Raw genomic sequence first — 144,179 nt, forward strand, 5'->3', positions numbered from 1 at the left:
CTCATGTTGATCAAGTTGAGGGTCCCATAGATTTACTTCTTGTCAATTTACATGATACAAACTGAAAATTGCATGTCAAGTTACAAAGGAACTTATGAGATTAAATGATATCTAAGTCAAATGTTGGGAAATAATGACTGAATTATGTATGAAAGCTTCTCATGTGAATCCTAATGAAGTTCTTAACATAAGAACTCTATGATTTATATCATGAACAAAAAACTCTTTGACAATGGAAATTGTGGCTTTAGTTCTCAAAGTTTAGCCTTCAACCTAATTTGTAAGGTTGTCACAAGCAAGAACAATGTACCTTCTGCTAAAGTCCCATAGGCATGGTCACCAGATCACCAACCCATTTATAATGCATTAAAAGAGGATTTGTAAGATGTAAACCATCTCTATGTCTCATTAAAGAATACACTTGACATGTGCTATAAGTTGCTACAAATTTTGAAAAATCTTCGTACATGTCTTTCCAAGAGCATCTCTCTTTGATCTTCTCAAAAGTTTCCCAAATACCCCCATGACCACCCTATAAGCTCTCATGAAAATCTTTCATAAGTTGCAATTGAGTCTCTTTGTCACACACAACTCACAATGGAGAAAATTTTTTGTTCTTTGAGTGTTTCAAAAGAAAAACATTCTTAAAAAAGTAACCATATGCTTTCCTCTTTATTCTCTTAAACTCATCACTAGTCCATTTAACCTTTCTAGATAAAGTACTCAAATACTATCCAAGTTGCAATCACTCTCCATCATAAAATTCCTCTATAAAAGTTTCCAATGAAGAAACATGATAATCATGAACAAGTGTAGTAGCAACAATTTTGGCCTCATCATCCTCAACCATCATATCCTCATCATCATCATATCTAGCTCTAGACAACATGAGTACCACTGGGTTATTTTTCCTTGCAATGTGCCTGAATTTAGGATTCATGGACTTTAAATATGCCCCAGGGAGTCCACCTTATCACAACATGTAAGATATAACGTGAATTCAAAAGAAAGGGCATTATATTTAGTAAAACTTATATGATTATATTTACAAAAGAGGTTTTTAAATTAAAATTTTAAAAAAATCGTAGCCTTGTACAACTTGCTAGGCAGCCTTTCAAAATTGAAACGGAAGGAGAAGGGATTGAAAGGTTGATTGAGAGTAGTAAACTTGGCTCATAAGAGAGTTAGTGCATTGAGGTGCATACAAAGAAGATATGAGACTAAGCTTGAAAATTGAAAGCACATTATTGTGTTGTTGATGAAGCTGTTTCTGAACAAGGACCTATCCTTGTTGATGAATATTTGAATCCTTTTGATAAAGCAATTTGCAACTCCTCCCATAGAAGTAGATGAACAATGGATGTTTGTGGTGAAGGTATATGGTGGATGAAGAAATTAGGATGTCAATATCAATGGCTCTTTAATATCTTTGTCTCACCTTATATAGGTGATTTCTTATAGGTGGACTCCCCAGGATACATGCAACATAGCAATATCTGGAGTAGAATACCTCGTAGCATGCCAAGGAAAGGCAAAAAATCAGCCTCACCAACCGTTGGAGCTCCAATAAAGTATTCATTATTTTTCAGAGTTGTAACAACTCCCCATAGCTTCCTCTTTATCTCTCCAGATATCCTCCATGCATCTCATTTAGCAACTTTGCTCCAAACTTGAGTGCATTCCTATTTCACTCATCATCATCTTGACCATTAGCCCAATTGATGTCAATTGAACTCGTATCTATAGTGATGAAAATGGGTATTCCATCTGTGTAATCTTTTTTTCTCAAAGTATGTGTAGTCTTTAGTAGTTCCGTTGGTTTTCTCATGGCCTTTGTGTGCATCTTATCCCATTGGGACTTCTATCCTTTCCTTAATAGATGATACAATGCATTTGCAATATAATACACAAGTTCCCAAAAACCTCATAACCTCAAACACTAAGAGCGTGCCTAATCCATCGTATCAATTGCATCCACTTTTGTTGGTGATGGCCTTCTATCATATGGTCCACACATATGTCCCAAAACCAATACTTCATTCACACCGAAGACTAACTCTTGACCTAAAAGAGTTAAATTCACCTCTTCCAGTCTAGCCATGATCCGCACACAATCAATGATATGATAAGCAATAAACCATCTACATCCCTATTCATTTGATTCCTTATTATTATCCTGATCTATGCATCCTTTTATTAGTATGCCATCCAAAAGATGCATAGTCACGTGAGGTATATAAGCCCATAATACCTTGTTCATAGCCTTCATCATGTGGGACATATAATTTGTTTGCCTTTGCACTAAAGTGCACATGCACACTAATACCAAATGGTGTTTTCATAGTGGTAATATATATGCTTTCAATTGCTAACTAAAATTATTAAGGGACAAAGCATAAGTCACCTAAGGAATATATTGCTCTTCCAGTAAAAGCTTCCACAAACTCATCAACCATAGGACTTGCTCCCACATTCTTGATAATCACCTTATTGACCAAATTTATATCCTATATAGACCTCAAAGCCCCATTTTTCTTAGGCACAATGAACCATCTATTCAAGTAAGAAGTTGAGGAAGGCTCAATGATTCCCATAGTTTTCTTTTCATTTAGAAGTTCAATCAACTTCTACAAATCAGCTTTCAGTAGTGGAATTGGCCTAAGTTGGATAATAGAGGAGCAATTGTTCTAAGATCTAAAAAGCCCATATCATGCAACTAAAATACAAACGACTTGTCATGCCCAGACAACATCTCCTCAAAGGATTGCTTCTCTAGAATCAAAACAAACTTACGACAGTAAAATGTTAGCTTTTTGAGAGATTTTGTTGCGAATCTGTGATGACCAATCCTTTTTTGATCCCTCAAATGGGCTACTGAGAATCCAACTTAATTGTCTCCTCATTGTCTAGAGGTAATGACATTGTAGCCAACCTTACTTTCTTATTTATTTCTCATCTATGTCTTATAATTTGTTTCCATTTTAGCTTAAGATCTATCATTTGAGCATAGACCCTCTTGCATAATAGAATTAGCAATCTCATAGTACATGTCCAATGAACACACCTATATCACAACATTTTTAGATTTTTTCTTAGATTTCAACATAGATGAAATTTTAGCCAATGTATCTACATATAAGGCAATCCATCATACATGCCATAAATGCATTCATTTGTAGTCAATAATCCATATGTTCTCATATATTTTTATATGTAAAACAACGATGTATAGCTATCCATGAATAATGGGATAAGAGAGGAGTCTTACATGAGAAAGTGCTACTCATCCAATATATTAACAATGGCAACCTTGAGAATAAAGCATGCTCCATATAAATCCCCTAGAGAATTATTGGATACCCTCATCCTTCATGTATGACCAATATCTACTAGCCATCTGTTGTTCTCATATAAGCTACAAAGCATAACATTAATTTTTGAACCATGATTAATGGGCACAATATAAGGAGTTTCAAGGTCCCAATGTTAACAATTATCTATGTAGTAACACGAGTCCAATGATTACACGTGTAATGGCTCCTAGATATGATATCTCAAGCCTACTTATCATTATAATACATCTATCTTAGACCCCTTTGAATATTATTGAAAACTACTACTTTTTCACATATAGAAAATGATTTTTCATAATAAAAAATGACATTTTCAAATTTAGCCAATTCAATTACAACACCTAAATGCACTATAAACCGATATCCTTGCATCATAGCATGTGTAGGGTCTTCAACAAACTGCCTCTTTCTCTTAATAATATCAATAATTTCTTTGTAAAATTGCCCCTTGACAATGCCAAGAATCTACCAAGGTGAATTCAACTCTGCTATTCAAGATACACTCTTCAAGTATCTTTTTTAAATTGTTGCACTTTCAATTTCTAATTGCAATTTGTATCCCAACTATTTTCCCTTAGGCTTTGTATTCTCTTGCTTTTTCTCTTTTCAAATTGCAACATTTACCATGATATGATTAGGGATAGGCCTCATAGGAGATGCAGGAGATGACATATCTAAATTGGCGACCTTTTTAGATGTACTAGGATTACCATAATCCCATTCTTCTCTTTTCCACAATCACATTAGTATTGTATGATCTGGCAAGATACACAGATAGAAAAAGAGTCTACTCATGCATCCCAACCTGTCATCTCATAGATGCTCTTTGTTGCATCATTTAATTTAGCCCTCAAGGGGGTCACTCATAAATATTCAAGCATATCATGTGGGTTCAAAAGAAAGGATTTTGAAAATACCATTGTCACACATATCTTACATATAAAGGGTTTATTTACAAATGGAATAGGAAAATATAATGTTTTGTTTTAATAAAATTCACAAAGAAGTGTATTTTTAAATAGGCATTGAAAGCATTAATATAGAGGGTTTATATAAAATGAACTCCCCAAGATTCATCCCTAGGGGTTTTTTCCTTTTTTGCTCTATACACTTGCATCAGTAATTTGGCCTTCTTACCACAAACTGTAACACAACCAATAGTTTTCTCACTTTGAAGTTTAAAAAGCAACAACTTCCACTACTGCATCCCTATGTAATTGGATCTTACTATCTTTAACTAAAATCAAGTGATTTTTTAGTGCATCCTTGTAGTTTTCAAAATAACACTATATTGCTTATCTCTTAAGTTGAAGCTATGATAGCTCTTTGTCACAAATTCCCCTACAATGAGGGATCACATTTATAAGATGAAGGAGATTCAAGACGAGCTTTCATTCCTTGGTATAAACATTTCTTTAAAGGACCTAGCTACAACACTTCTCTTAGATCTTCCGTCACCAACATATGATGTGTTCTACACCAATCTTCTCACTTCTCATAGTTGGGAGACTCTCACTTGGAAGGAGCTAGTCCCATTTTGGTGCTTCAGCAGGATGTGCATCAGAGTGATCGGGATCCTTACAGAGCCCATCCACATGGCTGTGCTTGTGCAACTTTATCTACAAGTATAGGACAAGCCAAGCAAAAGAAAGGGAAGAGGAAGAAGTTGGAGTCATCTTTTGACTCTGATAAAACTTTTATGGGGGAAAGCATAGAGGATATTGAAAAATATTTGACCATGTGGCTAAATCTAGATCCATATTTGAAGGTGGGATTTGGGAAGGTAGCTTATATAGTATTTAGGGTAGACTCAACCTTCTTTAAGTAAGACAACAAGATTTGACCATGTAGTCAAATAATAAAGATATTGGGGGTTCCCAAAGTACATGGAAATTCCAGTTGTTCCACTTTCTAGTCTATTTAGTTTAAAGTTTCACCCTTTATGCCCAAATTCATCATGAATGGTAGAATGGGAATGTTTGCCAACATTTCTAATGGCATCGCAAGGTGGCTACAATAGTGTTTCCTTAAAGCAAAAAAAAAATCGCTCTCCAAATATAAATTAGTTTTCACCTTAGCATTGATATCTCAAATTAAAAGGATGTTTCATAATGCTTTTAAGTGTTACAATGGTAGATTGTCAAAATTAAGTGCAATTGAGGATGTTCATAGTAATAGAAAGCTTCTAGCATCATCAACTTGCTATGTTGAGATGTACAATTTGAGGGGTTTGCTATGTAGAGAGGATGTAGATAGTGAGGGAAATATGCAAAGATGAGATATGGTGGCTATGAGGGAGGAAGATTCTAAGATCAACCTACAAATTTTTGGAGATATTAGGGTTTTTTAGAGTTAATATATAAAGTTATGACAAAATTGATTTACTACCATAAAAGTATTACATGCATTGTTATTGTACTTTAATGGGTAGTGGTGTATTTACAATCATGTTTTTTATTAAAGAGTATGGGATTAATATATTGTGTATTTAAAGCCTATTTGCATCCCACTCAAGTTTTTTTGCACCAAAGAAAGCCTAGACATGTTTGATAATGATCAAATTGTTAATGTGAATTTGCAACTGCAAACTAGGTTTTGATATTTAGAAGAGATACTAGAACAAGAGTGAAAAAAATGAGAAAGGGCCAAGTGGCTTTTTCTTAGAGGTATATGATTAGGATGCTGTAGCCTTTAGCTAGCCTTTTATTTATGTAAGGGCATCCCTCACTACCACATGTTCATATGGTAAAATCTTCAACGATGTCATCTTTAATACAACTAGTAAGTCATTGAAATGCAAGAATACATGAACCACATATACTGAGATATTAAGTATTTGAATGAGAATCATTTTTATTCCAATATTTTCATCTTGTCAAGGATCCAAAACACATGTCTCAAGCTAGGGTTATGGCTTCGAGCCCTAGATCTAAGGGGTCAAAATTGAGGTCCATAGTCATCATTGAGCCAATAGGTCCTTAGACTTTTGATGTGTTTAGGGGCTTTGGTCCTAGTGTGACCCACCCTCACCATCCATCATCAATCTTGTTAGTAGTTAGATTCTAGTAGAGAGAGAGAAGAGAGAGAGAGAGAGAGAGAGAGAGAGAGAGAGAGAGAGAGAGAGAGAGAGAGAGAGAGAGAGAGAGAGAGAGAGAGAGAGAGAGAGAGAGAGAGAGAGAGAGAGAGAGAGAGAGAGAGAGCGAGAGAGAGAGAGAGATGAAACTGATTTTAAATGTATAAGCTATTCTCCTACTAAGTAGTCACAACATCTGCTGAGCGAAGCTTGGAAGAAGTGTGTGTGACAACTATAGATTTGATGTGTGACATGGTTGTAAGAGAGGGATAGAATATAAAAAATGAAAGATCTATGTATAAGCTATTCTTCTACCAAGTAGTCACTAGCATTGATTGAGTTGACATTGGAAGAAGTGTGTGCAACAACTATAGATTTGATGTTTGACATGATTGTAAGAGGGATAAAATATGGAGATGCAAGATCTTGTATGAATTTGGAGCATAGAGGGAGGGATGCATTCAAATTCATTGAATTTCCATCATTGTGATGATTGGACAAATTACCTAATATAGTTGATATGGAAGAGCTTGTGCAAATGGAAAAATTAGAGGCCAATTCAAGAAGAGAAAGCAACCATTTTTTGGCAGAAATGGGGATCATTTAGAGAAATTCTAAATTTGCAATGCTACAATAAAATGATAAATTTGGGATGACAAAATTCCATGTTAAAATAACAAGCACCAACCATCATGCATACAGAGGTATCCATTTACATCCATATGGAGTCACTATTTACTTGTAATTGTAGTATGACCATATGGGATAGTATGCATATTGATCAAGGATAGAACTTCAATCTTTGATCTTGAGGGGAAATATTGGTAACAAATGTATGGATAGAGCACCATAAAGGCTAGACTATTATTGCCACATCCACAAGGTTGCATGTTTGAAGGGGAAAAAAGATATGTTCTTTAGTAGTATGTGGGTCTTTTGGTGGCTATCAAAGAGAGAAAAGGGAGTTCATCATAATCCTTTTTGCTATAAGGAGGTTTTATTTGGCATGAACGAATAAGGTGGCTATGATTTTACATACTATGAGTGGGAACCATGTTCCTACAAGTCAAAGGAGAGTGCCATCTTTGTTCTATAGATGAAAATGATGACACATGCCATAATTTAGCATGTCTACTTAGAGTTGAAGGTTCTATTAATATTAGAATTGACATGCAATTTCCAATGTGAAAACAAATAGGATTTATTTATTTCTTTTAAAATATGATTCACTTGATAAAATTTAGATGCTAATTAGTACATATACATCTACTAGTTAGCATATAGGAAACTACTAACTAGTAATCAAATAGTTGCTAGCTAGCACATGCAACTACCACTAACAAACAACTACTAATTAACATATAGATATTCATTAGCATACAATTACTAATTAGCATATAAGTTCGCACATAGAGAGCTATGCTAAGTAGGAACAACTGCTTATAAGCATACAATGTTTAGTAGCATGTAGGTTACTGTAAACAACACTGTCAACTCACATTGCTAACTAGCATACAAGAGACTGTTAACCAGCACACAATGGCTTCAAATGGGAGCATAATTGACATGAGATAATAATGACATGATAGTATATTTTACTTTAGATATCCTAGTTTACATGTGGATATGATTGGTCAAAAGTACTACTTTTTATCCCTCGTTATTTCTCAACTACTGAACTTCTTAGAATAGTGTATAGTTCCAAGGCATATTGATTTGTGTGGTCACAAACATGAGATTTTACTAGTTACTCTATTCATTACAAAGGGTATATGTTTTATGATCTTGATTCTAATAAGATTTTGTATCAAGAGATGTTTCATTTGATGAAGATGACATGTGATATTCAACCTCAATAACTTCATATCATAAAAATGAGTCATATTACTTGCATACTTCAAAAAATGTAGCCTCTATTTCAGCTCATACTAATACCAATGTGTTTTAAAAAGAAGAACCAGAGAATGCAATTGAAAATCTAGCACAACTAGCTCTTAAAAGGTCTACAAGAGTTCCTCATCCCTTCAAGGAAGTAACTATATGTATGTCCTCTATATCATGTGCATTCAAGACTTATTTATAAATATCCTTATTTGTGTTTTTTTCTTGAATTAAAAGAAACACTATTCTATTCAATCTGTAAATAACCCCTTTATATTACATCGTTTTGTATGTAAAAAATGTATAAAAATGGTGTTTTAAAAATACCTTAATTTGAATCCATAGGATGCACACATATTCATGAGTAACTTACCCGAGCTCATCCCTTAGAGTAGCTTACCTATAGTGTGAATCTTGCTACTACACATATAGCATTCATGTTAAAAGTTTCTTTCATCATTGAATCTCAGTCGTACAATGAAGCATGCATAAAGGAAGAATGGAATTCAAGCATGGATAAAGAAACAAAACTCTTATGGAAAACAACACATGGAAACTTGTTGACATGCTAGAGGGTAAGAAGGCCATTGGATGTAAGTGGGTGTACAGAGTCAAGCTCAATAGTGATGCTACAATCAATAGATACAAAGCAAAGGATTTTCTCGAATGTATGGAGAAGACTATGATGAAACATTTTCTCCAATTGCCAAAATGACAAAGTGTTTAGACTTATGATTGCTCTTACTACTCATTATGGATGGCCCATACACCAAATGGATGTAAAAAATATTTTTTTGGATTGAGACTTGCAAGAAGAAGCTTATATGAAATAACCACCATGGTATGTAGAAACCAACCATCCATACATGGTATGCAAATTAAGATACTCTCTATATGGGCTCAAGCAAGCCCCTAGATCTTGGTACACCTAGATAAACTCTTTCTTGCAATCACATGGATTTTGGAATAATGATGTTAATCCTAATCTCTACATAAAGAAGAAAGGTATGGATACTACATTGATCATTCTCTATGTTGATGATCTCATACTGACTAGTACTAGGCTTACAAGCGTGGATGCTATCAAACATTAGTTGGAAATGGAATATGATATGAAGGATCTTGAGGAGTTAAAATACTTTCTTGAGCTTGACATATTAAGGGATGCAAAATGGTTCTTCTTTGTCACTATAAGTATGCCAATGATATCTTAAAGAGATTTAACTGATGTAGTCATATAAACCAATCTCTACTCCAATGGAAGCGAATCACGAACTTATGAAAGGTGATGGATCCAAACCTGTTGATGCCAATCTATATTGGCAATTAGTTGTTTTCCTAATCTATCTAACCATAACAAGGCCTAATCTTTCTTTTATTGTAAGTGTTGTCAATTAGTTTATGCATGAACCGCAACAAATTCATTAGATTGTAGGCAAGAGAATTATTAAATACGTCAAAGGTACTTCACACTTTGGGTTACTTTATGAGTCTACTTCAATCTAGAAGTTATTTAAATACATAGATGTTGATTGGGTTGGGAATATTGAGGATAAAAGGTCTACTTCAAGATATTGTTTTTTTTCTCATTGGGCAGTGATATAAGCAGTTGGTTGGTCTAGTAAGAAGTAGCCCACAATTTCATCGTCATCTATTGAAGATGAAAAGGAGTAGCTTGAAGGACCAAGTGAAGTCTTTTGTGATAATATCTCAAGTATATACCTTACCACTTCACTTGATAGAAACTCAAACCAAATGTATTAGGATACATTACCACTTCACTTGATAGAAACTCTTGAATCAAGAGATTGATTCGATTCATTACTCCTCACATGATCAAGTTGTAGACATCTTCACAAAGTTGCTTGGACTAGATAAGTTCAACATTTTCAAGAACAAGCTTCGAGTATGCAAGAACACTTCTATACTCGAGAGGTGGTTATAAAACTTAGATGCCAATTAGCATAGTGACAATTGCTAAATTAGCAAATAGGAAACTGCTAACTAGCACATGCAACTACTAATAGATACCTATTAATTAGTATACATATGTTAATTATCATAAAGATACTAATTGGCATATAAGTTAGCATACAAAAAATATGATAACTAGCATACAACTACTTGTAAGTAGACATTGCTTATTGGTATACAGGTTACTTTAAGCAACACTATCAACTAGCACTGCTAACTAGCATATAGGAGACTGTTAACTAGCACACAATGGATTTAAATGGAAGCATAATTGACATGAGACAATAATGACATGATTGTTGGTATCTCAATAAAGATATTCCACTTTAGATATCCTACTTTACACATGGATATAATTGGTCAAAAGTACTCATAATTTTCAGTGCTTATGTTTTCTCAACTATTGTGAGCTTCGTAGAATAGTGCATACTTCCAATGCTAATAACTTTATATCCAATCATTAACTTTTGCGAACATAAGAAGAGAATGTTTCTAAGATCACTCTCCACACTCTCACCGTTGGGATTAAGACAATTCTCATTCTATGTTGAATTATAGGCACTCCAATCTTAGCTACCTACTTTCCCTTTATTTCAAGGACTACATGACATACCTAACTTGGAGGGTAGATCTAAAAAAATCAACCATTGGATTGAGTTGGTCTCTTCTAAAAAGCTATTTCTCTAATCATGATCTACATTTTGACAATTGGGATTCTTGAGATCTTACGTGAAAAGGAGTGACCACCTGCTAAGTTAGCCATTTTACCTCCATATATGTTAGAGTCTCTAGCCATAACTCTTGCTTGCTCCAAAAAGCTAAGACTAATTGTGGTCCTTCTTGCTATACTTGTATCTATAACTTGGATAACTAGGGTTTTGGGATTTGAAAAGGGAGAAAGAGGAAAGAAGAAAAGCACCAAAGCTTGATGCTTTGATATCACTTGTAATGAGTGAAGCTAAGAGGAGAGAGGAGAATGAACTGAGGAGAGAGAAAGAGAGAAAGAAGAAGAGGAAGAGAGACTAAAAGAGGAGAGAGAAAGATAGAAAAGAGGGAAGAAAGAAAGAGGAAGCCATGGAAGTTCAAGATGAAGGTGAAGAGTATGTTCTTGATGATAATTAGTTGGGGACTAGATTGGGACTCTTACACCTTATATAACATGGTCAATGTGATTGGGTGTCTAACCCCTAGTTCCTATGAATCTTGCTTGTTACAATCCATTCCCAACCTAAAGGTATTTGCCCTAAAAACAAATACAACTAGAGAAATTTGATAGATGGGCTTAAGGAGCGGGGTGTAGAATACTACGTTGAGACACATTACAATGAAAATGGATGGGTAAAGACTAGGGATAGAATGTTGTCCACGACAGGCCTACTGAGGTAAAATTGTTATAACTTTTGATAGGATTCTCCAAATTGGGTGTGATGCATGTCAAAATGGAGCTTATGACGTGTACTTTCAGCCCATGTAGGAGACACATTCTTGAGATTTGTGCAAGTATAATTTTTTTTCTAAAACAGTGTGCTGTTTACAGGCAGGGAGTACTCAAATGGGGGCATAACTAGCTAGTCTTCAGCTCGTTGGGCATCTTGGAGGTAAGGAAATTAATTGAAAATAGCGATTGTGCACCAAGAGGCTTCTTCTAGGGGTAGGCCTTGCGAATTGATGAGGTGCTCCTTCATGGATTGAGATCTTAAGTGCTTATCTCATTGCCTAATCATGGCTCAAGGATATAATGAATGATACCTTCTTCATCCATGGGGGGAATTTCTTCCACAGAGTCCATTGAGGTGCGAATGAAGGGCTCTAGCTAGCTAACATGAAACACATTATGAATCCTTGTTAATGCTACCCTCTTTGAGAGTGGAGTAATGGGACTCAGGCACTTTTAAGATTACCAGTTTCCCTTCCTAGAATTCCAAATGTCTTCTTTTCTCATTAGCATAGAGTTTCATGTGAGTTTATGCCTTTTGAGATTCATTTTGCATTGTTGCAGCAAGTGCTTCATGCAATCCAACTCGGCTTTGCTTTGAGGGTTAATATTCTAGTTGAATAAGACTATATAGAGGGGAACCTTATACCCATATAATGCCTCAAAAGGGTAAACCCCAATACTAGAGTGGGTGGAGTAATTATAGGCAAACTCAGCCAAGTGGAGCCACATATCCCAACTGTGTTGTACATCATGGAAAAAGTGCCGCAGGTATGTCTTAAGCCATTTATTTACTCTTTCAGTCTGACCATCTATCTAGGGGTGGAAAACTATTTGCCAAAATTTGCTCATAAACCTAGCATCTTGATCATGCACTATGACTTGTGGTAAGCCATGCAATTTGAAGACATATTCCATAACCTAAGTGGCTACCTAAGACACAATGTATTGTGTCTTAGTGGGGATAAAGTTGGCAGATTTGATGAGGCGATCAACTACTATGTATACATTGTTCCATCCTTTCTTGGTAATAGGGAGACCCATGATAAAGTCCATTGTGATACTAGTCCATTTTCCTTCAGGAATAGGAAGGGGCTACAAGAGGCTAGTGTGCCTAAGTGTGTTGTTCTTATTTTGTCGGCATGGAACATATGTGGTCACAAAATTCTTGACATTGCTCCAAAAGCCTTTTCAATGAAAGCTTTTGACAATCTTGTCATATGTTTTGAAAACACCCAAGTGACCAGTAGTGGGGCAAGAATGTATCTCTATGATCTTCTGTGTGAAACAAGAAGTGTGTGGGATGAAAATCTTGCCATGGGACCAAATAAGGCCATGCTAGATATGATATTGAGAGTTTTTAGCCATTACCCCATGCTATAAATTTTGGAAGATGTAGTTGAAGTCATCATCCAACAAATAATCTTCTTGAAGATCTTCAATCCAATCACTATGCAACTCTAAAATGGAGGATACTCTACATGCCTACATCCGAGAGAGTGAATCAACCACTATATTATATTTGCCCCAAGTGTGAGAAATGTCAAAATCATAGTTTTGCAATGTTGACACCTATCTCCTTTGCTTAGGAGTCAAAGTAGACTGAATCAGGAAGTATTGGAGGACTTGATGGTCACTTTTTACTGGAAAGCGGTTGCCATACAAATAATGGTGCAATTTCTTGATAGCATGGAGGATGGCCAACATCTCCTAGTCATACATGTTCATTTGCATCTCCTTGTCATCAAGCTTGCGGCTCTCAAGTGCAATCACAGAATGCTCTTGCAGCAATATCGCACCAATACCCATGCCATTGGCATCACAATGAATCTTAAACATCTTAGAGAAATCAAGGAAGACAAGGATGGGGGTAGAAGTAAGCATTTACTTCAACTATTTGAAGCTATGATCAGTAGTGGCATCCCAAAAGAATGATTCTATTTTTAACAAATCAATCAAAGGTGCTACAATGGTGGCATAATGCTTAATGAGGCATCTATAAAATGAAGAGAGACCAAGGAAACCACGTAATTAAGTAGTGGTGGATGTAGTGGGCCAGTCCTTAACACATTGCACTTTTTAGGTTCAGCTTGTATGCCATTTTTGCTAACAATGTGTCCCAAGTACTCCACAAATGTCTGCATGAGGATACATTTACTTTCCTCAGCAAAGAGTTGATGATTTCTCAAGATATCAAATACCCTTTCTGACATGTGCCAATTGCTCCTCTTGTAGGATTGTTGTAAATTGATATAGTGCCACCATGTGTGGGAAAATCCTTCCAAGTGGAGAGAGGCAAATATAATTTTTGATCATCAATGCAGGGGTAGATATTGAAGTAGGACTCTAACTTGGATGTCCATTCCTCGAAGCTGATGGTGAGGGAGATTGCCCATTGTACTTAGTGAGAATAATCTTGTCACATAGATCATGAGCGCCTTACTGCCCATGAAACCCTTGTTGTCCAGACATTCCATGATGTCCATACATACCTTGTTGCACATACATACCATGTTGTACATTTATTCCATGTTGCCCAACCATTAATTCCATGCTGCCCAACCATGATTCCCAAGCTAGCCATTAATACCATATTTTCCATGATGGGGTTGATTCATATAAGTTCCATTGGGGCTCTGAGGAAGAGTGGGGGAGTTTCTACCAACGGTGGGAGAGGGCCTCAATGGAGGGTTGGCTACATGGTTGATGGGCAAGTGCTCAATAGAGACTCGTCATGTGAGCATGAGAGGATTCACCAACCTCATAGGTAGAACGGAGAATACCCTTGGATCCAAGAATGTCCTATGGCCCATGTAGTGGCTCTAATGGTGGAGGGTGACAAGGTTCATGGTTGGATTTATTTGCATTCTCTTAGGATGAAGTTATAGCTAGCTAAGCTACAGGAGTGATAGGCTATTCCAAGGTTTGCTGAGTCCCAGAGTTTGAGAGATCCATTTGTTCAATTGCTTCATCAAACTTAGACATTATTTGGTGGTGACTGGTGACCATGTCATTGTGCCTCTCCATATGACAAAGCACATGCTGACATAAGGTGTGGTTGAGCAGGCTGTAGGGATCCATATTGGCCACTTCCTCATGCATATCACCATGGTAATATTGTGCCAAGCTAGGTTCATCATTCATGGAGGTCCTAGAGTCTCTAATATCCCTTTGGAGTTCTTCATGGGCCTTACTTTTGCCTTATTTGGATGCACTCCACAAGACCCACTATTAGTAAATGGGTTGTAACTTTCAGTGGGAAACTATGATTGGTGAGATTTTTGATTAAAATCGGAGGGGAGGAAACCCTCTTTGAGATGAGCTATTAAGATTTGTGATAGAAAATGATCAAAATTTTCAGCAATTGGATTTCTATGTCTATCCTAAAGTGGTTAGCACCCTGTCCACAGTGACCGCAGTGCACAAAAATGGCCATAACTTTCAGAGGGTAGCTTCGATTGGGGAGATTTTTTATTCAAATTGGGGGAACAAAGTTCTCTTCAAGATGAGATGTAGGATTTACTCCTAGGTGCAATATAGAATTTTTTGTAATTGAATCTTTATGACTGTCCTAATTGACTGTGACTAAAAACATTGTTTGTTCCTTAATGTAAAGGCACTACATGAATGACTCATAGATTGAGGGTATGGTATGCATACACTTCAAGTGTCATACATAGGTACCATAAGCATTGAAAGGGTGCCAAGGGGAATCATTTCATTGGGAGAGGTGGTGACTATATTAGGAGAGTACCTACACCTGCATACAAGTATTGTGCTCCGGATCATCGGGAGTTGGGCAAAGTTTCCCCCAGGCCAGGTTGTGCATCCCTTCATGGTCTTAAGTGGTAATGGAGGATCACCTCTCTTTTGGCTTACCACCTCGTTTGCCATCGGCCGTTTTCCTCAACCAGAGTATACATGGCAGACATTTTTATTAAGCAATTGGCATGAGATACATTGGGAAAAAAAACATTGGGTTGTTTCATGAGATGCAAGGATGAATAAGAGTTTGGATACGGATTACCTTTGTAGTTCAGTGACTCATTGGCTGATACTTACCCATTTACAAAGGCTTATTAATCACTTAGGATTTATCTAAGCACACAAGAGCAAGAAGGGATTAATGTTAGCAAATACAATTGGGCTAGGATTGATTTCAGTATGCACATGCATACAATGGAGGAGTGGACTAATAAAACCTTTGTAACCTTAATCTCTCCAACAAAAGGAATCAAGCTCAATAAGTGGATTAAGATGAGAGACTAAGATCAAATTAACATACCTCTTTAGTGTTAGGGAAAGATAGTTGGGGCATGATCCACCATGATGCCAATTGCTCCATCAAGCAAGCTTGGTTGATTGGAGCACTCCAATGGATGAAGACTACAAGCATCACTCAAATGCTTCCACTGAGAATGGGGTTCCCATGTTTTCTCCTGAGCTTGAATCTCAAGAATGGGGTTCCCAAAGGTGGGAGGGCTTGGCCTAAGCTTCATTAGCTGAGATAGCTTCAGGTAAATAATATATGGCTGCCCAAACTTTCCAGCTGTTATCCATCTTCCCAAGTTTTTCCCCCCAAGAGTACCAAAAGGGGAAAGGGGAGAGTGTTGAAGGAGTTCCCTAGGGTGGCCAAGAGTGCCGAAGAGTAGTAGGAGAGGAACAAGAGAGCTGGAGTAGGTAGGGGTCACCACTAGTGTAGGTGTCTATGTAAAGGTTGAATGAGATGATCCCTCAAGTTGCCAAGTATTGGGTATCTAGAATCCCTTGGACTTTTGACTTTCTAAAACTAATGGGGATATGGAATTACCTGAATCCTATGTATGTACGGATTCCCTTTCTTTTCCACTCCTTAAGAATGTTACACTACAACAAAAAGGCCTCATAGACGCACATTTAGATGCGATTTTTGAATATAGAGAAAAACTTATGGGCGCATCTATCCGCCCGTCTATTTGCGCGTCTATCATTTCGCGTCTATAATTGCATGTATCAACAAATTTACACGCACAAATAGACGCGCAATAGACACACATATACACGCGCATATAGACACACTGGTAGACGCGCTTTTACAAGCACTGATAGACGTGAACGGAAAACAAAAAATCTCTTTTTTTAAAAAAGATATATATTTTTTTAAAATTTGAATTATGAAGCGCGTGTGGTCTGCATTATAGACGCACGAATAAACACGAATTATCTGCAATTTAGACGCGCTGATAGACGCGCAAAACAGAACTAGAAAAAAAAAAACCAGGGAGCATGTGGTTGCAAAGCTCTCTGGTTATTTTTTTCCCCTTCCCATACATCAGATTGTGTATTTGGGAAAAATACAATCTATCTTACGGGCACGAGAATTGAAAATAAAAGTCTATGTATTCATTATATATCAAAGCATTTACAAGGGAAGTTTAAGTGCTTGCGACCTAAAGCGTGGCCGCAAGCAGTAGGCTCAAAGAGATATCATACATATACAAGAAAAGAAGGCCTCATGAGGAGGTATGGTGCTCCTCTACGAATCTAAAGAGGAAACATCCTCGCTAGTACCACTATGGCTACTAGCGTCGCTATCCCCCTCCTTGCTATGCTCCACATCTGGGTTCGCCTACACACACAAAAGATCAGGGTTGCTTACATAGACAAGGTGGAGAAAAAGTTATAATTAGTTATACTTTTAATAGAAAAGTAAGAAAAACATACCTCCTTTGGCTGTCGAATCCTCATGGCCCGGTTGTATTGGTCCTTAGTGATGAGACCCTCCTCATAAAAGTGAAGCCATGTCGCTGCGCAGTTATGCCCTCGATGGTAACCTACCTCTCTAGGGGTAGGTGTCCTACCAACGATGGTAGTCTGCAAAACATTTAGAGATATACAAACAATTAGACGTCACAATATATTACACTAAAATATATAAAGAATTGAAAGAAATATAAATTTAAAAAAACTAGAAATCAAAATATACTTACAAACTCTGCCTCCCACGACTCTCTGCCGCCCGATTCGTAATGTGACGATCCCATTGTTTCCATTTGGATCCGTCGCGCCTTTGCGTGCTGGTGACTCTTCACTTTCTTAGCTACTTTCTTCTTGGCTTTCTTCCACTCTACGCGGTGGCACATAGGTGGTTGGCTGTAGGCTCCACGCCCCTCCTCCAGCCTCCGTAGTGAGTCCCTGGCCCGTGTCATGAGGTGGGATCTTTTGTTGTGAAGCATATCCCTCACTTTTGTATGTCCCCAATCATCCGAGAATTGCTGACCCTCAGGATTTGGGTACCTCCTATGGACTGCCCTCAACACCTCCTGCCACAAGCCGCTTTTCTGATTTTTGAAGGCAAAGAAACAATCTTTATACGTCGCATGCACGACGCTCCTCATGTACGCCATTACATCCCTTCCCTCATCATCATGAAAGATGCCACCAGCATCTGTAACTCTATAGTACTGGCGTACAACCTCCTCTACATGATCTACTCGTGAGGGTGATCGCTCGCCACCTCCTAGGCAACCCCCACACAACCCTCGTCCTCCCCCTCGACTCTCCCTCCTCCCTCTCTGTCGAGTGCCCTCTGCCTCGCTGGACGTACGAGCTTCTGCAGATGCACGTGTTTCTGCAGATACTTGTGCTTCAGCCGATGCACGTGGAGCACGTGGAGTACCTGCATATGGAGTACCTGCATATGGAGTACTTGCATATGGAGTACCTGTATGTGGAGTACCTGCATGTGGAGTCTGGGAAGTAGTGCCAAGCAAAGACGCCAGAGGCGTCTCAGACATGACACTGAACACCTCGTCCACTGTGGGAGAGCGGCCAAGGTGCCTGGTCATCTCTCCCATGAAGTCTTCCCTACTAGGAAAACCTCCAAAAAATGCATTGATCCCCCTGCCAAAGGAGGCCAATGTATCATTCATGCGATCCACATCTGGGTCATTGCTAGATGAACCAGGATATGACATCTGCAAAAAAAACATAGGAAAAAAACAAATTTATTTGCATACAAAAAATCATATATTACCTACATTTTCGAAGAGCTTTCTTTAGACATTGAGCATAACACTTAAGTGCTAATGCTTCTCTTAAACAAGAAAATTGATAAACACAAACATGGGATTGGTCACATTCATCATTGCTAAAATATATTGTTTAATATTAGAACTGGGAGACCTGGCACGTGTATCCCCTCGTCTACATTGCAGGTTAGATGCGCTCTCAGACGCACTCCAGAGTGAACCTTCTGTCCATTGCGTCTATCTGCGCATCTAACATGCAGCATAGACGCGCTGCCAGACACGCGTCCCAGGTCAATGCGCATGTATAATCGTGTGTAGATTGCAGGTCAACCTTCTGTGCAGCGCGTGTATCATCGCGTGTACACTGCAGAGCACATGCGCCAGCACACGCGCTCTAAGACGCGCCCTCAGATGCTCTGAGAGAAAACATTTTTTCGCGTCTATGTCTGCGTCTACACTGAGATGTAGACGCGCTAGCAGACACGCTCGGTCGGCCGATTTTAGGCTGACGACCGCCATTGACGATTTACAAAATGCAATACATAATGGAATCACAAATCCTAAATACACAGATAGAGCAAAGAGAGGAAGAGAGAAACAAAGAGAGAGAGAGAGAGAGAGAGAGAGAGAGAGAGAGAGAGAGAGAGAGAGAGAGAGAGAGAGAGAGAGAGAGAGAGAGAGAGAGAGAGAGACTCACCTTGGGTGTTTGGTGTGGCGGGTGGTGGCGCTTCTCCTTCTCCTTCTTCCTCTCCTTGGTAAGTTATCCTCCCTTGATGCTTGTTTGCTTGCTTGCTGCTTCTTCTTATTCTCCTCTCTCTTGTTCTCTCTTTCTTCCTCTCCTTGGCTTTCCTTTTTCCCTTCTTGTATGTTTGAAATGAAAGAAGAGGTCAGTCATGAGGAGGTGAGGCATGAAGAGACTGCATGTCGGCTAAACTCAAGCTTCAGAACTGCAAAAAACGCAGGAAAGGAAAGGCGCAGTTTGAAAAGAAATGATTTAAGTATGGTTTGAATTTTGACGTGTGCGTCTATTTTCGCGTGTATATGTGCGTCTATTGTTCAGATAGACGTGAGTATAGACACGAATATAGACGCGTAGTTAAACGCGGATATAGACACCCATCTGGGATTTATCATAATTTTTTGTTTTTAAGATAAGTTTTGATAGTGAATTCTTATCATAAGTTTTAATGTATTTATGATAATTTTTGTGTATTTAAAATTAAGGTCTTATGTAAACATATGAATGACAAATATTTTGATGTTATCATGAATTAGGTTTAATCATGTCGACGTCGTCATCACCTAGTGCGGTGCAAGCTGGTAAGTCAATGAGCACATCCTCAAGTGAGGATGAAACATTGCGTCTTCATAATCGAGATACATGGCTACGACAAAAAATTAAATGCATGTGTGATCATTGTCGAGGGTATATTTTTCGAGCACATCGAATTGCAATGTCACACCTTAGCTTGTATGGAGAATGGGACCGAGAAAAATCACCGGTATAAATAGTTTTTTTTTACCACTAAGATTGCATGTCTATGTTATGGGAATTATATATCAACGTACATGAAACTCCCTTTTGTGGTTGAGCAGAATGTGGTGCCACATCCTCAGATGCTCCCTTCCGGGCATCGAGAGGCTGCAAAACGTCGATGCGAGGAGGCAGAGTTTTCAAGAAGAGTAGAGACTGAAGACCATGATAGTAGCCCTCATGAAATGCCCCATCAAGTCATAGAGGATGAGATTTTGGACAACATGGTACACCATCTATTTTCGCAACTGGTTCAAGGAGAAGGTCACTCTACGAAGCTAGATGATCCACTATATGTAGCATCATCTACTCCGTTGTATGAAGGTTGTACGCACTCCGTTCTTCGTGCATCCCTCGAGATACTTAACTTGCAAACAATTTATGGATGGAGTAATGTCAGTTTGGATGCATTATTGAAGTATGTATCAATTCAGTTTGGCTTATATATGAATCATAGTATTAATTGTTAATTCTATTTTGAAATTAGACAAAAATATATGTTGGTGGTTTTTTAACTCACTTTTAAAAATATATATAGGTTATTATCACAAATGCTTCCAAAAGGAAACAAATTGCCAACTAAGAGAGAGCAAGCAAGACATTACTTGACATCTCTGGGAGGCCTCAATTATGTCAAGATCCATGCATGTGTCAATGATTGTGTCTTATTTTGTGGGATTTATGAGTTCGCACGAGAGTGTCCTGTTTGTGGCGACTCAAGATACGAAGTGGAGATGAAGTCAATGGATGTGCCTCGTAAGGTTTTGCGACATTTTTCGATTGTTCCATGTATAAAACTTATGTTCAAGTGTAAGTCTATTGGAAAGCTCATGTCATGGCATGCTAGTCATCGTTCAAGTGATGGAAAATGGAGGATCCCTGCAGACACACCCGCATGGCAACATATAGATAACTTGTGGTCCGTTTTCAAAGAAGAGCCAAGATATTTGAGATTTGGTTTAGTTATGGATGGAATCAATCCATTTGGCATCAAAAGCACATCATACAGTGTATGGCCAATGGTATTGGTGAACTATAATGTTCCTCCATCCCTGGCAATTAAAAAGGGACATGTGATATTGTCTCTTCTGATTCCTGGAAAGCACAAGGTAAAAAACATGGACATTTACTTAGAGCCTTTGATTGAAGAGTTAGAAATGTTATGGGAAGGTATTGAGGTGCAAGATACAAGTGCATCTGCATCCTCTAGAGATTTAACATGGAAGGCCATGTTGTTGTGGACTATGCACGACTTTCCAGGATACGGAGAGTGTTCAGGTACATGTATATAACTCTATATTTGAAATTCAAGACTTGAATCAATTGCATTTTATTAATTCACTTGTTTTTTCAGGTTTAACCATGTCAGGATATCATGCATGTCCTATTTGCGGTTCCTCTCTAGTTTCCTCTAGGTCGGCACGTTTAAAGAAGGTTATCTATGACAATCATCATCGATTTCTTCCTATTGACCATCCCAAATATGTTTTTCCTACTAATGGAATGACTCCACAATCTCTAACCATTCGAGATTGGAAGGAGAGATGGATTAATGCCGACAGCCACCCTCCACTCGGCATGAGTCGGTAAGAAGTGCATTTCTCTCGATTGACTTTAAAGTATTTAGCATGATGAATTGTTTACATAATATATTGTTTGCTTGTTAGGTTCTCTATATTCTTTCGTCTTCCGTACTGGACTGAACTCAAGATCAATCACCTGTTGGACCCCATGCATATATTCAAAAATGTTGTATCTACATTATGGGATCACTTGATAGGGGCTCGTGATTCAGTTAATGTAAGGGAGGATTTACGTAACATTGGTCGCATGAGACGAGCCTGGCCACGCATTGGACCTAGAGGAAAGATTGAGCTACCCCATGCACCTTGGATGTTGTCAAAGAATGAGGAAAAAATAGTGAAGGAACAAATATATAGCTTTCGAACACCCACAAGATGTATGAGATGTCTCAAGGGAGCCTTCATAAAGAAAAATAAAAGAGGTGTGGAGCAACTATCTGGTTTGAAGTCCCACGATTGGCACAAAATGATTCAAGTAAGGGTATCTCTAACTATGAATATAGTAATTAGTGGAGTAACTATGTGTAAACTTTGGGGTATGATGACTTTTTCCTCAACTAATCGTTTGATCTATGAATATTGTTTACATTCAGTTCGTACTTCCTACTAGCATATCCCATTGTGCCTCCAAAGATGTATGTGATATCATTTACAAGATGGGAGAGCTTGTGAGGTGTGTATACATTGTATTTTTTCATTATATATCTTTGAATTTCTACACAAAAATAAACAATTCTCAAATATATCTTGACAGATACGTGAGCTCAAAGAAAATTGATCCAAACACATTGCAAGATGCTCGAGTATTATTTGTTGAGGTGGTTTGTTTGGTGGAGGAAATTTTTCCTTGATCCATTTTGACTACTCAATTACATTTACTCATACATTTGATTGATGAGATCGCACTTTGTGGGGCAGTTCATGTAAGGTGGATGTTTTTTCTTGAGGGCTTCATGAAAACCTTGAAAGATTTTGTGAGGCAAAAAGCACGGCCTGAGGGAAGCATGGCTGAGGGTTGGTTAGTGCAATCATCCCTTGTTTATATCTCTGAATATCTTGCTGAGTGGATCCCTCTCAACCACGACTATGGAAAGATGATGAAGACTTGAGCATGACCTCTATAGTACCTCAAGGAAAAGGAATGAGTAAAGTGCTAACAAAAGAAGAACTTCCTAAGTTAAATAGTTTTTGTGTGCTCAATAGTGATGTTATGAGCAAATGGGTGACATTATATAATGAAGCAAGGGCAAGAAGAAAAAGCGAAAGACAAGAATTTCGCACTAGATATGGACGTAATGTCTCATTTCCAAATCATCTAAATGCGCTCCCACGTCATATTGACATAGATTGGTTACATGAGGAAATGGAGAGAATGGAAAAAGAGGAGGAAATTAATATATCTCAAGAAGAGTGGGAATACGCACGAGGTTACTTATCAAAGGTGAGACATACTATCAATTAATTTGTTTCTATAAGTTTTATTTTATATAAATAATTGACATGTTTGATCTTTTATCTTTTATTACTAGTGTACATTATTCAATGCACTTTGGTGTGAGGGTAAACATCTTCGAACTCAACGTATAGATGAAAAGAGAAATACCCAAGATTGTGGTGTCCTTGCTCACTTCGAGGCTGCCAATGGTACCATGGAAGGTTATTGTGGCTTGATCCAAGATATTCTGAAGCTTGCATTTAGACGATTCTTTTTATATGTACTGGATGTGAAGTGGTTTAAAGAAGTGGTAACAAATGGTGGGCATTGCACAATCAGACATCATCCAAGTGGTTTTGTAATCATTGTCTCTACAAAATTTCACCAAAATAAGAATGACACATTAGTACTACCTCAACAATGTGAGTAGGTATATATGCAAAGGCTAATTTTTTTATATGTATACATGTGATACATATACATAATATAATAAGTACTTAAGTTTTTTGCTTTTGTTTTTCAAATACACGTCGTGTATCATCCAATGGTAAACAATAACCGATGGTGGTATGTCATCCCTATATCTAATCGTTCAAAATCAATATATGGTAATATTACCGACATGGAGATAGCAGATGACAATCAAACAATTAATGATGATGTGAATGATGACACCATAATAGATGATATGCGTGATATAGTACAAGATGAACCTCGTGAGGATGTTCACGGAAACGCAGAAGAAGACAATAATGTGATTGTCGATGATATTGATGAAGTTATTGAGCAATATAGCAACACATCTGATAGTGGGATAGACTTATTTGTTTCGTTACCTCTTGGTAACATAGACTTAGAAGTAGATAGTTTAGCAAGGGCTGATCTCATTGAAGATGAGATGGATCATTCACTGTAACATACTTAATTTGCTTATTGATTCAATGTGTATTCCTAATTCTATGCTTTTTATCATGCACACACGTGCATACTCAAGAATCAATAGTCAATTTTAAAGCAAGCATTGAATTTTCCATAATAAAAAGGAAGTATCTTTTATCATCTTCAAGTACATAGAGAAATTACGAGATACATATTGCAATGCTTGCTACTAATTGTAAGGTTTCTGTCACTTGCCGCTAATTACTTATATCAGGCTTGTCAACTGGAGGAACTGCCATTCATTAGAGAGCAATGAAAAAGTAATTATCAACTCTATTTTTTTAATTCAATGATTCAATGTGTATTCTTAATTCTATGGTTTTTATAATGCGCACATGTGCATGCTCAAGAATCAATTTCAGGTGGTTAAATAATTATTAACTTTGGTTTTTCAATTATGTGAATTGCTAATTTTAGGTGGTTAAATAATTGTGCATCTGCTGGCGCGTCTATATTAGCGTCTATTTGCGCGGATATATAGACGCAAAATTTGCATCTATTTACACGCATTTATAGACGCTCTAATAGACGCGCCCGACTTTGCGCGTCTAACGTGCGCGTCTATGCCTCATTTCTGTTGTAGTGTTAGAAAATTGTACATCTGTAGGCTAAAATAATAGAGAATCTTGATGCTATTGTCAACGTGCAATGTGAATTGGATCCCCGGGGGGTCCACCTATAAGAAATCATCTATGTAATGTGCATTCAAAGGATATTAAGAAATATCATTTTTTAACATGCTATAAGGCCTTAAAATGACCGTTTTTACTTTACTAAACTTATCGATTTTTTTTAAAATTGTAATTTGAAAACTCCTTTTGTAAATATAATCTTGTAAGTTTTACTAAATTAATACCCTTTCTTTTGAACTCACATGGTATCTTACATGTTATATAAGGTAGATTCTCTAAGATTGGACCCATCCAAATCTTGTTAATGGTCATTCCTTTTAAAAGAGAAAGGTGGAAATAAAAGGGCAATGTCCATTTACAAGATACGATCATTGCCCTTTTATTACACACCACGTTTCCTTCACATCACTTTGCTTTTGCCTTACATTCCTTCTACAAGATACGATCATACAAGTCATATCAATAAGGTTGCTATCCAACATTCTTGTAGATCGATTAGTTTGGATGAAAGCTCACCTTACGTAGGATCATGCTAGTAATAAGTAATAAGTAGACTATTTCAAAGTCTAGGAGGAAGAAGGGTCTAAAGAAGGTGCCACATGCAGTTTATTTGACTTGCCATACTTCGACAAAGCATACTACAGCAAGTCTGCATGTGCCATGGCTGTGCATTCGGGATTGACGTGTGGAATCGGGCGTGCGCGTACGATGCTAATACTAAGACCCGAAAGGTCCAAAGTCAAAGGAGGGGCAAGCACGTGTCCTAACGGCGATGACGGTGATTATCCCGTGTTGTGCAATGGGATGTGAAGGAAACGTGGTGTGTAAGCCAAGTAGAACTAGATTTAGGCGGTGAATCGGTGATCACGCTAACATTTGCCTGGCCAGATAACGTATATAACTGATACAGAGGACATGAATGAAGATCGCTCAGGAGTCAACACTTTGAGAGATTCCTGTAAGTCTAGTACCTAAGTACTGCTGTTGCTGATCGTCGTCATCGACTACGAACGGCGCAGTCTCTGTCGTATTGCCAGCAGCGAGTGTTCCATTAACGGCGCCTTCGATATCGTCGACCTCCTCTTCCAGCGCCTGATCTTCTAGGCCTGATTCCAGCTCTTTCTCCAACAATTTCTCCTCGTGATCCTCGGCTAACTCCAACTGCTCCAACTTTGTCCCAGAAATGCAGTCACAGTATCATAGCTTTCCTTCTCACGGCGCCCCGTTAATACTCATCCAGCCTCCTCATCAGCAGCAGATCAGTCTTCCTCCGATTCCTGATCATGATCGGCTCTCTGATTGGCCACTTGCGGATGACCTACACCATGTCGATCGCCCTGGTCTCAATATCTGCCATCATCATCGTAATCATCATCATCATCGGCGTATAAGTAGACGGTCGCCCAAACCGGGTAAAATAAACGGCTGCGTACGATTTGTGATGAAGAAGGAGAAGCTGCCAATGCACCACCACACTAGTATTAGTACTGTCCTTCCTCCTCCTCCCTCAGAGATGCTCGGTCGTGGTCGTCGTCCTCATCATCACGACCTTCCCCCTCATCATCATCATCATGCAGGTGAACACCTCATGAACATGCTCTGCACAAATATTCCTCCTGAGGTCGTCGGTGATCAGAGGAGCATGAAGAGCTACAAGAAGCTGCTTAAGGGCATGCGCAAGCTCCAGCACGGCAGCCACCGCCACCACCACCATCATCACCATAATGATGCGAAGCCGGATATGAGGAAGAAGAGATCAAGATCTCCTAATATGAGCCATCACCCTCCCCCTCCCCCTCCTCCATGGGCAGCAGCCGGCCCCAGCTAGCATCTCGTTAATGGAGCTTGCCTTACCAACACCGGCTCCTCCCCGACCATCACCACCACCACAGGCTCCTCCGCCGGCTGGTGCACTTGTTAGCAAGGCACTGTCGGTCCCTCTTCTTAACTCTACTGCAATCGTAGAACCCAGAATGTACCGATATTGATGCTTACGCTCCAGTGCTCGAACTGCTGACAATACATAATCGTCAACATTTTGGCGGAAGATTAGGCAATGTGTCCAAGTCTCTTCCACACATTCATGCTTCCATGTGCTCGCTTTGATATCCAGCATGTTGGTCAAACATCCTCGTGTATCAAATCAAAGCGGTATCCACTATTAAGTAGGAAAACCCTCTATCCTTCCTCCTCACTTTTACTTGTCCTATTCACAGGACCGCAAAAAGACCACAGACAAACCATGTATCACCATTTAAAAGTTGCAAGCTTTTTCTTCGATTCTCTGCGCACTTTCTTGAAATTGAGTTTTCACTCTTGAAATTGTATTTCGTGTGTTAAGAGTCCCAACATTGAATTCGTTGCATAACATTGTGGATCATACATCATCACGCATAAAGAGTCGTGTTAGTAGTTACACTAAGATTGCTTCTTTTGACAGCGCTAATGTTCTTAGGCACCGAAACTCATGTACACTACGCCACGCCTTGTGACTACCATCTTGATAACCGGCCAACTCTAGCTTTACTAAACTATCCCCCATTCTCATTCTCCATTGCAATAGACATACATGGCCTTTCCAGATTAGACCATTCAATGACGATTTTATGCTTTGTATTACTTGTATCCGACTTCATACCTTAGGTATCATATTGATATCCAAAAATCGTTTTAGTGTGCTTGTCACACTATACCAAAATCAAAGCATAGGTGCACATGCTAGAAGCATGTTTACGGGTAAATCTACAATGGCATTAAAATTTGAATGTACACACGGTTACAAATCAAACTATTTTTAACATGATTTTATATGCTTTTGTTAACAAGTGTTTAGATGTGATTGATTTGTTATAAAGAACACTGCTACTTATGCATCTTTAGATGTGTTGTTAAACACAAAATAGAGTTCTTTGACAACTCACCTTTAGAATCTTGGCTCGGTGTCCTACTCATCTCTCCTCTTCCATTGATTCGACTATGGAAAAACAACTTGTCAAGGAAAAGCCCAATCATTTTAAATCCATCAATACAAAATGTGTGCTATACTTACAAGTAGATTGATACATAATGTCGCAATAGATATCCTATTTATTACCTTTACACTTGTGTTATGGATCAAAGATATGTAAGTGTCATTGTATTATAGAAGAAGTACAATAATACAATGATGGTTAAGCAAGATCTTCAACCTCATCCTCAATGAGGCCAACCCAAATGCCAAATTATCACTGCAATGTTCATATCAATATCTAAACACACAAATAAATTTCTCCCACTGCTAGCATCATTGTTATACTCATCATGATCATTATCAATAATGGATGCACGATCATTCTCATATGTGATGGCATTATTATGATCTATGTCTCATCCACTATGAACATCCTCTAACTTTGTTGGTCCATGATTATCATCACATCCACTACTAGGATCATCATCCATATTGTCCATGACTTTAAATATTCATATATCCATCTAAAGCATCGGGAGATAGGGATCAGCAAGTGTCATCGTATATTATTGTTCATCATTGGTTGAAGGATATTCTATTGAACTTTAAATAATTCGATCAACATGTTAATTTAGGGCTGCTGTCTGCTCTATTGAATCTGGAGGCAATCTTTGGTGGAAATCTCTAGCTACCAACTTTATCTACTTTATGTAGTTAAAAGAAGCTCCTCATTGACTTGAACTGGCTTCTCATTGACCTTGGGAAATGGAAGCAATGTGTTTATAGCTTGCTACTGAAAGGCTGTGATGCCAGGAGGCATATTTCACAGTGGATTCCGTGCCACGATGGATTCCGTGAGGTTTTATGGTGGATTCCATAAACTTTGATGACCGGGGCTCATACACAAAGTGAATTCTTTGTGCGAGAAGTTGATGGGGACGCCTATCCTTTTCGGGTGTTTCATTAATTTAGTGTGTACATGGGTGATTCCATAGCGGGTGATTCTGCAAAATGCATATTAAATTAATAAACGTTTATGAGTTTAGAGTGTGCACTCGTAATAAATTAAGGTTAGGATTGATTTCTAACCAGTTGATTTATTTATGTAGCTGAAGACTGCTAGATATTTACTTTTGTAGGTTTAATTGTATTATTTTACTAACGATTGTGAATGCTTCAGTTGATGTGTAGAGATAGCAGCAGTGGCAGAGGAAAGCGTTGGAGGATAGCGAGTATTCGATTTATCACTTATATTTTGATGGGCGCATACCTTAGGCATGGCGCCTATATTTTGTCGCACCTATTTATTGAGGCGTTGGATATTTGTTTATTATTTTGTATGCGCATGGGCGCACGATTATGTTATTTGTACTTGGACATTGTATTGGGTACGCCTGACTCTTTGGGCACCGCCCATTAGCTTTATTTCTATTTTATGCTAAAGCAAACTCAAAAGCCAAAAGCTTGCTATTTTGTAATTTGGGCTATTATTTGAGCTTGAAGATGATTAATACATAAAATACATGCTTTGTGGAGCGCTCACACAAGGCATGGGGGGAGATTGTACCCAATTGGTCTCTTATTCATGTCGTGCATGCTTTTTACCTTGAGTTTTGTGCAAAAAGTAGAGTTCTTTTGTTCTTGGGGACCTTCCGGCATTCACTACGCGAGCGTACAGCATCCGATCTGTGCACCAGTGGTATCAAAGCGAAGCTGAGATCGAGAGCTTCCAATCGCTACCCATTTTGTGCGAAGGCGGAGCTCCTGGAACAATCGAGCTCTATGGTCAATCTCATCTCGAATGGTCGATACGGGTGGATTCCTGGCGATCAAGAACCTCTGTTTCCATCTTCAAATTGCGAAGGACTGGCCTGCAACTGCGGAGGACCACTTCTACATCCTCTCATACAAGTCGTGGAGTTACAGAGATAAGCCATATCTATTGCAAGCTTAAAAGCTTAAATCCTAAAGTTTAAAAGCTTAGTTTAATTAGAAGCTTTATCAAAGCTTCAAAATGTTGAATCACGGGGACGTTAGGACCTTCAGGGCGCCGAAATTTCCGTCGAGGACATATTCATGTCCTCAAAATCGTCGATTAATCAAAAAGCATAAAGCTTCTTAATCCTCTAAGTCATCCAAGGCTTTTCAACTATTCAAGTCTTCAAAGTCCTCTAAGTTTAAATTCTGTAAGTCTGCTAAGTCACTCAAGTTCTGAAGTTCTGGTACTCTGCAAGTCGTATAAGTCTGCAACTCTGCAAGTCAGACAAGTCACTTGAAGTCAAAACTGACTTCTGTTCAAAACTCATAGAAGGGCTGTTCCTGCACAGAAACTCCGAATTGCAAAGTTGTTCATTGGAAGGTACTGTTCGCATACGCAGGTTTGTTGAACCGTTTCAGCATGCGCAAAAGATCAAAATGCAGATTTTTCAAAGATTATAAATCCCGCAATAGCCAAAGACGAAGATTGTGAAAGCCACACACAAAAATATATAAGCCTTATACACCCGATCTTGAGCTACGCTCATCCCGCTAATTGGATTTTGAAAGTGTGAGGTTTTTTGAAGTTTTGCAGGATGACGGAATCACATATGGATGATTTAATGGCTGAAGGCGATCTTCCTGAACCTACGATGGAGCAAAAGCTGGACTTAATTATGATGCAGTTGGATAAAGAACGACGAGCTAGGCAAGCATTGCAAGTTCAATTGGCTAATTTACAAAGATCGGCTACCGACAAAGAGGAACCTCAATCTGAAGACCTTATCCGACGTACTATCGATGCGACTCTCGAAGCTCAATCCATCCACAAAGAAACAAAGATAAGTAAAAGAAATTTCAAATTCCGTACTTTCAATGGCACTCAAGATGGAAAAACCGTTCTTGCATTCATCAGTCAGTTTGATGATTACTTTCATGAGAAAACATATGCAGAAAAAAATAAAATCAAGTGTGTCACTAATCATTTAGTGGATAGAGCATCTCTTTGGTGGACCGTGGTTTGTAAGAGTATAGACTGTCCCACTACGTGGGAGAATTTCAAGAAGAAGTTTATGGAGAATTTCCTTCCTCCATAATTTCATGAAAAAGCCATAAAGCAATGGGACCTTCTTCAGCAACGAGATCGTGAGCCTATTCCTCAGTACACGGAATGCTTTTGGAATGCATTACTCTAGTTACGCATGCTTGAAGACGTACCTGAAGCGACTCACAAGCGCAAGTATATGTCTCGATTACTTGGGCATTACTATGCTGAAGTCAATATGTTCAAGCCTGCAACTCTTGAAGACGCAATTTCATTAGCTCATGACACTGAAGACAAGCTTCGAGGAAGAGACAAGCGTCCACAACAATTCCAAACCAATGGTAACTATGGATCTAAGCAATTCAACTCAAATTTTAGACGATTTAATCAAGGTCGTTTTCCTTCATCATCTTTCCGTAAAACTTGGGCAAAACCACCTGCTTATGATGCCAGGAGGCATATTTCACGGTGGATTCCATGAGGTTTTACGGTGGATTCCGTAAACTTTGATGACCGGGGCTCATACACAAAGTGGATTCTTTGTGCGAGAAGTTGATGGGGACGCCTGTCCTTTTCGGGCGTTTCATTAATTTAGTGTGTACATGGGTGATTCCGTAAAATGCATATTAAATTAATAAACGTCTATGAGTTTAGAGTGCGCACTCGTAATAAATTAAGGTTAGGATTTATTTCTATCCAGTTGATTTATTTATATAGCTGAAGACTGCTAGGTATTCACTTTTGTTGGTTTAATTATATTATTTTACTAACGATTGTGAATGCTTCAGTTGATCTGTAGAGATAGCAGCAATGGCGGAGGAAAGCATTGGAGTCTAGTGAGTATTCAACCTATGGATTATATTTTAATAGGCGCCACGCCTATATTTTATCATGTTTATTGAGGCATTGATTATTTATTATTATTTTGTATGCGCCTATGCGCACGGATATGTTATTTCTATTTGGACATTGTGTTGGGCGTGCCAGACTCTTTGGGCACCGTCCATTAGCTTTATTCCTATTTTTGTAAAAGCAAACTCAAAAGCTAAAAGCTTGTCATATTTTTGTAAATTGAGCTATTATTGAGCATGAAGATGGAAATATACATAAAATACATGCTTTGTGAAGTGCTCACACAAGGCATGGGGGGAGATTGAACCCAATTGGTCTCTTGCTCTTGTCGTTCATGCTTTTTACATTGTAATTTGTGCAAAAAGGTAAAGTTCATTGTTCTTGGGGACCTTTCGAGATTCACTACGTGAGCATACAACGACCGATCTGTGCACCAGTGGTATCAGAGCGGAGCTGAGATCAAGAGCTTCCAATCGCTACCCATCTCGTGCGAAGGCAGAGCTCCTGGAACGATCGGGCTCTACGATCAATCTCGTCATGAACCGTCGATACAGGCAGACTTCTCGCGATCAAGAACCCCTGTTTCTGTTATCAGATCGCGAAGGACCAGGCTGTACAGGCGGAGGACCACTCGCTCATCTCCATCAACAAGTCGTGGACATACAGTGAGAAACTCCATATCTTGTTTCTTCCAAAGTTGAATCTTCAAGTTTATAAGCTTTAAAAGAAGCTGAATAGCTTCAGCAAATCATCCGTGAGGTATCGAGGGAATCCCGATTTTTTCGCGTGGCAGAAAAAACGGCCCCCCCCATGACTGCATTGTTTTCATCAATTAAGCCCCCCCCACTAAGCTTAATTCATTAAGCTTACTTAAATCAAGTCAGACAAGCTATCTCCCAACTCTGCAAGTCAACAACTCCAGGTCCCGCACTTCAGAGATCAAGTTCTGCAAGTCATCTGTGATCAAGTTCTGCAAGTTCACTAAGTCGGCTAAGTTCTGTAAGTCTGCAACTCTGCAAGTCACATAAGTCTGCAACTTTGCAAATCAGACTAGTCAACAGGAGTTAGAACTGACTTGTGCTCAAAACTCCTAGAAGGGTTGTTCCTGTGCAGAAACTCCGAACTGCAAAGTTGTTCGTTGGACGGTATTCTATCCATACGCAGGTTCGCTGAAGCATTTTCAGCATACGAAGAAGGAAAAATTGCAGATTTTTTGAAGATTGAGAAAAAAATATCCAAAAACACATAAGCCTTGTAACCTCGAATTTGAGCTACGCTCATCCCGCTAACCTGATTTTGAGTGAGAAAGGTCTTTTGAGTTTTACAGGATGACAGAACCACATATGGATGATCTTATAGCTGAAGATGACCTACCTGAGCCTACGATGGAACAAAAGCTGGACTTAATCATGATGCAATTGGAAGAAGAACGAAGGGCTAGGCAAGTATTGCAAGTGCAATTTGCAAAATTACAAAGAGCGTCTACCGACAAAGAAGAACCTCAAGCTGAAGATTTGATTCGACGTACCATTGCCGCCACCCTTGAAGCTCAAACCATTCGCAATGAATCAAAGATAAGTAAACGAAGTTTCAAATTTCGTACTTTCAATGGCATACGAGAAGGAAAGACTGTTCTAGCATTCATTAGTCAGTTTGATGACTATTTCCATGAGGAAACTTATCCAGAAAAAGATAAAATCAAGTATGTTACTAATCATTTGGTAGACAGAGCATCACTTTGGTGAACTGTAGTACGCAAAAGCATAGAATGTCCTATTACTTGGGAAGATTTCAAGAAGAAGTTCATGCAGAATTTCCTTCCACCGCAATTTCATGAGAAGGCTATCAAGGAATGGGATCTACTCTAACAACGGGATCGTGAGCCTATACCTCAGTATACAGAGCGTTTTTGGAATGCACTCCTCCAGCTACGCATGCTTGAAGACGTACCAGAGACGACACATAAGCGGAAGTATATGTTTGGACTTCTTGGACATTACTACGCTGAAGTGAATATGTTCAAGCTTGCTACCCTTGAAGACGCCATTTCACTAGCTCACGACACTGAAGATAAGCTACGCGGTAGAGACAGACGACCATAGCAATTCCAAGTCAATGGTAATTATGGATCTAAACAATACAATTCCAATTTTAGAAGATTTAATCCAGGTCGTTTCTCTTCATCATCTTTCCGCAAGAATTGGGCTAAACCACCTGCATTACCATCCAATGTCAATCCAAATCCTAAGCCTATTTCACAAGCAAATCCAAATATACCTAGACTTCTCGCCATTGCAAATAATGTAATCGAAGCCGAGCCAATAGTATGCTATAAATGCCACCAGCCTGGACATCTCGCAGCAAATTGTCATTCAAAGAAGCCACCAGCTCATATCAGCTATCTTGGAGCCATGGACGAAGACGAACATGAAGATATGCCTGATTTCACTGAAGATGAGGACGACACCACTACTATTTCCGATACTTTACCAGGTATGCCTACTCCACATTCATTATTGACTATGAAATGTTTGGTGCATGGAAAGGAAAAGACTATTTTGCATGATGACGGTAGTACTCATGATTTTATTTCAGCAAAATTAGTAAAAGAATTGAAATTACAGACTGTACCTACACATTATCGCATAAAAGCTGCATTTTTAGGCACTAGGTATAATGGTACACAAGCAGTGCAAGACTTAGAGATTCAAATTGGTTCATACACTGAAAGAAGAAATTTCTTAGTTCTTCCATTACAGTCGAGTGACATTATTTTTGGTATGCCTTGGCGACACCAGCATAACCCAGATATAGATTATTCCACATACACAATGAATATTAATTTTCGAGGAAAATCTATTACATTATATGGTATGCATGCATCTAATGTTTTTCCACTGCTTTCGCATACTCAAGCTAAACGTGCATTACGCAAGAGTAGTAAATCATATCTCATTTGGGTGAATGAATTGCAAGTAAAGGAAAATCATATGCACCCCAGGCATAAGGAATTTCTTGCATATTTTAAGGATTGTTTTGCAGAAGACCTACCACTAGGTTTACCTCCTTCACGTCCAGAAGACCATAAGATAGATTTGATCCCTGGCACACAACCACCTTGCAAAGCACCATATAGGCACAACCAGATAGAGCAAAAAGAAATCCAGAGTCAAGTTGAGGAATTACTAAATAGAGGTTTGATTCGACCTAGCAGTTCTCCATTCGGTGCACCTGTATTGTTAGTCAAGAAAAAGAATAATACTTATCGTATGTGTATTGACTACCGAGCTTTAAATAAGATCACTGTAAAGAATAGGTATCCTATTCCTAGAGTTGATGACCTTATGGAAAAACTGCAAGGATCTTCTATATTTAGTAAAATTGACCTTAAGTCTGGTTATCATCAGGTGAGGCTAGATAAGTCTGACATATTCAAGACTGCATTCAGAACACAGTTTGGTCATTACGAATTTTTAGTCATGCCATTCAGGTTGACTAATGCACCTGCTACCTTTAGTAGAATGATGAACCGTATCTTTTTGAAATATCAGTATTGTGTAATTGTTTTCTTTGATGATATTTTGGTGTTTAGTCAAAATGAGAAAGAACATTATGAGCATTTGTCATTAGTTTTTCAGTTATTGATAGAAAATTAACTATATGCAAATCCTGAAAAGAGTGAATTCTTTAAGACGAAAATTGAGTATTTAGGTCATATTGTATCATCTGATGGAATTAAAGTTGATCCTAAGAAAATTGATGCAATATTGAATTGGCCTTTTCCTAAAAATGTGTATGAGTTACGTTCATTCCTTGGTCTTGCTAGTTTCTATAGGAAGTTTGTACGTAATTTTTCATTACTTGCTTTACCATTAACCAAACTTCTCAAGAAAGGAATTGTTTATCAATGGACTGAAAATCAACAGAAATCCTTTGACTTACTGAAACATGCATTAACCAATGCCCCTGTTTTACAGTTGCCTGACTTTAATAGACCATTCTTTCTAGTAGTGAGACCGATGCTAGCGGATCAGGAATAGGAGACGTACTTATGCAAGACAATCATCCTATAGCATATTCTAGTTGTAAGCTGAAACCCTCTGAGCTGAAATATTCCACATATGACAAAGAACTATTCGCAGTTGTACAAGCATTAAGACAGTGGAAACACTACTTAATGGGTTCAGAATTTATGATAAAGACCGATCAGCAAAGTATTAGACATTTACTTAGCCAACCCCAAATTTCTGACCGTCATATCAAATGGGCTTCCTTCATTCAAAGTTTTCATCCTATCATTCAATACCAACCTGGAAAAGAAAATGTAGTGGCTGATGCATTGAGTAGAAGACCTGCTATTTATAATATTTCTGTCATATCTTTTGATTCTTTGATTGCTATGAAAGATACATATCACCAGGATATTACTTTTCATTCTGATTGGAATAAATTAGTTCAAAATAATTTCATTTCTGTTGATTCATTGTCATATAATGATGGATTTATGTTTTATGAAAAGAGATTGTGTGTTACCATTCCATTCCGATCTTTTGTTTTGAATGAAATTCATTGTCCCCCATATCAAGGTCATAGAGGTATCATATCTACTTTACGTATGTTAACTGAAGATTTTTATTGGCCGCATATGGATGCAGATGTATCTAATTTTGTTTCTGAATGTTTGATTTGTCAAAGAGTTAAGAGACATCATGGTAAACAATATGGATTACTTATGCCTTTGTCTATTCCATCTAAACCTTGGGAACAAATTTCTATGGATTTCATTACTGGTTTACCAAATACTAAATCTAACCATGATATGATTTGGACAGTTGTAGATAGATTTAGTAAACAAGCATATTTCATTCCGTGTAAGAAAACTTTAACAGCATCACAAGCAGCACAATTATTTTTGAAAACTGTTTTTACTAACCATGGATTGCCAAAAGTTATCATTTCAGATCGTGATTCTAGATTTTGTAACAATTTTTGGATTACTCTGTTTGCTAATCTAGGCACAAAGATTGATTTCTCATCTGCATTTCATCCAGAAACTAATGGACAAACAGAAGCCACAAACAACACTATTCTAGATCTTTTACGTGCATATACTATCTCTAAACCTCAGACATGGGACACTCATTTGCATTTATTACAGTTTGCATATAACAATACACCGCACACATCTACAAAGAAAGCACCGTTTGAAGTCATTTATGGATATAGATTATCTACACCTGTTGCATCTTTGTCTAATAGAATTCAGAGTGCTGATGATATTGCTAGTATGCATAACAATATTTTTGATGAGGTTAAAGATATGATTGCTAAAGCCCAGCAATCATATACCAAACAAGCCAACATGAAAAGACAAGCCATGAATTTCAAAGTTGATGATTATGTTTGGCTGAGAATAGAAAAACGTAGATTGCAAAGTGTAGATAGACATCCAGTTGTCAAATTAGCTCCTAGATTTTATGGACCACTTAGAATCATTCATAAAATTAATGACAATGCATTCAAGTTAGAATTACCATCTCATTGGAAAATTCACAATACATTTCACATTAGTTTATTGAGACCATTTAGAGGCCAATTACCTGTCCACCCTATTTATGAAAACCCACCTTTATTAGAGGAAGAGACTGAAATACTTGAACCAGAAGCTATCATAGACACTGACTTTATGACCACTAGAACTGGCCGAAGGTATTCTAGATATCTAGTAAAATTTAAGAACCATCCTGTAGAGGAAGCACAATGGATGCACGCTAGAGACTTAAATGCTTTCCCCACTCTGTTAGCTCCACATTGAGCTAATAGCAATTGAGGTCAATTGCTATCCCACCCCGGGGGTATGATGCCAGGAGGCATATTTCACGGTGGATTCCGTGCCACGGTGGATTTCGTGAGGTTTTACGGTGGATTCCGTAAACTTTGATGACCAGGGCTCATACACAAAGTGGATTCTTTGTGCGAGAAGTTGATGGGGACGCCTGTCCTTTTCGGGCGTTTCATTAATTTAGTGTGTACATGGGTGATTCCATAGCGGGTGATTCCGTAAAATGCATATTAAATTAATAAACGTTTATGAGTTTAGAGTGCGCACTCGTAATAAATTAAGGTTAGGATTTATTTCTAACCAGTTGATTTATTTATGTAGCTGAAGACTGCTAGGTATTCACTTTTGTTGGTTTAATTGTATTATTTTACTAACGATTGTGAATGCTTCAATTGATGTGTAGAGATAGCAGCAGTGGCGGAGGAAAGCATTGGAGTCTAGCGAGTATTCGACCTATGGATTATATTTTGATAGGCGCCACACCTATATTTTGTCATGTTTATTGAGGCATCGATTATTTATTATTATTTTGTATGCGCCTATGCGCACGGATATGTTATTTCTATTTGGACATTGTGTTGGGCGTGCCAGACTCTTTGGGCACCCTCCATTAGCTTTATTCCTATTTTTGTAAAAGCAAACTCAAAAGCTAAAAGCTTGTCATATTTTTGTAAATTGGGCTATTATTGAGCATGAAGATGGAAATATACATAAAATACATGCTTTGTGAAGTGCTCACACAAGGCATGGGGGGAGATTGAACCCAATTGGTCTCTTGCTCTTGTTATTCATGCTTTTTACATTGTAATTTGTGCAAAAAGGTAGAGTTCATTGTTCTTGGGGACCTTCCGGGATTCACTACGTGAGCATATAGCGACTGATCTGTGCACTAGCTTTACCATCCAATACCAACCAAAACCCCAAACCCATTCCACAGCCAAATCCTAATATTCCTAGACTTCCTGCCAATGCAAACAATGTAACCAAAGCCAAACCTATAGTGTGTTATAAATGCCACCAACCTAGACATCTAGTAGCCAATTGCCATTCGAAGAAGCCATCTGTCCATATCAACTACCTTGGAGCAATGGAAGATGACGAACATGAAGAAATGCTTGATTTCACGGAAGATGAAGATGACATTACCACTCCTTCGGATACTTTACCAGGTATGCCAACTCCACATTCTTTATTGACAATGAAATATTTAGTGCATGGAAAAGAAAAGATTATTTTGCATGATGATGGTAGTACTCATGATTTTATTTCTGCAAAGCTAGTGAAAGAATTAAAATTACAAACTATTCCTACGCATTATCACATTAAAGCAACATTCTTAGGTACCAGGTATAATGGAACACAAGAAGTGCATGACTTAGAAATTCAAATTGGTGAATACACTGAAAGAATAAATTTTCTAGTTGTACCATTACAGTCCAATGATATTATTTTAGGTATGCCTTGGCGTCATCAGCACAACCCTAATATAGATTATTTCACACACTTAATTAATATTCAATTTCAAGGAAAACATATTACATTGTATGGTATGCATGCATCTAATGATTTTCCACTGCTTTCGCATACTCAAGCTAAACGTGCATTACGCAAAAGTAGCAAATCTTATCTCATTTGGGTGAATGAACTACAAGTTAAAGAAAATCATATGTACCCTAGGCATAAAGAATTTATTGCACACTTTAAAGACTGTTTTGCAGAAGATCTACCACCTAATTTACCTATTTCACGTCCAGAAGACCATAAAATAGATTTGATTCCTGGTACACAACCACCTTGTAAAGCACCATATAGACATAACCAGATAGATCAAAAAGAAATTCAAAATCAAGTTGAGGAATTACTAAATAGAGGATTGATTAGACCTAGTAGTTCTCCATTTGGTGCACCTGTTTTGTTAGTAAAGAAGAAAAATAATACCTATCGTATGTGCATTGACTATCGTGCTTTAAATAAGATTACTATAAAGAATAGGTATCCAATTCCTAGAGTCGATGACCTTATGGATAAACTGCAAGGTTCTGCCATATTTAGTAAAATAGACCTTAAATATGGTTATCATCAGGTAAGATTAGATAAGTCTGACATATTCAAGACTGCATTTAGAACACAATTTGGTCATTATGAATTTTTACTGATGCCTTTTGGATTGACTAATGCACCTGCTACATTTAGTAGAATGATGAATCGTATATTTTTGAAATATCAACATTGTGTTATTGTATTCTTTGATGATATTTTGGTGTTTAGTCAAAATGAGAAAGAACATTATGAACATTTGTCCTTGGTTTTCAAGTTATTAAAAGATAATCAACTGTATGCTAATCCGGAAAAGAGTAAGTTCTTTAAAACAGAAATTGAATATTTAGGTCATATTGTATTATCTGATGGTATTAAAGTTGACCCTAAGAAAATAGAAGCAATATTGAACTGGCCTATACCTAAAAATGTGCATGAGTTACGATCTTTCCTAGATCTTGCTAGTTTCTATAGGAAGTTTGTGCGTAATTTTTCATTACTTGCTTTGCCTTTGACTAAATTGTTAAAGAAATATATTGTTTATCATTGGTCTGATTTAATCAACAGAAATCCTTTGACTTATTGAAACATGCATTAACCCATGCTCTTGTATTACAACTGTCTGATTTTAATAGACCATTCTTTTTAGTAGTGACTGATGCTAGTGGATCTGGAATAGTGGTATGATGCCAGGAGGCATATTTCACGGTGGATTCCATGAGGTTTTACGGTGGATTCTGTAAACTTTGATGATCGGGGCTCATACACAAAGTGAATTCTTTGTGCGAGAAGTTGATGGGGACGCCTATCCTTTTCGGGCGTTTCATTAATTTAGTGTGTACATGGGTGATTCCATAGTGGGTGATTCCGCAAAATGCATATTAAATTAATAAATGTTTATGAGTTTAGAGTGCGCACTTGTAATAAATTAAGGTTAGGATTGATTTCTAACCAGTTGATTTATTTATGTAGTTGAAGACTGCTAGGTATTCACTTTTGTCGATTTAATTGTATTATTTTACTAACGATTGTGAATGCTTCAGTTGATGTGTAGAGATAGCAGTAGTGGTAGAGGAAAGCATTGGAGGATAGCGAGTATTCGATTTATCACTTATATTTTGATGGGCGCATACCTTAGGCATGGCGCCTATATTTTGTCGTGCCTATTTATTGAGGCGTTAATGGATATTTGTTTATTATTTTGTATGCGCATGGACGCACGATTATGTTATTTGTACTTGGACATTGTATTGGGTATGCCTGACTCTTTGGGCACCGCCCATTAGCTTTATTTCTATTTTATGCTAAAGCAAACTCAAAAGCCAAAAGCTTGTTATTTTGTAATTTGGGCTATTATTTGAGCTTGAAGATGATTAATACATAAAATACATGCTTTGTGGAGCGCTCACATAAGGCATGGGGGGAGATTGTACCTAATTGGCCTCTTGTTCATGTCGTGCATGCTTTTTACCTTGAGTTTTGTGCAAAAAGTAGACTAGTTCTTTTGTTCTTGGGGACCTTCCAGCATTCACTACACGAGCGTACAACATCCGATCTGCGTACCAGGCTGGGTTCACATAAGGCAACAAAAGAGAAAAGGGGAGGGGTATCATCCTATGTGTGTATTTTTTCCATTTGAAGAAAAAGGTGGTTTTCTTTTGGACCCACTAGAACTTCTACCAGCCTCAGTACACCCTCGAAAGAAAATTTTGGCTTGATGGAAGATGTTTCACTTTACATGTGGCAAAATTTGATTCAACAAAAGTTGCATGCATAAAATTTTGTGATTGGTAGCTTTTAAAAAAAAACATTTTTCCACATGCTTCTGCTGTCAATGTGAACACCCATGGTAGACCTCCTCTAAATTGCTAGAACTTCCAGCACCTTAGTGTGAACTCGCCCTATTGCTCAAGCCGTGCATTCGCAGTACCATTTGAGTTATGGAATACACATGCTTTTGACATCACTGTTTTGCAACCCCTCCTTCAATTGATACTAATGATGAAAGCCCTTCTATCATGCTTTTCTATTAGCTTGAGCACAACCCATCAACTAAATGTATGATCAAAGCCGCTTCAGATCTTGCTGGTTGATTTAGGCTCTTCTCTTCTCTTCCACTAAGGACTATAGAGCCATAGTAGCTACCCTTCTCTTCCTCCCCCTAGAAGCTTCCTTCTTTAGATCTTATCCACCTCCCTCACTTATTTTCTTTTCCATGTGTGTTGCTCTACATGATCTATTATATTTGGAACTCTTCCAAATGTTGCATTAGTCATTTTTTCATCTTCTTAAATTGCCACTAGCAACCTAGTTCTTGCACCTTAGGGTCTCAACCTACATAGTTTAAATATCATATTTTTATCCTCACACTCTCACCGTCCAAATCCTTAAATGCAAATGACTACCATTATATAGGACACCCAACTCTACACTTTGAAAAAAGAAAAAACCATAGTATTTCCTCAAGCTATGAGCCATATCTACTTTGATATTTCCAAAAAAAACATAAAAATTACATTCTTCTCAACCTCAAGTCTCTTGATGATGATTGAATCTACACTCCTTCCACCACTCACAAGGCTCATTGATGGAAATGAAAATAAAACCTTGATTCTTCCCTCTAGTCCCCAATGGATGCGGGCTCCTACATGATCCTTCGTGTTCCTATCTAGATATGATACCAATACCCTTGATATACCATGTTCTCATACACAAATGCTCTTGAGAAAACACATCTTGATGGAATATGTTGTGCACTTCAATCACTCAGTGCACACAGAAACAAGATGAATGTATGAAATAATATGGTGCCTAAGTTGATCTTGTGTTTATATTGTATGCATCAATGCATTCACAAAAGGCTGCTTGCTTTGGATTCATTCCTTCAATAAATGGAACTTCACCCTTCATTGATGAGAAGAATGCACTCTATCCCCCCACTCTTTCATCACTCATGATAATAGATTTCAATATATAAATCCCTCTTATAGCAGCTGAAGGAGACCTACATGACCCTCTAAACTCTTGCCTCATATAATGTTTATTATAGTATCCAGAGTAATGGGGACATTACATCCTTCCCCCTTAAAGAAATAAAGTTGTCTTCATCTCAAGAGAAACTAGGAGTGTTCTCTGATAAGGGTTGCCTCATTGATCCAAGCCGCATCCTCTTCAAGGAAATCTTTCCACTATACAAGGTATTTCCTTAGGATTTGACTCCTTAATAGTTTTTTCATTGTCTCTAGAATCTTCTCTAGTTGCACTTTCGGAATTCTTTGGGTAGTCATGACTATTTGTTTGTCACCAAGTACATGTTCAGGGTTTGGGACATAAGGCTTAAGCATGCTCAAGGTGGTGGTTTAGGCTTCTTTTTCTAGCACCTTGATCACCTTGAAAGATCTATAGTACCTTGCCCTAAGTTTTTTGTACTTTCCTAATTAGAGAGACACCAACAAGACTAATTGGGCAGCTACTATCTAATGTGGTAAAAAAGGTGAAGGTGATGGTATGCTAACTAGAAGAGGATGCAAGAGAAAAGTGAGGAGAAGAGCCAAAGAAAGTAAGTGGGACTGTTTGGAACAAGGAAAAACAAGGGAAGACAAGGTAGTAAGTTTTCCTTGAAGCTCTTAATCTCTTCCAAGGTCTTTGAGACAATCTCTCACTTGATTTTTAGTCCCAAATATCAGGGGAGCCTTTCTCAATATTTTTAAAAGAGGAGTTTTGATGGGTTTGTGCTCTTCATGTGGATTGTTTTAGGCTATTAAAAAAATAAAAAATAGGGTAATAAGTTGGAAATGGAGATGCTCAAACAGGGCTTCTCTTGAGTTTTGCTACTTGATTCTTCATCTCTACCTTTGGTAGACATAATTTAGACAATAAATATAGATTTTTTCTTGGATTTGGGATAGCATCTATACAATTTTTTGTTGTTATGATAAAGTTGTAATGATAGGGCTAAAGTGCATCTGAAGGTGCGTAGAGGGTATTATCAATTGCCTCAATTTCTCTTTGAGCTTGATGGCCTCAAGAGGCAATTGGGTCAGTCACTTTGAAAATAAATCTTCAAAATAATCCAACTAAGAAGGCAGAGTGCTTTCTTTAGTCTTCTCAACCTTATTTAACCAAATCATGTAAACTAGCTAACCCTTCCTTAACCCTTTTCTAGTATATCTTTCCTCTCTTCAAAATTTTTAACCACGATGACCATCTTTATTAAACCAAAATAAAGGAAAACAATAGATTTTCAATCGTGGATTTTGTGCAATGGTACGTTTACAAAATAATGACAAAATAATGATATCTAGGGCTTTGTAAAATGAAGGTAATTGAGGGTATCCTTTGACAATGTAACCATTTTTGGCATGTCTCCCATTAACTAATATATGGCCAGGTATACTCAAGAGGCATAACTTGGATGAATTATTCATACACCCAATGATATAAGGTTATCATCTCACCATTGACTTACGTTTGAGTAGAGAAGATGCGTATCAGCCATAAAACTCTAGTATAATTAAATATTCCCTCATTACCTTTATATATTTCTTGAGAGCCAAATCTAGGACCTTGCAGTGGTGGTTAATTTCTACGAATAGCCATTGGCTTCGCAAAAGAGTTTGTGCATATACAATAATTGCCTATAGAATTCCATATTACATGAGAGGCACATTGATGTCTATGAAGAAGACATCCAATGCAAAAGATTTATCTGCATATATTATAATATACATAGGGGGAAGCACCTCCATGAAATTTTGTAAGTCAGTGGAAGGATTACTCCACGAGAGGGAAGTCTTATATAGACATGAAGCAATAAGGTTTTTCACATATAAGAAGTCCCAGGAGAACACATCGTGCAAGAATATCTCCAAGGTCTATAATAACTTCAAGAAAAAACAAGATGTCTACTACTAGTATGGATATCCATCCACTATTTATTTAGTATCCCTCCATAGCTAAAACACAACTCCAATCAAATGCAAAATGGATTTGAGAAAAGACGAGAAGTTGAGTCCATGATTACTAGTGGTCCTCTTTTGGTAGCTTACCATATGTCCTGAACAAATCTTATTCCTTCAAGAGATAGATGATCTGTATGTATGCTCTATTATATCTTTGATGTGCTGGAAGTCCATGTTCAAGTGCCTATGCATTGCTCAGAAGGTTAATGTTGGACAGGCACATAATAATTTTCAATAGGCAACAATAATCATGTTGTAGCCCTAAAATCTAGTAGTTATTGTATTAGGTAATTGATACAATGAAATAGATATCAAGGTCTACCATAACTTTAAGAAGAACAAAGAAGCCCTTAGCTAAGTAGGTACCCATTCACTATCTATTTAACATCCCTCCATAACTAATACTTGACAGCAATCAAATGCAAAATCCATCCAACAAAGAAGATAAGTTGAATCCATGCTTAGAGGTGGTGATCTTTTGGCAGCTTTCCATATGTCTTGCACAAAACTTATTCCATTTGCTAGTAGTAGTGAGCAGGAGATGGATGATATTATGTATGAATTCTCTATTGTAGCCATGACACAATTTGGGAGTCCACATACAAGTGGCTGTGCATTTCTTGGGAGGTTAATGTTGGAGAGGCTCATAATAGTTATTGTGGCCATGCACAAGGAACATGTAGTAGCATTGAGATCCTATGACTATTGTACCAAGTACTTGACCCACAATGAAAGAGTCATAGGAAAACATTAATGCAACATAAACCAAAAGTACCATTTTTTCATAGGCATAAGCTAAATGCTTTCAAGGAGACCTTAAATAAGGGCTATATAAGGACCATCATTTTGATATTGTATTATAACAATATATATCTAGCATGCCAACATCTCCAAATTTTAGTAAGGTATGGACAATTTCTCACCCCTTCAAGGTCAGCGCCATATGGAGATGGTTTTAGAGGCAATTTTGCACCAAATAACAACCCCAAAATGCCTACTTATCCCCCTTCCATGCTGGAAGAAAATGTGGCACTTTTGGGACATCATTTGGCTCTAATGATGAGAGTAATTATGCTAAAAATAAATAGTCCACTGCATCACCCTCCAATGGCTCTAGTGGCCAACAACTCATTTCATCGAATGTTATGAAGGAACGGAAGGAAAAAGGCCTATGCTTTGAATATGGGGATAAGTACAGTGCCAACCATGCCTCCAAGTAATCTTACAAGACAGCCAAGGTCAAGGTTCATAGCATGTATGTCATGGAAGATTGGCACAATGATGAGGATGACTTACCTATTGACCATGTTGAGCATGTTGAGGATGTGGATTAGGAGTAGTTCAATGACAAAGAGGATGGGTTCCCTTTGACATGATTGGTTGTGTTATAGAATCCAAGATACACGCTCGACTTTCTTATATACATAAAATATATATGGCCAATATTATGTTGGCATAGAGGGAGAAAAGATGAGAGAAAAGAAAGATGTAGAGAAATTGGCAACACATTAGGGACTGGAAGATGGGCCAGTCCCCCCCCCCCCCTCCCGCCCCCCTTGTGGAGTTATATTATTGACAAGGAGCAAGCTCCTCCGTTACATATAAGCCAGTTTTTACTTGTAGATCTTGGAAACAAGATCATAGTTCCTTGCACGGTATACAACTGGCTAACAGTTGCACAACTTGGAAGTTGGCACCTTTTGATCCTTCTTGAGTTTCCTTTTCTCCTACACAATATGTGTAGGGCTCTCCTCTTGGCGCTTGATTTCAGCACAGCTTCCATAGCACTTGCACATTCTCTTCTCCTCTTGGAACCTAATTTTGGCAGAGCTTCCGCAACACTTGATTTCAGTAGGGCTTCCGTAGCACTGGCGCCTTCTCTTCTCCTCTTGGATACATGCAAAGTGATGCTTCCTTCACCTCTCCCTTACACCCAAGGAGAGCCTTCTCTTTTATAGGCTTTCAAAAGCTTCTCTTCTTGGAGAGAGAGTTGAGTTTATCTTCATGCAAGATGTGGTTGTTCCAATATGCAACAGTAATTTCGAGATATCTCTTTGTGCGTTGTTTGGATGAGAAAACATCCAACACAAAAGTTGTAGATCTCACTGTTTCCAATAACTCTTGTGGCCCTTTTTTAGAGATTGTTTTTCTATTGCGAGATATTTTAAAAATGGAATTTACCAAAAATAGCTTTTTAAATTGTACTCTTAACTTGTGGTCCATGCAACCACCTTGAGTCATAGATAAGGAGAGTTCATTAGATTGCCTTAGTCCTCAATCTTAAGGTTGAATTCCACACAAAAGCTTGTGTCATTTTGGACCTTAGAAAGAGAAAATCACTTCTCTCCTCACTTCCAGAGGATCACATCTCTTGTCTTTCTTAGTGAAAGAATTCCCTCTCTCATCTTTCTTAATGAAAGAAAATACCTTAAACCTTGACTTGTAGGTGAGAGGATAACCCAAAATGAATGCAATGCTCATAATTACACACAAGTAAACATTCCCAGGCATCCCTGGATGCACACATAAATACATATACACAATGCTAATGCACTTCCTCTTCTTAGAACTCAATCCATTTTCATTTATGTGTAACTCCTTGGTTCTTGTGTATACTTTTACACTTGGCAGACACTTATTTCTCCCTTCATAACTTGTATTGCCTGTACCAGATATCCCTGTCACAGTGCTCTGATCACCCCATTAAGTGATGCACTAGGAATATTGGTGTCTAAACGGTCTCATGGCCATACTAGATCATTATCAACACTTAAAGAAAAGTGAGTCATTAATTTATTGGCATGACTTTATTAAATAGAGAATGCGTAATAAGCAATCAATTTAGTGACATCACTTTGGCTTCTAAACAGTTGACCTCAACTATAGAGGGGATACATAGTCCTTAAGGAGATCTGGAAAGTCTTATAGTTCTCTCTCAGTCTCACAAATTGAGCGTCCAATGGGGAATAATTCTTAAACTTAACTATATACTTCAGTAATACCTTACCTAACCTTAGAGTATTGTCCTGATGGTGTAAAATTCTTTCAAACACTAGAAACTCTTCTGTTTCTTCTATGTTAGGTAAATCTTTATTGATTGGTTCCATTGAAGGTTCTCCAATATAGGGACGTAGCAAACTTATATGGAAAGCATTATGAATGTTCCAATGACTTTGTAGATCTAAATAAAAAGTCACATCGTTTATCTTATCTGTGATCTTGAAAGGGCCATAATAGCGATTAGAAAGCTTAAAATACAATATTAGTGAGTTTGGAAATCTCCCAATTCCCATTTTTTGAATACTTAAAAGGTGCCACATGGATAACATGACCTGTCATTGAAAAGCACTTGAAAAATGGAATCTATTGAGCTATAGAGCACTTGATTTGGAATTATAGTGTTCATGTTATGACAAATCCAAAGATTTGACCACGTGTCCCAAACTTATGGGAAATTCCCATATTCCCCATTATGGTATTTTAACCACTTTACCCTTTTGACCTTTCTGCTTCTTCAAGAGAGCCTTCTCAAACTTAAGAAGAACATACTATCCCAACTTGAGATCTAACTGACGACGATGCTTATCTGCTTCACATTTATGCTTCTCTTGTGTCCTTTGGATAATAGCTTTTACTTGAGGAAAGTTGTATCAATGTCTCTAACAAACTCATCTGCTGCAAAGATCTTATCCTTCGTAAGAAGAATGGGTGGTAAATGAGGCTTACCATAGATGATCTCAAAGGGTGCCTTACCAGTACTAGAGTGCACCGTATTATTGTATGCAAACTCTACTAAAGAAAAATACTTTTCCCATTCTCTTTGATTATTAGAGAAATAGGATTTCAAAAGGTCCAAAACTGTAGACTTAGCACTTTCACTCTGGCCATCCGTTTGAGGATGATAAGAGGATGAAAACTTTAACTTTGTTCCAAGGTTCTAGAAGAGATCTTGCCAAAAGAGGCTGGTCATGCGGGGATCTCGATCACTTATAATGGACTTAGGCATGCCATGATGCTTGAAAATATGAGCAATGAATAGCTTAGCCACATGATCGTCTTTGATTGTCTTTCGCACAGGTATAAAGTGAGCTTGCTTGTTGAATCTATCAATGATAGTCTAGATTGCATCATTGCCTGCTTGTGTGCGAGGAAGCTCCATGATAAAGTTCATGGCTATACTTTCCCAAGGCTCATTGGGAATAGGTAATGGCTTCAATAGACCACGTGGTTTATGCATGTCATACTTTACTTTTTGGCATATCTTGCACTCACGGACATATCTTTCAATGTCAGCTCTAAGAGTGGGCCCAAAGAAATATCTTTCCAATGCTTGAGTAGTGGGTAGAATACCCCTATGTCTAGCGTATGGAGATGCATGTGCTTCATCCATTACCTTGTGTCGCAATGGTAATGCTACACAAATTGCTTGATGATGATACAACTAACCATCTTGAATTGAGTAAGGTGTAATCGACTAACCTAAGTTAATTAAGCCGATCCCATATGGTTGAGAAATCGGAATCAGTTGCATACATTTTGGGTAAATCCATGAACTTGTTATGGTAAACAGTTGTGATTGCATTTACTCGACGTTGCCATGATAGAGCATCTGCCACCACATTCTTAGCTCCAGATGTGTGAAGGATTTGAAAATGAAACATTGATAAGAAATTTTCCCAATGCATCTATTTCTTTGAGAGCTTCTTTTGGGTGAGGAAGTATCTTAGACTTTGGTGATCTATTTTAATAACAAAATCTGCACCAAGTAAATAGTGTTTCTATACTTGAAGAGCATGTACCACCGCCATAAGATATTTCTCATATATTGGAGCATGTAGCTCATGGTCCTTGAGGCGTCGGCTCTCAAATGCTACTACATGATGCTCTTGGTTAAGCACAGCTCCAATCCAATCCCCATAAGCATTGCAGTGAACTTCAAAAGGTTTTTGAAGATCCGGAACTATGAGAACTTGTTCTTGAGTCACAAGAAACTTAATTCTTTCAAAGGCTTGTAGTTGCCTTGATCCCTAGCAAAAAGGCATTCGCTTCTTAGTAAGGTCATGTAGAGGAGATGCAACATATGCAAAACCTCATATGAGCCTCCTATAATATGAACATAGGCCCAAGAAACTTCTACCTTCATGTATAGAAGTAGGTGTAGGCCATTCAACAATGGCTCGAATCTTCTCAGGATCCATTCTCACCAAATCTCACCAAATTGTGAGAAACAATATGGCCTAAGTAATGAATTTTTGAAAGGAAAAATTCACTCTTCTTAGCATTGACCTGTAGTCTATGCTTGCGAAGCTCTTGAAAAAAAAATAGATATATGTTTTCTATGCTCTTCTTTAGACCGCGAAAATATTAGAATGTTATCAAAGAAGACACATGTGAACTTTAAGTGAAGTTTGAAAATTCACTCCATCATTCGATTGAATGTGGCGGGTGCATTAGTCAAACCAAATGACATGACTAAGAACTTGTATAGTCCAAATGTTATATGAAAAGCTGTCTTATGAACATCTTTAGATGCTATATGTATCTGGTGATAGCCACTCTTGAGATCAATGTGACTAAAGATACTATCCCCTTGCAACTTATCCAAGATATCATCTATCCTAGGGATAGGAAAATGATTCTTGATTGTGATATTGTTCAAAGATCTGTAGTCTATGCACATAGGGAAAGAACCGTCTTTCTTTTGAACAAGTAAGATTGGAGAGTAGTATGGAGAAGAGCTAGGTTGAACTAATCCTTTTTCCAACAATTCGTTTACTTGTGTTAGGATCTCCTCTTGCTAACTTGCACTTACTTGGTAAGGCGGTTGGTTAGGTGGTGAACTGTCTGGGATAATATCAATTGTGTGATCTTCCGGGCACTTAGGAGGTAACTCTCTTAGGAGTGAATCACTAAAATAATCTTCATATTGTTTAACAAAATCATGTCTAGCTTGATCAATTAAAGAGAGGGATTCTTTTAAAGTTTGAGACTTAGAAACATTAGTTGGTATTGTGTGTTCATTAGAGGCACCAAGGGCCCTTGAATCATTAGTTTCTTTTGAATCTCTCACAAAAATCATGTACGCAAAAATAGTTTTCTTCATTTCTTTAGAAATGCTAACATAACTAACCATTGGCACATGCCAATCTCTAGCATCAACAATGCATACTATGTTCTGACCCTTGAATTGAAATGCAAGGGTCTTCTTAACAAAATCAAGAAGAGGTCTAATCTTGTAATGCCAACGCATGCCTAAGATAACATCATAGCTACTTATGGGTGCAAGTAGAAAATATTCTTGGTCATAGTAATCCCCAATTCTAAGATTCAACTTTCCTTGAATAGGAGTAGAATTGCTTGTAAGTCCTTCAAATGCCGAACCTGATCCAATTGGTGTTCCCAATCGATTCGATGGAATTTGTAGCCTTTCAACAGTATTTGTTGACACAAAATTATATGTGGACCTTGGATCAAAGAGTATCAAAACTCGTTGATTGTTGAGTGTCCCCCAACCCTTTAAGAGTTGTCTTTTCTTCTCATTTGAATGAGTGTTAGCTTGCACATCTGGAAAATAATTTGAGGATGGCAGAGGAGGATCTTTAACCACATTTTTTTCCTTCCTTTTGTGAGGAAAATTAGGATTTATATGCTCTAACTCACCACAAAAAAAGCACCTTCCTTCCTCTTTGTACTTTTGTATCTTAGAGGGTGAGAGATACTTGCGCTTCTTCTTGTTACCCTCTGGCTTTGAATATTGGTCATAGGTAAAGATAGGTCTTCTTCAATTAGTTCTTTCTCTTGGTTGATCATAGAGTTGTTCTTGTCTAGCTCTATAAGAACTCATCTCCAACTTTCGAGATGTACCAGGTGTATGCAAATTTTCAGCTATGATGGCAGACTCCATCATGCGAGATAAGGTTTCATGTGGATACACCTTCATGGTTTTGTGTAAATGAGGAGTAGGCTAGCTTCAAACTTCCTTTTTTTCTCTTCATTGCTAATCTCCATGAAAGGAGTAACCTTGAGAAGAGTAGACCAAAACTTATCCACATAACTAGTGACCTTTCCATGCTCTTTCTAGCCTAGCCAATCCCACTCCTTCTTGACATCATTCTCAAAATTAGGGGGCAAGAACTGAGCATAAAAATTATTGTTGAACTTTTTCCAAGTCGTAGGTTTTCTTCCCTCCAAAATGAGAGTCAACCACCAATTGCTAGCGGTGTCTTTCAAGTGCATGCCTACATGCCTTAGCTTGGACTTTTCTGAGAAATTACCATTAAAAAAAGCAACTTAAAATTTCCTAAAAAAGGCTAATGCCTTAGCAGGATCTCTCTTACTAGAGTAAGAGTCAAAATTTATGTCCTTATCCCCAGACTTGAAAGTCTTAGTATTCTTAAGCTTGCTCCTCTTATGGCCCCTCTTTGTCTATTTGCGGGGGATTGCACGAGACTTAGAACCAAGAGAGTAGAAACTAGAAGATGATGAGGAGAAGGAGGAACTTGAGTAATCAGGGGAGTAGCTGGTTGCTGGAGGGAGATGACTCCCTCCTTATCCGCCTCACTCGAGGTGAGGTCTTTTTACTCTTCTTGACCCGAGAATCCTTCTTTCTTCTAGGAAGCTTCTCAGTAATTGGATGCTTTGCATCTTCACCATCAATTGGTGCAATGGTGTTTCCTCCAATATCACCATCTTTTGGAGGATTTGGTCCTTCGTAAGTAGCTTCTTCCCTTGCCCTTAAGTTGTCAATCAATTGATGTCCTTCAGAAATCTCCAACAAGCTACGATACTTTGTCAATTGAGCCTGTAATCGCTCACTTGTAGGTACTTCATCAGTTTCCATCTTTACATTCTTCTTGCAAGGATAACTAATCGGTTAAAAAGGGAATCATTTTTTTGGGATGTCAATGCTGATCATAGCTTCAAATAGTTGAAGGAAATGCTTACTTACGCCCCTATCCTCATCTACTATTATTTCTCCAAGATGTTTACCATTTAGTGTGTTGCCAATGTGGCAAGGGTATTGGTGCGGTATTGTTGCAAGAGCATGGTGTGATTGCATTTGAGTGCCGCAAGCTTTATGATAAGGAGATGCAAATGAATGTGTAGGACTAGGAGATGTTGGCCATCTGCCATGCTATAAAGAAATGGCACCACTATTTGTATGGCAGCCGCTTTCAAGTAAAAAGTGAATAGCAAGTCCTCTAGTACTTCTTGACTTGGTCTACTTTGACTCCTAAGCAAAGGAGATTGGTGGCGACATTGCAAAACTATGATTTTGATATTTCTCACACTCGGGGTAAAGATAATATAGTGAATGATTCACTCTCTCGGATGTGGACATGTAGAGTATCATTCATTTTAGAGTTGCATAGTGATTGGATTGAAGATATTCAAGAAGCTTATTTGTTGGATGATGATGCTAGGAGGCATATTCCATGGTGGATTCTGTGATTTTATTTATTTGCAGGGGCTCGTTACATAAGGTGGATTTCTTGTGCGTAAAGTTGACAGGGACGCGTGTCCTTTTCAAGCGTCAGATTAATTTAATGTGCATGTGGGTGATTCCACAACGGGTGATTCCGTATAATACATATTAAATTAATGGATGTTTACGAGTTTAGAGTGCGCATTCGAATTAAATTAAGGTTAGGACATAGTTCCAACCTATTTAATTATTTTTAAACTAAATACTGGTAGCTATTCACTTTTGTTGAGTTTTATTTGATTATTTCTAAGAATTATGAATGTTTCAATTGATATGTAGAGCAGGCGATGATGGCATTGGTAGGTGAATTGGGTAGTCGGCCTCTAACAACCCCCAAGACAACACCACAAGGATAAAGACAGAGGATCTCACCTCAAAAAAACCCACGAGATGACACCACTGAACACATGATAAAAATTTCTTGATCACTCACTCCTCATTGGGACTTCAACTCAACATCTTGAGCAATTTAAAACTTCAAGCTTAGAATTACCATTTTTAGAGAGAATCTGATGCTTAAACAACCATGGTAGAGACTCTAACAACACGAGCTTTCAGATTCATACAACTCCTATTTTTAGGGATGGCAACCCCATGCAACAAACTGCCCCATAAAGCGTGATTGCTTCAAGTAGTAAAAAATCAGTTGTAGACCCTCTCTATTCTGCTTTCCTCACAGCACACATAAATACAAACCAACTACATAGGTACTCAAAGCTTTATACGACCAAATTTCATGTCAAATCAGCTCTACTATAAGCATTTCATTGTTGTGGACATTCCATTACTACATCCAAACAGAGTTTATACTAATATAGAAATGGATAATCATGGTGATTTTCATGAGAACCAAGTTGGTGACATATGCCATAACTTTCTAACCAGACCTTAGATCTCCAAGCTTCAAAAGGGAAATTTGTAGCTCTCTTTCCAATATATAATTCTTCAGAACAACTCAAAGTCAAATTTCTTGAGCTGCTGCCCTCAAATAGCTATGCAAAGTCTACAGTCATAAATTTGTGCATGCTCTATATAGCAAACACAACTACTCTGTTCCAAAAGTACAATCTTGCATTGATGAAGAGTCCCGGTAGCTTCAAACTTTACAAACTCTAATATATTATTTTATTGGTTGAAAATCCTTTCAGATTTTCACTAACTCAAATTCGTGCATTCAACTCTTGCTCATAATACATATTCCGTGCCTCATACCTAGTTTCAAAGGTAGAGACCCTTCACTTGTATTCTTCTCTACTGACGGGAAACCTCACTCAAAAACTAACATGCATCACTCTCAATAGGATGAAGAACAATCCTCCGCTAACTTTCAATCATATCCATACATCAAAACTGATCTGGAAACTCTCTGCCGCCCCACATACCACTAGAAGAAAACAAGACAAAATGAAGACTCTTACTACCATCATTTGAAAAGTGAGAAATCGCATCATCCCATTGACTTCAGCAGCCCTGCCATCCTACTCCTCAGCTCCAATAACTTCAGCTTCATAGTCTCTTTCTTTTGACAATTTGTTGTTCTTCTGAGCTTTAGATTTCTCCCTTCTTCAGCCTACAAGATTCTTCTTCTCCCCCCCCCCTCTCTCTCTCTCTCTCTCTCTCTCTCTCTCTCTCTCTCTCTCTCTCTCTCTCTCTCTCTCTCTCTCTCTCTCTCTCTCTCTCTCTCTCTCACGCTCACGCTAATTGACTTGTGTTGAACACTTCTCTTCTCTTTTTTTCCTTTTTTAAAAACTCCTCATGTTTTTGCTTTCCCCCTATTTTTCCAAGTTTCCCCATTACTTCTCCTTAGTTGTTAGATGGCAAACATGCCCCTTACCATATAAAATTCCACTCGGGGACTCAAAATTGGAAGCAAGAATACATTTTCTTCTCTTCCTGTGTGATACACATGTCTCAAAACTGAAATATCACAACTAGGAGTCGAACATGCATGGTAGCACTTGGGGTTTCCATCTATAAACCCGACTCCCGCTACAAGTAAGTGTTAGGGAAAGACAAAAAAATGATATTTGCATGTGTTACCCCACTTGACTTCACACAGCATCATGGCCCCAGTTGCTCATTTTCACTCACCATGATTAGCCACCGCTTGGTTTTTGAAACACAAAGTGTGAACAAACCTTTATTAAAAGCTTCAAAAACATCTAACAAAGATAAACACCTTTTTCTGAAAATGTGCTTCATAGAGCACAACTGAGAATAGCTCATAACTTTCTAAGAAGATCCCGAATTGCTAAGATATAAAAAGGAAAGTTGTAGCTCGCTTTTCAATCTATAATTCTCCAGAACAACTCAGAGTCAAACTCCTTGATCTACTGCCCTGAAACAATTATGCACAATGTGTAGTCCTAAATTACTGCATGCAGTCCACTTCTGATATCAACTTTCTAGAGACCATAACTTTTGCATTCTTGCTCAGATCAACACCAAACTTGTTAGAGACCTTTAGTAAGTGTCAAAGCACACTTTGAATATACTATCCATCATTTACAACCATATGATCAACATCAGATTTCAGAAAACTGAATCTGCCCCAAATAGTAAATTGGAAGTAACCTACTTTATGTATAGTATGTACATTACTTACATCCCTTGAGTTATAGGATTCTGCATATATATTTCTTAAGACGAAACCCATTGATTATACTATTGTGAATAGTCCCATCTAAATCTTGTAGCAAGTAAGTGCAATTTTCAAAGTTTTTCTTAATGAGGAAAGGTCATTCCCATCTAACTCGAAACTTGGTTTGAAAAGTGGAGTCCAAGCTACTGTCATATCTCATAACTAGCATTCCCTCTACAAGATTCTTCTTCCTCAGTTGTGTATTAAACCATTCCTTTCTCTTCACAATCTATTTTTCATAACAATTCATTGCTTGTTGCCTATCCAACTGTAGGGTATGCAAGTTCAGTCCTATGCCAAGTTGATCTAACTGATGCTTTCTTACAAACTCCATTGTAGGGAACATGACATTCATAGGTAATAATGCATCTTGAGCATATACTAACTGAAATGGAGTGAATCTTGTACTTGTCTTCTGCATTGTTCTACAAGCCCACAAAGCTTGATGTAGATAATGTTGGGGTAAAGGCGCCTCCGCCGTTCCGCCCCGTGTATTACTACACTGACAGTACTCGCCAATGCACACTGCAGGTGGCGGGCGCCCGTCACGTCACTTTATTCTTTACATTCATTTTAGTGACTAGTAAATAAAGGAAGGCCCGGTCACACATTGTGACTGTTGGAGTTCCCATTTCTTGTCTCTCTCTTTCTTACTCTTGCTCTCCCGCCATAGCTCACGTGCAAGCTTCAATCCTTCTCACCTTTCAATTGGTATCAGAGCTTGGCTTCCTCTTGCTCGAGCTCGACTCGGTGCTTCTCTACCTTCGCATCGACTCCCTTCACGCATTGGATCTCCATCCCGGCATCCATATCCGATCTCCTCGAGCTCCCGTCACTCCCCGGCTTCCCGAGCACCTTCCCGGCCTATTGAGGCACCTTCAAGGCATTGGTACTGAGGTATTTGATCATTCTTTCAGGGTTTTATTTTAGTCTATACGTTGCAAACATCAAGGGTAGCCGTGGCTTCAAACCCTTGAAGCTTATTCCCCTCATATTGTGCCTTACACTTATCAAGGCTCAAAGAGGCTTGTCATAGGCCTTTGATAGGCCCTTCTTGAGCCCCCCATTACCCCCTTTCAGCCCATGTGGAGCAGCAGCAAGTTCAGCACCAACATGGCAGATTGTGCCATTTTTTCCAGGTTGTTAGCACTCATCTACTTCAGCTCCACACTTGGCCATTGCTTCTTGCTCTCTACCTTGATCAAGAGGGCTATTAGACTTCATGTTTGATGTCATTCAAGCTTTGGGCATTGGTCTTGATCATTTGGGGCTGATTTCTTCAGATTTGGGACTATCACAAACTGTCATAACAGGCTGAAAACAGGGCAGCACCATTGGCATTAGCATTTGTTGCTTACACTCCATTCCGGTTGTGCTATTTGATGCCCGTATGTGGTCTACTTGATGCCTGAATGCCTTGGGAATGTATGTGTCAAGATTGTGGGAGAGAAGGAAGGAGTCTCACTTGTAGCTTTCTTGCTTGCACAATGGGGGAATACACACACATGTGGAGGCTGAAAACAGTTTTCCTCTTCTTAGTTGTGTAAGCCAAAAGAACTCTCGTACAAGGAAATAGAAGAACCCTATATATGGGTCTCAAACCAAACTCAACTAACTAAGGTGGCATACTAACTAAGCCACGAACTAGAGTAGATAAGGATAGCTATCATGTAGCTATTATTCATGGGCAGTGTACCAACCGCATCTGCAACTGACAAGTCGGTGACATAAATGTACAACGATCACCCTGGCATATCATGAGTGGAGGTCGATATCTCAACACTCCCCCTCGAGCTCAATCCCAATTCCTGCACACCAAGCAGGTCTCTGAACTTGCGCAGCTTCTCTGCGCCCAATGCCTTCGTAAATATGTCAGCTACCTGATCCTTTGTGCTGACATAAACTAGATCAATAAGACCTAGTAAAACCCTCTCCCGCACATAGTGATAATGCACCTCAATGTGCTTTATTCTAGCATGATAGACTGGGTTATTTGCCAAGTGTATAATACTCATGTTGTCACAATAAATTACAACTGGTCCATCTGTAGGCTAATGCATATCATAAAGTAGCTTATGCAACCAAGCTAACTCACATGCAGCCATTGCTGCACCCCTGTACTCAGCCTCTGTGCTGGACAAGGCAACTGTAGGTTGTTTCTTGCTGCTCCAAGTGACTACAACATTCCCAAAAGAGAATGTCAAGATTGTGGGAGAGAAGGAAGGAGTCTCGCTTGAAGCTTTCTTGCTTGCACAATGGGGGAAGACACACAAGGGTGGAGGCTGAAAACAGTTTTCCTCTTCTTAGTTGTGTAAGCCAAAAGAACTCAAGTACAAAGAAATAGAAGAACCCTCTATATGGGTCTCAAACCAAACTCAACTAACTAAGGTGGCATACTAACTGAGCCATGAACTAGAGTAGATAAGGATAGCTATCATGTAGCTATTATTCATGAGCGGTGTACCAACCGCGTCTGCAATTGACAAGTCGGTGACATAAATACACAACGGTCACCCTGGCGTATCACGAGTGGAGCTCGATATCTCAACACTCCCCCTCGAGCTCAATCCCAATTCCTGCACACCAAGCAGGTCTCTGAACTTGCGCAGGTTCTCTGTGCCCAATGCCTTCGTGAATATGTCAGCTACCCGATCCTCTGTGCTGACATAAACTAGATCAATAAGACCTAGTAAAACCCTCTCTCGCACATAGTGATAATGCACCTCAATGTGCTTTGTTCTAGCATGATAGACTGGGTTATTTGCCAAGTGTATACTACTCATGTTGTCACAATAAATGACAACTGGTCCATCTGTAGACTGATGCATATCATAAAGTAGCTTATGCAACCAAGCTACCTCACATGCAGCCATTGCTGCACCCCTGTACTCAGCCTCTGTGCTCGACAAGGCAACTGTAGGCTATTTCTTGCTGCTCCAAGTGACTGCAGCACTCCCAAAAGAGAACACATATCCACTGGTAGATCGTCTATCAGAAATGCTACCAGCCCAATCAGCATCAGTGTATCCATGCAACTGTATCTGAACCCCAGTCTTATAAAATAGTCCATACTGCAATGTGGACTTCACATACCTGAGTATGCGTCTAGCCGCATCCAAATGTGGTTTCCTTGGAGCCTGCATAAACTGACTTACCAATCCAACAGCATAGCTCAAATCTGGCCTGGTAATAGTCATATAAATCAAACTTCCTACTATGCGTATGTACATAGTAGGGTCTTCTAGAAGCTCACCTGCATCTGTGCTCAGCTTCACATTCTGCTCCAAAGGAACTAAAATAGGCTTACAGCCTGTCATCCCATATTTGGACAGCATGTCCAATCCATACTGCCTCTGCAAGAGCTGTATCCCACTTGGTGATCTAATCACCTCAATGCCCAAGAAATAACGCAGCTCTCCCAAATCCTTCATCTCAAACTTCTGCTTCAATAGCATTTTCACATGAAGGATATCTTCATCATTATCACTTGTCATAATCAAATCATCAACATAAATGACAAGTAGCATAATACATTTCTATGTTTTTCTCACATAAAGTGAGAAATCTGCCTTGGAAATGTGAAAGCCAATAGTGACAAGATACTGTCCTATCTTGTCAGACCATGCTCTAGGTACTTGCTTCAAGCCATACAAGGCTTTCTTCAACCTGCAAACAAACTCATGATGAACAGCATGCACATAACCTGGTGGCTGCTCCATATAGACCTCTTCTTGCAAATCACCATGCAAGAAGGCATTCTTTACATCCATCTGATGTAAAGACCATCCCTTTGATGCAGCCATAGCAATGACCGCTCTTACGGTTGCCATCCTTGCAACCGGACTGAATGTTTCTTCATAGTCAATACCATATGTTTGTGCATACCCCTTGACTACTAATCTTGCCTTGTATCTGTTCACAGAACCATCTGCATTGTGCTTCACCTCATAAACCCACTTACAGCCAATTACATTTTTACCTTTAGGCAAAGGTACCAATTCCCATGTAGCATTTGCTTCCAAGGCATCCATTTCTTCATCCATGGCTTTCTCCCATTTTTCTTTTCCCATGGCTTCCTCAAAAGAAGTGGGTTCTGGTTCCTGTATCACTTTGACCATATATGCATAGTGAATGGCTGTAAATCCATCATATTTCAGCCTATCCACAAGATACCTAGCTCTCGTAGACCTGCACAAAATAGGTTTACTCCCAGGTGCTCTCAAAACATCCATGGTCTTCCTTACTCCAGGTGTAACAATAGAAGGAATACCCAACTCATCATCAATGCTCTATTCTGAGCCACTGGATTCACCATCCACATAAAAGTGACCTGCATTCACATCAAAGATGGGCTGATCTACCTTCTCTTTTCCTTTTTGTGATACCTGCATACCACTATGTACATTGCTTTGAGAAGATTCTCCTGATCTCAATCTGCCAGTCCATGGCGAAGAATGTGAACCACTGCTAGAGGACGCTCCAGGTCCACTAATATTTTGTGACTGCTGCTGTGAATTCTGTGCAGCATTACCATTTTGTGCATCTACATCATCAATCACATTTACTGGTTTATACCAGCTACTCATCTCATCAAAAACAACATCTCTCCTCACTGTAAACTTACGAGTAGAAGGGTTATAGCATCTATACCCTTTTTGCTGCAGAGAGTAACCAATAAAGATGCACTTCTCAGCTTTTGGATCCAACTTGGATCTCAACTCATCTGGCACATGTACATAGGCAATGCAACCAAAAATTTTCAAATGAGAAATATCTGGTTTCCTACCAGTATACCTCTCCTCTGGAGTCATTCCATGTATTGCTGGAGTGGGAGTCCTGTTCATTATGTAGACTACTGTAGCAACTGCTTCAGCGCAATAAAAATCTGGCAAGTCTTTTTCATTGAGCATGGCACGAGATACCTCTCCAATATGCCTGTTTTTCCTTTCTGCAATTCCATTTTGTTGTGGGGTATGACTGCATGAATATTGCTGCTTTATGGCATGCTCCTGCAGGAACCTTGCAAACTCATTTGAGAGGTACTCTCCCCCTCCATCTGACCTTAGGTATTTTATCTGCAGGCATGTTTCTTTTTCAACCATCGCTTTAAGAGTTTTGAAATGCCCAAAAACTTCACTTTTCTTTTTCATAAAATACACCCAAACTTTTCTGCTATAGTCATCAATAAAACTGACAAAATAATGACAGCCTCCAAGAGATGCAGCTTTAGTTGTCCACACATCAGAGTGGATTAATTCCAATGGCTTCTTACTCTCTTGAACATGTCTAGGAAATGGTTTCCTTGCCTGTTTTCCAAATTGACAGGCTTCACATACCTTATGCATTTCTGCAACCTTGAATTTCGGCAAACCTGCAACAATATTTTGGGCCTGCATTGATTTAAGTCGCTGTACATTAACATGACCAATGCGTTTATGCCAGATATCAATATCTGCAACTACACCGGTCCCATGTGCAAACATTGCTGCACTCAATTCAGACATGTCTGCATCCAATGTAAACATTCTGCCCTTCTTCTTTCCTTTTGCTATCAAGCGACCTTTATTTTTCATATCCTCAACAAAGCATCCATGAGGATTAAATCTGACCTGCAAGCCCTGTTCAACCATTTGACCAACAGAAACCAGATTCTTGGTGATATTCGGGACGTGAAATACATCGGACCGGTATTTCTTTTTTCCATCTGCATAGACAAGGGAATTTTTCCAATCTGCACAATAGGATGTGCAGTATCATCACCAGTCTCCACAAATCCTGGTTTTTCCATTTTCCTTGCATCCTCCATCCATTCTGCATGACTTGTCATGTGGTTTGATGCACCTGAGTCAACATACCATACATCATTGCTTTCTTCTACATTTGTCACAGAATTGTTCATGTGCTGCACCATAAACAGATGCTCATTTCTGTCATCACCCTGTCTACTAGAGGATGCATAATTTCCTTGTTGCAGTTTTCCATTCATGATGTCATTCTGCTTTTTATAGCAGTCTTTAGCCATATGACCCATTTTACCACAATAGTAGCATTCAACATTACTGTTTGCATTTTGGCCTCTTTGCCATCCACCACGACCTCTTTGGCTCCCCCTGCGTCTAGAGTTACAACGTCCTCCTCCATAGGACTGGTTTTCTTGAGTTTGCTGCATATTCTGATTTCTACCACGGCCTCCATATCGGCCTCCTCTACCTCTGCCTCTACCTCTTCCAGCATTTGAGTAGAAGACAGCTTCTTTTGAAGTTCCTCCTGAAGAAGATGCACCACCATTTCTTTGCTCCTCAGAAATTAGAAGAGCAATCAGCTCCTCAAAATCAAGAAATCTTTCACGAACTGAAATGGATGTCCGAAACTGTGCATAATCCTTTCCTAGACCATTCAAGGTCACAGAAACTAAATCATCATCTTCCACTGGTGACCCAATGGAAGCAAGTGCATCTGCAATCTTCTTCACCTTCATGTGGTAGTCGTTGATGCTCATATTTTCTCTTTGCACATTGTGCAACTCTTGCTTGAGCTGCATTTTCCTGGCTTGCGTATTTGTGCTATACATTTTTGACAAAGTATCCCATGCCTCCTTTGGCGTACTTGCATCCTGAATATGCACAATCATAGAGTCTGAAATGCTGATAGACAGCCAATACATAACTTTCCTGGCTCTTTCATGCCATGATTTAAATGCCTGCATTTGCTGTTGATTGGGAACATCAGGAAGAACTGGTTCTTCTTCATTTCCTGCAACAAATTCCCAATATCCTTTTCCCATAAGGAAATTCGTCATTCTAAACTTCCATGCTTGGAAGTTGTTCTTGTCAAGCTTTTCAGTGACAATCTGTGAAAGAGAATCAGATGCCATTACAGAAGACTGCAAAAAATTCTGTCACTACAAAAACCACAGCTTCACCCTCACAAGGGAAAATCTGCAAAACTGGCGAAAGCGGTATTTGACCACACAGTCACTTCCTAGAGACGATTTTGCATCAACAGGCAACAGGGATGATTCTGTAACTCCCAATGTCTCTGCGCACAAGCATACAATGCAATTTTTACAGTAACTATTCACCGACCTGTAGAACAGTGGCTGCACAGTATAAAACTGAGCCTTTTCCTGAGTGCATGCAGAAAACTTCCGCCTCCAAAATAGGCCCCGAAATGGCCTCTTGCTTCACCGCGAAGGGCGTCTCAACCTGAGACAATGCACTCCTACACTTTCCGGCTGTGCTACCTACAGAGATCTGCTCCCAAAATAGAAAATGAAAGCAACACTACTCCTCTTACCAGAACACTGCGAGCTTGGCTTGCTTTCTTGAGCTCCTTACCACGAACAAGGCTCTGATACCATGTCAAGATTGTGGGAGAGAAGGAAGGAGTCTCGCTTGAAGCTTTCTTGCTTGCATAATGGGGGAAGACACACAAGGGTGGAGGCTGAAAACAATTTTCCTCTTCTTAGTTGTGTAAGCCAAAAGAACTCAAGTACAAAGAAATAGAAGAACCCTCTATATGGGTCTCAAACCAAACTCAACTAACTAAGGTGGCATACTAACTGAGCCACGAACTAGAGTAGATAAGGATAGCTATCATGTAGCTATTATTCATGGGCGGTGTACCAACCGCGTCTGCAACTGACAAGTCAGTGACATAAATACACAATGGTCACCCTGGCGTATCACGAGTGGAGCTCGATATCTCAACAGAGAACACATATCCACTGGTAGATCGTCTATCAGAAATGCTACCAGCCCAATCAGCATCAGTGTATCCATGCAACTGTATCTGAACCCCAGTCTCATAAAATAGTCCATACTGCAATGTGGACTTCACATACCTGAGTATGCATCTAGCCGCATCCAAATGTGGTTTCCTTGGAGCCTGCATAAACTGACTTACCAATCCAACAGCATAGCTCAAATCTGGCCTGGTAATAGTCATATAAATCAAGCTTCCTACTATGCGTCTGTACATAGTAGGGTCTTCCAGAAGCTCACCTGCATCTGTGCTCAGCTTCACATTCTGCTCCAAAGGAACTGAAATAGGCTTACAGCCTGTCATCCCATATTTGGACAGCATGTCCAATCCATACTGCCTCTGCAAGAGCTGTATCCCACTTGGTGATCTAATCACCTCAATGCCCAAGAAATAACGCAGCTCTCCCAAATCCTTCATCTCAAACTTCTCCTTCAATAGCATTTTCACATGAAGGATATCTTCATCATTGTCACCTGTCATAATCAAATCATCAACATAAATGACAAGTAGCATAATACCTTTCTCTGTTTTTCTCACATAAAGTGAGAAATTTGCCTTGGAAATCTGAAAGCCAATAGTGCCAAGATAGTGTCCTATCTTGTCAGACCATGCTCTAGATGCTTGCTTCAAGCCATACAAGGCTTTCTTCAACCTGCAAACAAACTCAGGATGAACAGCATGCACATAACCTGGTGGCTGCTCCATATAGACCTCTTCTTGCAAATCACCATGCAAGAAGGCATTCTTTACATCCATCTGATGTAAAGACCATCCCTTTGATGCAGCCATAGTAATGACTGCTCTTACGGTTGCCATCCTTGCAACCGGACTAAATGTTTCTTCATAGTCAATGCCATATATTTGTGCATACCCCTTGACTACTAATCTTGCCTTGTATCTGTTCACAAAACCATCTGCATTGTGCTTCACCTTATAAACCCAGTTACAGCCAATTGCATTCTTACCTTTAGGCAAAGGTACCAATTTCCATGTAGCATTTGCCTCCAAGGCATCCATTTCTTCATCCATGGCTTTCTCCCATTTTTCTTTTCCCATGGCTTGCTCAAAAGAAGTGGGTTCTAGTTCCTGTATCACTTTGACCATATATGCATAGTGAATGGATGTAAATCCATCATATTTCAGCCTATCCACAGGATACCTAGCTCTCGTAGACCTGCGCAAAATAGGTTTACTCCCAGGTGCTCTCAAAACATCCCTGGTCTTCCTTACTCCAAGTGTAACAATAGAAGGAATACCCAACTCATCATCAATGCTCTGTTCTGAGCCACTGGATTCACCATCCACATAAAAGTGACCTGCATTCACATCAAAGATGGGCTGATCTACCTTCTCTTTTCCTTTTTGTGATACCTGAATACCACTATCTGCATTGCTTTGAGAAGATTCTCCTGATCTCAATCTGCCTGTCCATGGCGAAGAATGTGAACCACTGCTAGAAGACGTTCCAGTTCCACTAATATTTTGTGATTCCTGCTGTGAATTCTGTGCAGCATTACCATTTTGTGCACCTATATCATCAATCACATTTACTGGTTTATACCAGCTACTCATCTCATCAAAAACAACATCTCTGCTCACTGTAAACTTACGAGTAGAAGGGTTATAGCATCTATACCCTTTTTGCTGCAGAGAGTAACCAATAAAGATGCACTTCTTAGCTTTTGGATCTAACTTGGATCTCAACTCATCTGGCAGATGTACATAGGCAATGCAACCTAAAATTTTCAAATGAGAAATATCTGGTTTCCTACTAGTATACCTCTCCTCTGGAGTCATCCCATGTATTGCTTCAGTGGGTGTCCTGTTCATTATATAGACTGCTGTAACAACTGCTTTAGCCCAGTAAAAATCTGGCAAGTCTTTTTCGTTGAGCATGGCACGAGATACCTCTCCAATATGCCTGTTTTTCCTTTCTGCAATTCCATTTTGTTGTGGGGTATGACTGCATGAACATTGCTGCTTTATGCCATGCTCTTGCAGGAACCTTGCAAACTCATTTGAGAGGTACTCTCCTCCTCCATCTGACTTTAGGCATTTTATTTGCAGGCCTGTTTCTTTTTCAACCATAGCTTTAAGAGTTTTGAAATGCCCAAAAACTTCACTTTTCTTTTTCATAAAATACACCCAAACTTTTCTGCTATAGTTATCAATAAAAGTGACAAAATAATGACAGCCTCCAAGAGATGCAGCTTTAGTAGTCCACACATCAGAGTGGATTAATTCCAATGGCTTCTCACTCTCTTGAACATGTCTAGGAAATGGTTTTCTTGCCTGTTTTCCAAATTGACAGGCTTCACATACCTTATGTATTTCTGCAACCTTGAATTTAGGCAATCCTGCAATAATATTTTGGGCCTGCATTGATTTAAGTCGCTATACATTAACATGACCAATGCGTTTATGCTAGATATCAATATCTGCAACTACACCGGTCCCATGTGTAAACATTGCTACACTCAATTCAGGCATGTCTGCATCCAATGTAAACATTCTGTCCTTCTTATTTCCTTTTGCTATCAAGCGACCTTTATTTTTCATATCCTCAACAAAGCATCCATGAGGATTAAATCTGACCTGCAAGCCCTGCTCAACCATTTGACTAACAGAAACCAGTTTCTTGGTGATATTGGGGACATGAAATACATCGGACATGCATTTCTTTTTCCCATCCTGCATAGACAAAGGAATTTTTCCAATCTGCACAATAGGATGTGCAGTATCATCACCAGTCTCTACAAATCCTGGTTTTTCCATTTTCCTTGCATCCTCCATCCATTCTGCATGACCTGTTATGTGGTTTGATGCACCTGAGTCAACATACCATACATCGTTGCTTTCTTCTGCACTTGTCACAGAATTTTTCATATGCTGTACCATAAACAAATGCTCATTTCTGTCATCACCATGTCTACTAGAAGATGCATAATTCCCTTGTTGCAATTTTCCATTCATGATGTGATTCTGCTTTTTATAGCAGTCTTTAGCCATATGACCCATTTTACCACAGTATTAGCATTCAAAATTACTGTTTGCATTTTGGCCTCTTTGCCATCCACCACGACCTCTTTGGCTCCCCCTGCCTCTAGAGTTACCACGTCCTCCTCCATAGGACTGGTTTTCTTGAGTCTGCTGCATATTCTGATTTCTACCACGGCCTCCAAATCGGCCTCCTCTACCTCTGCCTCTACCTCTTCTAGCATTTGAGTAGAAGACAACTTCTTTTGAAGTTCCTCCTGAAGAAGATGCACCACCATTTCTCTGTTTCTCAGAAATTAGAAGAGCAATCAACTCCTCAAAATTAGGAAATCTTTCACGAATTGAAATGGATATCCGAAACTGTGCATAATCCTTTCCTAGACCATTCAAGGTCACAGAAACTAAATTATCATCTTCTATTGGCGACCCAATGGAAGCAAGTGCATCTGCAATCTTCTTCACCTTCATGTGGTAGTCATTGATGCTTATACTTTCTCTTTGCACATTATGCAACTCTTGCTTGAGCTGCATTTTCCTGGCTTGCGTATTTATGCTATACATTTTTGACAAAGTATCCCATGCCTCCTTTGGCGTACTTGCATCCTGAATATGCACAATCATAGAGTCTAAAATACTGATAGACAGCCAGTACATAACTTTCCTGGCTCTCTCATGCCATGCTTTGAATGCCTGCATTTGCTGTTGATTGGGAACATCAGGAAGAACTGGTTCTTCTTCATTTCCTGCAACAAATTCTCAATATCCTTTTCCCATAAGGAAATTCATCATTCTAAACTTCCATGCTTGGAAGTTGTTCTTGTCAAGATTTTCAGTTACAATCTGTGAAAGAGAATCAGACGCCATTACAGAATACTGCAAAAAATTTTGTCACTGCAAAAAACACAGCTTCACCCTCACAAGGGCAAATCTGCAAAACTGGCAAAAGTAGTATTTGACCACACAGTCACTTCCTAGTGACGATTTTGCATAAACAGGAACCAAGGATAATTCTGTAACTCCCAATGTCTCTGCACACAAGCATACGATGCAATTTCTGTGGTAACTTTTCACCGACCTGTAGAACAGTGGTCGCACAGCATAAAACAGGGCCTTTTTCTGAGTGCGTGCAAAAAACTTCTGCCTCCAAAACAGGCCCCGATACGGCCTCAAATAAAAAAAAAAGGGTCGCCCTCGCCCGCAGCATATACTGCCCTCTTGCTTCACCGCGAAGGGTGTCTCAACCTGAGACAATGCACTCTTGCAATTTCCGACTGTGCTACCTGCAGAGATCTGCTCCCAAAACAGAAAATGAAAGCAACACTGCTCCTCTTACCAGAACACCGCGAGCTTGGCTTGCTTTCTTGAGCTCCTTACCACGAACAAGGCTCTGATACCATGTCAAGATTGTGGGAGAGAAGGAAGGAGTCTCACTTGTAGCTTTCTTGCTTGCACAATGGGGGAATACACACACAGGTGGAGGCTGAAAACAGTTTTCCTCTTCTTAGTTGTGTAAGCCAAAAGAACTCTCGTACAAGGAAATAGAAGAACCCTATATATGGGTCTCAAACCAAACTCAACTAACTAAGGTGGCATACTAACTGAGCCACGAACTAGAGTAGATAAGGATAGTTATCATGTAGCTATTATTCATGGGCGGTGTACCAACCGCATCTGCAACTGACAAGTCGGTGACATAAATGCACAACGGTCACCCTGGCATATCACGAGTGGAGCTCGATATCTCAACAGTATGCACATGATTATTCCATGATTTTGGCCTGAAATATTGGCTGATTTGGGACTATCATTTACTGTTATACAATGCTGGAAACAGGGCAGCCACACTTGGCATTGGCATTTGATGCTTATACTCTACTCCGATTACCTTGTTTGATGTATGTATGCGGCCTTCATGATGCCTAGTGCCTTGGGAATGTATGTACATGATTATGCCATGATTTTGGCCTGAAATATTGACTGAAATTTCTCAGTTTTGACAGTCAAACTTGGCTGTAATAATAGTGGACTGAAGGTACTTTGGATGCTTTGTCACTTATCTATTGGTACCGGATGTATGCTTTGGGATTTGCCATCATGTATCTGACATTTGGGGACGACTTTGAGCTCATGTTTGAATCTATGGAATATATTTGAGCTATGCATAAGCTCCGTCTTGGTTGGTAATCACTGGCATTTGGACCGACTTGGCATGCTCTTGGACCGCTTATGCCTCATGTCTATGCTTGACAATTAAGCTTCATACATTACATGCTTTGGTTTGTGATATATGCCGCTTGGTTTGTCTATGCTTTACCGACATTGGGAGCTTTTCCTTGGATGTATTTGAGCATTTCCGACTCAGTTTGATCATTTACTTGGTTGCTTCCATCAGTTGCTTCATGTATGTCATGCTCTTGGGATGCATATGACGCATTGACTTGGTCACTTGTCACTGGTATTTTGTCTTGGGTTGCTTGAGCCCTTGAGCTCGTTTGTATGCCTTTTGTGCTAGTGGGAGCATCTTGCATGCTCACTTGACGTTGAGCAGGGATTACATGCTATTGGAGCAGTTACATATATTGGAGCAGTCTATGTCATTGAGCAGTTACAGATGTATTGAGACTTTGGGATTATACTCCGACAATTGGATGTTGCATTGAGTATATGTCTTGGTTCACAAGATGCTTATGAGCTGAGTCTCAGTTTTGGATCCGCTTTCCTTTGAGCAGACACCTATTTGTATCAGGTTTTGGTAGTTGCAAGTACATTTTGCCTGGATTGTTTGGGGGTGTGTCTCTTACTGGCAGATGCTATTTGACATCTCTCGGTGTTATGCTAATGTATTTTCACTGTCATTTGGCTTTTCTTTGTCCTCTTTATGCTGGCTTTGGACCTAGCATTGTTTAGTTGACATTAGATCCAGTTTTGGGACAGTTTGCTCTCATTATTGCAATTTTGAAATTTATTACAGCAAGCATTTATTGGTGGACTGAGCAATATTTTTAATGCTAAAATATCCTGATTTGGTATACCGCACCTAGTACTAAGTGGGCAGCATCTTTTGGCACACTTTTCTCGCCATTTGGAGCTCATTTCAGTGGATTTTGAGCATTTTCTGCAGTAAAACAGCTAGCAGTTTTACATTGTCTGTGCATTTCCAGCCTGCATTATGGCATCCTCTTCGACTGATAATGCCATATTTAACATCAGAAAGTTGGATGGTACCAACTACTCTTATTGGAAGAGTCAAATTTGACAGGTCTTAGTGCAGAAATCTCAGATTAAGACACTTTGGTTGAGCGGGGAGCAGCCTGAAACTATGGACAATGACGACTGGCTTGAACTTGATGAGCTATGCAAGTCCACGATTATATTGTCTCTCACTGAATAGGTACATTATAATGTATTTGAGGAAGCACAGAGTGCATGGGATCTATGGAATAAGATCAAGAATCTTTATGATAAGAAAAGTCCGGCGAGTCAGATGTACTAGTTGAAGCAGCTTATGGATCTACGCATGAAGGATAATGCGACTATGTTTGCTCACTTGAGCTAGTTCCATGCTATACTGAAGAACCTGACTTCACAGGATATCACCTTTGGAGAGAAAGTAACTCCTGTTTTCTTGCTTGGGACTCTGAATGAGTCATGGGATGTATTCCGCACTGCCCTATGTGCCTCTAGTGCTACTCTGAAATTGAATGATGTTGAGAGTGCTCTTCTGCAAGAAGAGGTTAATCGCAAAAACTTGGATGCCTCTCATGTTTCACATGCTTTGACAGTTAGAGGCAGGAATGACAGGAATGAACATGGGAATGGCCATGGCCGTGACTCTTAGAAGGGTCGGTCTAAATCTCGTGGAAAGTCGCATAGTAAGTCACGTGGGCACAACGCTAATGTCACTTGTCATCATTGTGGGAAAAAGGGCCATATCAGACCACAATGTCATGAGTTGCACAATGAGAAGCGCAAGGATAAGGGGAAAGAGAAAGTGTAGGAGAAGTCCTCTGATCGCAGCATAGTACCTGCGAAGTCCAGCATCAAGATTGAAGAAATTAATGTCACGCAAACCGAGGATTCCAATGGTAGTGATGAGTTCATACTTGCAGCTAGTTCTTCTCATGCCTCACACTTGACTGAGACACCTAGTATATATACACAATGCTGGTTATTGGATTCAAGTGCGTCCTTCCATGTGACGCCTTACCGTGAGTGGTTTCACTCTTACCGTACTGTATCTGGATCAGTCAGACTTGGAGATGACAGGTCTCTTGATATTGTTGGCTGTGGAGATATTCAGTTGCAGTTTTCCACTGGCAATTCCTTTTTGCTCAGGGATGTATGTCATGTACCTGCACTTACACGCAGTCTTATGTCTGCAGGACAGTTGGATGATGGAGGGTTTCATATCTGTTTTGGGGATTCTGCCTGAAAGATTACCAGAGGCAGACTTGTGCTTGCTAGAGGCGCCAAGGCTGGCAGCCTCTATCCTCTTGTTGTATCTGGGTCTTCTGTAGACCATGTTTTGGCAGTGGGCTCTATCCCACATGTATTACTTTGGCATGCCCATTCAGGGCATATGTCTTTGAAGGGAATGAAAATGTTATCTGGTTTGCAGTATCTTCCGCCTTTGGACTATGCACGTTTTGACTCGTGTGATCATTGCCTTTATGGTAAGCAGAATAGGTCTACGCATAAGAAATCGGGTAGGCCATGCATGAGTGAGCCCTTGGATTTGGTGCATTTAGATGTTTGTGGGCCCATGCCGTGTATGTCTATGGGTGGTGCGAAGTACTTTGTTACCTTCATTCATGAGTTTTCTAGGAAAGTGTGGGCTTATCCCATAAAGCAAAAGTCTGATGTCTTGGCAGTCTTTTAGCATTGGCTTGCTCTTGTTGAGAACTAGACTGGGTATAGGCTGAAATGCCTTAGGACTGACAATGGGGGAGAATATGTCTCACGTGCTTTTGAGTAGTTTTGTGATGACAGGGGTATTAAGCGCCGTTGACCGCCCCTTACACCCCCACCCAGAATGGTTTGGCTGAGCGCATGAATAGGACTATTCAGGAGCATGTCCGCTCTATGCTTAGCCATGTAGGACTACCACAGAGCTTTTGGGCTGAGGTAGTTAGTATGGCAGTGCATGTCATAAACCGATCGCCTTCTAGTGGATTGGATTTCCAGGTTGCAGAGGAAGTTTGGGTTGGTAAGCCACCCTCTTATGCGCATCTCCGTGTCTTTGGATGTGAGGCATTCTGCCATGTGCCCAAGGACAAGAGGAGTAAGTTGGATCCAAAGAGCATTAAATGCATCTTTCTTGGTTATGATGATTCAGGAGAGATGGGCTATCGCCTACGGGATCCGCAGGCGCGAAAAATAGTACGCAGCCATGATGTAGTCTTCCATGAAGACAAGATGCATAGGCAGCCTGAGAAGGTGGTTGAGATCCACAGAGTGATCTTTCAGGAGGAGCCTAGAGCTCCTGCACAGCCAGTTGGACAGCCTACAGCTGCAGCGCAGATGCTCATGGTCAGAGTGTTGGACAGGCAGCAGAGCCTGCAGTGAGACGGTCTGCTAGAGACAGACGTCCACCTGATAGATTTCAGCCCTCTATGCATTATGTTTTGGTTACAGATGCAAGAGAGCCTTTCACTTATGACGAGGCTATGCACAGGGGTGACAGTCACTCCTGGGAGAGGGCTATGCAGTTTGAGATTGACTCCTTACATAAAAATGAGACTTGGGATTTGGTTGCGTTGCCTAAGGGCAAGAAGGCTTTGCCATGCAAGTGGGCGTACAAGCTGAAAAGTACCCCTGGACACCCCAAGCCGGCATACAAGGCTAGATTGGTAGCAAAGGGTTTTAAGCAGGAGCATGGTGTAGACTTTGATGAGGTCTTTTCTCTTGTGGTTAAGATGACCATCCTGTGCTTGGTCTTGGCTTTGGTTGCTCAGCTTGACTTAGATCTATATCAGATGGATGTCAAGACAGCTTTCTTACATGGGGACTTGCATGATGAGATCTATATGGAGCAGCCTAAGGGCTTTCCAGAACTTAGCAAGGAGCACCTAGTGTGCAAGTTGAAGAAAAGTCTTTATGCTTGAAGCAGACACCTAGGGAATGGTATCATAAGTTTGATGCCTTTATGCAGTCACAGGGCTACAGCAAGAGTGCTATGGATTTGTGTCTTTACACAAAGAAAGCCCGTGATGGTTCATTGATTATTTTGGTACTCTATGTGGATGATATGCTGATAGCAAGGAAAGCTCATGATGAGCTAGATGCTCTTAAATCATAGCTGAAGAGGAGCTTTGAGATGAAGGATTTGGGACAGGCCTCTCACATACTTGATATGCGCATTAGACGCGACAGGCATCAGGGACTCCTCTACTTGTCATAGAGGGAGTATATTCATAAAGTCCTTGAGCGCTTCCGCATGCAGGACGTAAAGCCTATTGGCTATCCATTGCCTTCTTATGTGAAGGTATCACAGGCCGATTGTTCGCAGACAGATGAGCAGAGGGCCGAGATGGCCCAGATCCCTTATGCTTCAGCCATGGGCAGTTTGATGTATGCCATGATAGCCACTCGTCCAGATATTGCCTTTGCAATTGGTGTTGTGGCACGCTATATGGCTACACCTGGCAGGAAACATTGGGATGCCGTGAAGGGTATCATGAGGTACCTGAAGGGCACAACAGATATGTGTATTTGCTATGGCAGCCAGGATACAGGGGTCATGGGGTACACTGACTCTGATTATACAGGACATGCAGATAGTAGGAAGTCCACTTCTGGCTATGTATTCACCTATGCTGGAGGTGCTGTCTCTTGGATGTCCAGGGTTCAAAAGTGTACGGCTTTGTCTGCCCCACTGAGGCTTGCAACGAGGCCATATGGCTAGGCCGTCTAGTTGCTGACCTTGGGATTGATGCTATACCTACACTGCATTCTGATTCTATGAGTGCCATTAAGTTGGCTAAGAATCCGGTCTTCCATGTGAAGACGAAACACAGAGGTGAGGTATCACTTAATACATGGTGTTGTGGAGGACAAGTCTGTTGACCTTGTCAAGATCTCCACTGACGAGAATCCTGCAGATCTGCTCACGAAAAGCCTCACTACTGAGCGCTTTGCCTTCCTTAGGAGATTGATGGGCGTTGGATGAGATGTTGCCTTTCCTCATCCCTTGTACCTATGTATAGTTGTACTATCTTTTCTTTTCTTTTCTCTCTCACTGGGGAAGATTCGCCTTTAAGTGGGAGGTTGTTGGGGTAAAGGCGCCTCCTCCATGCCGCCTCGTGTATTACTACACTGACAGTACCCGCCACTGCACACTGCAGGTGGCGGGCGCCCGTCACACCACTTTATTCTTTACATTCATTTTAGTGACTAGTAAATAAAGGAAGGCCTGGTCACACATTGTGACTGTTGGAGTTCCCATTTCTTGTCTCTCTCTTTCTTGCTCTTGCTCTCCCACCATAGCTCGCGTGCAAGCTTCAATCCTTCTCACCTTTCAGATAATTGTCCCAATCTTTAGGATGATCTTTCACCATCTTAAAGAGGATCTTTTGTAACGTTCCATTGAAGGCTTCCACCAATCCATTGTATTGAGAGTAATAAGAAGTAGCAAATCTGTGTTTCAAATCTAGTTCGCTATTAATTCTCTCAATAGCTTATTTTTGAAGCTAGGACCTTGGTCTGTCACTATTTCTAGTGGTATTCCCAATTTGCAACATATGTCCTCCATGAGAAACTAAGTTACATCCTCTTTCTTGCAATTCCTTGTAGCCTTAGCTTCATGCCATTTGGTCATATAATCAACTGCAGTAATGATGTAAGACATTCCGATTTTTGTACCAGGCAAAGTTCCAATAAAATCCAAACCCCACTTCTCAAACGGTCCATAGGCAACAATGGATTTAGTAGGTTCTAGAATTAGTATCCTTTTTACATATGACTGGCAAGCATGACAACCTTTACTCCAATAAGAAACATCATCACTTAGACTAGGCCAAGTAAGTCTTGCTAACATGATTTTCCTTTTGGTAAGCTCAAAACCAAAATGACCACCACATGCTTCCTCATGACACGAAGATAAACAAGCAAGAATCTCAAAGAACTATCGAGCACCCTTCTTAGTACATTATCAATCCCCTTCATATACAACTAATCATTTATGAGCACATATGCCCTGGCCTTTTTGATAATGGCATACCTTTTGTATTTATCAGCCAATGACTTTAGCTCCCCAGTTTTTAGAAACTCTTCAATCAGGTGAAGGCTCTCCCTGCCCTCATATGTAGGATTATCCACCCTCATTGCTATAACATATTGGGAAAGAGCATTTTCAACCAATTCATGAGCTCTACGATTGTTCTCCCTACCAATAAGAAAAATTTCAAAGTTTTCCAGCTACCTCATGAGGCCTTTTATCTTAAACAACCAGTCCTTCAAAATATCTTTATTGGATTTCCAGACATTTTGAACCTGTCTGACCACCAACATAGCATCTCCTTTTGCAACTATCTTCCTATATCCCAACTGAATACACTATTTTAGGCCAATATGTAAACTCCCATATTCATCTTCATTGTTACTTTGTATCTCTTTACTCTCTTGACTTCCAAAAAAGACTTCTCGATTTTCAGCATCCATAATGACAAAACCTAGTCCTCCCTTTTTCAGCACTCTTTTGTAACTACCATAAAAAAACAAGGTAGCCTCTTTATCCTTCATCTCCTCATGAATTTGTGGATCCAAAATCAATTTCCATCTTATAATGACTACACTTTCAACAGGTTCTTTATAAGTCAAGATATCAACCAAGCTAGCTCTTATAGTATCCTCCTTTAAACATGTAAATTCAAATTCTTGCAAAGCCAACATCCACTTAGTAACTCTTGGAGCATTTTCAAAAAATTGCAAAACCTGTGGAAGCAATTGGGAACCACTAAGTACTACAAATGGTTTTTGAATCAAGTATGATTTCCATCTTTTAACTGCATATACCAGCCCCTATACCAACAATTCTCCTTCCATCCAAGCTTTTTCATTTTCTCCAATGGATGTGCTTATATAAAACACCAGCCTCATATAAGACATCCCTTTTTCCCTTTTGCATTAAAATGGCTCCCACTATATTTTTCCTAACACTGATACTAATGAAGAAAGGTTCATCCCAGTTTGGAGACATAAGAATTGGCAAAGTGCTTAACTTTTCTTTAATTTGCAAGAATGCATCCTCTTCAACTTGCATCCAAACTAAAGGATCCCTTTGAGTTGCTTTCTATAAAGGATATACATATTCAGTCAGCATATGGAATGACCTTAATAGATACCTCAACTTTTGAACAAAGCTCATAAGTTCTTTTACAATTTTTGGAGAATCCATAAGAAGTAAAGCCTCCACTTTACTAAGCTCAGGTGAAATACCATTAGCAGACACTTCACGATCCAAGAGTATCACTTTAATTCTTGCTATTTTACATTTATCGGGGTTCAACTGACCGCCATCCTCATCAAGTCTGCAAAAAACTTCATCAAGTTTTTGAGAGTTTAATACCCTTGAGCTGTACACACAAAAGTCATCCATAAACACCCGTAAAGATTTCCCAATGAAAGGGGCAAATACCCAACTAACCCATCTTGAAAAGCTCGCATATGCATTCATCAGACCAAAAGGCATCACTCTATAATAGAAAATCCCCATGGGGTAATGAACCTTGTTTTCTTCTAATCTTCTAGCCCATGTTCCCACCTACAACCTGGCTAAACGGATTTACAGCAAGTAGGCTGTCACATGTAGTCTATGCGGAAGACTATTTTTCTTGGAAGAAGACAGCTTTCAATTGCCATACCCGAGAAAAGAAAGCCTTGTAAACCAAAATTTGAGTTATGCTCATCCTTCTAACGAGATTTTGAGTGTGTGAAGTTGTTTGAGATTTTTGCAGGATGTCGGATCATAATATGGATGATTTTATGGGCAAAGGCAATTTTCCAGAGCCGATTATGGAACATAAATTGGATCTAATCATGATGCATCTTTAAGAAGAGCGAAGGGCACATCAAAACTTACAAGCACAATTGGCTACACTTCAACAATCTACTATTGAGATCAAGACAGAGTGCAACCTAAAGATGTCATTCGACGTAATATTGATGTGACACTCGATGCACATGCTCTTAGAAAAGAGGCCAAGATAAGTAAAAGAAATTTTAAATTCCATACTTTTAATGGACAATGTGATGGCAAAATTGTTCTTGCTTTCATTAGTCAGTTTGACGACTATTTTCATGAAGAGCCCTTCCTACTAGTAAAGAAGAAAAATAATACCTATAGGATGTGCATTGATTATCGTGCCCTAAAAAAATCACTATTAAGAATAGATATCCGATCCCTAGGATAGATAACCTCATGGATAAACTACAAGAGGCCAATGTTTTTAGCAAGATAGATCTCAAATATAGATATCATCAAGTATGCTTGGATACACCTGACATTTTTAAGACTGAATTTAGAACTCAGTTTGGTCATTATAAATTTTTTTGTTATGCCTTTCGATTTGACCAATGCACCACCTACATTTAGTCGTATGATAAATCATATATTTTTGAAGTATTAGAATTGTGTGATTGTTTTCTTTGATGATATATTGGTTTTCAGTAAGGATGAGAATGAGCATTGTGAACATCTATCTTTAGTTTTCAAATTGTTGAAAGAGAATAAATTATATGCAAACCCTGGCAAGAGTGAATTTTTCCAAACCTAGATTGAATACTTAGGTCACAATGTTTTTTCTGATGGTATTCGCATTGATCCTAAAAAGATAGAGGCAATTTTGAATTGGCCAATCCCTAAAAATGTGCATGAGTTACGTTCTTTCTTAGGCCTTGCCAGTTTTTATAGAAAATTTGTGAGAAAATTTTCATTACTTACATTGTCTTTGACGAAATTGTTAAAGGAAGGTGTTATGCATCAATGGTCTGACAACCAGCAAAAGTCTTTTGATTTGTTGAAACATGCTTTAACACATGCACATGTCTTGCAATTACCTGATTTTAATCGACCATTCTTCCTAGTAGTCACTGATGCTAGCGGATCAGGAATAGAAGCTGTTCTCATGCAAGTTTCACATCCCATAGCCTATTCTAGTTGCAAACTTAAACATTCTTAGTTGAAGTATCCCACCTATGATAAATAATTATTAGCTGTAGTTCAAGCCTTATGTTAATGGAAATACTATCTTATGGGATCCAAATTTATGATTAAAGCTGGCCAGCAAAGTATCAAGCATCTCCTTAGTCAGCCACAAATTTCTAGCCGTCATATTAAATGGGCGGCTTTCATTCAAAGTTTTCATCCACTTATCCATTATCAGACATGAAGATAAAATGTTGTTGCCGATGCATTGAGTTGAAGACCAAGTATCTATAATATTTTTGTTCTATCTTTTGAGTCCCTTACTCTTATGAAGGATACCTATGACCATGACCCCAATTTTCAAGCTAATTGGAACAAATTAGTTGCTAATAACTGGATTTCAATTGATTCTTTCTCTTATTTTGATGGATTTATATTTTATGAGAAAATATTGTGTGTCACTGTTCAATTTAGATCATTTGTATTGCACGAAATTCATAATACTCTATATCAAGATCATAGGGGTATTATTTCCACTTTAAGAACATTGGTCGAATATTTTTATTGGCCACAAATGGAATTTGATGTTTTTAAATTTTTTTCTAAGTGTTTAATTTGCCAAAGAGTGCGACACCATGGTAAGCAATATGGTTTGTTAATGCCTTTATCAATTCCTGACCGTCCATGGGAACCTATTTCAATGGATTGTATAACTAGTTTGCCTTATACACAAGCTAATCATCATATGATTTGGACTATAGTAGATCGATTTAGCAAGCAAGTATATTTTCTACCATGCAAGAAAACATTAACTACATCTCAAGCCACACAATTGTTCTTGAAGACTATTTTCACTAATTATGGTTGTAACGTGTCCCATAGTATTATCCAGGACACGTCTTAGCAGTCCATCGGAAAGGATGTCTAGAAAGCTCCACCGGCACTCCCATGTCCTAAAAAATCCCAATTCATTATCATGGCTTTGTATGGTATCCCGTAAGGAAGAAATAGCCGTGAGATAAAAGATAGGGAGGGAAGTAGAGTGAGTGAAGGAGGAAGAGTGGGAAAAAGGTAAAAGATAAGGAAGGAGAAGATGGTGGAATTCCAAGAAGAAAAGGGAAAAGGCTATTGAGAGCGGAATTTAGGTGACGGGAAGTGCTTAAAAATAGCTAAAAATTATGAATATCAAGGGAAAAATATTCATTGTCAAAGGCGGCGGCTCGATCTAGGACGATTTTAAGCGCCAAAGTGCTTTAAAGGCGCCCGAGCGACACTTGTTGATTTTTCATAATTTTTCAGACAGTCGTGCGGGTTGACACAAGCTACTGGCCAATGCGGGATGCTAAGCCGGACGCCCAGGATTTTTCAGAGCTTGATTCCGAGTCCGGACGGGGAAATGGCCAAGAAACCGGTCAAGATGCGAAGAGGTTGACAAAATTTGGCCAAAATGGGCAAGTGACCCTTGGGAGCCCAACATTTAAATGAAGCATGACATTTCACATGAAATGTGAATGAAGGAATCGTGGAGAAGAGCACGCAGACAGGCGCCGTTTTTTTCGCTCCATGGATGGAGATGCATCATCCAGCCTGCAAACAACCCCCCCCAATCATCATTGCCCTTCATTCCCCTCTGTATCCTGGCTCTATCGCCGCCCTTCGCTCGCGCAATGATGCCCTCTTTGGAGAATTCTGATTTCAGTCTTTCTCTCTCCTCCCTCTCTCTCTTCTAAGAGGCAGTTCATGTGTGGGAAGGAGCAATGAAGAAAGAATGATGGAGACTTTTCCGGCATGGATTGGATTGCTACACGGGCTGAGAATGGTGATTTGTGATGTTGCTGGACATGAAGTGTTGCTGTTTTCCAGATTTGCAGCATGGAAAAAAAAACCCCGAAACACGCGTTTAAGCGGTAAACTAAAAAATTACAAAGAAAATTTAGTGTTTTATGCTTTTGATTGATGGAATGCCGTTCATATGGACTAAGATTTGATTATGCTGCTGATTCTTCTGAGTTCTTACTGCTTATAACCAGAAATTATGAAAAACATGCATTTCATGGCTCGAAATAATGTCAAGAAACCCGAAAACGTATGAAAAATGGGGAAAAACAAGGGTTTTGGGCATATAAATGGGGAAAACCGTCGATACACATCAACTAATCTTTCAATTTTGTTGCAAATGAACTAAGGGCCACAGCCCACAAACTGGTTTTCATTTTCAGCAATTTAAAAAAAAATCAAGAAAATGAAGAAAATGGCGGGAAAATGATAAAAAAACCATGAAAAATAGGGAAAAAATACATTTGGGGCTACGAAAAATATAGGAAAATAGGATTTATGTTTGTTGATGTATAGCAAGGCTGGGGCATGAAGTTATGCTTCAGTTCAGCCTTGTTTATATGTTTTAGTGCGTGTTTCCTTTCTTTGTCTACATAAAATGACAAGGAAACCCTGAAAGAAATGAATGTAATGATGCCCTATAAACGGGGAAGGGTAGAGTTGTGGAAAAAATGGTTAAATGCCGCTGAGCATGAGGAATAATTTGCTGATTTTTTATGTATCGCATCTAGGACGGAATAATAATGATAAAAATTAAAACCTAGTAGCACGAAGATCACTTCGGTGCTAGGTGTTGCAGCGAAGCATAAAGCGGTTAGAAAGAAAAGCATGAAGGAGATGTTTTGCACTTGCACGCTGCTGGTTTTTAAAATGTTTGAGCACTAGGCATCCACCTCTTTGCATGATCATTTAGAGGAAATTAAAAGTATCAGAGTTAGCTCCTGGATATGCATAGCAATTGTTTTCAGTAGGCCTGTGACCCACCGTTGAGAGCGTGAGGTTCCTATGTTGTAGGCTAGTCGTGGGATCATAAAGGGGAAGTCAAGTAAGGACAATGGTACATTCCTGGATACGTTTATTTGGTACCTTGAGTGACGTTTGTGCGAAATGTCTAAATGTTGAGTGGTGCATCGAGGGGCCAATCCCCAAGGTGTAGGAGAGTCGCAGAGGGTTGACGGCATTCAGCCGTAGGAGGAACCCCATGTGTATGTGATTCGAGCCTTTTGGCTATGTGAAAGGGACTCCCTCTGAGGAGCAATATTGGGTTAGGATCAGTTGGACTACAACGTATTACAAACGCAATGTTTAGGAAGGCAGAGATTTTGATAGACGCTCCTGGCCGCGAGGCCGAGGGGTTGTCTTGTGCATAGTGACGAGGTCCGGCTAGTGCATGAGCCAGTGCCGGCCCGTTTTTAGGTCCATCAGTGGTGCGTCTGCCGAGAGCTGCTTAAAAGTGGCGGTTCTCGAATCCTGGTTGTTTAAGGACCAACTAGCAGTTTATGCCAGAGGATACTGAGCTTGACCCGTTATTTATTGATAAGCATCGTCTAGTAGAAATCCAAAAGCAGGAAAGAGACGAAAGAGCTAGGCGACGTGCTGAAATTTTTAGGAGATATTCCCCTAAGCGTAGTAGTGCTGAACCCTTACGAGGGAGTGGATCTAGTGGTCTTAGGACCACAAGCAGTAAGTTAGGAGAAGGTGGAAGCTCTAGTGCTCCCCTTCCTTCCATAAGCCAGTCCACGTCAATTGCGGGAGGTGTAACCCCACCGTTCCCTATTCCTAGTGCAAATCCAATCCTCGTCATGGCGCAGCCTATTGCAATTCCAGCAGGAACGATGGATTTGCCGGCTCTAGGTTACCCGCTACCCATTTTTAATGGGCTAGTTGAGGAAGATGCGGAACTCCACATTAGGGAGTTTCAAAAGCTGATGTTTAACTGCCGCATTCAAGAAGAAGGGCATTTAATGATGTTCTTCAACATGACTCTCAAAGGAAGAGCTGCTATATGGTATCATGGTTTAGAAGCCGAAACCATATTGAACATTGATGCATTTTATGGAGCTTTTCGAAGGGAGTTTGCCCCTGAAAGGGGTGGGCAGTATTGGTTGCGTGTACTCAATGTGACCCGCCAAGATCCACATGAGGATATTCGTGCTTATGCGAAGAAGATAAAAGAGGTCTTCCGTAAGTTGGACATCTCTATTCCTATCCCCGCAGCTGCCCAATTGCAATATTTCCTACATGGGTTGGACTTCAATATCCAATTGCAGTTGAGTAGTGTCCCCTTGGGGGATATAGATACTGCCATTACACGAGCACAAGAGGTGGAATCCCGACTACAAGCAGCCTATGCTTCTAGAGGCAATTCGAACATGGGTTTAGTATTGGGAAACAATATGGCAATAGCCAATGGCAGTAGTGGCCAAGGGATAGCGATGGCTAACCCTAATGGGAGAGGGAACATGATGCAGAATGTCCCTTTACTACCAGCTCCCCCTAGCATGTCGATGCCTACGGGCAGTCAAATGGCTCCAAGTAGTGGAGGCCAGGCGGTCAATTCTAACACCATGCCTGCAGCTCAACAGCCTGTGCCTAATCAAATTGTTAGGCCGATTGAACGACATGGTAATGACCAAGGCTATGAGTCGAGTTCTTCCAATGTTCTTGGCGAGGTTAAGGACATGATGAAGCATTATACTGATATGATCACGGAGCAGTATCGACAAATAGCCGTTGATGTCAACTTCCTTAAAAAACAACAAAATTTGATAGGAAGTAGATACCCAGAGGAGGGTGCACCGTCGAGGTTTAGTTGCAAATGGTGTGGCGGGCAGCACTATCCAAGAAATTGCCCAAATGTTAAGTGCGACATTTGTGGAAAATCTGGCCATTTAGCAGCTACTTGCTGGAGTAAGATCAGTTCTCTCCAGCGTGGTAGTCGGCAACCAGGACCTGTTAATCATCGTGCCCAAGGAAATGATTTCCAGCCAGAAAACGGGCCTAAACAAATACTTCAACGACCAAAGACTACAGTGGGGGAGCTACCAAGTGGTAGTGGGGTTAGTTTGATTGAGGCTGTACGCGTTAATGATGCTGAAACCTCTAATCTACGAGCTGTTCTTACAAGAGGTAAAAAGGGTAGAGAAGCCGACATGGATAAGCCTGTCGACGGAAACCCTAAACAAGGCGACAAAGGAACGCAAGTTTTGGATCCTGCCCTAGAAGGGGGACCTTTGAAGCCCGTAGAGAGTAAAGCCGATAAGGAAGCACCAAAGAAGAAGGTGAAAGTTAAGAAAGAGGCAATAAAGCCAGTTTAGCGACCTAAAGAGCGGATGATTTGGCGTGAAAAGCGAGCTCTATCGAACTATCATGAATTCGATTTGGCGGGCTCTCTTTGCGAAGTCAAACCGGATGTGAACCTTTTGCAGCTTATTAAGCTTTCCCCAGGAGTACGCAAGGAATTTAGAAAGATCCTACGTACCGGGTATATCGTAGAACCTTTGGGTATTGCGCGAGTTGGTGATGACTGGTTCGAGCATGCTGAGAAGCATTGCCCAAGGGTTGCAGCCTATGTCGATGGGATATTAGTAGATTATGCTATTGTCGACACGGGATCATCTGTTAACATTATGAGTTCTGAACTGATGGAAAGGTTGGGTCTTGCGATTCAGAAAGATACTTCCACAATTCTCAGAATGGCAGATGACAGTTTGAGACAGCCGGAAGGCTGCATTACTAAGGTCCATGTCACTGTTGCAAATGTCGAATGCCTGTTGGACTTTAGGGTGATTCGTTTTGCAGGGCGGCCAAGTTATCAAGTATTACTTGGACGACCTTGGATCTTGCAAGCGGATTGCCAAGTGGATATACCTGCCGGTCGATTAATATTCGGCAGAGGTGCCCAGCGTGTGGTGGTTGATGCTTACCCTGAGTCCCCGCAGAGTGAGAGAGCTCCTCTATCTTCTACAAAATTGGAGACATTAGAAGATTTATCTGCTAGTGAGACATCATCGAGTGATGAGTCCAAAGAGGGATCCACCACGGAGGACATCTATCAGATCACTTTGAACGAGCCGATAGAGGGCCAAGAGCGTATAAGAGATGCAGATGTTATCGAGCTAGACCTTGGTACGCTTGGTGATTCGCGGCCAATCAAATTAGGCTCTATGCTCATCACAGCAGAAAGGGAGGACTATGTGGCCTTGATCCAGGAATTCCGTGATATTTTTGCCTGGAGTTATGATGAGTTGAGAGGCATTCCTCCTAGTCTTGCTGTTCATACAATTCCGTTGAAAGAGGGCAGTCGTCCTGTACGGCAGAAAGTATGGCGTATGCCTTTCGAATTGAGGGACGGGCTGTTTGAAGAGTTACAGAAGCTTCGAAAAGCGGGTTTGATTTTTCCTGTGCAACACACGGAATGGTGTTCGCCAGTTGTGATTAGAAAGAAGAAGAATAATCAGATCCGTTTATGTGTAGACTTTAGGGAGCTGAATAAGCAGACAGTTAAGGACTACTACCCATTGCCATTTATTGACCAGATTTTGGATCAATTAGCGGGTAGGGAGATATATTCGTTTATGGATTGCTTTGCAGGATACAATCAAATGGCAATTGCGGAAGAGGACAAGTTGAAAACAACTTTTATCACTGTATTTTGTACTTTTGCGTACCACGTGATGGCTTTTGGTTTATGCAATGCGCCTGGTTCGTGGCAACGAACAGCCGATAAGACATTCGGTGACATATCCCCTGAAGAGTTGAGGGTGTTTATTGATGACTTAGGGGCCGCCACCGTGAGAGAAAGGCAGTTGATCATTTTGAGAAAATGCTTTGAGCGCTGTAGGCAATTTTGCATCACCCTAAACCCACGGAAGTGTGCTTTTGGAGTACCTTATGGGCTATTGCTGGGCCATGTGGTCAGTTCGGTAGGAATTGCGACAGACCCCGAGAAGGTCAAAGTTATAGTTGCCATGGGTCCACCACGCACTCCGAAAGAAGTTCATAGCTTTCTGTCTTCGGTTGGTTACTACCGTAGATTCATTAACGCCTTAGCAGAAAGAACGTTGCCACTTACAAATTTATTGTCCTTTAGCTGTTGGTTTGTGTGGGGTGACCCTTGTAAGGTAGCATTCGAGGATGTGAAACAAGAGCTAGCAAGAGCGCCCGTTTTAAAAGCACCTAAAAGAGGTGAGGTGTTCTATATATTTTCAGCAGCCACCATGTATAGTATCAGCTGCTGTTTAGCCCAATTTTGGGAAGAGAAGTGGTACCACCCGATTGCTTTTGCTAGTTGGAAGCTGGGGGTATCCGAAATCAATTACACCTACATGGAGAAGCTGTGTCTAGCGATGGTCTTTGGGACCAAGAAGTTCAGGCATTACATTCTCTATGAGAAAGTCGTGCTTTACACGAAGGCGGAGGGACTTCGACTGTTGATGAATAAGTTACAGCCGCCTGATCGTTTAGCGAAGTGGTTGATCACTTTGTAGGAATTTGATTATGAAATCAAGAGTAAGCCACCAAGGTTGCAAGGCATCGTGGAATGTCTAGTGGACTTTGGGGAGCCGAAAGAATCTGTGGTTGAAGGTAGTGACATGGAGATGATATTTAAAATAGATACGGCATCTATTCCCTCCTGGTATGCTGCAATAACGCATTATTTATCAACGGGAGAGGCGGGATCCGAACTATCTAAGGCTGAGAAAAGGAAAATTAAGCAGCAAGCGTTAAAGTTTGCCTTGATCGCAGGTACATTATATCGGCAAGGGGTTGATGATATCTATCGCCGATGTGTGATGCCTGACGAGGTGCCATTCATTTTGGAAGAGTGCCATGATTCTGCTTGCGGTGGCCATTTTGCTGGACGGCTTACAGCACAAAAGGCTTTAAGAGCAGGTTATTGGTGGCCTGCCATCTTCCAGGATGCGTTTGCGTATGTTAAGAGATGCGATATTTGCCAACGGCATGATAGTCGAGAGAATAGGAAACGACCACTCACCCCTATTATGGCGATACTTCCATTTGAGAAGTGGGGAATCGACTTTGTGGGTCCTATTACTCCGTCATCGACTACGCAAAAGCGGTACATCATTGTAGCAACTGACTACTTCACAAAGTGGTCAGAAGCACGTGCAATAAGGAAAGATGATGCTAAAGAAACTGCTAGTTTCCTTTTAGAGCAGATAATATGCCGGTTTGGTCCACCGAAAGAATTAGTGTCGGACCGCGGAACTCATTTCCTGAATAAGGTGATCAAAGGTTTGACAGAGTTGTGGAACATCAAGCATAACAAGACAACCCCATATAATCCGCAAGCCAATGGGCAAGTCGAAAGTACCAACAAGCAGCTTGTGGGCATCCTGTCCAAAACTGTGTCGGAAAAGAAACGGGATTGGGATAAAAAGTTATACGTGGCAGTGTGGGCCTATAATACGACTTTCAAACGAGCCACTGGCCATACCCCGTTTAAGTTAGTATATGGGGAGGAGTGTGTCTTGCCTTTAGAAATTGAGCTACCCACCATTCGGTTTGCCATCAATCATTCTTTGAGCGATGAAGACGCTCTTTTTGAGCGCTTGACGACACTGGCACATTTAGATGAGCTTAAGTTACAGAGCTTATTGCACCAAGAAGTGGCGAAGCGCCGAATGAAGAAGCTACACGACCTCAAAGCCAAGAAATACACCTTCAAGAAAGGACAGCTTGTTCTGTATTATGACGCACGACGTGAATTATTCCCAGGCAAGTTAGAACCCAAATGGGATGGGCCCTATAAGATCGTTAGAATAGGAAAGAATAAATCTACAGTGTTGTTAGCTGACCTTGAGGGGATAGAATTTAAAAATAAGGTTAATCTTAATAAGATTAAACCTTATTACTTCTGATTTTTCTAATGCTATGACTGCCTTGCAGGTCTAGGCAAGATTGATCAAACATCTGCAAGGAGATCGTGATAGAGGTTGATGGGTCGTCTGATCCCTTATTTAGAACACCCATATTTGGAACAGAGATATCATCAGGGAAAGCTCATTTGGTGGAGCAAAGGATACGAGGTGATTGAGCAAGAAGGCGGGACATTTATTTGGGAAATCAAGGTCTTCTGCCATCACTGCCTACAAATTTTGACGGGCATCCCTGTCGAATTCAATGATGATGGAGGGATGGAGCCTACAGTCTACCCATTGAATATGCTGAATTTCGATTACCATAATTACGAGTAGAGTTCAGGATGGCAGGATATGTAAACCCTTTATGGACGTACACCTTGTACTTTGATGGGGCGTCCAGGGGTCCATGCAAAAAAGGAAGTGTAGGAGTTGTCATCCGCGATCCCCGACGACGCATTGTCATGAAGTTAGCTGCTTATCTCGGGGCGAATTTTACTAATAATATGGCCGAATACAAAGCCCTGATTATGGGTTTGAATATTGCAAAGAAGGGTGGTATCCGCCGGTTGTTGATAAAAGGGGACTCTCAGTTGGTTTTAAATCAACTCAATGGGACGTACATGGTGCGGAACCTGATCCTTTGTATGTACCATCACACTGCCATAGCCCTGCTAGACGAATTCGACAGAGTATCTTTTCAGCTGATTCCACGGAATTGGAATCAGTTTGCCGATTCATTGGCTAATCTTGCGTATGAAGAGGACCTCTTCTTTAATTGTGGCCCTTGTCCCGATATATATATTGATGGTGAGACAGGACCTGGTCGTTTGTGGGGTATGCTTTCTGAACACGCCCTCTTTGGCAGACGATGGTTGATTTGGGTGATGCAGAGGGTAAGCGAGACTCATCTACCTTTATTATCTCGGACCCATAGACTGATTCGACGACATGTGATGCGAACACCTCTTGCGATATACGCAGGAGGGATAGGTCATAATTTAATGCACCTAGTTTAGGGCTATGCGCCTTTGTTCCCCTGGGAATAGTGTGCTTTGATGTCTATCATGGTTGTTTCCAGGAGGATGTTATGCATAGTATTTTTTGATTTCATTAGGCCAAGAGGGCCGATTCAGTTTTGTAGCAAAGTCATGTCTGAATTCATTAGGCCAAGAGGGCCATTTCCCTGTCTAGTGCGGGTGCGTTTAATTGGGTTTTTGTTTAGTGTGGTGCTGGACAGGTTTCGCGGGTTGTGGAATTTTGTGGAGCCTGGAGGAGCCTTTGCTGCGATGGAAGCTTCTTGTGGCCACTCCAGGTGATATTTCTCCTTTACGAGTACCTTTCTTTCCTGTTATATGTGTATTTGTACTTGTTGAGGGGATACTTTTTGTTGGGGACCGGCGACCAAGGCATGAAGTCCCAGGTTTAGGCTACGTATGTTTGAGGGAGGTCAGAGTAGTCATTGCCTCCTGTAAAGACATTGTTAGACATTGAAAGACCTGTTTTAGAAGGAAGTCCTAGTGGCCCTGTCCTGCTAACCTGCTAGGCAGCCGTTCTAGGAGTTCCTGTTAGTAGTGAGGCAGTTAGAGAAGCCTGCTAGAAGATAATAATAATGATGTCAAGAAATCCTGAATATCCTAAAAGATGAATATAAATGCGAAGGTGTGTAAAAAGGGGTTCTAACCCCTATCAAAGAAAAGAAAAGAAATGAAAATATATAAGCAGTTGATCATTGCCTTGCGAAGGCCTGGTAGGTTCCTGGGGACGAGTCAGACCCAGGGCCGATACCTTGTCTTCCTAGGGGTGGCTTCTTGCTGGAAAAATAATATCACAACCAGGAAGGTTGGAGCGAAAATAAAAGTGAGCGTTAGAAAAGGATTAAGTGTCGCCTTGCGAGGGCTTGGTAGGTTCTTGGGTGCCGAGACAGGTCCTGAGACCGATGCCCTGTTCTCCTTGGGTCACTACGCTCAGCTCCCTCCTTTTTACATGCCCAAGTATGTTCATCCAATAAAAACCCTAAAAGAAGATATGTACTGAAAGAAACTACTCTTTGATCAGGCTATAGGAGTCCTCGCCTTGGAGGAGTTCCTAGTGGTGTTGTCTTTAGTTGGTAAGTAGTTCAGACTACCACTTAGGGCAACCTCTTTGGCAGTTCTTTTTCGTTTGGCTGTGTTGGAGCAGCTGGTTAGTGACTCGCTTCGGATCTTCTATTAGATGATGCTCGGCCTATTCCTTGTGGATATCATGCTTTGGTTCTGTCCAGGGGTAGGGGGAGCATTGTGCTGAGTTTTATTATATAATTGTTTTGTATCAGTTTGATGCTTCTTTGGTTGTTTAGGTGCAGATATGTTCGTGGATTCGACGGGCTGAGTCGCCCTATCCCGTGGTCGCCAATGAGAGCGGAATTTAGGTGACGGGAAGTGCTTAAAAATAGCTAAAAATTATGAATATCAAGGGAAAAATATTCACTGTCAAAGGCGGCGGCTCGATCTAGGACGATTTTAAGCGCCAAAGTGCTTTAAAGGCGCCCGAGCGACACTTGTTGATTTTTCATAATTTTTCAGACAGTCGTGCGGGTTGACACAAGCTACTGGCCAATGCGGGATGCTAAGCCGGACGCCCAGGATTTTTCAGAGCTCGATTCCGAGTCCGGACGGGGAAATGGCCAAGAAACCGGTCAAGATGCGAAGAGGTGGACAAAATTTGGCCAAAATGGGCAAGTGACCCTTGGGAGCCCAACATTTAAATGAAGCATGACATTTCACATGAAATGTGAATGAAGGAATCGTGGAGAAGAGCACGCAGACAGGCGCCGTTTTTTTCGCTCCATGGATGGAGATGCATCATCCAGCCTGCAAACAACCCCCCCCAATCATCATTGCCCTTCATTCCCCTCTGTATCCTGACTCTATCGCCGCCCTTCGCTCGCGCAATGATGCCCTCTTTGGAGAATTCTGATTTCAGTCTTTCTCTCTCCTCCCTCTCTCTCTTCTAAGAGGCAGTTCATGTGTGGGAAGGAGCAATGAAGAAAGAATGATGGAGACTTGTCCGGCATGGATCGGATTGCTACACAGGCTGAGAATGGTGATTTGTGATGTTGCTGGACATGAAGTGTTGCTGTTTTCCAGATTTGCAGCATGGAAAAAAAAACCCCGAAACACGCGTTTAAGCGGTAAACTAAAAAATTACAAAGAAAATTTAGTGTTTTATGCTTTTGATTGATGGAATGCCGTTCATATGGACTAAGATTTGATTATGCTGCTGATTCTTCTGAGTTCTTATTGCTTATAACCAGAAATTATGAAAAACATGCATTTCATGGCTCGAAATAATGTCAAGAAACCCGAAAACGTATGAAAAATGGGGAAAAACAAGGGTTTTGGGCATATAAATGGGGAAAACCGTCGATACACATCAACTAATCTTTCAATTTTGTTGCAAATGAACTAAGGGCCACAGCCCACAAACTGGTTTTCATTTTCAGCAATTAAAAAAAAAATACAAGAAAATGAAGAAAATGGCGGGAAAATGATAAAAAAACCATGAAAAATAGGGGAAAAATACATTTGGGGCTACGAAAAATATAGGAAAATAGGATTTATGTTTGTTGATGTATAGCAAGGCTGGGGCATGAAGTTATGCTTCAGTTCAGCCTTGTTTATATGTTTTAGTGCGTGTTTCCTTCCTTTGTCTACATAAAATGACAAGGAAATCCTGAAAGAAATGAATGTAATGATGCCCTATAAACGGGGAAGGGTAGAGTTGTGGAAAAAATGGTTAAATGCCGCTGAGCATGAGGAATAATTTGCTGATTTTTTATGTATCGCATCTAGGACGGAATAATAATGATAAAAATTAAAACCTAGTAGCACGAAGATCACTTCGGTGCTAGGTGTTGCAGCGAAGCATAAAGCGGTTAGAAAGAAAAGCATGAAGGAGATGTTTTGCACTTGCACGCTGCTGGTTTTTAAAATGTTTGAGCACTAGGCATCCACCTCTTTGCATGATCATTTAGAGGAAATTAAAAGTATCAGAGTTAGCTCCTGGATATGCATAGCAATTGTTTTCAGTAGGCCTGTGACCCACCGTTGAGAGCGTGAGGTTCCTATGTTGTAGGCTAGTCGTGGGATCATAAAGGGGAAGTCAAGTAAGGACAATGGTACATTCCTGGATACGTTTATTTGGTACCTTGAGTGACGTTTGTGCGAAATGTCTAAATGTTGAGCGGCGCATCGAGGGGCCAATCCCCAAGGTGTAGGAGAGTCGCAGAGGGTTGACGGCATTTAGCCGTAGGAGGAACCCCATGTGTATGTGATTCGAGCCTTTTGGCTATGTGAAAGGGACTCCCTCTGAGGAGCAATATTGGGTTAGGATCAGTTGGACTACAACGTATTACAAACGCAATGTTTAGGAAGGCAGAGATTTTGATAGACGCTCCTGGCCGCGAGGCCGAGGGGTTGTCTTGTGCATAGTGACGAGGTCCGGCTAGTGCATGAGCCACTGCCGGCCCGTTTTTAGGTCCATCAGTGGTGCGTCTGCCGAGAGCTGCTTAAAAGTGGCGGTTCTCGAATCCTGGTTGTTTAAGGACCAACTAGCAGTTTATGCCAGAGGATACTGAGCTTGACCCGTTATTTATTGATAAGCATCGTCTAGTAGAAATCCAAAAGCAGGAAAGAGACGAAAGAGCTAGGCGACGTGCTGAAATTTTTAGGAGATATTCCCCTAAGCGTAGTAGTGCTGAACCCTTACGAGGGAGTGGATCTAGTGGTCTTAGGACCACAAGCAGTAAGTTAGGAGAAGGTGGAAGCTCTAGTGCTCCCCTTCCTTCCATAAGCCAGTCCACGTCAATTGTAGGAGGTGTAACCCCACCATTCCCTATTCCTAGTGCAAATCCAATCCTCGTCATGGCGCAGCCTATTGCAATTCCAGCAGGAACGACGGATTTGCCGGCTCTAGGTTACCCGCTACCCATTTTTAATGGGCTAGTTGAGGAAGATGCGGAACTCCACATTAGGGAGTTTCAAAAGCTGATGTTTAACTGTCGCATTCAAGAAGAAGGGCATTTAATGATGTTCTTCAACATGACTCTCAAAGGAAGAGCTGCTATATGGTATCATGGTTTAGAAGCCGGAACCATATTGAACATTGATGCATTTTATGGAGCTTTTCGAAGGGAGTTTGCCCCTGAAAGGGGTGGGAAGTATTGGTTGCGTGAACTCAATGTGACCCGCCAAGATCCACACGAGGATATTCGTGCTTATGCGAAGAAGATAAAAGAGGTCTTCCGTAAGTTGGACACCTCTATTCCTATCCCCACAGCTGCCCAATTGCAATATTTCCTACATGGGTTGGACTTCAATATCCAATTGCAGTTGAGTAGTGTCCCCTTGGGGGATATAGATACTGCCATTACACGAGCACAAGAGGTGGAATCCCGACTACAAGCAGCCTATGCTTCTAGAGGCAATTCGAACATGGGTTTAGTATTGGGAAACAATATGGCAATAGCCAATGGCAGTAGTGGCCAAGGGATAGCGATGGCTAACCCTAATGGGAGAGGGAACATGATGCAGAATGTCCCTTTACTACCAGCTCCCCCTAGCATGTCGATGCCTACGGGCAGTCAAATGGCTCCAAGTAGTGGAGGCCAGGCGGTCAATTCTAACACCATGCCTGCAGCTCAACAGCCTGTGCCTAATCGAATTGTTAGGCCGATTGAACGACATGGTAATGACCAAGGCTATGAGTCGAGTTCTTCCAATGTTCTTGGCGAGGTTAAGGACATGATGAAGCATTATACTGATATGATCACGGAGCAGTATCGACAAATAGCCGTTGATGTCAACTTCCTTAAAAAACAACAAAATTTGATAGGAAGTAGATACCCAGAGGAGGGTGCACCGTCGAGGTTTAGTTGCAAATGGTGTGGCGGCAGCACTATCCAAGAAATTGCCCAAATGTTAAGTGCAACATTTGTGGAAAATCTGGCCATTTAGCAGCTACTTGCTGGAGTAAGATCAGTTCTCTCCAGCGTGGTAGTCGGCAACCAGGGCCTGTTAATCATCGTGCCCAAGGAAATGATTCCCAGCCAGAAAACGGGCCTAAACAAATACTTCAACGACCAAAGACTACAGTGGGGGAGCTACCAAGTGGTATTGGGTTAGTTTGATTGAGGCTGTACGCGTTAATGATGCTGAAACCTCTAATCTACGAGCTGTTCTTACAAGAGGTGAAAAGGGTAGAGAAGCCGACATGGATAAGCCTGTCGACGGAAACCCTAAACAAGGCGACAAAGGAACGCAAGTTTTGGATCCTGCCCTAGAAGGGGGACCTTTGAAGCCCGTAGAGAGTAAAGCCGATAAGGAAGCACCAAAGAAGAAGGTGAAAGTTAAGAAAGAGGCAATAAAGCCAGTTTAGCGACCTAAAGAGCGGATGATTTGGCGTGAAAAGCGAGCTCTATCAAACTATCATGAATTCGATTTGGCGGGCTCTCTTTGCGAAGTCAAACCGGATGTGAACCTTTTGCAGCTTATTAAGCTTTCCCCAGGAGTACGCAAGGAATTTAGAAAGATCCTACGTACCGGGTATATCGTAGAACCTTTGGGTATTGCGCGAGTTGGTGATGACTGGTTCGAGCATGCTGAGAAGCATTGCCCAAGGGTTGCAGCCTATGTCGATGGGATATTAGTAGATTATGCTATTGTCGACACGGGATCATCTGTTAACATTATGAGTTCTGAACTGATGGAAAGGTTGGGTCTTGCGATTCAGAAAGATACTTCCACAATTCTCAGAATGGCAGATGACAGTTTGAGACAGCCGGAAGGCTGCATTACTAAGGTCCATGTCACTGTTGCAAATGTCGAATGCCTGTTGGACTTTAGGGTGATTCGTTTTGCAGGGCGGCCAAGTTATCAAGTATTACTTGGACGACCTTGGATCTTGCAAGCGGATTGCCAAGTGGATATACCTGCCGGTCGATTAATATTCGGCAGAGGTGCCCAGCGTGTGGTGGTTGATGCTTACCCTGAGTCCCCGCAGAGTGAGAGAGCTCCTCTATCTTCTACAGAATTGGAGACATTAGAAGATTTATCTGCTAGTGAGACATCATCGAGTGATGAGTCCAAAGAGGGATCCACCACGGAGGACATCTATCAGATCACTTTGAACGAGCTGATGGAGGGCCAAGAGCATATAAGAGATGCAGATGTTATCGAGCTAGACCTTGGTACGCTTGGTGATTCGCGGCCAATCAAATTAGGCTCTATGCTCAGCACAGTAGAAAGGGAGGACTATGTGGCCTTGATCCAGGAATTCCGTGATATTTTTGCCTGGAGTTATGATGAGTTGAGAGGCATTCCTCCTAGTCTTGCTGTTCATACAATTCCGTTGAAAGAGGGCAGTCGTCCTGTACGGCAGAAAGTAAGGCGTATGCCTTTCGAATTGAGGGACGGGCTGTTTGAAGAGTTACAGAAGCTTCAAAAAGCGGGTTTGATTTTTCCTGTGCAACACACGGAATGGTGTTCGCCAGTTGTGATTAGAAAGAAGAAGAATAATCAGATCCGTTTATGTGTAGACTTTAGGGAGCTGAATAAGCAGACAGTTAAGGACTACTACCCATTGCCATTTATTGACCAGATTTTGGATCAATTAGCGGGTAGGGAGATATATTCGTTTATGGATTGCTTTGCAGGATACAACCAAATGGCAATTGCAGAAGAGGACAAGTTGAAAACAACTTTTATCACTGTATTTGGTACTTTTGCGTACCACGTGATGGCTTTTGGTTTATGCAATGCGCCTGGTTCGTGGCAACGAACAGCCGATAAGACATTCGGTGACATATCCCCTGAAGAGTTGAGGGTGTTTATTGATGACTTAGGGGCCGCCACCGTGAGAGAAAGGCAGTTGATCATTTTGAGAAAATGCTTTGAGCGCTGTAGGCAATTTTGCATCGCCCTAAACCCACAGAAGTGTGCTTTTGGAGTACCTTATGGGCTATTGCTGGGCCATGTGGTCAGTTTGGTAGGAATTGCGACAGACCCCGAGAAGGTCAAAGTTATAGTTGCCATGGGTCCACCACGCACTCCGAAAGAAGTTCATAGCTTTCTGTCTTCGGTTGGTTACTACCGTAGATTCATTAACGCCTTAGCAGAAAGAACGTTGCCACTTACAAATTTATTGTCCTTTAGCTGTTCGTTTGTGTGGGGTGACCCTTGTAAGGTAGCATTCGAGGATGTGAAACAAGAGCTAGCAAGAGCGCCCGTTTTAAAAGCACCTAAAAGAGGTGAGGTGTTCTATATATTTTCAGCAGCCACCATGTATAGTATCAGCTGCTGTTTAGCCCAATTTTGGGAAGAGAAGTGGTACCACCCGATTGCTTTTGCTAGTCGGAAGCTGGGGGTATTCGAAATCAATTACACCTACATGGAGAAGCTGTGTCTAGCGATGGTCTTTGGGACCAAGAAGTTCAGGCATTACATTCTCTATGAGAAAGTCGTGCTTTACACGAAGGCGGAGGGACTTCGACTGTTGATGAATAAGTTACAGCCGCCTGATCGTTTAGCGAAGTGGTTGATCACTTTGCAGGAATTTGATTATGAAATCAAGAGTAAGCCACCAAGGTTGCAAGGCATCGTGGAATGTCTAGTGGACTTTGGGGAGCCGAAAGAATCTGTGGTTGAAGGTAGTGACATGGAGATGATATTTAAAATAGATACGGCATCTATTCCCTCTTGGTATGCTGCAATAACGCATTATTTATCAACGGGAGAGGCGGGATCCGAACTATCTAAGGCTGAGAAAAGGAAAATTAAGCAGCAAGCGTTAAAGTTTTCCTTGATCGCAGGTACATTATATCGGCAAGGGGTTGATGATATCTATCGCCGATGTGTGATGCCTGACGAGGTGCCATTCATTTTGGAAGAGTGCCATGATTCTGCTTGCGGTGGCCATTTTGCTGGACGGCTTACAGCACAAAAGGCTTTAAGAGCAGGTTATTGGTGGCCTGCCATCTTCCAGGATGCGTTTGCGTATGTTAAGAGATGCGATATTTGCCAACGGCATGATAGTCGAGAGAATAGGAAACGACCACTCACCCCTATTATGGCGATACTTCCATTTGAGAAGTGGGGAATCGACTTTGTGGGTCCTATTACTCCGTCATCGACTACGCAAAAGCGGTACATCATTGTAGCAACTGACTACTTCACAAAGTGGTCAGAAGCATGTGCAACAAGGAAAGATGATGCTAAAGAAACTGCTAGTTTCCTTTTAGAGCAGATAATATGCCGGTTTGGTCCACCGAAAGAATTAGTATCGGACCGCGGAACTCATTTCCTGAATAAGGTGATCAAAGGTTTGACAGAGTTGTGGAACATCAAGCATAACAAGACAACCCCATATAATCCGCAAGCCAATGGGCAAGTCGAAAGTACCAACAAGCAGCTTGTGGGCATCCTGTCCAAAACTGTGTTGGAAAAGAAACGGGATTGGGATAAAAAGTTATACGTGGCAGTGTGGGCCTATAATACGACTTTCAAACGAGCCACTGGCCATACCCCGTTCAAGTTAGTATATGGGGAGGAGTGTGTCTTGCCTTTAGAAATTGAGCTACCGACCATTCGGTTTGCCATCAATCATTCTTTGAGCGATGAAGACGCTCTTTTTGAGCGCTTGACGACACTGGCACATTTAGATGAGCTTAAGTTACAGAGCTTATTGCACCAAGAAGTGGCGAAGCGCCGAATGAAGAAGCTACACGACCTCAAAGCCAAGAAATACACCTTCAAGAAAGGACAGCTTGTTCTGTATTATGACGCACGACGTGAATTATTCCCAGGCAAGTTAGAACCCAAATGGGATGGGCCCTATAAGATCGTTAGAATAGGAAAGAATAAATCTACAGTGTTGTTAGCTGACCTTGAGGGGATAGAATTTAAAAATAAGGTTAATCTTAATAAGTTTAAACCTTATTACTTCTGATTTTTCTAATGCTATGACTGCCTTGCAGGTCTAGGCAAGATTGATCAAACATCTGCAAGGAGATCGTGATAGAGGTTGATGGGTCGTCTGATCCCTTATTTAGAACACCCATATTTGGAACAGAGATATCATCAGGGAAAGCTCATTTGGTGGAGCAAAGGATACGAGGTGATTGAGCAAGAAGGCGGGACATTTATTTGGGAAATCAAGGTCTTCTGCCATCACTGCCTACAAATTTTGACGAGCATCCCTGTCGAATTCAATGATGATGGAGGGATGGAGCCTACAGTCCACCCGTTGAATATGCTGAATTTCGATTACCATAATTACGAGTAGAGTTCAGGATGGCAGGATATGTAAACCCTTTATGGACGTACACCTTGTACTTTGATGGGGCGTCCAGGGGTCCATGCAAAAAAGGAAGTGTAGGAGTTGTCATCCGCGATCCCCGACGACGCATTGTCATGAAGTTAGCTGCTTATCTCGGGGCGAATTTTACTAATAATATGGCCGAATACAAAGCCCTGATTATGGGTTTGAATATTGCAAAGAAGGGTGGTATCCGCCGGTTGTTGATAAAAGGGGACTCTCAGTTGGTTTTAAATCAACTCAATGGGACGTACATGGTGCGGAACCCGATCCTTTGTATGTACCATCACACTGCCATAGCCCTGCTAGACGAATTCGATAGAGTATCTTTTCAGCTGATTCCACGGAATTGGAATCAGTTTGCCGATTCATTGGCTAATCTTGCGTATGAAGAGGACCTCTTCTTTAATTGTGGCCCTTGTCCCGATATATATATTGATGGTGAGACAGGACCTGGTCGTTTGTGGGGTATGCTTTCTGAACACGCCCTCTTTGGCAGACGATGGTTGATTTGGGTGATGCAGAGGGTAAGCGAGACTCATCTACCTTTATTATCTCGGACCCATAGACTGATTCGACGACATGTGATGCGAACACCTCTTGCGATATACGCAGGAGGGATAGGTCATAATTTAATGCACCTAGTTTAGGGCTATGCGCCTTTGTTCCCCTGGGAATAGTGTGCTTTGATGTCTATCATGGTTGTTTCCAGGAGGATGTTATGCATAGTATTGTTTGATTTCATTAGGCCAAGAGGGCCGATTCAGTTTTGTAGCAAAGTCATGTCTGAATTCATTAGGCCAAGAGGGCCATTTCCCTGTCTAGTGCGGGTGCGTTTAATTGGGTTTTTGTTTAGTGTGGTGCTGGACAGGTTTCGCGGGTTGTGGAATTTTGTGGAGCCTGGAGGAGCCTTTGCTGCGATGGAAGCTTCTTGTGGCCACTCCAGGTGATATTTCTCCTTTACGAGTACCTTTCTTTCCTGTTATATGTGTATTTGTACTTGTTGAGGGGATACTTTTTGTTGGGGACCGGCGACCAAGGCATGAAGTCCCAGGTTTAGGCTACGTATGTTTGAGGGAGGTCAGAGTAGTCATTGCCTCCTGTAAAGACATTGTTAGACATTGAAAGACCTGTTTTAGAAGGAAGTCCTAGTGGCCCTGTCCTGCTAACCTGCTAGGCAGCCGTTCTAGGAGTTCCTGTTAGTAGTGAGGCAGTTAGAGAAGCCTGCTAGAAGATAATAATAATGATGTCAAGAAATCCTGAATATCCTAAAAGATGAATATAAATGCGAAGGTGTGTAAAAAGGGGTTCTAACCCCTATCAAAGAAAAGAAAAGAAATGAAAATATATAAGCAGTTGATCATTGCCTTGCGAAGGCCTGGTAGGTTCCTGGGGACGAGTCAGACCCAGGGCCGATACCTTGTCTTCCTAGGGGTGGCTTCTTGCTGGAAAAATAATATCACAACCAGGAAGGTTGGAGCGAAAATAAAAGTGAGCGTTAGAAAAGGATTAAGTGTCGCCTTGCGAGGGCTTGGTAGGTTCTTGGGTGCCGAGACAGGTCCTGAGACCGATGCCCTGTTCTCCTTGGGTCACTACGCTCAGCTCCCTCCTTTTTACATGCCCAAGTATGTTCATCCAATAAAAACCCTAAAAGAAGATATGTACTGAAAGAAACTACTCTTTGATCAGGCTATAGGAGTCCTCGCCTTGGAGGAGTTCCTAGTGGTGTTGTCTTTAGTTGGTAAGTAGTTCAGACTACCACTTAGGGCAACCTCTTTGGCAGTTCTTTTTCGTTTGGCTGTGTTGGAGCAGCTGGTTAGTGACTCGCTTCGGATCTTCTATTAGATGATGCTCGGCCTATTCCTTGTGGATATCATGCTTTGGTTCTGTCCAGGGGTAGGGGGAGCATTGTGCTGAGTTTTATTATATAATTGTTTTGTATCAGTTTGATGCTTCTTTGGTTGTTTAGGTGCAGATATGTTCGTGGATTCGACGGGCTGAGTCGCCCTATCCCGTGGTCGCCAATGAGAGCGGAATTTAGGTGACGGGAAGTGCTTAAAAATAGCTAAAAATTATGAATATCAAGGGAAAAATATTCACTGTCAAAGGCGGCGGCTCGATCTAGGACGATTTTAAGCGCCAAAGTGCTTTAAAGGCGCCCGAGCGACACTTGTTGATTTTTCATAATTTTTCAGACAGTCGTGCGGGTTGACACAAGCTACTGGCCAATGCGGGATGCTAAGCCGGACGCCCAGGATTTTTCAGAGCTCGATTCCGAGTCCGGACGGGGAAATGGCCAAGAAACCGGTCAAGATGCGAAGAGGTGGACAAAATTTGGCCAAAATGGGCAAGTGACCCTTGGGAGCCCAACATTTAAATGAAGCATGACATTTCACATGAAATGTGAATGAAGGAATCGTGGAGAAGAGCACGCAGACAGGCGCCGTTTTTTTCGCTCCATGGATGGAGATGCATCATCCAGCCTGCAAACAACCCCCCCCAATCATCATTGCCCTTCATTCCCCTCTGTATCCTGACTCTATCGCCGCCCTTCGCTCGCGCAATGATGCCCTCTTTGGAGAATTCTGATTTCAGTCTTTCTCTCTCCTCCCTCTCTCTCTCTTCTAAGAGGCAGTTCATGTGTGGGAAGGAGCAATGAAGAAAGAATGATAGAGACTTGTCCGGCATGGATCGGATTGCTACACGGGCTGAGAATGGTGATTTGTGATGTTGCTGGACATGAAGTGTTGCTGTTTTCCAGATTTGCAGCATGGAAAAAAAAACCCCGAAACACGCGTTTAAGCGGTAAACTAAAAAATTACAAAGAAAATTTAGTGTTTTATGCTTTTGATTGATGGAATGCCGTTCATATGGACTAAGATTTGATTATGCTGCTGATTCTTCTGAGTTCTTACTGCTTATAACCAGAAATTATGAAAAACATGCATTTCATGGCTCGAAATAATGTCAAGAAACCCGAAAACGTATGAAAAATGGGGAAAAACAAGGGTTTTGGGCATATAAATGGGGAAAACCGTCGATACACATCAACTAATCTTTCAATTTTGTTGCAAATGAACTAAGGGCCACAGCCCACAAACTGGTTTTCATTTTCAGCAATTAAAAAAAAAATACAAGAAAATGAAGAAAATGGCGGGAAAATGATAAAAAAACCATGAAAAATAGGGGAAAAATACATTTGGGGCTACGAAAAATATAGGAAAATAGGATTTATGTTTGTTGATGTATAGCAAGGCTGGGGCATGAAGTTATGCTTCAGTTCAGCCTTGTTTATATGTTTTAGTGCGTGTTTCCTTCCTTTGTCTACATAAAATGACAAGGAAACCCTGAAAGAAATGAATGTAATGATGCCCTATAAACGGGGAAGGGTAGAGTTGTGGAAAAAATGGTTAAATGCCGCTAAGCATGAGGAATAATTTGCTGATTTTTTATGTATCGCATCTAGGACGGAATAATAATGATAAAAATTAAAACCTAGTAGCACGAAGATCACTTCGGTGCTAGGTGTTGCAGCGAAGCATAAAGCGGTTAGAAAGAAAAGCATGAAGGAGATGTTTTGCACTTGCACGCTGCTGGTTTTTAAAATGTTTGAGCACTAGGCATCCACCTCTTTGCATGATCATTTAGAGGAAATTAAAAGTATCAGAGTTAGCTCCTGGATATGCATAGCAATTGTTTTCAGTAGGCCTGTGACCCACCGTTGAGAGCGTGAGGTTCCTATGTTGTAGGCTAGTCGTGGGATCATAAAGGGGAAGTCAAGTAAGGACAATGGTACATTCCTGGATACGTTTATTTGGTACCTTGAGTGACGTTTGTGCGAAATGTCTAAATGTTGAGCGGCGCATCGAGGGGCCAATCCCCAAGGTGTAGGAGAGTCGCAGAGGGTTGACGGCATTCAGCCGTAGGAGGAACCCCATGTGTATGTGATTCGAGCCTTTTGGCTATGTGAAAGGGACTCCCTCTGAGGAGCAATATTGGGTTAGGATCAGTTGGACTACAACGTATTACAAACGCAATGTTTAGGAAGGCAGAGATTTTGATAGACGCTCCTGGCCGCGAGGCCGAGGGGTTGTCTTGTGCATAGTGACGAGGTCCGGCTAGTGCATGAGCCACTGCCGGCCCGTTTTTAGGTCCATCAGCTATCTCGCATTCGAACTACGATTCCGCCAAAGAAAATCCAAGGTGTAGCTGCGTGAGGGTCATCTCCCGGTATCCATGTGGATATCTCACCTCAAAGCCAGGTTTTTCTTCTTGATGTTAATTCGGTTTTAAGACAATCATGCAAAGGAAAATTGTTAAGAAAAGATATATTTGTTCGAGTTATTTTTAATGAAGGATTTAGCTCATGAATGACAATGTATACAAATTAGCTTTCTTCAAATTGCATCAAGCATTATAAAATTATAGGCAAGATTAACCATTTACTATAGTAATATATTCCTAAAGTGTAGAAATTATATCTTGCACCATTAGTCTTATTCCTTTCGTAACGAATCATGGTAAAATGGCTAAATTCATGGAAGGTTTCTTCAATGCTCAAATTACTAGGGAGTTATCTTTGCTAGTTGCACATCTTAGCAAGGCAACTGTTGTTATTTGGCATAAGTTCATCTTTAGAGAAAACGGACAAGGTGATACAAAGAGTGACAATTTCTCCTTTGGACAAAAAGGCCTAGCTGTGAAATTGGTGTATACACACTTTATTAGTTCCAAGTCCTCTAATAGTAGGGGAAAAGTGTTAATAGAGTGTCATCTAGCAATTCCCCATTACATTTTCTTTCCAAATGGGTTTGTACATCTAATTTTTATACTTGTTAATTCCTAACATTTAACTTCCATTTTCTTTAAAGATGAACTTATGCCAAATAACAATAGTTGCCTTGCTAAGATGTGCAACTAGCAAAGATAACTCCCTAGTAATTTGAGCATCGAAGAAACCTTCCATGAATTTAGCCATTTTACCATGATTCCTTACGAAAGGAATAAGACTAATGGTGCAAGATATAATTTCTACACTTTAGGAATATATTACTATAGTAAATGGTTAATCTTGCCTATAATTTTATGATGCTTGATGCAATTTGAAGAAAGCTAATTTGTATACATTGTCATTCATGAGCTAAATCCTTTGTTAAAAATAACTCGAACAAATATATCTTTTCTTAACAATTTTCCTTTGCATGATTGTCTTAAAACCGAATTAACATCAAGAAGAAAAACCTGGCTTTGAGGTGAGATATCCACATGGATACCAGGAGATGACCCTCTCGCAGCTACACCTTGGATTTTCTTTGGTGGCATCGTAGTTCGAATGCGAGATAGCCTTTTCCCTTTTCTTCTTGGAATTCCACCGTCTTCTCCTTCCTTATCTTTTACCTTTTTCCCACTCTTCCTCCTTCACTCCCTCTTTTCACTCCCTCTACTTCCCTCCCTATCTTTTATCTCATGGCTATTTCTTCCTTACGGGATACCATACGAAGCCATGATGATGAATTGGATTTTTTTAGGACATGGGAGTGTGTGGATATCGTCTTGTTTGATAAGATTAAGAACACAAAGCTCAACTACGAGAGCACTTGAACAAAAAGGTTTGAAAGTGAGTGAAGGGATTAACATAAGAGAATGGAAGTTTGCAAGGTAGCCTAAGGACAAAGTAGGCCTGTGGATGTGACCTGAAAAATCTAAAGTGCTATGAGGAGGGGAAAAAAAAAGCAAGGGGGGAAATTAAAACCCAGGGGGAGTAATAAGGGCTTTGGAGGGATTAAAATTCGGAGGGAAAAACAAGGCTTAGGGGGGGGGATTATACCGGGAGGAGGGGAGGAAAACAAGGCCTTACGGGGGTTTAAAAACCCGGGGGGGTAGTCTTAAGGCCACAGGAGGGTGCCTTTTATGGCAAAAAAAGACTTTGAATAGGCCCACATGAAGGGGGGCTTATCAAGGTCTTTGGAAGCTTCCCCAAGAAGCTTCCAAGGCTTCTGGGGATTCTTCTAGAGCCACGTGGAGGGAGTGGCTCCCCTTGTGTAGCGTGCCGATGGCAAGGGCCCTTGGCGGCGTGCAACGGACGAAGATGGGCTGACGCGGCGCTCAGGACTCCTTCAGCAGTGGCACAGGGCGACGACTAGACTCCTCCTTCACGACGGCATATGTCTTCAGGCGGTGGCGCAGCTGCTTCACGGCAACACCAGCGACGGTGACTTGAGTCTCTCTCTTCCTCACGATGCCCACACAGAGCCTCACTCTCACCCTCTTATGATAGGCTCCCCTTTCACGGCCCCCAGCCTCCCATCGTTGAAATAGTGGAGGGAGGGGGATCTTTGCTTCTTGCGTGTCGACACGCATGTCCCTTCCTCCCTCCAAGGCTCCACCAAGGAGCTTAGTAGCTCCTTCTATTCCCTCCCTCTCCAGCTCGTCAGTTGGCTGGAGGGATAAGGGGGGGGGGAATAAAAAAATTTCAAAAGTCCAATTTATTATGCAACTGTAACGTGTCCCATAGTATTATCCAGGACACCTCTTAGCAGTCCATCGGAAAGGATGTCTAGAAAGCTCTGCCCGGCACTCCCATGGAATGTTACGGGTTTTGTGATCTAGTTCTTCCCGCGTCTGCCACATAGCGGAAGTATCCTGGCCGTTCCCACTTAGGATTGACCCGAATTAGGGTTTTCCTAATGGGTCATTAGCTAACAGCAACTAGCGTCAGACCCAAGCGAACTACTTTACGCAGAAACGCCAGGTCCGAAGCGGATTCACGCTGCACTTGGTTCAAGGACTTAGGGGGGAAATTAAAACCCGGGGGGAGTAATAAGGGCTTTGGAGGGATTAAAATCCGGAGGGAAAAACAAGGCTTAGGGGGGGGATTATACCGAGAGGAGGGGAGGAAAACAAGGCCTTACGGGGGTTTAAAAACTCGGGGGGGTAGTCTTAAGGCCACAGGAGGGTGTCTTTTATGGCAAAAAAAGACTTTGAATAGGCCCACATGAAGGGGGGCTTATCAAGGTCTTTGGAAGCTTCCCCAAGAAGCTTCCAAGGCTTCTGGGGATTCTTCTGGAGCCACGTGGAGGGAGTGGCTCCCCTTATGTAGCGTGCCGACGGCGAGGGCCCTTGGCGGCATGCAACAGACAAAGATGGACTGACGCGGCGCTCAGGACTCCTTCTTCAGCAGTGGCACAGGGCGGCGACTAGACTCCTCCTTCACGATGGCATATGTCTTCAGGCGGTGGCGCAACTGCTTCACGGCAACACCAGCGATGATGACTTGAGTCTCTCTCTTCCTCACGATGCCCACACAGAGCCTCACTCTCACCCTCTTATGATAGGCTCCGCTTTCACGGCCCCCAGCCTCCCATCGTTGAAATAGTGGAGGGAGGGGGATCTTTGCTTCTTGCGTGTCGACACGCATGTCCCTTCCTCCCTTCAAGGCTCCACCAAGGAGCTTAGTAGCTCCTTCTATTCCCCTCCCTCTCCAGCGCGTCAGTCGGCTGGAGGGATAAGGGGGGGGAATAAAAAAATTTCAAAAGTCCAATTTATTTTTTTCCCATGTGGAATTTTACATTCTCTCCCCCTTGGAGGAATCGAGATGTCCTCATCTCAAGATAAACTGAGGATATTGATGGTTGAGAGTGCCTTCATCTACCCAAGTGGCATCCTCTTCGGAATAATCTTTCCACTGGACAAGGCATTCTTTCAAGGTTCTAGATCTTAATTGTTTTTCCCTAACATCTAAGATCCTTTCTGGCCTTAGTTCAAGGACTCCTTGACTAGGCATTACAATTTATTGGTCATTAAGTACATGATTAGGATTGGGTACATATTTTTTTAATAGGCTGATATGGAATACATTGTGAACCTTTAGGTTCTCAGGGAGTTGCAATCTATAAGCATTGGGTCCTAGGCATTTGAGGATTTTATACGGCCCACAATACCTTGGACTTAGCTTCTTGCATTCTCCTAGGGATAGAGAACTCTTTTTAGGGCGTACTCGAATGAAGACCATGTCTCCTTCTTTGAAGACTCTTTCTTGACGTTTCAAATCTGCATATGCCTTTTGTCTATCCTTGGCTGCTTGTATGTCTTGTCTTATTGACCTTATTTGATCATCCATGTCCTCCAACATTTGTCTTGAAGCTTCAACTCTTAGGGTTGGATCAGAAAAGTTTAGGGGACTTCGACAATCATGACCATACAATGCCTGGAAAGGGGTCATTTGAATGCTCTGCTGGTAGGAAGCATTGTAGGCAAATTCAACTAATGGCAAGTATTGAATCCACCTCTTCGGCTCTCGACAGCAGTATGCCCTAAGCATATCCTCAATGATTTGATTCACTCGCTCTATTTGTCCATCTGTTTGGGGATGGTAGGCGGTGCTATAACAGAGTTGAGTTCCAATAGCTTCAAAGATAGCCCTCCAGAAGTGTGATGTGAAGAGAGAATCTCGATCACTAATGATTCTTTTAGGTAACCCATGTAGCTTGAATATCTCCTTGATAAACAATCTTGCAATGTCGGAGGCTTTATAGTTTGTCTTTACTGGAATCAGGTGTGCAACCTTGGTAAGCATGTCAACCACAACCATAATGGAATTGTATCCTCCTTGGACTTGGGGTAAGCCCACAACAAAATCCATACTGATGAATTCCCATTTCATTTGGGGAATGTCAAGCGGTTGCAGTTTCCCTGGCATCATGACATGTTCGGCCCTGATACGTTGGCAAGACAAACATTCAGTGACATACTTGAGAACGTCACCTTTAAGCCTCTCCCAATGGTAGCTCTTCCTAACTGCATTAAGAGTTTTTGCATAGCCAAGATGTCCTGCGAAAGGAGAATCATGAGCTTCCCATAATATCTTCTGCTTAAGTGACTGGCTTGTTGGTATACGCAGCCTTGTTCTGTAGTAGACAAGCCCATTATCAATGGAAAATTCCTGATACTTAGCTTGCAACTTCTGATTCTGCTCCTTGGTAGATATTTCCCTTATCATTGTTTGGTAGGCCAAATCATGGCATGCTTCCTCTCCAACTAGTTCAAGTATAGGGTTGTTTGGCATAGATACCTTTGTAGCCAGGGATCTGGCCCCGTTGATGGATTCTGCAAGATTAGGGAATTTAGGAATGCTTTGCGACTGAGTGCATCGGCAACTACATTCTCTTTCCCTGGTCGGTACTTGATTTCAAAATCATATTCCTCCAATACTTCGATCCACCGACGTTGCCTCATGTTGAGCTCGTTCTGGGTAAAAATCCATTTGAGACTCTTATGATCGGTTACTAGAGTAAACTTGTTACCCAATAGATAGTGTCTCCAAAGCTTTAGAGCATGGATGACAGCTAATAATTCCAGATCATGCGTGGCATAATTCTTTTCATGACTCTTCAATTTCCTTGAAGAGTATGCTACTGGATGACCTTCATGCATAAGTACACACCCCAAGGCAAGAATGCTGGCATCAGTTACTACCTCAAACTCTTTATTGAGGTCAGGAAGTTTTAGAATAGGTGCTGATACCAAACTTTGCTTCAATTTGTCGAAGCTATTTTTTTCAGGAGTTGACCATGTAATAGAAGTCTGCTTCTTTAGTAAGTCTATAAGAGGTGCTGCAATCAAAGCATAGTTTTTGATAAAGACCCTATACCATCCTGTCAAGCCAAGAAAGCTACGCATTTCTTTGACGGATACTGGTATTGGCCATTCAAGCACATCCCTGACTTTGGCTGGGTCTACTGATATTCCCTCTAATGATACTATGAATCCCAGATATTCAATCTGACGCTTGAAGAATGTACACTTCTTCATTTTTGCATACAGCTTATGAGACCTCATTGTCTCAAGGACAATCTGTAGTTGAGGTTCATGATCTTCTTCCTGTTTAGAATAGACTAAAGTGTCATCGAAGAAGACAAGCATGAAATCATCAAGATATGGTCTAAAAATATCCTACATTAATCTATTGAAGGTGGCAGGTGCATTTGTAAGCCCGAATGACATAACCAAGAACTCAAAGTGCCCATATCTTGTATTGAAGGCCATTTTTGGAATATCTTCTTCCTTGATCCTTATTTGATAGTAACCTGACCTGAGATCAATCTTGGAGAAGATCTTGGCACCTTGAAGACGATCAAGAAGCTCATCTATTCTAGGAATAGGATACTTGTTCTTGACTGTTGATTGATTCAACCCTCGATAATCAATACATAGTCAAAGTGTCCCATCTTTCTTTTTCTGGAATAGTACTGGAGCTCCCCACGATGAGTTGCTAGGTTGGATGTAACCCTGATCCAACAATTGCTTGAGCTATTCCTTCAACTCAATAGCTTCCGGTATGGACATTCTATAAGGTCTCTTTGCAATAGGTGCAGCTCCAGGCACTAGCCTAATTTCATGATCAACTTCTCTTGGAGGTGGAAGTTCAATTAATTCCTCAGGGAATACGTCAGCATATTCCTTTAGCCAAGAAGGTCCTTCATGAGACTCTTGCTTTTGATCTAACTTGTTGAGTTTGATCAGGTAAACGGGTAATCCTTTTCTGACTCCTTTTATGATCCGCGATACTTTGGCTAATTGGATTCTTGGCACTCCTGCCTCACCTTGAGTTGTGACAAACTCCCTTTCAGGGTTTCGAAAGGAAACTTGACCCTTTCCACAGTGGATGTGGGCGTCATTAGGCTTAAGCCAATCCATCCCGAGTAGACACTCATGGATACCTAAATTCATGACTCTGAATTTGACTGAGGTTTTCTTTCCTCCTAGAAAGAATTCTTCCTTAGCAGTTTGCCTGGTACAAGTTACCTCACGACCGTTTGCCAATTCCACAAGCAGGGTAGGTGCTTCTACTGTGGCTATTCCTAATCTTTTTGCACATGCTGGTGAGATAAAGGAATGTGTACTGCCACAATCAATCAAGGTTTTGAAACCTTTACCTTGATAGCCCGACGATGTTTGAATCACCGAGAACTGGTGATTTGGCCCTTTCTTGTGTAAAGCGGCATGGACTGTTGCTCTTTCGAATTCTGCTTCCATAGTCGGATCTTCCTCTTCTTCTGCTTCGCATCTTTGCTTATTGGTAATGCAGGCAGTTCTTCCTCTTCCACGGGTGGCGGCTCCTTGACCGCGGCCTGCACCTTGGAAAGGCGTTTGACGATGTCTCCCGCTGAGCTTGGGACATTGCCTCTTGAAGTGACCGGGTTCGTTGCAGTGGAAACATCGGAGGTTTCGGCCATTACTTTGAGTAGGAACAAAGTTGTTGACGTTATTTGTCCTTGCTTTCTTCCTTTGTCCCTGATTGTGACCTTGAACTCTCTTCACTTGAGGTCTGAATGCTCCTCTGTTTGGGTCACTATAGGACCAAGTTTTGTTACCCCTTGGTCTATCTTGCACCTCCTGAATTATAGGCGCCGCTCGAATGAGTGCATCCTGCAGATCTGACGGACGCATAGATTCGAGACGGGTATTTACGGGTGGATTTAAGCTTGCGCAAAATTTGGACACCTGCTGCGTCATGTCCATTTGTGGCGCATACTTTAAAGTGAGATGAATTTAGAGTAGTATGCGTCCAGAGTGAGTCCTAAGTGTTTTAGCTCGTAGAACTCATTCATTTTCTATGTACGATATGCAAGTGGCAAATATCTCCCCTGCATGGCTTTCTTTAACTTCTCCCAGGTAACGGACCCCTCTGAAGTCCATTGATCCCTGCACCATTGTTTCCACCATAGTCTAGCTTCGTCGGTGAGTTTTAACTTGGCGAGCATGGCCTGAATGGTAGGTGCAGTACCAGCTGCTTCAAAGTAATCCTCCATAGATTCAATCCAAATTTCAGCATCAGACTGGACGAATCTTCCTCTCCCATCAAACTCGGGTGGCTTTATCTGCTTGAGGAGGAACTTCTTCTCCTGGGTCACAGCAGTACTTGATGTAAGGAGCGAATTTGGAACCTGTACCTGGGGTTGTGCCTGGATAAAAGTTTTCTTAACGTTATTATATGATAATTGACATTAGCTTATCTTTAGTTCAGCTATCTCATAAATCATGAAGCTACTTAACTTTTTTAACAACTCTGATGCACAGCCAGATATTGATAAAAGAAGTCCTTATTTATATTTACATGGGCGTAGCCTTATACAACGTCTCGTGTGATGATAATTCAATCATTACATTCAGTTTGGGGAGAACAACGTTGTATTGCATTTATCTACAAGAACTGTGTAATAGTAAGGTTTTGGGTCATGGATCTTTAGGAATCGATAATTCATTGGAAGTTTGGGATACCCTTTTTGTTGGAATCCATACTTCTCATGGCGGCCAAACACTTTAATCCTGTCGGCTGGGATTACACGGGTTACTTCCTCATAAACATATGAGTTCATTTCAACCCTCCGACCTTGAATATGTAAAGTCGAATTTACGTGAGCTTCCACAAAAATGAACAGCTTCATGACTTTCAAGTCTTCCAACCACTTGATCCTCTTTAGGTTGGTCTGTAGATAAGCGAACCGGTGGGCAGCTATGTAGTAGATTCCTGAAGACCCCGTCCATCTTCGTTCTATGTATAAAGGTGATGGAATATAAATCTGCTCTAGGATGTTCATCATTCCAATTCTTATTCTATAAAGCGGAGAATGCATTGCAGTCATAAACATGACCTGAAACACCAAAAACTTGTTCCACGCTTCATAGTTCTGCAAGACAGCATTGAAGATGAGGAAATGTTTGGACAACAACAATTTCTTTACTTCATTTTATTGAGATCTCATAAACAATTCCATTGTTGGTCGGCTCTGATACCAACTGTAACGTGTCCCATAGTATTATCCAGGACACGTCTTAGCAGTCCATCGGAAAGGATGTCTAGAAAGCTCCACCCGGCACTCCCATGGAATGTTACGGGTTTTGCGATCTAGTTCTTCCCGCGTCTGCAACGTAGCGGAAGTATCCTGGCCGTTCCCACTTAGGATCGACCGGAATTAGGGTTTCCCTAATGGGTCATTAGCTAACAGCAACTAGCGTCAAACCCGAGTGAACTACTTTACGCAGAAACGCCAGGTCTGAAGCGGATTCACACTGCACTTGGTTCAAGGCGAATGGGAAATGAGAGGGATGCAAAGCTCAACCTCTCTGCCATAAGGCATAGTCCCATTCCGTTCCCCTAAAACAGCGTAAATCGGGTAAGACGTAACTCTAGGTCATCGTTCTCGTTATTCTTTTTGATGATGATGATCATTCCACTGTTCCTCAAGATTTTTGAGAAAAGTTCCCGGCTAACCGGGACCACCCAACCGTAGGACGGACCCATGGCCCATCCTCCGCACTTTCCTTGGTTTGTTTTAGTTATGTAATTATCTAACACGTTAATTTGACATATAACAATCAGCTTCTTTAATTAATCCTATTAAGCACGAGTTCCTTCACGTAATCTTATCATGTGACATATTAAAAAAACAATATCAAGCAAGTTCTTTTAACATCTCATCATTTTATCTTTGAATTACAAGAAGTTTTGCCCGTAGGCTTGTCCATAATCTGCCTGAAGGCTAACCAATAATCTCCAGGGATCACTATTCCAAGCTTTCGCCCATCAACTAGTATGCGGGCCTCGAGATCCAATCCCGAGTCACGTTAGCCTCTTGTGCAGGACCCGGAAGGCGAGGGATTTACGGCCAGAGCCCCCCTGGCACCCAAGCGTCCTCCTGCTCCAAGTAGAACTCAACAGAAAGACCTCTCGCGGGGGGTTCGGTCCACGTTCCGGGCGCGGTCAACAACCCCCTTGGTTAGGGTCAGGCAGGCAGTCCGAGGTAACTGAAGCTGCCACTCCCTTTAGGCCTTTAACCTGAAGTATAGGTACTTGTTTAATTTGTAATTCATAAGTCAAACAGAGCCCTAAAATCTCTAGTAAGCACAAACATTTCCATTAATCAACCCAGTTGTATGGCAAACTGCTAAAGAAGTGTTCTTTCCTTTTTGAGTGTATCAGCAGTCGTTTTCAAGATGTCTTGTAACTTGGCAAGATCCTTTATATTCGGGTGTAGGGTATACCCAACTTGGTTAACCCTAAGGTACCTTTAGATATGCTAGTTTCTATTTTACAACTTTCCTTATTTAGAAGGATATCCAAAAACTACGTCTTTTTGCAAGATAACTTGCGTAAGGATCTGTCGTCCTTGAAGAGGGTTTTTCCCTTTTCTCCTTGTGAATTGATCACAAAATGATTTCATACATGTTACGCAAATCCGGCGATGGAATAATCTGTTTAGATTCCTTAAGCTGACGTATATCAGGCCTAGGGTTTCTTCATTTAAGAACCTTAGGGACGAACCCTAGTTTCTTATCTTTATGAATTTATTGTCCCTGCGGTAAGGAAAGTAGTCCAGTGTTTAGGGTATGAATGTTTCTGTGTTTAGATTGGTTCAGTTATCTTTTGGAAGGTAATCTTAATCGTCTTGTCACGATTTTACTATCCTGGTGACAATTAACTTTCCCAATCAATACAGTTTAATTTGGCATATAGCATAATGCCAAGGCGATACAAAGAGTGACAATTTCTCCTTTGGACAAAAAGGCCTAGCTGTGAAATTGGTGTATACACACTTTATTAGTTCCAAGTCCTCTAATAGTAGGGGAAAAGTGTTAATAGAGTGTCATCCAGCAATTCCCCATTACATTTTCTTTCCAAATGGGTTTGTACATCTAATTTTTATACTTGTTAATTCCTAACATTTAACTACTAAACAGATTATTCCATCGCCGGATTTGCGCAACATGTATGAAATCATTTTGTGATCAATTCACAAGGAGAAAAGGGAAAAACCCTCTTCAAGGACGACAGATCCTTACGCAAGTTATCTTGCAAAAAGACGTAGTTTTTGGATATCCTTCTAAATAAGGAAAGTTGTAAAATAGAAACTAGCATATCTAAAGGTACCTTAGGGTTAACCAAGTTGGGTATACCCTACACCCGAATATAAAGGATCTTGCCAAGTTACAAGACATCTTGAAAACGACTGCTGATACACTCAAAAAGGAAAGAACACTTCTTTAGCAGTTTGCCATACAACTGGGTTGATTAATGAAAATGTTTGTGCTTACTAGAGATTTTAGGGCTCTGTTTGAATTATCAATTACAAATTAAACAAGTACCTATACTTCAGGTTAAAGGCCTGAAGGGAATGGCAGCTTCAGTTACCCCCGACTACCTGCCTGACCCTAACCAAGGGGGTTGTTGACCGCGCCGGGAACGTGGACCGAACCTGCCGCGAGAGATCTTTCTGTTGAGTTCTACTTGGAGCAGGAGGACGCTTGGGTGCCAGGGGGGCTCTGGCCGTAAATCCCTCGCCTTCCGGGTCCTGCACAAGAGGCTAACGTGACTCGGGATTGGATCTCGAGGCCCGTATACTAGTTGACGGGCAGAAGCTTGGAATAGTGATCCCTGGAGATTACTGGTTAGCCTTCGGGCAGATTATGGACAAGCCTACGGGCAGAACTTCTTGTAATTCAAAGATAAAATGATGAGATGTTAAAAGAACTTGCTTGATATTGCTTTTTTATAAGTCACGTGATAAGATTACGTGAAGAAACCCGTGCTTAACAGGATTAATTAAAGAAGCTGATTGTTATATGTCAAATTAATGTGTTAGATAATTACATAACTAAAACAAACCGAGGAAAGTGCGGAGGATGGGCCATGGGTCCGTCCTACGGTTGGGTGGTCCCGGTTAGTCGAGAACTTTTCTCAAAAATCTCGAGGAACGGCGGAATGATCATCATCATCAAAGAGAATAACGAGAACGATGACCTAGAGTTACGTCTTACCCGATTTACGCTGTTTTAGGGGAACGGAATGGGACTATGCCTTATGGCAGAGAGGTTGAGCTTTGCATCCCTCTCGTTTCCCATTCTCCTTGAACCAAGTGCAGCGTGAATCTGCTTCGGACCTGGCGTTTCTGCGTAAAGTAGTTCGCTGGGGTCTGACGCTAGTTGCTGTTAGCTAATGACCCATTAGGAAAACCCTAATTTCGATCGATCCTAAGTGGGAACAGCCAGGATACTTCCGCTACGTGGCAGATGTGGGAAGAACTAGATCGCAAAACCCGTAACATTCCATGGGAGTGCCGTGCGGAGCTTTCGAGACATCCTTTTCGATGGACTGCTAAGACGTGTCCTGGATAATACTATGGGACACGTTACAATGGTTTGCCAAAAGTTATTATTTCTAATCGTGATTCTAGATTTTATAATAATTTTTGGACTATTTTGTTTGATAATTTGGATACTAAGATTGATTTCTCATCTAGATTTCATCCTAAAACCAATGGGTGGACAAAAGCTACTAATAGTACAATTCTGGATCTTTTGCATGCATATACAATTTCAAAACTACAAACATGGGACACACATTTACATCTTCTTCAATTTGCATACAATAATACACCACACACAACTACTCATAAAGCACCCTTTGAAATCATTTATGGACATAGATTACCTACACCTGCCACATAATTGTCGAATAAAGTTAAATTTGCTGATGATATTGCCAATACGCATGCTACTATTTTTACTCAAGTTAAAGACATGATTGCGAAAGCACAACAATCATACACTAAACAAGCTAATAAGAAAAGACAAGCCATTAGTTTCAATGTTGGTGATTATGTTTGGTTACGTATTGAAAAGAAAAGATTGCAAACTGTTGAGAAACACCTTGTTGTTAAATTAGCACCTAGGTTTTATGGACCTTTCAAAATAATTCACAAGATCAATGACAATGCATTTAAATTAGAACTATCCAAACATTGGAAGATCAATAATACTTTTTATATCAGTTTGTTACGACCTTTTTGAGGCCAATTACCCATCCACCCTATTTATGAAAACCCTTCTTTGTTAGAAGAAGAAACTGAAATCCTTGAACCTGAAACTATTCTAGATATTGATTTTATGACCACTAGAACTAGCCGTAGATATTCTAGATATTTGGTTAAGTTTAAAAATCATCTCGTTGAACAAGCCCAATGGATGCACACGTGCAACCTAAGTGCTTATCCCTCACTGCTCACTCCACATTGAGCTAATAGTAACTCAAGACAATTCCTATCCCACCCCGGGGGTATGATGCCAGCAGGCATATTCCACGGTGGATTCTATGATTTTATTTATTTTTTGGGGCTCATACATAAGGTGGATTCATAGTGCAAGAAGTTGACAGGGACACTTGTCATTTTTGGGTATCAGATTAATTTAATGTACACATGGGTGATTCCATAGCGGGTGATTCCATAAAATACATATTAAATTAATGGACGTTTACGAGTTTAGAGTGTGACTCGAATTAAATTAAGGTTAGGACATAGTTCCAACCTATTTAATTATTTTGTAATTGAAGACTACTAGGTATTCACTTTTGTTGGATTTTATCTAATTATTTCTAACAATTGTGAATGCCTCAGTTGAATTGTAGAGCAAGCGGCGATGGCATTGGGTAGCACCAAGCGATGCTGTAAATCCAAATGCCTAGAAGAATTACTATTTTTGATAGGCATGCACCTTATCACTAAAGGCGTGATGCCAATATTTATTTAAGTGTGCTTATTTATTAAAGCGCTTACAAAAAATTTATTATCTTGTATGTGCAAAGGTGCTTGGTTAAATATTTCATTATTTGGTATTTGTATTTGGGCATAGTCCGACTTTTGGATACCCAAACGTCTTACTCTATATTTGGGTAAACACAAAAGCAAAAGCATGCTATTTGTAAAGTGGGCTATTTTTTATCTTAGAGATAAATAAATCTATAAATACATGCCTTGTGAAGCACTGACACAAGGCATGGGGAAAGATTGCACCCAATTTTTCTTTTTGGTCTTATGTTGTGCAAATTCCCTTTTACTTTTATGAAGGTTTCTAGAGTTCTTCTTTCTTGGGGACCTTCCAACATTCCCTATGCACGTATAGAGAATCCGATCTGTGCACCAGATGATGGCTTCAGCTACATCTTCCAGAAATTATAGCATGGAATAATGGCTAAAAAGTCCCAATATCAACTCAAGCATGGCCTTATTTGGTCCCATGGCAAGATTGTCATCCCACACACTTCTCATTTCACACAAAAGATCATGGAAGAGATGCATTATTGCCCCACTATTGGTCACTTGGGTGCTTTCAAAACATATAATAGATTGCCAAGAGCTTTCATTGGAAAGGGTTATGAAGTGATGTCAAGGATTTTGTGACCAAATGTGTTCCATGCCAACAAAACAAGGATAGTACACTTAAACTCGCTGGCCTCTTCTGCAGCCCCTTCCTATTTGTGAAGGGAAGTGGGCTCATATCACAATGGACTTCATCACAAGCCTCCATGTTACCAAGAAAGGGAAATGATGCCATGGTGCTAATATCCAAAGTAGTAAACCAAATGTCTACTATGGGCCAAGCAGCTAAGAAGAAGTGCAGAGAATGAAAATTGTTGAAGCTAGCGTATTGGAAGATCAAATGGCTGAAGTAACTGTGAGAGTAGCTGCAATGTTGTAGGACGTGACTCGATCCCTTTTTGGGTTCACTCAATATTGAGAAAAAAGTTTCTTTTCTAAAAGGAATCCTTGAAGAAAAAGATTGCTTATCTATAAATTCTATATTGTTAATGAACGAGGAACCCACAGATTATTTGATCTTTCTTGAGCACACAGTAGATTTCTCTCTTATTGAATTTTCCTGCATTGAATCTATCCAAACCAATTTCTCAGGTCAAGCTCTTTCCATCACAAGAAGGAAAATTTGGAATCTTTTTCTACAGAATTGGAGTTGTGGAAAAGGTTCAAGCACTTGAAAATATTTTGAGATATATTCTCGATAGGATGAATACATGAGATTTTCTAAGGCAATTTCATCTATTTTTGTTGAACCATGCCAAGAAAGATTCTATTTCGGAGTTCAAGATAAAAAAGCATCTTCTCATTGGAAGATATAACATTAGTTATTCCAATCTCTTGGATGATTTTCCTATGGGTTTCGACCATGAAGTCATCTACCTATTGAGAATAGGATCCTTCAGTAGGGAGGTCATCCCCCGGTATCCATGTGGATATCTCACCTCAAAGCCAGGGTTTTCTTCTTGGCGTTAATTCGGTTTTAAGTCGATCATGCAAAGAAAATTTGTTAAGGATAGGATATATTTGTTCGAGTTATTTGTAACGAAGGAGTTTAGCTTATGAATGACAATGTATACAACTTAGCTTTCTTCAAATTGCATCAAGCATTATAAAATTACGAGCAAGATTAACCATTTACTATAGTAATATATTCCTAAGGTGTAGAAATTATATCTTGCACCATTAGTCTTATTCCTTTCGCAACGAAGCATGGTAAATGGCTAAATTCATGAAAGGTTTCTTTCGATGCTCAAATTACTAGGGAGTTATCTTTGCTAATTGCACATCTTAGCAAGGCAATTGTTGTTATTTGGCATGAGTTCATCTTTAAAGAAAACGGAAGTTAAATGTTAGGAATTAACAAGTATAAAAATTAGATATACGAACTCATTTGGAAAGAAAATGTAATGGGGAATTGCTGGATGACACTCTATTAATACTTTTCCCTTGCTATTTGAGGACTTGGGGACTAATTTCACAGCTAGGCCTTTTTGTCCCAAGGAGTATTGTCGCTCTTTGTATCACCTTGGCATTAGGCTATATGCCAAATTAAACTGTATTGATTGGGAAAGTAAATTGTCACAAGGATAGTAAAACCGTGACAAGACGATTAATATTACCTTTCAAAAGATAACTGAACCAATCTAAACATCGAAACATTCATACCCTAAATACTTGACTACTTTCCTTACCGTAGGGACAATAAATTCATAAAGATAAGAAACTAGGGTTTGTCCCTAAGGTTCTTAAAAGAAGAAACCCTAGGCCTGACATACGTCAGCTTCAAGAATCTAAACAGATTATTCCATCGCAGGACTTGTGCAACATGTATGAATTCATTTAGTCTTGTGATTGATTCACAAGGGAAAGGGTAAAAACCCTCATCAAGGACGGCAGATCCCTACGCAAGTTATCTTGCAAAAAGACGTATTTTTGGATATCCTTCTAAATAAGGAGAGTTGTAAACTAGAAACTAGCATATCTAAGGCACTTTAAGGATTAACCAAATTGGGTATGCCCTACACCAGAATGTAAGAGATCTTGCCAAGTTACAAGACACCTTGGGAATGAGTGCTGATACACTCAAAAAGGAAAGAACACTTCCTTAGTAATTTGCCAAACAACTCGGTTGATTAACGGAAATGTTTGTGCTTGCTAGAGATTTTAGAACTCTGTTTGAAATATAAATTACAAATTAAATGAGTACCTATACTTCAGGTTAAAGGCCTGAAGGGAGAGGCAGCTTCAGTTACCCCCGACTGCCTGCTTGATCCTAACCAAGGGGGTTGTTGACCGCGCCGGGAATGTGGACCGAACCCATCGCGAGAGGTCTCTCCGTTGAGTTCTACTTGGAGCAGGAGGACGCTTGGGTGCCAGGGGGGCTCTGGCCGTAAATCCCTCGCCTTTCGGGTCCTGCACAAGAGGCTAACGTGACTCGGGATTGGATCTCGAGGCCCGCATACTAGTTGACGAGCGAAAGCTTGGAATAGTGATCCCTAGAGATTACTGGATAGCCTTCGGGCAGATTATGGACAAGCCTACGGGCGGAACTCCTTGTATTTCAAAGATAAAATGAAGAAATGTTAAAAGAACTTGCTTGATGTTGTTTTTCTATGTCACGTGATAAGATTACGTGAAGGAACCAGTGCTTAACAGGGTTAATTAAAGATGCTGATTGTTATATGTCAAATTAATGTGTTAGATAATTACATAACTAAAACAAACCAAGGAAAGTGCGGAGGATGGGCCATGGGTCCGTTCTACGGTTGGGTGGTCCCGGTTAGCCAGGAACTTTTCTCAAAAATCTCGAAGAATAGTGGAATGATCATCATCATCCAAACGAATAACGAGAACAATGACCTAAAGTTACGTCTTACCTGATTTACGCTGTTTTAGGGGAACGGAATGGGACTATGCCTTTTGGTAGAGAGGTTGAGCTTTGTATCCCTCTCATTTCCCATTCTCCTTGAACCAAGTGCAGTGTGAATCCGCTTCGGACCTGGCGTTTCTGCGTAAAGTAGTTCGCTCGGGTCTGACGCTAGTTGCTGTTAGCTAATGACCCATTAGGAAAACCCTAATTCCAGTCGATCCTAAGTGGGAACGGCCAGGATACTTCCGCTACGTGGCAGACGCGGGAAGAACTAGATCGCAAAACCCGTAACATTCCATGGGAGTGTCGGGCAGAGCTTTTCTAGATATCCTTTCCGATGGACTGCTAAGACGTGTCCTGGATGATACTAGGGGACACGTTACATATCATCCAGGACATGTCTTAGCAGTCCATCGGAAAGGATATCTAGAAAAGCTCCGCCTGGCACTCCCATGGAATGTTACGGGTTTTGCGATCTAGTTCTTCCCGCGTCTGCCACGTAGCGGAAGTATCCTGGCCGTTCCCACTTAGGATCGACCGGAATTAGGGTTTTCCTAATGGGTCATTAGCTAACAACAACTAGCGTCAGACCCAGCGAACTACTTTACGCAGAAATGCTAGGTCCGAAGCAGATTCACACTGCACTTGATTCAAGGAGAATGGGAAACGAGAGGGATGCAAAGCTCGACCTCTCTGCTAAAAGGCATAGTCCCATTCCGTTCCCCTAAAACAGCGTAAATTGGGTAAGACGTAACTTTAGGTCATTGTTCATGTTATTCGTTTTGATGATGATGATCATTCCGCTGTTCTTCGAGATTTTTGAGAAAAGTTCCCGACTAACCGGGACCACCCAACCGTAGGACGGACCCATGGCCCATCCTCCGCACTTTCCTTGGTTTGTTTTAGTTATGTAATTATCTAACACATTAATTTGACAGTTAAGCACTGGTTCCTTCACGTAATCTTATCACGTGACATAGAAAAACAACATCAAGCAAGTTCTTTTAACATTTCTTCATTTTATCTTTGAAATACAAGGAGTTTCGCCCGTAGGCTTGTCCATAATCTGCCCGAAGGCTATCTAGTAATCTCCAGGGATCACTATTCCAAGCTTCCGCCCGCGTCAACTAGTATGCGGGCCTCGAGATCTAATCTTGAGTCACGTTAGCCTCTTGTGCAGGACTTGGAAGGCGAGGGATTTACGGCCAGAGCCCCCCTGGCACCCAAGCGTCCTCCTGCTCCAAGTAGAACTCAACGGAGAGACCTCTCGCGGTGGGTTCGGTCCACGTTCCCGGCGCGGTCAACAACCCCCTTGGTTAGGGTCAGGCAGGCAGTTGGGGGTAACTGAAGCTGCCTCTCCCTTCAGGCCTTTAACCTGAAGTATAGGTACTCATTTAATTTGTAATTTATATTTCAAACAGAGTTCTAAAATCTCTAGCAAGCACAAATATTTCTGTTAATCAACCGAGTTGTTTGGCAAACTGCTAAGGAAGTGTTCTTTCCTTTTTGAGTGTATCAGCACTCGTTCCCAAGGTGTCTTGTAACTTGGCAAGATCTCTTACATTCCGGTGTAGGGCATACCCAATTTGGTTAATCCCTAAAGTGCCTTAGATATGCTAGTTTCTGGTTTACAACTCTCCTTATTTAGAAGGATATCCAAATATACGTCTTTTTGCATGATAACTTGCGTAGGGATCTGTCATCCTTGATGAGGGTTTTTACCCTTTCCCTTGTGAATCAATCACAAGACTAAATGAATTCATACATGTTGCACAAGTCCTGCGATGGAATAATCTGTTTAGATTCTTTAAGCTGACATATGTCAGGCCTAGGGTTTCTTCTTTTAAGAACCTTAGGGACAAATCCTAGTTTCTTATCTTTATGAATTTATTGTCCCTACGGTAAGGAAAGTAGTCAAGTGTTTAGGGTATGAATGTTTCGATGTTTAGATTGGTTCAGTTATCTTTTGGAAGGTAATATTAATCGTCTTGTCACGGTTTTACTATCCTTGTGACAATTTACTTTCCCAATCAATACAGTTTAATTTGGCATATAGCCTAATGCCAAGGTGATACAAAGAGCGACAATACTCCTTGGGACAAAAAGGCCTAGCTGTGAAATTGGTGTATACACACTTTATTAGTCCCCAAGTCCTCAAATAGCAAGGGAAAAGTATGAATAGAGTGTCATCCAGCAATTCCCCATTACATTTTCTTTCCAAATGAGTTCATATATCTAATTTTTATACTTGTTAATTCCTAACATTTAACTTCCGTTTTCTTTAAAGATGAACTCATGCCAAATAACAACAATTGCCTTGCTAAGATGTGCAACTAGCAAAGATAACTCCCTAGTAATTTGAGCATCGAAAGAAACCTTTCATGAATTTAGCCATTTACCATGCTTCGTTGCGAAAGGAATAAGACTAATGGTGCAAGATATAATTTCTACACCTTAGGAATATATTACTATAGTAAATGGTTAATCTTGCTCGTAATTTTATAATGCTTGATGCAATTTGAAGAAAGCTAAGTTGTATACATTGTCATTCATAAGCTAAACTCCTTCGTTACAAATAACTCGAACAAATATATCCTATCCTTAACAATTTTTCTTTGCATGATCGACTTAAAACCGAATTAATGCCAAGAAGAAAAACCTAGCTTTGAGGTGAGATATCCACATGGATACCGGGGGATGACCCTCCCGCAGCTACACCTTGGACTTTCTTCGGCGGCATCATAGTTCGAATGTGAGATAGCCTTTTCCTCTTTCTTCAGGAATTCCACTGTCTTCTCCTTCTTTCCCTTTCTTTTGTCTTTTTCCCACTCTTCCTCCTTCACTCCCTTTACTTTCCCTCCCTATCTTTTATCTCATGGCTATTTTTCCCTTACGGGATACCATCTGAGGCCATGATGATGGTTAGGTTCGGGGGAAAATAATAATGGGGATACAGGGGATTAGGAAGAAAGCTTAGGGAGTTGTGGAAAAATGAGAGTTATGAGGGGGGTTGAAGAAGGGTTAAAAGGGTTATAAGGGGGTTGAAAAGGTCTTAGGGGAATTAAAACCAGGGGTAGGTTCCCAAAGTCTAAGGGAAGGGCTTAAGGGGAAAAGGGAATTTACTAATCCTAGGGGGGTTTAAAATGGGGGGGGGGGGGGACAAAGGGGATTTAGGGAGGATTAAACCCAAGGGGAACAAAGGGGGTTTATAATGGAAATCGGGGTTAAAGGACTTTTAAGGGAATATCAATGAGAAAGGGGGCTTAAAGATCCCCCCTTAGAAGCTTCCAAGAAGCTTCTTGGAAGCTTCTGAATGCACGTGGCGTGTGGAGGATGACGGAATCCCTGACGGCTCTTTGTGGACTGGTTGGCGATGGCAGCGACGGCCTCAGGATGTAGGTGGCAGTAGCCTTCTGTCCTCCTCCCTCAACTCAGTGTTATGGCGGCACTCTCCTCTTTGCAATCACGGGAGGGTTGTCTCCTTCGGCCTCTATTTCTCACGGCTCAACCTCTCCTTCTCCAGCAGCCCCCCCCTCGTTTAAATAGTGGAGGGGAGGGGGATCTTTCCTCCCGGTGTGTCATCACGCATGGTCCCCCTCCCTCCATAAGGCTCCACCAAGGAGCTTAATAGCTCCTTCTATTTCCCTCCCCCTCCAGCTCGTCAGTCGGCTAGAGGGATAAGGGGGGAATAAAAATTTTTCCATTAAACCAATTCATTTTTTTAACGCGGAATGTGGTCCCCCTCCCTCCACTAGGCTCCACCAAGGAGCTTAATAGCTCCTTCTATTCCTCTCCCCCTCCAGCTCGTCAGTCGGCTGGAGGGATAAGGGGGGAATTAAAAAAATTTCCATTAAACCAATTCATTTTTTTAACGTGGAATATTACAAGCACAGTGATTTCCTTTTGATATTCTGTTATCTGCCTCACTCTGTCCAGCTGGAGGGCGGCTTGTGATTCACATTCCACTGCCAGCTTCTCCACCGCTATCCTCCTTTCTTGCCTGTCCGTTTGCAATTGTGCGAGCAGCTCCTTCACGTAGTCATCGTAGTGGCCTATTGGAGGTAGGGAGTGGGACATGGTTGTAGTGGTGGCAATCTCTTCCACTTTTTGTCTTTTCACTTCTGGCCCTGGATCCAGCTCGGACTTTGCTGCCCTTTAAGCACCTGAAACTGGGGTGGCCCTGGCCGCTTTCCTTGCCAACTCCCTTTCCACCAAGAACTGCAACCAGGCGACCATGTTGCTTTCATCGATTTTTGGGGTGTGCCCCTGGGTGGCGGTGATAGGGGGTGTCACCATGAGGGGGGTGGCTTGCATGGGTGGCACGAGGAGAGGGGAGATTGGCTTGACTAGGTCTTTTCCTTTCCCTTCTGCAGGAGGCAGATGCACAGGTTCCGGCATACCAGTGCTGGGGCCAGGTGCTTCAGGTTGGTATGGACTTCCTGCTCCTTCCACGTCTTTTCTTCGCTCTTCCTCGATGGAGCGATGGGTCGCCAGCTCCAAATCTTCTTCTTCCCTCCTCCTGAGCCCCTCCTCAGCCCTCTTTCTTCTTTCCTCCTCTTCCCTTACCGACTCTCTTTGGGCCCATTCGAGCTCTTCCTTCTCTTTTCTCCTTCGCTCCTCCTCTCTCTTTCCGTGCACGGCTTTAGTCCGTTGCTCTGCCTTCCTTTTTGGTACAGCCCGGGGTTCTCCCTCCTCGTCGGTGTCCGTTTCTGTTTCATCAGAGTGCTCTTCCATATGAGGCTCGGACTGTGACGGCGATTCGCCACCTTTCCCGTCATCTCCCTGTTTGTCCTCTCCCGCTCGTCCCTGCCCTATTGCCTCGTGGATGATCGCGGTGAGGGCACCTCCAAAACCTATGGTGGAGGCCTTGGAGGATGAGGCTTTGCGGGTTGATCAGGGTGAAGGGGATTCTCCTGCTACGGCCCTTCCTCCTGTTGCCAGGGCCTTTGCCAAGGCCTCAATTGTCCTTCTTACGAACTCGTTGAGGTTCACCTCATCCAGTGCTTGAGCAGCGATGCTTTCGAGTAGAGGCACATTGATTCTGGACATGATGCTATTGTACCGCTGACTCGAAAATAGGGTATGCATCATTTTTGCCTGCAGTCGAATCTCTTGATCAGGGATGTCTGCTAGGTTGACTCCATCGTTGGTGTGGACCTTCACTTTGTCCATTCCCAACATAGCATAGACGTCCCTTTTTGGTTTCTTCTCCACCTTGTTCGGAAGCCCCAGTGCCCTTTCTATCAGTTCGGGGGTTAGTTCGACCTGCACTTGTCTGGTGGCTTCCCTGTCCCGCACCGTGACGGTGCCCCTGTTTTTGTTGAAGGTGTGCAGGAACTCGGCGCACAGGGTGTAGTTTATCCTCTGGCCCACTGCGTCCTTTGTAAGTGGCATTGCTCTATAATCCATCGTACCGCTGGTTCCTCAATAACCACGTCTTCCAAGTTGAATATGTGGCGGAACTTCAGCTGATTGAATGCTCTGGTCTCCACAGTGAGGCCGTACCGCACCTGTTCTTCCTCCGAGAAGGGGAGTTTGCCAGCTTTGTCTTCACCTGTCATGGTCACCACCTGTACATTCAGTCAATTAACTTTTTAGTATTTATGGCAACCAATTTGCTGGACGACCATAATCATAGCAGATTTTAACATTCATAACTGTAATTTTTCCTTTCAAACTTCTATCACCTATTTTTGTATGGCATTTCAATTTTGAGCCTTTTCATGCTTGGTTTACTTTTTAGTTTTAACTTTCATGCTTGGTTTACTTTTTAGTTTTAACCCCGTTTACTGCCCCATCCCCCTCGTGGAAAAGAAAAATCCATCCTAGGATTGGAGGTTGTGGGTCCAAGGCATTTCATGTTTGTTTGGGGAGGAGCCAATCGTAGAAGTTGGGGTTGTATTCCAAGTGTACAGCGCAGTCCAGGTCACAGGGTCGGATGCCTACGTGGGTGATGTATGTGAGGACATTTGTGAGCAAATCACCGGAGTTGACCCGACTTGCGATGTGGAGCTCTTCTTCTATCAAGATGCGGTCGAGATAGGGGTGCCCTAAGATATGATCATCCATGGTCCGACCTCGAAGAGTGGTTAACACTCGATACGAGGTGGGCGCGATGTATGTGGGATCATACTCGGCCGTTTTGATGGCTCGGCGTTGGTCATTATGCGGCATCCATCAACTTCCCATTTCAATCGAAGAGCGTACCACTGCTTCAAGAAGGGTGATTCCGTGTCTGCCAGGTGGGACAACCTTTCTTTTTCTTGGCCAGTGATGTCGGACGTCGTGCGGGGGTCAATTGATGGGATGAGGCGTTGCTTAATGGCTTGCTCTTTGGAGACCTCGTGAGCGAGTAGCTCAGCGGCAGAGCGAGAAGCTTGCGCAAAGGAAAATTCAAAAGTCTCCCAAGAGCAAGGTATATTGCACACGTTAGTTGCAAGGGGTTTTGCTAATAGTCCCAAGTCCAGGCGGTCATAGCTGAGGGCCAGTGCAACAAAGGTGGCATCGAGCTGTTTGATGCAGTCCACCACATCATCCCCCGTGTCCTTTGCAAGGTCAGCGGCCAGCGTTAGGAATGACTTTCGTTAATAGGAAGGCTTAAGGCCGGCGGGTGGTTGGGGTTTGCTGGAGTTGGAGGTTTTGACAGTACAGAGCTGCAGCTGGGGGCTTGTTTGAGTCGGCAACCCAGGTGTTGGTTGGGCGGATGGGTTGGGTTGGATCTTAGGGGATATGCTACTGCGGTCAGCGGAGTTGCTGAGCTGCGGGTTGGGTTGGTTGGGTAATGCTTCCTGTGGTGATGGCCGTTGCTTGGGTCGTTGGGTGTGTGTGACGCCCGTGGGTTGACTTGTAGAGGAGTCGGATGACTGGGGTGGGCCCTGCAATTCGTGGTCTTGAGGTGTCGGGGGACAAGGCCTTGAGGTTAGCATAGAACTAGGGCCTGTGACAGTTGGGATTTTGGGGATCCACAGCGAGGCATTCCCCTCATAGTAACCTTGTGCACACAGGAGGACTTTAGGGACCCATATTTGTTTAATCACGCGGTGCTTGCGATGATGGCGTCTTAATTTCCTAGGTTTAGGCTTGTAGGTGTTCCGCGGACACGCGCGTCTGGTTCTAGGCAGGTCTCGAGGCTTCTTAGGCACCCATTGCAAGCGAGTTTGTTGGGGTTTTGCTTTGGGTGCGGCGGGCCGCGGTGCGTGGGGATCTGGGTGTGGTAGATATGCATGGCCCCCCTCCTTAGTCCTCGGCCCGACTGTTTCGAACGGTGGCCCCGTGAGCGATGATGGGATTACGAGGCCCTTGCTGAAAGTTGTGACAATAGGCACGCTCCCGATTGTTAGGTGGATGCGTTGCGACTCATAATCAACATTGCAACGTGTCTGCTTTTTAAAAGTTCGCCCGAGCAATGACTCTGTGCTTCATCCATGGCGTTGGGTAAGACATAAAATAGCATGGGAATAGTTTCAATCTCGATGGAAACGGCAACTCTGCACGTGCCGAGGATCGGGTAGGATTGGGCCCCGTATGGGTTCAATCTGGCTGTTGTGGGATGAAGTATTGGTGCGCCAAGTTGGGTCCAATGCTCATGCGTCAAAATGTTAAAATCCGCCCCCTCGTCAATCAGGGCGTTGAAGGAGCACGTCTGCTTGGCCGTGACCGTGATGCAGAGGTAGGCGGGTTCTACAGGCTCCTCCTCATTCTCGCAGATTTTCGTAAGTGTGGCTACTCGTATTCTGACGGGCGGTTCCACCATTGGTGGTTCATGCAGCGGATGAGTAGGCGGATAGTACTTCTTGATTCGACTGCCATTGAAGAAGCCCATTCCCTCACCATCCAGTGTTTCCAACTCGATATTACCAGTTCGGCTGATTGTGCAGACCTTGAAGGGTCCGAGACCTCTGAATTTCATCTTTTGCTTATGTCCTTTAACTGAGTAGAGGAGCACTAGGTCACCCTGCTCAAACTCTCGTTGCTTGACATGTTTGTCAAACCAGCTTTTGCGTCTGGCTTTCTCATAGATAAGTGCGTGGGTGGCTAGGAGACGAACCTCTGACAGGCGTTCTAGCTCAACCAAGTGTTGCGTCCATGCTTCCTTCCCTTCCCATAGTTCTTGAAGTGCTATCCTCAGGCTAGGGACAAAGAATTCTAATGGGAGAATAGCTTCAGTCCCATAGGTTAGCCTAAAAGGCGTTTGACCAACGGCCGTCTTATAAGTTGTTCGGTAGGCCCACAAGGCTGCCATCAACTTGTTATCCCAGTCACTTCGTGAGGCTGAGACTACTTTGGTTAGGACAGTGATGAGAATTTTGTTGGTTGATTCAGCCTGGCCATTAGCCTGAGGGTAGTATGGTGAGGATTTGTGATGGATGATGAGAAAGGTGGATAGGAGATGGGCTATCACTTCATTGATGAAGTGCATTCCCTGGTCGCTAACTAGTTCGATGGGGCAACCAAAACGCGAGATTACTTGCTCCCATAAAAACTTGGCCATCATCCTAGCATCATTTTTCCGCGTGGCTCTCGCCTCTGCCCATTTGGTGAGGTAATCCGTGGCCACCACGATGTACCTAGCTTGTGAATATTGTGCCGCGGGGCTAATGGGTCCTATGAAGTCAATCCCCCATTTTTCGACAGGTTGGCGAGCGATAACCGGGGTTAACTCCATCTGATCTTTACGAACCGGGACCTTTGTCCGTTGGCACTCGTCACAATGCTTGACAAATTGTGAGGCATCGCGGAAGAGTGTGGGCCACCATAGCTGGGATTGCAACACCTTTCGTGCTGTAGTGTCCCCGCTAAAGTGTCCTCCTGCAATACCGTTGTGCGCCTCTGAGAGCACATCCTACATCTCATGCTCACACACGCATCTACGTAGCAAACCGTCTTGCCCCAGCCTATAGAGCTGGCCTGCAATCAGCTGATAGGGCTGGATTTTCAGGATTAAGCACCTAAGCCGTGCCCGTTCTATTGGTCGTTCGGGTAGCCCATGCTCGAGCACTTGGACTATGTCGTCTGCCCAGTATGGTGTCAGATCGGCCCTGAATAGGTCTCTTTCGCTGGACACATGGAATAAGTGGCTGTCTGGTAACTCGTCCACGATGCCTTGTCCAGCAGCTTCTCCTATGGGTATACGGGACATATGGTCAGCCATGTAATGTTGTTTTCCCTTCCGTACCACCACTGAGAAGTCGAACTCTAGGAGCAGGAGAAGCCATCGGGCTCACTACAAGGGAATGGGGCAATAGCGACGCCGATTAGCAACGGCGGATATCGGCGTCGCTATTGGCGTTGCAACTGACGTCGCTATTTGTGTCGCATTTCCGACGCAAATAGCGATGCAAATAGTGACGCTCCAGGGAAAAAAAGCGCGGCTGAAACTAGAGCACCGTTTTCTTTTTCTTTTCGCCTTTTGAGAGCGAGAGTGAGGGAGAGAGCGAGGGAGAGAGCCAAGGCTTTGTGAGAGAAGAAGAGAAAGAGTTTTGCTGCCGCCGCCACCGCCGTTGTTCGCGAAGGAGAGGAGGAGCCCTCGTTGCAAAGAGAAGACGCCCACGCTCACCATATCTCATTGGTGAGTCTCCCTCTCTCTTTCTTTTACTTGTTGAAGGTTTAAATCGTTCTCTTTTGTTTGTTTAGGAGAGGAAATGAAAGAGAAGGAGAGGGAGAGGGAGAGGGAGAGAGAGGGAGAGAAAGAGAGGGAGAGGGAGAGGGAGAGGGAAAGAAAGAGAAAGAGAAAGAAAGAGAAAGAGAAATAGAGGGAGAGGGAGAGGGAGGGGGAGGAAATAGGAGAGGGAGAGAGAGAAAGAGAGGGAGAAGGAGGGAGAGTGCATTCTCTCTCTCCCTCCCTCTCCCTTTTGCTTGTTTAATGTTTGAATCACTTTATTTTTTGCTTGTTTAGGAGAGGAAATGAGAGAGAAAGAGAGTGAGAGGGAGAGGAAGGGGAAGGAAATGAGAGAGGGATAGAAAGAGAAAGAGAGGGAGAGTGCATTGTATCTCTCCCTCTCCCTTTTGCTTGGAGGATATTTAAATCACTTTATTTTTTGCTTGTTCAGGAAATGAGAGAGAAAGAGAGAAAGAGAGATAGAGAGGGAGAGGGAGAAAAAGAGAAAGAGAAAGAGATGGAGAGGGAGAGGGAGAGGGAGGGGGAGGGGGAGGGGAAGGAAATGAGAGAGGGAGAGAAAGAGGGAGGGGGAGGGAGAGGGAGGGAGGGAGAGGGAGAGGGAGAAAGAGGGAGGGAGAGGGAGGGGGAGGGGGAGGGAGGAAATGAGAGAGGGAGAGAAAGAGAGGGAGAGGGAGAGGGTGAGGGTGAGAGAAAGAGAGGAAGAGAGGGAGAGGGAGAGGGAGAGAAAGAGAGGGAGAGGGAGGGGAAGGAAATTTAAGATAATATACGTATTGATAATGGTATGCAATGTGCTTTGCATACGGCCATGTACTTCATCAAAATGAACCCAAAATTATTGTTATAGAAGAAGAAACCCTTAAATTGAGTATAGGATAATTTCTCTCAGGTCTTATGACTATGAGTAGAATTGATTGAAATAAATTTTATTACTATAGTTATAAAATTTCATAGATGGCGCGCATTAATTTTAAAATGGATTACTTATACTCAAAGCCGAGATATAACAAAAAATTATCTATCGGGACAAACAAATCGTTGAGCATGATACAAGGCTGAGATATAACATCGGAAAATCTCTCGACTACTATATACAATGCAAGGTTTATGGTCAACTTGCAACTTGACGTACATCTCCATAAAGCTATCCATTTAAGCCTCGTTTGCTGTAATGTAGATAAGATGGCAAACGAAGAAGGTCTTATTGTTCAAGACCGCGAGTCGTATCTTAATCAGCGTGTCCCATGTCCTTGCTCTCAATGCAAGTTAGCAATTAGACGAAAACGTCGATTGTCTATAGAACACATACGACAATTTGGCGAGTTTCAATCTGAGATCATTGATCAGGCGATTGCAGATTTTCAGCAAACGGTAATTTGAAGTTAGCATTTTTCATGCATTGTACTCTCAAGCTAATTGAAAACCATACACAATAAGATTGGGTCTTGTTGGCAAATTTTGTATCCAGGGGGGTGACGTCTCGACCCAAGGGGGAGTGCACCCTTTGCGGCCAATTAGAAGAGTTCGTGGACGTGCGATGGATGGATTGCAGGAGCCAATCGACCACTCGCAAGGCCCATCTATACCATCAATGCCAGAGGAGACAGACAACCTTCCCGACTTGCCTACAATCTTGGAGCTTGAGATGGAGGCAATGATCGATGCATTGATTCCCATGGATGTTGAGACATCTGACCCGCTTAGAGAGGAAGCATCCATACCATTATATGATGGGTGCCAAGTATCTCGGTTGAAGACATTGCTTGCACTCTTAAGTGTGCAAGCAAAATACGGTTGGAGTGATACGAGTGTGACTGAGTTATTCAGGTACCTTGCACACAGACTTCATTGTTTTTTTTTTAAAACAGTATTATTGCAAACATGGATGGATTTTTCAAGGTGTTTTATGATTTTTTCAGGTTATTGAAATATCATATATTGCCACCTGCAAACACCATGCCTGAGTCTCGTGATGATGCACGACATGTTTTACGGAAGCTTGGCATGGACTACAATAACATCCATGCATGTATCAACGACTGTATATTGTTTCGAGATGAATACGAGACTATGGAGACATGTCCAAAGTGTGGTGCTCACAGGTATCGACAGGACTTGCAAGGGCAGACCATCCCTCAAAAAGTCCTCAGACACTTTTCGCTCATCCCCTGCATAAACCACATGTTTCGCACGTCTGCCATGGCAAGCTTGACAACGTGGCATATGCAGAATAGGTCCACGGATGGAGTGCAACGAATATCAAGATTCGTGCGCATGGAGCCACATTGACTCTACCTTCCCAGGCTTTGCGCGAGAGCCAAGGAATCTTCGACTCGGTCTCACCATGGATGGTGTGAGCCCATTCGGTCTGCGCTCGACTTCTTATAGTGTGTGGCCTATAGTGCTTGTCAACTACAACATTCCTCCATGGCTTTCTACGAAGAAAGGACATCTCATCCTTAGCTTGCTCGTCCCGGGCCGCTATAAAGTAAAAAATATGGACGTGTATCTTCGTCCATTAGTCGATGAGCTTAAGATTTTGTGGGAGGAGGGGGTCACGGTGCAAGATATGAGCAGGCGCGATGGTCGGCGGTCAGCCAACATTTGAGCCATTCTCATGTGGACGATGCATGACTTTCCGGGATTGGGAGAGTGCTCAGGTGAGCAGACCTTTGTTCTCGCTGGTAATATCTATATTTTATTTCATTCAATCAAGTATTCACTAGGTCGTGGATTGCCTTGCAGGTCTCGTTACCTCAGGTTATCATGCATGTCCATTGTGTGGGCCATAGTTAGACTCCCGAAGGTCACGAACCATGAAGAAGATGGTATATCAAGGACACGCCGCTTTCTTGCCGGAGGATCATGAACTCAGGGAAGGTTTTCTTGGACGACCTCCAGCACATATGAATGCTGCAAGCTGGTACGAGCTGAAAATGGTAAACCCAGAATCACATCCAAATGGAATGCGACGGTTCTCAGTTTTCTACGAGTTGCCATATTGGATCCACTTACAGGTCAACCACTTGTTGGATCCCATGCATATTTTCAAAAATGTGGGCAGCTTGCTATGGGACCACATCACAGGAAAGAGAGACACTATAGGGTCACGAATGGATTTAAAGGAGGTAGGTAAGATGAAGGCGCTTTGGCCGTAGTCGAGTGCTGAAGGGGGAGTACAGCTTTCTCGCGCTCCCTGGGTTTTGTCTACCAAAGAAGAGCGCATTGTGAAGCAAGTAATCAAGTCTATCCGCACTCCGACGGGTATGATGCGTTCTCCCAGGTCCGCATTTTCTAAAGATGACCAAATGTCTGGGCTAAAATCCCATGATTGGCATAAGATATGTCAGGTTTGTGAATAGAATGGATTTTAATTAGCGTGGACATTTTGAAATTTGAAAAGTGACCATTATTCTTAATGCTTTCTCATTTGTCACAGTTTGTCCTACCGATCGCGATCGCGGGATGCCTAACTCCAGAAATTCGCGGGGCCATTTACAAGCTGTCGACTTTGGTGCAATGGATCTCACAGAAAGAGATTAAGACGTCCTCTATTGAATCCGCAAGGCGGGGAGCAGTTGAGACGGTCTGTCTCTTTGAGAAATACCTGCCCACTAGCATGCTCACGATACAAGTTCACCTTCTTGTGCATCTTGTGGACGAAGTGGAGATTGCTGGACCTGTCCATACGCGATGGATGTTCTTCCTGGAGCGCTTCATGAAAACCCTAAAAGGCTTTGTGCGACAACGAGCTCGTCCGGAAGGTAGCATGGCGGAAGGTTGGTTGGTGTCAGAGGCGTTAGTGCATATCTCACAATGGCTACCAACGGTGGAACCAGACAATGAAATGCTATGGACGCTGAAGGACGATGACAGGCTGACTGGAGATGTGGTGGTTGGAAATGGGGTAGAAAAAAGAATGGATGCCTCAATGGAAGAGAAGGTGAATCGCTTTTGTATGTTGCACCATGCCTCCATGGAGATGTGGCTCGCCAAGTACCAGATTGCAAGGCAAGATCGAGAGGAAGCGCGAGCTGAATTCCGACGTAGTACGCGTTACCGACCGATTCGATATCCCGAAGGCATGGAGGAGATGCCGCGGTTTATGTCAACATGATGGTTGCATGGAGCCTTGATCGCAGCATCCAACGAAGGGATAGAGGTCTCAATGGAGGAGTGAGAGTTCTTGAGGGGATGTAGTCCAAAGGTAATGAGGGGCTTAGAATGTGTCGTATCTAAATTTGCTTGCTACATCAAATTTGAGTGTTTCAATGTGCAGTACAAAATATATAGTGCATCGTGGTCGCACGGACGGCATTTTCGGGTGGAGCATATTGACAAAATGCGCTCCACAATGGACTATGGTGTCATGGCAAGGTTTGAGCAAGAGAGCCGGCGATGAGCAATGGATCCGAACACGGTTGTGGATGAGATGGAGTATTTTGGGAACTTGAAAAGTATTATTACGGTGGATTACCGTAGCTTCTCCATGATAATATTTGATGCGCAATGGTTCAAAGTGGTACTTGGAGGAGCTGGCGCAATAGTTCGATGAGGTCCATCTGGATTTCTCGAAATAGATCCTGAAAAAAAATGGATGGATTTGCGCAACACCTTTGTGTTGCCGGCCCATTGTGAACAGGTACAACTAGTCATTTGCTTGCTAATTGTAATACGACATGGTTTATGTCACAATGGTTTGAAGCCACTTTGTAAGTGTTTGTGAACAGGTAATCTTCTATCCAAATCCCCGACAACCTCGATGGTGGTATGTTATACCTTCAACTCCTCGAGGTGCGAGAGTATACGATCAAAGCGATGTTCCAGGCATAGATGAAGAAAATATGCAAATAGAGGGATCGAAATTACAAGGGGTGGAGGCCACCGCAAGCTTGGAGCCCGCATCAGCTAACAATGATGGAAATACAGAAGTCATAGAATTTTTTGAGAACGAGGCAGACTCATTCTTTTGTGGTGACATGTCTATCGACCTTCCAGTGTATGCAGAGTTGTGTCAGGAGATTAACATGGGACCATAGAATACTTCATTCTTGGAGAATTGTATTACTCAATTCGTTGTTTAGATCTTCCATAAAGGTAGATAAGATATGCATTTTAAGAGGGATTTTTCAAAAATGATTTATATTAATGTGCTTTTATAGTTTAAATTGATTATTCTAACATCATTTTTTAATTGTGCAGGTATCGACATTTTCAGGATGAGTCGAGGGATGAGCGATGAGGAGTTTCAAGAGATGATGGCACGCATGTCTCCATATCAGCTCGCGAGATTCAGAGAGATGGCAGATCAGGAGCTGTCTCGTTCTTCGTCAGGGCGCTCTGTTAGATCAGCTTCAGCGCGATCAGATGCTTCAGCTTCGAGCAGACGATCTCGACGCTCGCGACTTGGGCCAGAGGGAGGGACTGCGACTGCAGGAGGATCAGGGGGTGCTGCTGTGGAGAGAAGGACGCGGTGTCTCCGTCTCGTCGTTCAGCTAGAGCTCGGTCACCTCCAGGATTTGTCACACCTGTGGGGACGTCCATTCCAGTTACTCCGGCTTTTGCACAGCCGTCGGCAGATGTCACGCCTTTTGATGGCACTCCTTTTGGTGGCACCCCCTTTGGTGGCACCCCTTTGAGTGGCACTCCGGGAGAGGGTACCCCCGTCGGTACACCGGATGTACAGGGGTCTCCTTGATATGCCCAGGAGCGTGGATGGAGATGGGAGAGGGCCCATACAAGGCACACTCCTAGGGATTATGGATACCTACTGGATGGCAGGTCAGGAGCCATCATCATGAATGATGAGGGGAGGAGGGTGATGGCTTGCATGAGGGAGTTGTGCCAACAAGTTTTTTGACACAACGTCCTGGATCATTGGAGGAACATACCGGAGGGGAGCAAGGAGTACATAGTAGCATCCTTGCACGAGGAGTTCCCGGTGCCACCCGCAGTGGATAGATTCTCTACGGGCTGGATGATGGATTGCATGCGTGCATACATGTCACATAGACGATCCGACGCACGCAAGGCAATCAAGAGTGGGGCTTTAAAGCCCGAGTGGTTAGATGCAGACGACTGGCGCCGACTGAGGGAGGAGGCTACAAATTCGCCAGGACGTTGGAGTCAGCACAGCGGGAGGCGGCGAGGGCACGAATCGAGGCCGGATCGGTACATCATCTTGGGAGTGGCGGCCATAGGACATATTTGGAGGACTTTGTAAGTTTCTCTTTTGTTTTGCTTATTTGTTTTTCTGAGATATTCTTTGTACTGACAATCATGTTTCTAACAGTTAGCATTTTGTTTTCTTTGCAACACTCCATTACAAATCGCGATCCGCAAGGCCTTGAGACTCGATATGCAGAGAGGCACGTTCTCAGATCATTGATCGACCGATTGTATAGACGCGGCGGCCCAGTAAGTCACTCATCTTTCTTGTCCGTAGTTACCATGAGATATTTGAATGCATTATTGTATGGTGGATTGATATGTTGTTTCTTTTTCTGCAGAATCTGTTTGATGCTCCTTTGCAGCGGGAAGAGCTTTCGGGGGACAAGGATTTGTAGCTCGCTCTTGGATCCTTAGAGCTCACATACCTTTAGTTTTTAGTCGCCCGATCTATGTAGACATTTTCTATGTATTAGTGATATTGTTTTATGATTGTACCAATTGCGTTTTATGCGATATCATGTATTTATTTCATCTATCAGTTTTATGATTTCAGTATACATTCTTTTTGTTTGCAAACGCTTTGTATGTAGCAGTGCAGAAACTATTTTATATGGCTCTCATATAGCACACAATGCTATATGTGGCAGGGCAGCTTGCTGCCCTGCCACAAATTTTTTTTTCTCTGTTACCATCGCTATTTGCGTCGCAAATTTACTGCACACATCGCTATTGGCGTCACTATAAGCGTCGCAAATTGTCTGTAACCGTTGCTATTTACGTCGCTATATGCGTCACTATTTGCGACGCATATAGCGACACATATAGCGACGATTCTATGGCGTCGTCAATAACGACACTTTTTACGACGACGGGGGCAAATTTTGTTGTTTGTATTTTCATCGCTTTAAACCTCGCTATAAGGTCTTGTAGTGGCTATACGTCCTATAGCACAATGTTTGTTGACTAAATAGAGCAAGGCTTGATGGTCTACGAAGAAGGTAAAGGGGGTGGCCAGTAGGTAATGCCGGAACTTCTTAATGGCGAATACCATGGCTAATCCCTCCCTTTCCGTTGTTGAATAATTCATCTCTGTCTCAGTGAGTTGCCTGCTAGCAAAACTCATTGGGTAATCTAAGTTATGCTCACCAGGTTGGCACAGCACTGCCCCCATGGCAAACTTAGAGACGTCGATGTGTACGTGAAAAGTCATAGTCCAATCTGGGGCTCGTAGGATAGGTGCCGTTGTTAGGGCTTTTTTCTGTTCCTCCTAGGCTCGTTGGCACACTTCAGTCCACTCGAAGACAATTAGCAGTTTGTACAATGGCCTAGCGATCAGCGCGTAGTTCAGTACAAACCGCCGATAGTATCCTGTGTGACCTAAGAAGCATTGAACTCCCCTGTAATTACTTGGGGGTGGAAGGTCCATGATGACCTTGACCTTCGAGAAGTCCATGGCAATGCCATTCTTGGACACCACGTGTCCCAAGATGCATCCGTGCTTCACCCAAAACTGACATTTCAGGGGGTTGAGAGAGAGACGATATAAACGACACCGTTCAAAGACAGTGCGGAGTTTTTCGAGATGTTGGGTCCAGGCCGAATGGACACACAGGTCATCGACAAAGACCTCTAACTCCTTGCAAAGCATGTCCTTGAATATGGTGCACATGAGGCATTGAAAGGTGGCGGGGGCATTGGTTAGCCCGAAGGGCATGACTACATATGCAAAGACTCCCCACTCAGTGGCGAAGGCGGTCTTGTGCCTATCTGCAGGATGCACTTGCACCTGATTGTACCCCGAGAAGCCATCCAGGAAACTGTAGGCTTCCTTACCTACCACCCTCTCAAGCATGTGCTCGGTGTACGATAAGGGGTAGTTGTCTCTCTGTGTAGCGGCGTTCACTTTCTTGTAATTGACGCACACTCGAATCATGCCGTTTTTCTTCATCACAATGACTATGGGTGACACCCAGTCTGTGTGCTCAATTTCCTCCTTGACAGCATGAGCGTGCTTTGGATTCATGGGGTATGGTGGCTGCTTGACCAGCGTTGCATCCGTTGTCATGGGTACGTTATGAGTCACAACACTCGGATCTACCCCTCGTAGCTCATCTAAAGACCAAGCAAATATGTCCCGGTACTCCCGCAAAAGAGTGACAAGATTGGACTCTTCTTCCGTGGTCAAGTCCTCGGCAATGAACACTGGTCGGGGTACTTCCCCTTCTAGGGATAGGTTTACCTCCTTGACCTTGGCTGGACCTTCGATTGGTTCGCGGGTTTGCCCTTGGCGCTTGGCACTTAGCAGAACCACCACCCTGTCCCCTCTTTTGAATTTCAAAAAGCGCTTAGGGAGGTCTTGTGGCTTCCTTTGTTCCTTTGATCGCGCATCGTTGGGACGCTTAGCTTCATTCTGCCGTAACTGTCTGCGCCTCAGGTTGATAGGTAAGTTTCCCTTGGTGCGTCTGGTCATGGGTGGCCTAGGCATTTCTGGGTCATCATTTGAAGTAACTTCAGATTCAGAGTCGAATTCCCCATTTTCACTAGAGGAGGTGGTCTCCCCTGGTGGCCGCAGTTCGGATGGCGATTCGGTTCTAAGCATTGCTGCCGTTCCTGGTTGGGCCAGGCCGGCTTGCTTAAAATCCACAACTCCCATCTGTTCCAACCAAGCACGATCGCATTTCGCACACATGACTCCTTGGTCCACTCTAAGGGCCGGTCTCGTCTGCGGCTTAGCATCTGCCCGGATTTGCTCAATCTCTCGCCCTTCGATGTCGTATTCTACGGTGTCCACCTCACCCTCACTTCTTTCATCGAAGGGTTGGCAATCTTCATATTCGTCACAGGAATCTGCCTTGCTAGATTGCTCATCGTCCCCCAAGGCCTGCTCTGCCTCGTCTTGTTGGCCGGGAACCAACGCCCAGTTGTACCTGAGGTTCAGTTCATGTACCCTGGTCCACTTCCACTCGGGTTCTTCCAAGAGGTCTTGGAGAGGCTTGAGATTGGCGGCTGCGTTGCGTGCCAGTCGGTCCGTTAAGTGCCCCAGTATTCCCTGGAGTTCTCTCCTATTGGTAGGCACTTGGAAAGCGACAGGCTTAGGCCCTTCATGGAGGCTTGCTGCCATCATGTAGACAGGTGTAGGAAGTGTTTCTTTTGGCTTGCCAATTGTTTTGATAGCCTGCTCGTACGCCTCATGATCTGAGAACGGTAGGTCGAGTGTAACGAGAACGTGCATCCAATCGTGCTCGTCCTCTGGGCATGGGATATACTTAGTTAAGGACTGATAGGGTTCCTTGTCCTGGGTGTTTCCCTTGAGTAGAGTAGAGATGGCGTCTAGGTCGACTGGCGAGGTCTTCCAAGTGTCCATCTCTATTCTCACAGCGTTAGTTTGGTTGCCCAGGAAGATCAGGCTGTTACCCCAGTCTTCGATAACTCTAGCATTGCGCATCCAGGGTCGACCCAATAAGATATCATAGTCCACTCCCTTCATGACGATAAAGTCGATAGAGAACTGGACTCCTGCAATCTTCACTGGCCAATTCTTCAAGACCCCGAATGGTTTCAGTCGCATACCGTTTGCTAGCGTGACGTTAAAGCGAGCAGCTTCGACAGGCGGGTTTCCCCACTTCTGTAACACTGCGTGGCTAAGCACACTAACTCCAGCTCCTGTGTCTACAATCCCCTTTCTCGTTGCGTCTCCCAGGGCTAGGATTGGCAGGACTACGTGCATCTCCGAGCCCTCCCAGAAGGCGTTGACGTGCAATGATTTAGGCCCGGAGTGTAGCGTCAAACTTGGCAAGTGCATTTCGGCATCCTGGTCTTGAGTATCTGTCGGAGCTTGCTCGTGTGGTCTCTCGACCCAGTGCTTGAGGTCCTGCCATAGGGTAGAGTGCTGCCTGAGCAGCTCTCCCAGGCCAACCATTACAGGGGTGGTTACTAGTGTGGTTAGGAGATTGCTAAACACTCGTCCTTCCCTTAGTTCAGACTGTCCGGGCCAATGGCCGCGGCTGACCTGCGGGTCTATTACGTGTAGGCTTGGCCTTGACGGCACTGCTTGTGGCGTAGCAGCCTCGGCAGACTTAGGTTGGGGTAGTGATAGCGGCGTGCTCATGCTGGAGAGATCATCAATCTCGTCCTCCATGATGGGTTCAACATCCTTGAGGTGCTGTTGAGCCTCCCTCACCCATTCCTTCACCTTTTCTATGGCTTCCAATTGCTGCTTGGGGTGTGGGTATTCCCCTACCTTAGCGCTTCCCTTTTGGGCTATTTTAGGGGCTGAAGTCTCTGTCTCTGCGTCTGAGACTTTCTTTCCCTGGGGTAAGGTCGTAACACTGTCGGTTTTTAGTGCGACCTTAGCCTCTGATCTCTTCTTTTTCCGCCTACGGCTCTTCTTTCCTACTGAGGTCGCGTCGAGATTGCTAGGTCCTGGCAGAGAGACGCCGACATGCTTCATTTGTGCTCGGGTCATCACTCGTAGGGGGATAGGTGTGGCCTCCCCATCGGGGTTTTCAAAACCAAATAGCCCCAGCGGGACGGATGGAAAATTAGCTGAACCGGAAGGCGGCTTCCGTTTTGGGCAGTCTATGAAAAGATGGGTGATTCCGCACTCCGTGTACCTTTGGTCAGCTTTGACCCTACTTTGCTGCTCTCTTTCTGGGCAGCGTGATGAGACGTGACCGGGATGTCCACAAGTCCAACAAGTGATCGGATCTTGTGGCTGCCCTCCTAGGCCTCTACCCCGTCCTCATCCTAATGCCATCACCGGCACAGGTCGGTAGTCCATGAGGATTGCATTGCCCTCGTCGTCATGCGAGATGTAAGGGTATATATAGGTTTCTTCATCACTGGGCTCCTCTACGTAGTGTACGGGAGCATCGCTCGGTGGGTGGGTCACATAGGGGCCCAGCGGTCTAGGAATACCGGTAGGATTTATGTCTAGCCTAGGGACCGCTGGTTTCATATCGCTAGGCGCTAGTAGGGCTAGCGGGGCTCCCCTTTCAAAGAATGGCTGTGGCCTGTTAGCTGGGTAAAGCTGGCCGTAGGGTTGCGTGTATGGTAGTCTTCGTGGTAGTCTACAGTGTGCGGCATCGTGGCGGAACCTACCGCAGTTAGCGCAGGGTCTTGACCTAGGGTCCTGACATTCTGTTGGCAGGTGGTTTCCTCCACAATACACGCACTGGACGTGCGGACACGTTGGTCGTCTCAACATGTTTTGTATTTTGGCCAGCTCCGTCTTGACCTCGGCCAAGCCGTAGTCCGTCTCGGTGGCCTTTCCCTTATCTTGGGATGATGCGTTTGATCGCTCGCTAGAGGTTGGCGTTCGCTCTAAACTCCGTGGGTTGATTTCTTCTAGGTTTGAGCTCCTGGAGCTCTGGTCTTTCAGCTGGTCATCAACCCTAATGGCTTCCTCAAAAACCCTAGCCACCATGTCTCATTGCAAACTTGAGTTGCCTGCTAGTGCCTTGTACAATTCCTCATCTCGAATCCCGCTGATGAATACAGTCGACACTGCCCTGTCAGTCGGCCTTTCGTCTGAGGGGATTCTCTTAAGGAGGCTTCTCACGTGGGTCACATAGTCGCGGATGCCCTCCTTCTCCTTCTGCTTGACGTTCATTAGGCGTACTAGCAAGTTGTTAGAGTATCCAGGTTCGGCAAACCTCTTGACAAAAAGGTCCTTGAGGTTATTGAATTTGGCTCGTTCTATGGCGTCTAGGCTCGTGTACCACGTCCTACCCTTATCGCTTAAGCAAAGTTCGAATGCTTGCGAACGTTGGGCTTGGTCGTTGAGGCCATTGGCTTCGCAGACTTGCTCAAACTGCTCGACAAAGCTGTACGGGTCGTCAGGTGGCTGGTACTTGTCGAGTTGCTTGGCGACAATAGGTATTTTGGCTTGGCTCTTTGAGCCCTGGTTTTTCCCCAGCCCTGCAAGTAGCGAGGTTGCTAGCGCAGTGGCATTCTATTCTACCGCGGTGTTATCGAGTAGCCGTTTCATGAGGAGCTCGCCCAGCGTCAGGTCTTCCTCTAGTGCTCTTTTCTAGTCTGTCCAGTTTCGGCCAGCCAAGTTCAGCACTCGCTGCACCTCATGCAGCTCCATGCTTTGCCTTAGGCTCCTGGCTTGTTGGTCCCTATTGTACTCGGCTAAGCCCTGCAATGCCTTGTGGGCTAGCCGCCTCTTCTCCTCTAGGTCCGCAATGATTGCCTCTGCCGTCCTGCCACGGTGTTCATACCTGGCATGCGCATCATAACTGCTCACCATTTGTTGTAGCCATGGCGTCTAGAAATGCGCTAACATCTAGCTCCCCTGTAAACCGATGGTCTGAGCCTCCCTCTGTCATGGTTGAATTCTTGCGCCTGGTCGTAAGTCAGATCCTTGTCGTTGACGCTCCTTGCTTGGTCCTACCCTGCGCTCCGCGCGTTTGCATACACCTTGGGTCTTCTCCTACTGGTGGGTTTTTTGGGCGATTTATCTGAGTGAGTTCTTTTTAATTTTTGAATGCAGCGCTCAACTTATGGTCACTCGTGAGTGTGTTGTTCCTCGTGCACTTGTGCTCAATCAGGCTTTTGGCTTTCCTAAGTGTACTTCAAGTGCGGAAACTCATCCCGAGTACTGTGAGTGATTCCCCGGCGTCTCACTCACTCTTACTCATTTTGGGCCTGACAGGCTTTGCTACTCTAGTTCTAGCTGCTCTATGCGTCCCAGGGTCCTATGCTGCTTCATGTCGCTCACGTGGGGTGGGTAGCTGGGGGAGTGCCCCAGTGTGTCCCTGGATGGGTCAGGTTTTGTTTTGGTTTGACTCTGGGAACCGGACGTCCGATTTACCAGTAGTCCAATTGTGGGAATCAGACCAGGTATATCAGGGCTAAGTGGTAGTCTTAAGGTCCGCGTGTCCGATTCTCAAGAATCAGACGGGCAAGTGGGCAAGTGTTCGAGGAATCAGCCAAGAGGGTCCGATTTTGGGCGGTCTGATTTGGGCGATTGGTTCGATCGGACCGGGTAGTCCGATTCCTAGCGGTCCGATTATGGATGGGTCCGATTCTGGGAATTGGACCGGACAGGTGGTCCGATTGGTGACGTGTATTACTTCGTCCGATCGGGCAGGGTGGGTTCGAGTCATAGCGTCCGAGTGGTCCGAGTGTCCGAGTCGGACAAGTTGGTCCGAGCGTCCGATTCTTAAAATCGGATGGGTTGGTCCGAGTGCCACGTGGCACGTCGGATCGGACTAGTTGGTCCGATCCTAGTAGTCGGACAGGTCATTCCGATCGGACAGTTGTCCGAGTGTCCGATTCTGGGAATTGGACACTGGGTCGGACGTCCGATTCCGCCGGTCCGATGAGCTTGCGCACACGGATTTGCTCGATTTTCTCCAGATGTTTTATCCTATTGACCATGCGATTAACCAGCGACGGAGTTGAAGTGGTGCGGAGGAGATCGGTTACCTGGGAGTCGCCGAATGCGATGTCCTTCGTGCCCTGGTCGATCGGACGGCTGCCAACCTCGCTCACTCTCTCACTCTCTATCTCTCTCGCTCTCCGTTGGTTGGAAATGGGGTTCTCTTGCCCTCCCAGAGTTTATACCCTGCTAGTTCTGCCCCTGAACACTACAGATTCCTTCCTTCGCGTTTCCTATGCAGTTACCTTTGCATTTACTCCATTTTTCCTTTCGTTTCATGTGATTTTCCCCCTGTTTCACAGCAGTAGCCCTCTGCCTCTTCGTGTGTGATTTCCTACTGCTAATCTATCCTAAACACAACCTGAATCGAAAGCAAAACACTGAACTAGTTTCTCCATGTTTTCCAATCATTAACAACCAGATTATTCCAAAATACTTACCTGTTCTGAAGATCGAAAACACTCGACTTCCTACCTATCTCAAGCTCCGTTTCGGGGATGAATATCCTACTTCGATGCTCGATATGAGGCGCGCAAGTACTCAAGCTTGAATCTGTTGGTCCCGGAACGTAACCAAAATGTGGGAGCTTTCACTCAACCGCCAAGACCCACGGACCGCTTATTGTTTCAAGTGTTCCAAGCGAGCTCTAATGGCTATCTCTTACCTAGCCGACGCGCTGTCGATCCTACAAATGCAGTGAACTTACCTTGATGCTCGATCGAGTACCCTCCTCTCTCTTGCACTCCAGTAGCTCCACGATTCTAGATGCTAGCTCAAGCATCCTCAAGCCTCCTCCATCTCCAAGCTCCATCCTCCATAGCCGCGCGTGCAAGAGAAAAGAAGAGAAGAGAAGTAGAGGAGAGGAGATGGTGAAGAGCTTCACCCTCTTGATCCCTCACTCTCACACACACCCACTCCCTCACACTCTCACACTCCCTCTCTCAAGAGCACACACAAGCAAGAAGGAGAGAAGAAGAGAGGAAGAAGAAGACTAGTTTTGCCCCACACCAAAGAATGAGCTCTTCATTCACTTTTCAATCTTATATACAAAACCCTACTTCCCTTTTGGGCGGTCATCCCCTTTTCCCTTTTTTACATGGCCGGTCATAGCCTAGGCCTTGTTTTCCATTGTCCTTTTATCTTCCTCTTTTCCTTTTCATCGCCCTTCTACATTTACAAATTGCACGGGTGAGAGCCCGGCGCTCTTTTACAAGAATTTAGGGTGCACTTTTTTATTCAAAAATGAGCCTTTCCCTTTTTGTGTTTGCCTTGGACTTTTAAGGTTGTCCTTGCGCTTTTGGCCTTTTCTTCTTTTCTTTCTTCAGTCGGGCTACCTTTTTTCCGCCTTTGCCCTGCGTCTTTCCCACTTTCTTTTGCTTTCTTCATGTTGGGGTTAACATTGTGCATCTTGTAGATGAAGTGGAGATTGATGGACCTGTCTATACGTGATGGATATTCTTATTGGAGCATTTTATGAAAACCCTAAAAGGCTTTGTACGAAAACGAGCTCGGTTAGAAGGTAGCATGGCTGAGGTTGGTGTCTGAGGCACTAGTGCATATTTCACAATGGCTACCAACGGTGGATTCACATAACAATATGCTATGGTCGCTGAAGGACGATGATAGACTAACCAGAGATGTGGTGGTTGGAAATGGGGTAGAAAAAAGAATGGATGCTACAATGGAGGAGAAAGTAAATCGCTTTTGTATGTTGTACCATGCCTCTATGGAGACATGGCACTCGCTAGATACCAATAAGCTAGTAAAGATCGAGAGGAAGCACGATCTGAATTTCGACGTAGTACGCACCATCGACCGATTCGATATCCCAAGGGCATGGAGGAGATGCCACGGTATATGTCAAGTGATGGCTGTTGAGATATCGAGCTCCACTCGTGATACGCCAGGGTGACCGTTGTGTATTTATGTCACCCACTTGTCAGTTGCAGACGCGGTTGGTACACCGCCCATGAATAATAGCTACATGATAGCTATCCTTATCTACTCTAGTTCGTAGCTCAGTTAGTATGCAACCTTAGTTAGTTGAGTTTGGTTTGAGACCCATATATAGGGTTCTTCTATTTCTTTGTACTAGAGTTCTTTTGGCTTACACAACTAAGAAGAGAAAAACTGTTTTCAGCCTCCACCCTTGTGTGTCTTCCCCCATTGTGCAAGCAAGAAAGCTTCAAGTGAGACTCCTTCCTTCTCTCCCACAATCTTGACATGGTATCAGAGCCTTGTTCGTGGTAAGGAGCTCAAGAAAGAAAGCCAAGCTCGCGGTGTTCTGGTAAGAGGAGCAGTGTTGCTTTCATTTTCTGTTTTGGGAGCAGATCTCTGTAGGTAGCACAGTCGGAAAGTGCAGGAGTGCATTGTCTCAGGTTGAGATGCCCTTCGCGGTGAAGCAAGAGGGCAGTATATGCTGCGGGAGAGGCTTTAGCCCTTGGCGACCTTGTTTTTTTGATTTGAGGCCATTTCGGGGCCTGTTTTGGAGGCGGAAGTTTTCTGCATGCACTCAGAAAAAGGCCCAGTTTTGTGCTGTGCAGCCACTGTTCTACAGGTCGGTGAAAAGTTACTATAGAAATTGCATCGTATGCTTGTGCGCAGAGACATTGGGAGTTACAGAATTATCCCTGTTGCCTGTTGATGCAAAATCGTCACTAGGAAGTGACTGTGTGGTCAAATACCACTTTCGCCAGTTTTGCAGATTTTTCCTTGTGAGGGTGAAGCTGTGTTTTTTGCAATGACAGAATTTTTTTGCAGTGTTCTGTAATGGCATCTGATTCTCTTTCACAGATTGTCACTGAAAAGCTTGACAAGAACAACTTCCAAGCATGGAAGTTTAGAATGACAAATTTCCTTATGGGAAAAGGATATTGGGAATTTGTTGCAGGAAATGAAGAAGAACCAGTTCTTCCTGATGTTCCCAATCAACAGCAAATGCAGGCATTTAAAACATGGCATGAGAGAGCCAGGAAAGTTATGTACTGGCTGTCTATCAGCATTTCAGACTCTATGATTGTGCATATTCAGGATGCAAGTACGCCAAAGGAGGCATGGGATACTTTGTCAAAAATGTATAGCACAAATACGCAAGCCAGGAAAATGCAGCTCAAGCAAGAGTTGCATAATGTGCAAAGAGAAAATATGAGCATCAATGACTACCACATGAAAGTGAAGAAGATTGCAGATGCACTTGCTTCCATCGGGTCGCCAGTGGAAGATGATGATTTAGTTTCTGTGACCTTGAATGGTCCAGGAAAGGATTATGCACAGTTTCGGACATCCATTTCAGTTCGTGAAAGATTTCCTGATTTTGAGGAGCTGATTGCTCTTCTAATTTCTGAGGAGCAAAGAAATGGTGGTGCATC

Source organism: Lygodium microphyllum, chromosome 12 (assembly GCF_053477565.2).
Source record: "Lygodium microphyllum isolate KBCC chromosome 12, Lygodium_microphyllum_v1.1.10, whole genome shotgun sequence".
Lineage (NCBI taxonomy): Eukaryota > Viridiplantae > Streptophyta > Polypodiopsida > Schizaeales > Lygodiaceae > Lygodium > Lygodium microphyllum.